Source organism: Urocampus carinirostris, chromosome 2 (genome assembly GCF_059441175.1).
Source record: "Urocampus carinirostris isolate Australia breed hairy pipefish chromosome 2, RoL_Ucar_1.0, whole genome shotgun sequence".
Taxonomy (NCBI): domain Eukaryota; kingdom Metazoa; phylum Chordata; class Actinopteri; order Syngnathiformes; family Syngnathidae; genus Urocampus; species Urocampus carinirostris.
In genome coordinates this window covers 49,033,823-49,178,001 of record NC_142350.1, presented here as the reverse complement: position 1 = coordinate 49,178,001, position 144,179 = coordinate 49,033,823, and the positions used below count along the sequence as shown (strand labels likewise).

Below are 144,179 nucleotides of genomic sequence, written 5' to 3'. Positions count from 1 at the left end.
CAAGTTGTGCTACTACTTCTATAGAAAATCAAAATATATTCTAATGAGGAAAATACATGTTTAGAATATTTCTGATAAATAGTTCAAAGGATTGAATATTACAGTGAGGAATCAAGTAACTAGTTATCAGTTTTGTTTCTGTTCTTTCAGGCCGATACCTGTTATCACATATTTGTGTGTTATGGGTCTGATAAGTATCGACAGACAGTTTTTGTGCATCCCTACTTTTTCTCATGCAAAGCTACACACCTCTTCTTGTGATGACCATCGTCAGTTTATGTCTTTTCGACATTGGTCAGAATGTTGGCCCATGTGGAGCGCTAAAAAAATCCATGAGTCATGCTGTTAGATGCAGCAATAATTTCATCATGCAATCAAGGTGTATGACTCCTCTGTGATTTTTGTTATGAGAAAAAATAATTGTGCGATTACGCATTTTGAAATATGTGTTTAATCAAACTATACTGCTGTTGCAAACATTTTAATATGCATTATGATTTTACTAATTGATCTATCTATCTATCTCTCTATCTATATCTCTCTATCTCTATTTCTATCTCACTGTCATTCGCTCTCATTTATCTCTCTTACCCTCTCTTTATTTTTATCCCTCTCTTCCATTCTATCTGCCTCTTTCTGTTCCTCCCTCACTCTTGTTTCAGTTTTTTGTCTTTCTTTGTTTCTTTTTTTCTTTGTCAAATCATTCCTTTCTTTCTTTCTTTCTTTCTTTCTGTCTTTCTTTCTTTCTTTCTTTCTTTGTCCAATCATTTTTTTCTTTCTTTCTTTCTTTCTTTCTTTCTTTGTCAAATCATTCCTTTCTTTCTTTCTTTCTTTCTTTCTTTCTCTCTGTCTTTGTCTAATCCTTCCTTTCTTTCTTTGTTTATTTCTCTCTTTCTTTGTCTAATCCTTCCTTTCTTTCTTTGTTTATTTCTCTCTTTCTTTGTCTAATCCTTCCTTTCTTTCTTTCTTTCTTTCTTTGTCTGATCCTTTCTTTCTTTCTTTCTTTCTTTCTTTCTTTCTTTCTTTCTTTCTTTCTTTCTTTCTTTCTTTCTTTCTTTATGGGTTTATTTAGGTGTTTCTTTTATCAGTTAACCAACCACAGAGATCAGTTTATTATACAAATGATTGGCCAATCACCGATCCCCCCATAAATCAGGAAAATGAAGGTCGATAAATTGTCTTGATGATACAAGGCTACTAATAGTAATAACAAATTGAATTACAGGAAGACCTTTTGACTGTTTTACAACGCTTTGTCCAATGGTATTTGGTTAATATGAGAGCTGGGACGATTTGACACAACATTTTGTTTTCCATCTTTTTTTAGATTTATATAAACTTGTGTGTATTTTTAGAGTGCATAAAAACTGCCTCAAAATAAGTATTTTTTTTCACATGTGGGATGTTTGCAATGTAAAAATATCAACTAAATGCAGTTCATTCTGTTATTTTGTCACTGTCAGGTAAAAAAAAGGTTTATCTCTGAAATATGTTTTTGCTTGTTGATTAGTTAAGTCTTCCCTTGATGGTTTATGAAAGAGTAATTATTATTTAAATCTTCAGCCCTGTTGTCGGTTTCAGATCAGGGGATGGTGTTATTGCGGGCTGTGTAGTCTTTTGTGACATTTTTGAGTAAGGGCTATACAGATAAAGGTGATTTGATTTGAAATGAAAAGCTCTCCAAAAAAAAACTTGAATTATGTTTTGTTTTGATTTGAAAAGTCCCTCAAAGACAGCTCTATTTTTACGGTGGTGTCTCAATGTCGGATTAAGCGCGGCGGAATCAAATATCCGCAAAAATTCAAAGACAGTCACGTCGGCAGAAGCGTGTTTATACGAACGAGTCCGAGTTTTGTAAGATAACGTTACCGATAATGAGGCTGCTTGTGGGCGACAAGGAAGAAAATATCTCTTGGGAAATTCTTTTAGGGAGGTCGACCAAACCTGGGTGCATCTTTTGTGTCTTTTAAATCTTTTAAAATGATTGGTTTGCGAGTATTTCGTTCACGTTGTAAACGTGTTGTCTCTGAATATTATATTTTAAATCAATGCAATTCAAGAATTGTGAATAAAACAAATGCATTCAATATTTTGTAGCAATTATTTGCTTTATACACTTTTGTTATATTATTGGTATTATTGTTTCAACATCTAAAACTTTGAAAAGCTTTGTGAATTATTGATCATTTTTGCAACGCATTTTTATATAGAGTATTCTTCCTTGCTATATTTACTTAGTCTGTATATGATAAATATTCTTATGATTTATTTGTAAAAGGCATTCATTTTTGAGTGTGGAAATTTGCAAGCACGTGTTTATTTTGTTGCAATACGTTGGGAGTAATATTCAATTTGAAGTGAATGAGAGTTATTGTCACGGTTGCCATGGCGCCCAATTGGCCCCGCCCGTGTGGCGCCAGTTGCGGCTCGTTGACGGATTGGCTTTCCTTATATTTAAGCTCAGGGCTCTCAATTACCCTTTGTCAGTCCGTCAACGAACCTCTGCCCCGCAAGACATGGGTTTTGACTCTGTCCGGTTTCCTGCCTGCGTTTCCTGTCCGGTATTGTTCCCATCTATTTTTGTCCTGTTTATTATTATCTCCAGTTTTCGTCCCTGTCTAGTTTGTCCTGTTTAATTTTGATATCCTGTCATTCCACTCCAGACTTCTGCCTAACATGCATGACTCCCCATTTCCCATAAAATAAAAGGCTTGTGTGAGAAACATCACACATTTGGGTCCTGATCCTGTTCCGGTTCATGACAGTTATCTGTTGTTTATATACAAAACACAAATGTATATAAATTTATATCATATATACTGCATTTTCACGACCATAATGCGCAGTTCAAATGACAATGAGAGAGAGAGAGAGAGAGAGATAATATGAAGCAGAAGGAGAAAGAGAATAAGAGCAAAAGAGAGAGAGAGTAAAAATGAGAGTGCTATACAGAATACAGAACAAATAAGAGGGAATGCGAAAGATAACAAATGAGAAGAGATCAAAAATGAATGAGATAGAAAAATGAGAGAGACAGAGTGAGAGAATGGGAGTGAGAGAGAAAATGAGAAAGTGAGAGGAATAGTGAGACAGAGAGAACAAGAAGGAGTGAGACAGAGAATGATAAAGTGAGAGAAAGAGTGAGACCGAGTGAAAGAGAAAGAGAGTGAAATAGTGAGACAGAAAGAATGAGAAGGGGGGAAAGCGTGAGACAGAATGAGAGAGAGAGTGATTTAGGTAAAGAGTGAGTCTGAGAGAATGAGAAATAAAGAGAAAGAGTGAGACTGAGAGGATGAGAAAGAGGGTGAGAGAGAAAGAATTGAGACAAATAATTAAAAAGAGAAAGAGAGAGTAAGAGAGTAAGAGAGAAGGAGAGAGAAAGAATGAGAGACGGATGGTTGAATGGCTTTACAGACAGACAGACAGACAGACAGACAGACTCATCCCTCTTCTGTTCCCTAGCAGGCAGCAACTGCAAAGGAGCTGGACGAGCGTTGCTTCCTGTCAGCGCAGGCCATCCCCAGCCTAAAGGTGTCCGACCACTTCCAGGTGCTAAAGTTCCTCGGAGAAGGTTCCTACGGCAAGGTCATGCTGGCCGTGCATAAAAAGAAAGGTCAGTCGGCCCGTCGCGATGACAGCTACCAGCTCATTACGTCTCAATCGTCGGCGTGTGAAAAATTCCCTGCCTCGCCGCTCCATAATTTAGTTAGGTAACATGCGAAATCAAGCCGCTAATGTAAGTAATCCAGGATCGGGTTTCATACTTGTGATGAAACTTTCTGTCGTGTCATGCGACCGTCGAGGACGGACGGGTGTTTGGATGAAGGCCATTTTGCCTTTTTACACACCCAATCAAGCGCAATTCTTCAGGATTGGGTTTCTTTAATGCGTTTGTAACACAATCGGCCCCGGAGGGCAAAGTTACATTTGTTGGCGGCATTCAGAAGATGTTTGATGTGCCATGCAACTAGTCAGTTAAAGTGATTTCAAGCCAGGAATAATATCGGTTAAATTCTCAATGTATCTATCTATTTAATGCACTTTAATTTTTACCCGCTTACTCTCATAGATGTTAACATAAAGAATAAGATAAAACCAACAACAAAGGAGCTCCAGGTTTGAATCAATCAGAGTTTAAAAACACACAAAAAGGGGAAAATAGGAATAACAAAAAGGAAGAAAATTTGATAAAAAAATTACATATCCTCTAAAATAAACAACAATCCTCCTTGTGCTTTGTAGCACTCATTTTGGTTGCATGACACAATACAACAACTTTCAGTGGTCAATTATTACATGGCGTCCCTGCCAGAATGTTCGATTTGTGGGAAAAAAAAGGAAAAAAAGGAAAAGAGAAAAAAAGGGAAAACTAAAATAAAAATAATAAAAAAGAAATATTTAAAAAAGAGAAAACACACTACACTACACACTAAAACCCCCTGCAACATGCGAAAACTCATCAAGTACACCCAAACGCAAATTATTAACATGTTGGACCTCATACCTCGTTGCAATAGTTGACTAGAAATAATGGATCACAACCACACAGTTGTTGATTTTGGGTGGATGTCATGCATGACACATTTTTGCTCCCTTGATTCTGTTACCAGAAATACTTAAACGGGGTTAATTGATCGCGAACAAAACAGTGCAGTTTATTTTCAGTTCAAGAGGACCACATTGGCCTGCTTCCACAGGCCAAACCCAAGACAAATAAAAGTGCGGCCCTTGCTCTCACCAATAGTCAACCAGGGATAATGTATCACAGCAGCTCGGGTTCTATTAATCTTAGGTGAAAAGAACAAAAAACGAACCTCCATGCACGACACAGATTTTCTCTCTTGGCTCTCAGCAATACTTGACTGAGGATAATGGATCACAACCAAAACAATGCAATTCATTTTCATTTTGGGCAGCCCCAGACAGCAAACTTTGGTGGCCCGAACTCCGCCCATAATCCACTCCGCTGGCCTAGGCCAGGTTTTAATAATTTTAGGTGGGAAGAATGAAAAAGAGCCCCTATGCATCACACAAATTTGCTCTCTTGGCCCCCACTTTTAGCAATAGTGGACCAGGGATAACAGATCTTAGCTGGATATTTCCCAACACAATATTAATGTGATACAAAACTAATTATTAATGAATAAACAAAACATAAAAAATGCTTCCCAACAGACTATTCCGTATGTGCAGCGTACACTCATATTGTTGCTTAATGTAACACAAAAGAAAGAAAAGAAAGAAAGTGTGACCAGGCACTGAAACGAACGGAAATTTATAGAGAGCGGAATGGCCCCCCCTGGCCACCCCTAGGTGGCGCCACTGCCAATATGCAATTGGGGGATAATGAATCAAGGAATATATTTCAATCCAAAATGACTGAGGCCGCGAAGTACGAAGCACAAGGTAGGGAGGGATTACTTTACTCATAAAAGTAAACGATAACGTCGTTTACCCTTTTCCAGGAACTCCGATGGCGCTGAAGTTCTTCCCCCGTGAGTCTACGAGCCTCACGTCCTTCCTGAGAGAATACAACTTGTCCCTTTCCTACTGCACGCATCCGTCACTAACGCGGGCGCTCGGCATTTTTTTTTCCACCTCTTCGCACTACGTCTTTGCCCAACAAGCCGGCCTCTACGGTGATCTCTACAACGTCATCGTATCAGAGGTCAGTTAACACATACGGTATATATATTAAAAAAGTGGGGCCTTGAGCCCCTTAAAATCAACAAGGGTCCCCGCAAACCGGATGTCCTCCAATATAGTCCATATTTTAGGACTAAAGTGGCTGAATGATGCTTAACCATAGTCCCAGTTCCTCACCATTTGAACAGCTAAATGTATTCCCAAATTCTTAAGAATGTAAGATGTGAGGAAATAGTACACATTTTTTTTGTATAAAATCTATTCATATTTTGTCAGTATTTTCAAATTGTTTTCCGAGATAATGCATTTTGAAGACAGCATGTCTTGTCTTTGTCATCCTGAGCTGTGAAATTATCGGAGGAACACCGGCGCCTTACCAGGCCAGTCACCATATTGTGTTACTTGTTAATAGTCGCAGAGGTTACACTTGTTTTAAGTTTTGGTAATTTTTTGGGAGAATGCCTAGGTGTTGTGTCACAGGTGGATGCAGTAAAGGTGCAACAAAGGGCGTGCAGGAAAAAGGGGAAGAATGATAAAAATGAAAAAAATAAATAAAAAAACAGAGATCCGCCACCAGGGGGCTTACAGGGACTGATCAACGAAAGTCGGCCACAGCATGGGTGGAAAAACGGACAAAAAAAAGACACGCAGTGAGCAGCCATGCTAACCGGCACAAAAAATGGACAGCAGTAAAGAAACTCAAAGCTGGCTAGGGATAAACAGTGCAAAGAATGAGGCAAAAAGGGCACTAACGCCAGATTGCTGATCAAAAATCACGTAGTGAGCAGTCAGGCCAACCGGGGACCAACAATGAAAAGTTACAGCAATAAACACAAAGCTGGCAGGTAATACAGCACACGCCAGACCAGGCCAAACAACCCACTCTGGGCAGACAACAAGAGCCAATCGGGAGCAAACAAAACAGAAAAGCCCTTCGGCAGCCCTGATGCTCACGGGGAGCTAGCGGGACAAAAGTAAATCAACTGCAACACTGTTGGTAAAAAACATGGACGAAAAGCAACTTTCAGCAGAAATAAGCGGCATGCAATCGTTGTTCACTCCAATCGCTGTCTGTTTCGGAGCTGGCCTCACATGTTGCGTTAATGGGATGTGCCATTTTTAAAGAGCTGTGTTCCTTCAATGACGTCCCACCTCTACAGGAAACAAGCTGAAGGTTCAACTTTGAGACTATATTTCTTGGGGTCCCCAATTGCATCAAATATTTGGCAACATATTTGCATAATTGTGGGGAGGAACACTACATGTTCTGTGCCTAGCTATCTTTGTACATTTTTAGCCATTTCGCAGGCTATCTACCTAGCGTTTAACATTTTTTGCATGCTATCGAGCTAACATTTGATCTTTTTTTTACTATTTTAGCTAGTTATCTGGCTCCAATTTAGTTCTTTACCTGAGTATGAACTTTACAATATTATTATCCTTTATATAATCATATTTGGCATTTGGATTCTATGTAAAAAAAGCTACATAGTTTCCATATTTCGCTTAAGATATTTCCGTTCCTATAAAATATTTTATATAGCTGATGTCATTTTACTATTTATTTTGTTGTTGTGCTCTGTACAGCCCTTTGAGACTTTTTGTATACAAGTAAATATGACTTGACTATGACTTAGTAGAAACAAAAAATCTGTTTAGTAATACCTAACCACAAACCACTGCCAGTGCCAAATGATCATTTGCATTGGTACTTGCAGGTAGGACTGGACGAAGAGCACGTCCAGCGGGTGATGTCTCAGCTGAGCGGTGCCGTGACGCACCTCCACACCCTGGGCTTCGTCCACCGCGACATCAAACCCGAAAACATCTTCCTATGCGACAGCTCCTGCCGTTGGGTCAAACTGGGCGATTTCGGCCTGACCCGACCAGTGGGTCACACCGTGGGCGCCGTTTGGTACCAGTCGCCCTTCTGCACCCCCGAGGTGGAGCCCGCAAAGGAGACGGAAAAAAGCAAAGAAGAAGAGGAGGAGGCCGAGACTATGTGGATAAGTGTGGAGCCCAGCATCGATAGCTGGGCCTTGGGCATCCTCACGTACTGCCTTTTAACCGGCTGCTTCCCCTGGGAGGAGAGCACCGGCGACGACCCAGGCTACACCAAATATAAAGCGTGGTTCGAGTTCGGGAACAGGAACGCCGGCGACGAAGTCGATTGCTATGCCGTTATGAAGCAGAACCACCGTGATAACCCGCCTCCGTCGCAGTTTCACGGCCTCAGCTCGCTGGTTATGGCGCTCCTGCGGCAGCTCCTACATCCGGAACCGGAGAAACGGGGGAGCCCCGAGGAGATCCTGAGCTACCTCGGGGGACCCTGGCTTAGCAAAACGGAGCAGGAGGAGAACAAGAGGGCAGAGGAGGCCGAGAGGGAGGCCAGGAAAATCAGGGAGGTGGGAGGAGGGGTGGAGGGGGAGATTGTGAGGGAAGGGAGAGGGGAGAGGTAAAACGTTTTTTTACCCTAAAATACCTGCAGCAGGGGTCTCCAACCCTTTTCAAGCTGAGAGCTACTTTTTGATAGCGCAAAGGCCACTCAGTTTGGTAACATTTCTAAAATAACAACTTATCATGTTATTACTATGTTATTACAATGTTACAACCAGGTTAATTATTGGAAATAGGGTTAACGAGACTCAGGCAACCACCCAAAAAAATCATTTTAATAAAAAATCACAATGACCCAGCATTGGTAAGCTATTTTCAGAAAAGGTCCACGGGCACCTCAGCCTGCTACCCGAAGGCCCCATTGGGGACCCCTGACCTACACTCTAAGAACAGTTGGGTCAAACATTACCCAATTTGGGTAAGGTGCAGACCAGAAGATCTTAAGCCCAAGCCCGAGTCAGATCTTGATCCAACCCAGATTTCGGCCTAAGATGTAAATGTTTAAGCGAGGCTTCCCTCTCGCTGACTTTTGAAAAATAGATAAATAGATGTTTATAGAAATGTACACTAAAACATTGTGTGGATAGTGAACTAGAAAATGAACTGTACCTCTTGTAATGTTGTTTAGTACACACTCAAAATAAGGTGAGAAGACATCAATGGATTTTGACCTTGAAAGGGGAACCGGGAGAAGAGCTTTCAGATAATAGAATTCCATCACTTCCTAGCTCCATCCTAGTTCAAATCAGGTTCATTGATTGATCTTGGGCTGGGTCAGATTTTTTAGGCCCAATCTTATCTCTGGTGTGGACCGATTCACTTCTTGGGTAAAATTGACCTAACCTCCATGGTTATTTGTACAGTTCTTCCTTGAGATTCAAATCCATTGTACGGTATATTTTAACTGCAGTCAATTAAGCTGTTCTACGCATAGGATAAAGAATATATGACATGAGTATTTTTTATATGAGGTTTTTTTGTATATATTTAAATACAGAAGATGTTATTCTGTTGTGATTTCAAGCCAATTAGCAACGGGTATATAGTATTTTTCATAGTTTAATATATACATACTCGTACTATATATATTTGAATAAACAGAATATAAATGTAGATATTATTGTCAAAAATGCTTTTTTATATATTCCAGTGTGTAAATAGGTTTGTGTTTTAATAAAGCGAAAAATAAACATCCATGAGAGTGTCTGTATCATTTGACTTCCTACCTGCAAATCTTGATCAATCATAAAACAAGAAGAAAATGAAGAATACATATCATTTTTTTTAAATATATGAACCAAATTAAAATCAATCATTCATTGATTTATTTGTTTTCCAAAACATAAACATTTCAAATTTATTTTACAAGAATTTTCTTTTCTATAAATACATTTTTATCATCACACAATAAAAAGTACATATTAAGAATAAGAAAACTATAATAAACTGAATTAAAAATCTAACTACAATTGTATTATTACTGTTTGGTTCATGCACAGGGCAGCACGGCGGCGCAGTGGTTAGCGCTTGTGCGGCACAGTTCATGTCATGGGAACCTGTCGTGGGTTCAAATCCAGCTCCAGACTTTCTGTGCGGAGTTTGTATGTTCTCCCTGTGCTTGCGTGGGTTTCCTCATGCATTTCAGATGAATTGGCCGGTCCAAATTGTCCCTAGGTGTGAATGAGCGAATGCGTTGTCTGTCCCTGTGTGCCCTGCGATTGGCTGGCAACCAGTTCAGGGTGTCCCCTGCCCACTGCCCGATGATTGCTGGGATGGGCTCCAGCCCCCCGCGACCCTACTGAGGATAAGCGGTACGGCTAATGAGATGAGATGAGATGAGGTTCATGCACAAACGTTAAATCGATAAACTCCTCAGATGGTCGCCGAGTGAGTAAAATGTCTTGGTTACTCTGCAGCTATTGCGACCACAACTTTTGTAATAAACACTGAGTTTAATTTGTCTATTTTCTACTAGCTGTTGAGTAAAGAGTTATTGAACACAGACGTAATAATTAGCCATGTGCCTACAATATTTGTTAACAGAAGGAAACATTTTAAGAAAAATTTCTGAGAAAAAACTATTCTGTTCAAGTCCAATAGGGGTCAGTCACAACCATACAACATGTTAGCCAAGGGTTGTGTATTTTCATGTCTTTGTACTTCGTTACTTCCGATCACATTATGAAGTCAGTATGTAATTACTTGATGAGCAACTACAATATCTGTTAAAAAACAACAGCAAAAAACAAAAAGCATTCCAGTCATGTCGGTGTAAGCCACGACCATAAAAATATCAGCTTTGTGTATTTTCATGTTTTTGTTCTTGGTTACTTCTGAACCACAATAGTGAATCAATAAGTGATTCCTGGCCATGCAACTACAATATCTGTTAAAGAAAAATCCATTCCGTTCCAGTCCTATAGGTGGCAGTGATAACCATACAGGACATTTTTTAACGTTTTTTTTTTTTTTTTTATGTATTCATTTTTGGCTACTTCCAAACACTTTATTTAATCGAGAAGTAAACACTAGCCATGAAACTACAATATCTGTAAAAAAAAATATACATAGCTAAAAAAAATAACAAAAAAAACGTTTCCATTCTAGTCCCATTGATGGCAGTGACAACCATGCAAAAAGCTAAAGGTTTTTTTCTTTATGTGTATTTGTACTTTGTTACTTTAGACCACATTTTAAATCGAGAAGTAATTACCAGCAAAGAAACAATAAAATATATCAAAATAATATAAATACAAAATAATTCCACTCCAGTTCTATAGGTGGGAGTCAGTCAAGTCAAGTCAAGTCAAGTCAAATTTATTTATATAGCCCTTAATCACAAAAATGTCTCAAAGGACTGCACAGGATTACAGTTACAAAATGACACAATTACCTGATCTTAAACCAGCATGCGGGCAAGGAAAAACTCAAAAACCTCAGTGTGAGGAGAAAAGAGAAACCTTGAGAAAGGACCTCACATGTGGTAATCCCCCTTCCAGGATTGACCAGGGTGAATTACAATTAGCATTACTGTACACATAATAGTAAACATAAGGTAAGATGTTGAAAATGTCCGGAAAGTGCATGACATCAACGACGCCCCCAGCCTGCAAACCAGTCCAGAAAGTCTATGACGGCCACGACGCTGCCTCCCGTCTCTGCCAGCTGGTAAATGCAGGGGTTGACATGCTGCAGGTCAGACGCCGGTCCGCTGACCCATCCCAAATCATCCTTCTCCTTCGTATCAGCCAGGCAGGCGTCGGAAAAAGACAGGACAAAACAGAATATGAGGTGGGCATCAATCATATGCTTTGGAATAGAAGTGTGTCTTAAGCCTCGATTTAAAAACTTCCGTTGAGGTTGCAGATCTTATCTCCAGAGGCAGGGCGTTCCATAACACCGGGGCCCGGATGGAGAACGCTCTCGAGCCCGCAGACTTCTTGGCTCTCGGAGTCACAAGTAGACCGGCATTTTCCGAGCGCAGACTCCGTGCAGGAACATAGGGGGAAATCAAATCGGAGAGATAAGAGGGTGCAAGCCCATGCAAACATTTATATGTTAATAAGAGAACCTTAAAGTCACATCTTAAGTGGACTGGGAGCCAGTGCAAGTTGGCCAATACAGGAGTAATATGCTCAAACTTTTTGGTCTTAGTCAAAAGTCTAGCTGCCGCATTCTGAACCAGCTGCAAACTTTTAATGCTAGACATCGGGAGACCAGAAAGCAATACATTACAGTAATCAAGCCGAGAAGTAATAAACGCATGAATTAAAATCTCTGCATCTGATTGGGACAGCATTGAACGAATCTTCGCAATATTACGGAGGTGGTAGAAAGCTATTCTAGTAATATTTTTCACGTGTAACTGAAACGACAGATTAGGATCAAATATAACACCTAGATTTTTGACCGAGTCACTATGGGTGATATTACATTTGTCTAGGTTCAGGGTAGTGTACGAAAACAACTGACGACAGTGAGCTGGACCAATAATCAACATTTCAGTTTTTTCTGGGTTAAGGCGTAAAAAAATTATTTGACATCCATCTTTGAATCTCAGTAAGGCAAGCCTCCAGATTTCTAAAACTTAAATGTCCAGTTTTTTCCAGTGGCACATACAGTTGAGTGTCATCTGCATAGCAATGGAAACTAATATTATACTTGCGGATAATGTCACCAAGCGGGATCATATAAATACTAAAAAGAAGGGGGCCAAGTACAGAGCCTTGAGGAACACCACAAGGGACATTAGATTGTTTAGAGGTCAGATTGCCATAGTTAACACATTGCATCCTGTCTGACAGGTAGGACCTAAACCACGAGAGTCAGGATCATAAAAGATATTAGTTAGATATTGTGTATTTGTATGTACTTTGTCACTATCTACCATATTTTTAATTCAAGAAGTAATTACTAACCATGCAACTACAATATTTTTTAAAAAAGAGAAAAAAATCAATTTCATTCCACTCCTGCAGGAGGCAGTGACGACATGCAAGATTTTAGCTAAAGTTTTTTTTTTTTTTTTAATGTATTTTCACTTTGTACTTCCGACAACGTTATAAAACAAGAAGTATTTACTGGCCCTTCAACTACCATATCTGTCAACACACAAAAAAAATCCATTCCAGTCCTATAGGTGGCAGTGATTACCATAATTAATGTTAGCTAAAGGTTCCGTCGCGTTATGTAGGGTTTCATTTTTTAAAATCCATTCCAGTCTTACAGGCGGGAGTCACGGCCATACAAAATATGAGCAAAATGTCATGTATTTGTACTTTGCTTCTTTCGACCACATTATTGAATCAAGATGTAACAATAGCTAAGCAACTACATTATCTGTTAAAAAAACACCTATCCATTCCAGTCCTATAGGTGGCAGTGACAACCATTCAAAATATTAGTTAAAGGTTGTCTTTATATGTATATATGTATATATATATATATATATATATATATATATATATATATATATATATATATATATATTTGTACTTTGATACTTTCAGCCACATTATTAAATCAAGAAGTAAACGCTAGCCATGAAACTATGTATAAATTAAAGGTTCTGTGATTTATGTTTTTGTACTTAGTCACTTCCGACCACCCTATTAAATTAAGAAGTAATTATAGGCCATGCAACTACAATATCTGTTAAAGAAAAACATATTGAAAAAAATCCATTCCATTCATGAAATCAAGGGACGGATGTTAGGAGTGATGATTATTAAAAGCTTTTGAACAATTGGCCAGATGGATGAATTCCTAACCACTTAATTGTAGTTACGCACAACCTACAAATATTTTAAAAAATGGCACCAACTATGAATCTAATTAGTTATTTTTTTCTGAACTGCATTCTTTTTTACCTTGCAAACTTACTTGAAGCAAAGCTTTGTTGGTTTTATTTTCAAATAAATATAAAAATTTAGTAAACAAATGAAAATACTGTGTGTGTATATATATATATATATATATATATATATATATATATATATATATATATATATATATATATATATATATATATATATATATATATATATATATATATATATATATATATATATATATTCCATTCCAATCTTACAGGTGACAACGACTACCATAATAAATAAATAAAAGGCAAACACTTTTGACTCTAGCTCCCGTTTTGATCGCGACCTGTTTCCTACATCAATCCCCGATCCAAGCTCCCTTCTCCTGTCCTGGCTACTCAAATCCTGATTCTGTTTCTTATTTCAATCCCCGATCCAAGCTCCGTTCTTCTGTCCTGGCTACCCGTATCCTGATTCTGTTTCCTGTATCGATCCCCGATCCAAGCTCTGTTCTCCTGTCCCGACTACCCATATCCTGATTCTGTTTCCTGATCCCCTATCCCTGACTTCCCACTTGTCCTGGCTACCCGACTTGTTCCAATCTCCGATCACGCTCCTTCTCCCGTCCCTTCTCCCGACCATGCATCGTTTGCTCCTCCTGCCCAGGGAGCACCAGATTTTTGGCAACTCAAGAACTTTTTGTCGTATTGACACATTTCAGGCTTCAAACTTAAAGACAAAGAATGAGAATATTTTCTAAGAATCAACAACATGTGTGACAGTGTCGCGAAGTGGAACTAAATTATTTCCATAGATTTTTCCTCTCGCCATGACTTCCCCGATCCCTTAATAAAGCATTGTGTGAAACGTCACGCATTTGGGTCCCCTGCTTGTACTGGTCATCAGATTATTTATGTATATATATTTTGAAACGTTGCATCATTTTATGTATTTGTACTCTGTTACTTCCATCCACATCGAAAGGTCACGTCAAATATAACATATACTTGATGACCCGCAGGTTTTAAATCTTGTCCTACATCAGTCAAACCGGGACAATCACCGCATGAAGAATCGCTGGCACTCCAGTTACGGTGCCCTGGGAAGAATGTTATCCTGTGTTTTATTGCCATTCTGCACATTCACTCATGTGCTGGAGATCCCCCGTTCCAAATCGATAAGAATTCGCTTTGAATGAGCTCCTGTTGGCCGCTCGAAAAGAAAACAGAAAAACGGCCGATTTGAGAAGCGATTTGAGATTTCCCAGTCATGTTTTCAACGCACAGGCGGGTAAGAGTTTGACTTTGGAGCGCCAAAGCTAGCAAAAAGGGGCCACTCATCGCCGTTTTATAAATAGAGCCAGGGCCCGTCTATTTACGCACTCGGCACATCATCACCTCGCTTTACACAGTCTGCAAAACACAGCGAGTGCGTACTCGCACGGTTAACTTGGCTCGCCGCACTCGAGTTTGATTCTGGGAAGACGATTGCGAACGTGTTGTTTTGTGGAGTTGACGCGTTGGCCAGAGGGTCACGAGACGTTCACTGGCAATTCTGGTTTCCTTCTCGTAAGGACTTATATTTGGACTTCATATATATAGGGTGTTCCCAACACTGACACTGACTGTCAGAAACTATTAAGAACATAAACGCAAATATATACAAACAATCTCAATTTTTACATGGAATGTTCAAAGATGGCAGCACGGCGGCGCAGTGGTTAGCGCCTTGTGCGGCACAGTTCTAAGGTCTTGGGAACCTCCTGTGTGGGTTCAAATCCAGCTACCGGACTTACTGTGCGGAATTTGTATGTTCTCCCCGTGCTTGCGTGGGTTTCCTGCGGGCACTCCGGTTTCCTCCCACATTCCAAAGACATGCATTTCAGGTGGATTGGCCGGTCCAAATTGTCCCTAGGTGTGAATGAGCGAGCGAGTTGTCTGACCTTGTGTGCCCTGCGATTGGCTGGCAACCAGTTCAGGGTGTCCCCTGCCCACTGCCCGATGATTGCTGGGATGGGCTCCCGCACCCCCGCGACCCTACTGAGGATAAGCGGTGCAGCTAATGAGATGAGATGAGATGTTCAAAGATGTTCAATTTAAGCATCATTGGTCACACACCACACATCAAGCCGATGGTTGAACTCTTGCAAAACATGTCCCAGCATTGTAACGGTTTCTGTAATCCATGCTTTACGGTTTTGTGCTATGTCGAAGATGCTTGTGAACGGACAAATGTTTGAAAGAGGGGACAGTCAATGGTGACACGCACATACATATATATACAGTGAAGAAAAGAAGTATTTGAACACCCTGCCATTTTGCTATTTCTCAGAAATCACTTAGAAATCATGGAGGGTCTGAAATTTTCATCGTAGATGCATGTCGACTGTGAGAGAGATAAACTAAAAAGAAAAATCCAGAGATCACAACACATGATTATATATATATATATATATATATATATATATATATATATATATATATATATATATATATATATATATATATATAGGCAGCACGGCGGCGTGGTGGTTAGCGCATGTGCGGCACAGGGTCATGGGTGCAAATCCAGCTGCCAAACTTCCTGCGCGGAGTTTGCATGTTCTCCCCCGTGCTTGCGTGGGTTTCCTCCGGGCACTCTGGTTTCCTCCCACATTCCAAGAACATGCATGTCAGGTTAATTTGCCGGTCGAAATTGTCCCTAGGTGTGAATGAGCGAGCGAATCGTCTGTCCCTGTGTGTCCTGCAACTGGCTGGCAAGCAGTTCAGGGTGTCCCCTGCCCACTGCCCGGCTGGGATGGGATCCAGCACCCCCCGCGACCCTACCGAGGATAAGTGGTACAGATAATCGATGAATGGATATTCATCTTAAAATAGCTTCTCCTCAAAAGGCTCGTGGTGTAAAAATCTCACATTTTTATATTTTGTTATGTCACCATATTACAATTATATATTTATATTCTTTCATTTATTTTATCATTTCTATTATATGTTATTATTTTGAAAAGCTTTCTACACAACTGTTGGAAATATAAGATTGCTGGCATTTCAATAATAATAATAATAATACTAATACTAATGATAATAATAATAAAAATCAGCACATATAAATAAACAAATAAATGTAAATGTGTAGATATTCTGCAGAAGGGTTATCCATGCAACCCTTTTAAAAGATCAATTCAGTCAAAATGGACGAAAAATAAAAACTTGATTTATTCACTTGGTCTAGATGATTACAAATTTTAGCAATAAACTCTTCCCATCTTTAAAAATGTTGTATTGATGAATAAAATGCATCCGTGTAAAATACTCAGTCAAAAATCAAACATTTTAAAGAAATTTTAACGCGAAACAATTTAAAGATAAAAGTAATCTCTAGCACCACCTAGTGCCCGCCATGCTGACAAAAAAAATCAAATAATTTCACACCTGTAATTTGATGGCCAAATTTAGACCCGCATAAAGGTTTTCTAACTCGCAGCACGTGTTACTTACTTTTGTTTAAGGCTCATGTAGAAGAAAATAGTGCATCGGTACGTTTCACTTCAGTGGTGTAATTATTGGGATTGCATACGGCCGTGGGGGAGGAACGCATTCTGCTAGATGGACGTGTTTTCCTTCCCGATATGTGTTCTATATTTACAGCAGAGCTTGGATGTAAATAGAAAATTCCTCCATTTGTTTTCTATAGCGCTTGTGGCAACGTTTTTGATGATCTAATTTATTTGTTTATTGTAGATTCTGGGATACGGCATTCTGGGCCTCATGACTTTTTCATTTTGCAATGGGGAATGGAATGTTTCCTTCACACCCACTTTGTTGATTTTTCCCCACTATACAACATCAACAACACATTATTTCTGTGCCCAAAAATGTATAAATTTCAAACTTTCGATGTTCTTGCAGAGGGGGAGTTATGCTTCCCCTCTATTATTGGTCGATGTCCTATAAAATGCTGGCCCGCTCATGTTTTGCGTCACGGCATCATGAAAATATAGATATCTTATTGGCTGAACTTCTTCCCACAATGCCGTTCTTTTGTTTCATCCGATCAGTTGCGAATCATGTGTGTTTTAGTAAGACTTTGTAATGTATATTTTTTAGTATTTTTTTTTATTCACTTGTATGGCCAGAACCATCGGCGATCGAGACTATTATTAAAATTAGGGAGGCAGTTATGCCTTGCGACTCGTTGGCAACCAGTTCAGGGTGTCCCCTGCCCACTGCCCGAAGATAGCTGGGATGGGCTCCAGCACTCCCACGACCTTACTGAGGATATGCGGTGCAGATAATGGATGGATGGATGGATGGATGGATGCAAACAATCCTTGCAAACTGAAGGTTTTCATTTAGGTTACTTTTTGATCCGCACCCTAACACCAACGCACCTCCTGCATCCATCCCTCACCTGACTGAAGCAACTAAAGTCACATCACATGAAAGGTAAACACATTTTATTTTTTTTTGTTTTGCATTTATCTTTTTAATTGTTATATTTGTTTTGTCCATGGGGTGGAACAGGTTAATTCCTAGGTTTATAAGGTTAGAACCGTGTTGGTTGTCAGACACGTCTTCTGTGAACGTATGACTGCCAAGCTAAGCTAAGCAGTAAGCTAATTGCGGAAGCTGGTTTACTTCTTTTGTTCCTTAGATAGATAGATAGATAGATAGATACTTTATTCATCCCCGGAGGGAAATTCACATTTCCAGCAGCATCCCTGAGCTGAGAACAATACAATAATAAAGCAAAAAGAATACAATATACAAATACCCAGTGTGACGTGCAAATGCCCACTGTAGCGTGTTATATAGAATAACTAAATAGTGCTACACAGAATACATATTGCAATAAAATTCGGTAATATGCAATGTAGGTGGTGTGGTTTACTGTGGGCTTTTACTCTGCCGGGTAGAGTTAAAGAGCCTCATGGCATGAGGAAGAAAAGATCTCTTCAGTCTGTCCGCAGTCCAAGACAGTGACAGCAGTCTGTCGCTGAAACTGCTCTTCTGTCTGGAGATAATGCGATGGATTGTCCATGATTGACCGCAGCTTTTCCAGTGCCCGTCTCTCAGCTACTGTTGTTAGGCTGTCCAGCTCTTTGCCCACAACAAAGCTTGCTTTCCTAGCCAGTTTATTGAGACAAGAGGCATCCTTCTTCTTGACGCTGCCTCCCCAACACGCTGTCGCATAGAAGAGGGCGCTTGCCACAACTGTCTCATAGAATATTTTCACGAGATTTTTGCAGATTTTGAAGGAGGCCAGCCTTCTGAGGAAGTAAAGTCGGCTTTGCCCTTTCCTAGATAGAGCTTCTGTGTTGGCAGTCCAGTCCATGTGTACTTATTGTTCTCTGCATATTTTAACAAAATTTAAGTGAAATAAATAGGATTGTCTTTTTTCAACTTGAAGACTGTTTTAAGTGTGTCATACACAATCTCAGTTAGTTTAATAGAGTAAATCGCTTAAGCAACTTTAGGTAACACCTAACTAAACCCGGTGAAAGGAGACTTCAGTAGTTCCTTCTCTTACAGCTGTCCTTTAACATTAGTTATTCGGTCTCAGCTTAAATGCACCTACTCTGTGTTGGGCTCAGAGCTACGTGAAAGGAGACTGGGGAGAAGAGACAGCATTACGAAGACCAAAGAACACACCTGGCAGGTACGGGATAAAGTTGTGGATAAGTTCAAAGCAAGAATGCGATACAAGAAGATTTGACAACATTTACACATCTCTCGGAGCCCTGTGCAAGGAATAAAATCAAAATTAAAAGAGCAAAAAATCCCTACAATCCTACCAAGACCTGGCCGTCCCTCTAAACTCTGGGCCAAAAAAAGGAGAAAACTTATTGGAGAAGCAACCAAAATGCCCATGATAAAATTATACGTCCTGCAGGCATTCACTGCTAAAGTGAGAAGATTTATGCAAAAGACAACTATTGATTGTTCTTTGCATAAATCTGCCCTTTTTGGAAGAGTTGCAAGAAGAAAGCCCTATCTGAAGGCCACATAGAAGTCACAAATAGCGTGTAGAACAAGGTGCTCTGGTCAAATGAGACCTAAATTGAACATTTTAGGCTGAATGCAAAGCGTTCCATTTGTCACAAGAGTAACACTGCACATCACTGTGAAAACACCATCCCCACTGTCAAACATGGAGGTGTCATCATCATGCTCTGAGGTAGCTTTTCTTCAGCAGGGACTAGAATTGATGGAAAGATGGATGGAGCCAAATACAGGACGATTGTTGCAGGAAATCTGTTGAAGTCTGAAAGAGACCTGAGAACGGGTTGCAGGTTCCCCCTCCAACAAGGCAATGATTCTAAATAGAAAGCGAAATCTCCAAAGGAATAGTTTATAACCAATAATATAAATGTATTAGAATGGCCATGCCAAAGTCCAGACCTCAATTCTATCGAAACATTTGTGATCACAGTCGACATGCATCTGAAAAAAGGCTGTGCGCAAACGATCCCCATGTAAATGTAAATGGACTGCATTTATATAGAGCTTTTCAAGTCAAAGAAGACCTTCCAAAGCACTTTACAATGTGCTTCACACTTACCCATTCACACACCTTTACACACCGATTGCAGTGTCAGCCTTATCGGTAGTCTTGCTCAAGGACACTTCGACATATTATACGGAGCCAGGAATCAAACCTGCGACCTATTGATCCCGAACCGAGCGCATTACCTCCTGAGCTACTGCCGCCCCAAACCATCAAACCTTGAGGAAATTGAGCTTTCTTGTAAGGAAGAATGGGCAAATATTTCCATTTCCTATAGATACATACCCAAAAAGACTTGTGGCTGTGATCACAGAAAAGGGAAATAGTACAAGGTACTAACTCAAAGGGGGGCAATATTTTTAAACGCCTACTTTTCAATTTTATTTTTGTTAGCACAATATAAAATTTGGAATCAATTTGATTTCTTTTCACGATTTTCGCTTACTCGGTGTTAATTCCTAGAAAATATTTTGACTTTTTTATTTGTAAGTTTGAATGCTGAAAGATGGTAATATGTCAAAAAGGTCTTGGACAGTAAATACTTTTGAAAGGCGCTGTATATACTTCTTGTTAGTTTGATATTTTTAGGGTACTAGGGGTCCGGAGCTAATTGCTTTAGGTTTTTATCCCCCACTTTACAGCAATTTCACTTTATGAACCCCACCTCGGAACGGATGAATGTCGTAACAGGGTGCTCGCATCTAGAGCACATGTGTCAAACAGGCAGCCCGCGGGCCAAATCAGGCCCGCTAAGGGATTGAATCCGGCCTGCGGGACAACACTCAGAGAAGCGCAAGAGAAAAAAAAGCTGCAGGTTGAAATATGTCTTTCTCTCTCTCTCCCTCTTTTCCACCCCTTTTCTCCCATTCTCTGTCTCTGTCTCTTTCACTCTCTGTGTCTCTTTTTCTCTTCCTTTGTTGCACTTTGTCTCTTTCTCTCTCTGTGTCTTTTTAACATCTTTTGCTCTAAATTCCTTTTTTCCTTTTCTCTTTCTCTCTTTGTACCCTTCGCGCTTTATTTTCTCCTTTCTCTCCTTCTGTCTTTCTATTTCTCTTTGTATTTTTTACTTCCGCTCCCTTTCTTTCCCCCACTCTCACGACTTTTCTTTTTATCTCTTTTGTTTCTCACGCTCTCTCCCTCTCTCTCTTTCTTTGTCCTGCCCTCTCTCCTTTTCCCTCCCTCTTTCTCTTATTTCTTTATCTCTCTTTTTCTTTCTCTAATCTACTAGTCCGGCCCCCGACAGAATGTTTGTTCTTTCGTGTGGCCCCTGAGTTAAAATGAGTTTGACACCCCTGATCTAGAGCTACATAAGGTAAAAAAATGAACAGTTGGTTGGGCGTGCTTAATATAGCAACGAAAACGATAGCCTGATTGATGGCGGCGGTATGGAACTAAAGAGAAAGTTCCAAATGTTTTGAAACACATCCCCGTGGTGACAAATGTCATCACGTATTAAAATCTCCTTTGGCGCTCCAACGTTTCCTTGTCATTGGGCTTTGTTTACATTCTCAGCCTATTTTTTTGATCGGACCCAAAATAGTTTTTACTCGGGGCCTGAATGTGGCCCAGAGAGGTGAAATGGAAAGCGGTTATTAACTCATAGCGACGAGTAATAAACGAGGCGAGGGTTTATCATGTGTTTACTGCTTGGTATTTTTCACGCACTCTTTTACGTCACACGACCGACTTCCCGGACGTATCGTAATAGTAAGTTGTGAGTGGAACATACTTTGCAATCATTTTTTTTAATCAATTCAGATAAAATAAGTACTTTTATTTCCGGGTACATAACACGTTTTGACGTAGGGTGATTGAAACGTTTCATCACAATTAATCACCTATTCCAGTTAAGTCATACTAAACTTTGTGTCTAAGAATGTAAATAAAAATACTTCGCTAAAGATACGGATATAAATAATTGGTAGTGTTTAATGTTTTAAAATGTGTGTCTATGTCTGAGTTTAAAATGAGCTACTGCACTTAAATGCATCGTGAGGTTTACTGAACACCGTCAGTTTTTTAAAGCTTCGGTTGAGTAGGCCTAGTTCGTCAAAGGCGTTATGCTAGTTTGCTAATATGCCTTAATCCGTTGATAAAGCTAGTGGCTGGTCTCTGGGAAGAAAGTCGTATTAGCATTAGCAGTGCTGGCGCCCATTTAAGGCACTCACACCTACTAATCATCACAAAAGCTAACGATAGCATATCATATGGCGTGTACTGCTAGTCCTTAAAAAAGGCTAAGACTAGAGTGGTTATATGCTAATGCAAGGAACCACATCTGGAAGATAGCCCCATTAGAATTAGGTGCTCTTAGGTTGCAACAAGTCATGGCCCTTGCACCGAATAAGCAACGTTAGATACTAAAAGTAGCATATCATATAGCATTGTAGAGCAAATAAGCCTAGCACAAAAATGAATTCCACCTTCTTTGTTTCGAATAACTCACTTTGTGTCATGGACAGCATGGTCGCCGTGGCGACCGGCTGGTCACGCCCCCTGGGCACCAGCTGAAGCGGATCAGCTAATTGCGTGTGTGCTACTTAAGGCTGGGTTGTGGGTTTTTCGGGTGCTGGCTCATTACACATTTTCCGTTCTGTTATGCCCTGTCCTGTTTAGTTTGAGTCGGAGGAAACCTGTACTTGCCCATTCTGAGTGTAAGAATGTTTTTGTTCTGTTTTGTCCCGGAGTTTTGGACGACTTTTATTTTGTTAAATAAAAGTTTTGATCGTCACTGCAATTGAGTTCTCCCTTCCTGCCTCCGTTCTGGTCCGGTCCACCCTCGTGACACTTTGGAATGGATGTAATGACAGCGTCCCCTTTTGGTCAGCTCCTGGACATACCAATTCACCATGTCCCATACTGAAATCTGATAACATGAAGTTTTGAATGTAATAAAACATCCAAGGAAATGTATTGATGAAATAATGTTCTCACCATACATAATTATGTCGATTGGAGGGACTATCACAAGTACAGAACATTATGCAAATGTCTCACTTCTTCGGCTTTCTAACAAGTTTAGCAACTTCAAACACCGTCATCTGATCCTGGTTGTCTCAGATATCTGAGACCACGCCCAAAGAAGCATGATCTGGTCAAGTGTCCCCGGTTCATTTAAAAAAGAGTAGATGATCAATAGCTCTCTCTCTGTTCTCTTATCTTCTCCCTGCCTGCTTGGCTGGCTTGTTTGTCTTGCACGATGGCCGCATGGCATAGCCGTGCGGGCCTGCACTGCGGCTTTGAGTTCAGCACGTGGGCCATACGTTGTAACCAATCAGAACACAAAACCAAATCTCTCAACAACAACATGTAAAGTGACGGCTATAGATTTAACTACATGTTTGCTGGTCCTTGGGAATAAGCCTTTTTTCTATACAAGGGAATCTCCCCAAATCGACTAGCATTACAGAGGAAACTTTCTTTTTGTGCTAGTAATTTCCAGACTTTCAGCGCTCAAAAACATAATCTCTGCCGCTTCCCCTCCCCTTTTTTTTCGTCTCATTAATTCTCTGTGTTAATAAATTGTGTGTCCTATTTCAAACAGCCTGGTTCATTAAATCAATTTTCTTGTGATTAGTAATTTATATCAGAACTCAAAGAAATCAAAGTAATAACGTAATTTTATTTTTTTATCAATGTAGGAAATTCTAGCATCTTTCAGAGAAAAAAGATTTATGGTGGTGCACAAGGAACACCTAGAGGCAAATTTGTTTACTGCAGTAAAGAATAATTCTTTTCAATCCCCAAAAGTATTAGCTGCCGTTGAAATGCAAGAATTTATGGCCATTGTGCCTACGAGGTGATGCTAGATACTAACACACATATATCATTGGCGAGAGGTTGTAGGTTCAATCCCCGGCTTCTCCGGGTTAAATGTCAAAGTGTCCTTGGGCAAGACACTGACCCCCGATTAGGAGATAGGAGCCTTGTTACTGGTATGGGAGTGTGCATGTGAATGGGTAGGTGAGAAGCACATTGTAAAGTGCTTTGGGAATTCTTCAGTGACTTGTAAAGCGCTATATGATTGCAGACTATTTACCATTTAGTTGTTACAAAATGGTATCTCAAGTGCCAAGTCTAGCATTGCTTTATGCTGATTTTAGCAACAACCTCATAAAACATTGCCCCATTAGCTCTAGCTGCAATGCTATGGAGTGACAACATATGCTAAAACTAATATATCATATAGGATATGTCAGCTGTTGAAAACGAGGCGGAACAGTTGTTTAGCTTAATGCTAGCAACCAAGATAGCACTTTAGCATTAGATATCTTTAGCCCTTGCGCCTGGTAAGCGACGTACTGTGCTAACACTAATATATCGATGTAGTTAAAAAAAAAAGGGTAAGCACGAGTTCCGAGGATAAAGTTGCTTGATGCTAATGCTATCAGCCAACTAGCATTAGTGAACTGCACCTGCTGGACGTCACACTAACTGGATGTTTTTTTTTTTATATACCCAAAAAAAATTAAAAAGGGAAATAAAAACTGCACCTTTTCCACCCTTGCCAGTGTCGCATTTTCATTTTTTCGAATGTTTTGCTGTCTGGCACGTCAGCCTGACTCAGGAACAGGATGGACGGTCCCAGTTGGATCCGTCTTTTGCTTACTCTGCCCCCCATCTGTCAAGCTGTCGACAAAAACTCTTTGGCGACCTTGTTAGGCCCCCTCCTGGCCCACTATGGACCCCCCCACTCATTTGGCACTCTGTGTAACCTAGATGTGTTAAAGGAATGACAAATGTCTTTTTCCCCACACTGTTTGCATGTTAAAATAAATATAAATATATATATATATATATATATATATATATATATATATATATATATATATATATATATATAATGACAGTTTAGGCCATCCTTTTAGCAAGAAAGCAGACAATGACCTTTTAATTTCAACAGCATCTAAATACATACATAATTTGATGAAAATTTAAATCATATTTTTATCCTCACGTCGCTTTTACAAAAATTCAAAATGATTTAAACGTTTATTTAAAATCAAACATAATGTTAGGCAGGAGATTTTAGAACAATTTTAGCATTTATTTAATTCCCAGCTGTTTGTTATTTTAGCTCACATGGTTACTGTGTATACATGGAAAATATTGCTTTATAACAATTGATAGTACGCAAGGACAGAGTGGACATTTTAAAGAGTTAACAAAATAAGCATCACATAGTGTCTAGATTATGTCATGAACCAGAACAGGATCAGGACCCAACACGTGACGTTTCTCAGACAAGCCTTTTATTTTACGGGAAATGGGGAGTCATACACGTTAGGCAGTAGTCTGGCATGAAATGATAGGAAGCCAGAGGCCGACGTGAACGATACCAATTGCCCGAGTAGATATCGGACAGATGGGGTCGATACCGGACAGGACGGGACAGACAGGATTGATAATGAAACAGGATATCGAAAATATACAGGACAAACAAGACAGGAACGAAAACTGGAGAGAATAATAAACAGGTCAAAAATAGACGGGAACGAAACTGGAAACCGATATTAAACAGGACAACAATAAATGGGAACAATACCGGACAGGGAATACCAACAGGAAACAGGAGCGGGTCAAAACCCAGGTCTTGCGGAGCAGAGGTTCGTTGACGGACTGACAAAGGAGGAATGAGAGCACTGAGCTTAAATAGACGGAAAGCCAATCTGTCAATGAGCGGCGGCTGGCGCCACACGGGCGGGGCCACTTGGGCGCCATGGCAACCGTGACGGATTAATATTTTTTTGTTTTTTTAAAGTCAAGCATTATGACTGTGTGAATACTTTAGACCAATTTTAGTAAAAAACTTTATAACAATTGATAGTTTGCAATCAGCACGGCAGAGCAGTGGTTAGCGCTTGTGCGGCACAGTTCTAAGGTCTTGGGAACCTCCTGTGTGGGTTCAAATCCAGTTACCGGACTTCCTGTGCGGAGTTTGTATGTTCTCCCCGTGCTTGCGTGGGTTTCCTCCGGGCACTCCGGTTTCCTCCCACATTCCAAAGACATGCATTTCAGGTGGGTTGGCCGGTCCAAATTGTCCCTAGGTGTGAATGAGCGAGCGAGTTGTCTGTCCCTGTGTGCCCTGCGATTGACTGGCAACCAGTTCAGGGTGTCCCCTGCCCACTGCTTGATGATTGCTGGGATGGGCTCCAGCGCCAACGCGACCCTGCTGAGGATAAGCGGTGTAGCTAATGAGATGAGATAATGAGATGAGATCATTTGTCATGACAGAGTGGACCTTTTAAAGTCAGGAGCCACCAAATGCACGAGTCTCATGATGAATATTAAGAAGGAATAAAATAGCGCCTTTATTAGTCTTTAAAACGGATTTTTTAAAATGTATTTTTAAGTTGGAATTGAAACATATTGACAGGGTGTCATGATTACCAATTTGGATCACCTGTGCCTGCTCATTCGGCGCCAGCTGCTGCGGGCTATCTGATTGGTTCCCTGTCTCTTTTTAAAGCCCAGTCCTGTCACTCTCCGGTTGTCAGTCCGTCTGTGAACCTCTGTTGTTACAAGGCTAGCCTTTTTGCACACGTTTTTCCACCTGTCCGTTCCTGATCTCCCCGTTTATCTCTGGCTACAACCCGTTTTCGATCCCGACCACGTTTTTGCTCTCCTGTCCCGGCTATCAACCTGTTTTTTCATCCCTGACACCACCATCTCCCGCCACGGAAGATCCACTTCCGTATTCGGCTCCCGATCCGAATGCGAGAGCGACTTGCTTCCTGCGTCCAGCGATCACCGGATTGTGGGCGCTGCCCTTCCTCTTTCTATTCAATAAACTTGTGGTTAACGCTACGCATTTGGCTCCTGATTCCGTTCTGGTCGTGACACAGGGTGTACATTGCATGTCTTATTTTGCATGTATTTAACCATTTTCTAACAAATTATATTTCATGATGACAAAGTGGACATTGTAATTTGATCAGCATCTGAATACCATACAGTACATACATAATTTCAACGGCCTCGGGGTGCTGTGTTGTAGTTTAGCAACAGCGGAGTGGATGACGTCACACGCAAGTCCAAAAGTTCGACGTCCCTGCAGCAGATGGAAATCTTTGTGCCCAGGGTTACATCACCTCGTGTTCACGTAGATAGCGAGTCCACCTCCTCTCCGCTTCCCGCAGGCCTTTGTGTCTGTCTAACAGCGCTGAAGCCCGGGTAGCTCCGGATAGCTCCACGTTAGCGTCCGGGATGCTAGACGTGAGGCATGTTACTAGAACAGCTTTTTTCCATCTTCACAACATTGCTAAAATTCACCCTATGCTGTCTCAGTCGGATACGGAGATTATAATTCATGGGTTTGTTACCCCTGTCTCGATTACTGTTATGCACTACTCTCCGGTCTCCCGATGACCAAAATCAAGAGCCTGCAGCTGGTACAATTTGCTGCAGCGAGGCTTTTAACTAAGAAAAGAAAGTTTGATCACATTACCCCAGTTTTAGCTAACCTGCATTGGCTCCCTGTTAGCTTAAGATGTGATTTTAAGGTTCTGTTGGTAGTATATAAAATCATGCATGGACCTGCTCCCTCATATCTTTCAGATTTAATTTCCCCCTATGTTCCGGTCCAGAGCCTTTGCTCCGAAAATGCTGGTCTACCAGTGATCCCAAGAGCCAAGAAGAGATTCACAGGTTCGAGAGCATTCTCCCTTCAGGCCCCGGTGCTGAGGAATGCTCTTCCCCCTGAGATTCGATCTGCAACCTCAGTGGAAATGTTTAAATCTAGGCTTAAACACACTTCTATTCTATAGCATATGAATAACCCATATTTTATGTTGACAATATCTGTATATTATTTGTTATTGCAACATCCATTGCAGCCTGGTCATCCTGGAAGGGCGATTATCTTCTCAAGGTTTCTTCATTTACCTCATGCTGAGGTTTTTGAGTTTTTCCTTGCCCTCATGTAGGTTTTAGATCAGGTGATGGTGTCATAATAATCTGTGGTTTGCAATAATCTGTGGTGTGTGCAGCCTTTTGAGACTCTGAGATTAAGGGCGTCACAAATATACATGACTTGACTTGATTCATAAAATTGTTATTAACAGATGAAAATCAGGGACATCTGATAATAAAAATTAATAAAATATAGTTTCGAACACAACCACCGTGTGTTATCCATTAAACGAGTTGGAACGGGGCAGGGACAAATGATGAAAACAACGGAGGGATGGAGGATAAGGGAGGAGGGAGAGGAGAGGAGGAGAAAACAACAAGAGGACAAAGGAGTCGTTACCAAAAACAGCTTCGGATAACGGCAAAACTTGTGAGTATTGTCTTTGTTTTTTTACCTCTGAGGGCACCAAATTTTTGAAGAGAATCGTTTATATTTATGCAGTCTTCTGTCTGTTTATCATACTCATATAGCTGAAGTGAATCTTGAGAAGATAATTCTATTTTACCTATATACAGCTCCAAACCAAACTCCCCAAAAGTGATCGTTTGGTAGATGTCCCTTCGTCCAAATGAAGTAAAAGAATGTACGCGAATGACAAAGGGAAAAGAGCGGTGCTCATGTAGGGCGCACACAAAAAATAAAAACACACATTCTTTGGAGAGAATTCAGGACTTGGACTAAGCTGCTCTGACACATCGAAAGAGGAATGATGCGGAGCGGTATGTGAGAAAACAACTCTTGTCACAAAAGGGAGAAGCCTGTTAAAAGATTTGTTTTGGGTAAGCTCTGCATTCACAAATCAGTATTTATTAAATGACACCAGAGTGCAAATATTTCATAAATCTCAGAGTCATGGAGGGGAGGCTAAGGCCTTGAATTGGGCCTATAGCTAAATATGCCAGGAGATGTTACTTGAGGAGTTACTTGAAAATGTTAAAAGTAGATATATAGGTCCTTAAGAATGGAGCTGTGTTTGCGTCTCTAGCTTATGTAATTTCAGAAAAAGATCATTTTGACGACAAGTCTAAAGAGTTGCAAAAGGTTCAAGCTTTAACTCCCAAAAGTTTTAGAATAATAGATTGCAAGGGAAAAAAACATAGAAACAATCAAATCAAGAAGGATAAAATGAACTAGAGAAAGGAAGGGGAGAGGTGGAGGGTCAGGAGGGTAGAGCAAAGGAGGAGCGAAATCAAAAAAAGAAGGAATGCGAAGTACGAATGAATGAAAACAAGGACGAAGAGAAAGATGGAAGGAAGAAGAAAGGAAGGAAGGAAGAAGGAAAGGGAAGAAAGAAGGAAGAAACGAAGGAAGGAAGAAGGGAAGGGTGGAAAGAAGGAAAGAAGGAATAAAAGAAGGAATGAAGGATGGGGAGAAGGTGAGGAAGGAAGGAAGGAACAAAAGGAGGAACAAAGGGGAGGAAGGAAGAAGGGATGAAGGGAGGAAGGAAAAAAGAAACAAAGAAGGGAGGAAGAAAGGAGGAAAGGAACAAAGGAAATGGAAAAGAAGCAAGAAGAGGAGGAAGAAGGAAAGGAAAAATACAAATGAAAAAGAAAGGAGAGTAGAAAGGAAGGAAGAAGGGAAGAAGGAAGGGAAAGAAGCAAAAAGGGAAGGAAGTAAGAAATGAAATAAAGAAAAATGGAAGGAAGAAGAGGAGGAGAGAAGAAAGGAAAGAAAAAAGAGATAGAGAAATAAAGTAAGGACGTTGAGAAGCATGAAGGGGTGCAAGGAAGAAAAGAAAAATGGACCAAAGAAAAGGAAAGAAGGGGGAAAATAAAAAAGTTAAGAGAGGAAGAATGAGAAAAATAAAGAGAAAATGAAAAAGAAAGAAAAAGAAAAATGGGAAAGACGGTAAAAGAAGAAAGAAGGAAATAAACAAAAGAGAGAGAAAGAGAAAGATGGGAAGGGAGAAATAAACAAAGGAACAAAGAAAGAAAGAAAGAAAGACAGAGAAGACTAAAAAGGAGAGAGAGAGAGAGAGTGAGAGAGAGAGAGAGAGAGAGAGAGAGAGAGAGAGAGAGAGAGAGAGAGAGAGAGAGAGAGAGAGAGAGAGAGAGAGAGAGAGAGAGAGAGAGAAGAGGGATAGAAAGAGCAAGAAAGCGAGTGGGAGACAAAAGAGAGGAGGTTAAAGGGAAAGGAAATTTTAAGTGATGTAATTATGTGAGCAAAATGTTTGTTATTTTAATTGTTAAATTGAGAAATGGCGTCCAATGTATTACCGTATCCCACGAGCTTGACGGTGATTGGTTGCGCCAGCCGCACCCACTATGACAAGGGGATGAGTTCATTTACGCGACCGTGTCATCTCAGTTGTTTGATAAATTTACCATCTCGAAAAGTTTCTTGAAAAAGAAACTGTAAATAATTTTGACTTTGCTTTGAATAAGAAAAAATGCAATAAAACCGAATACTTTTAAAATGAATGAAAATACCTTTTTTGGGCTTCCCCAGTTTGTCAGGTCTCACAATGGGAAAACTTTCCATGTTCCTGCTTCTCTGCGGTCTCCATGGTAACGCAGCACAACAAATATTCCCAACATTCCCGTCGCCCTCGTGCGTACTAAGAAAAAACATAAATGCTCATCTCCATTGTTGTTGATCTTTTGTGTATTCGCAGGGCTGGCGGCTGTAGTCCGAGCACAGGAGAGCGGTAATGTATTTTAATAATGGAGATATTTTTATTATTCAGATAAAAAAAAAAAAAAAAAAACACTTTTTATTTTTTATTAAAATATTTCAGTTTTGGAAAAATTGTTGCAAATTAACAAAATATTCAATAATATGAAACAAAAATCCAAGTGTTTGACAAATAGCTTAACAATAAACAAAAATGTTTACAAATGTATGCAATGCAAATGCAAATATGTGTTTTTTTTTTAATTTATAAAAAATGGTCTTGAAGCGCCCTCTGCTGTGCCAAACGGATACTAAAAGTACGTCTTTTCAACTTTACTCTCATTTAGATTGAACGGAAAGTCCTCAGTGGCGCATAAATCACGCGACACGGCGAATCTATAATCAAATTGTGTGTTTAAGATTTATACAAGGCTAAAAGAGATGTAAGTTCATTAAGAAGTGTTCTACAGAGATATCTTGCGTTTCTTTCAAATTGAGAAATATAGCAAAATGATACTTCTTTTGGGTTTCCTGCGGCACTTTTAGTTGTGGGATCTGGTTGTCATCAGTAGTCCCTCACAATGGCATGTCCAATCCATGTACATCAATGTTGCAGGATTAACAAGGCGATGTCGGTTTCTAAAAGGATTTACATCATGTATAAACAACTATATCGTGTAACATTTATGCACTTCATTTCCGCAAACTTATTGGCACATGGTATCAATGGATTGTAATGTACTTTTTTAGTTTTCACTATCTGAAGTAGGGAATTAAAACACTCGGTCATGGTCCATCTTTGGTGGTTTATCTCGGTGTCATATCAAAGACACTTTAGCTTTTAATGTTCTATTTTGATGGAGTTTACCGATTCGTTGTTGTAGCCCTACACAAGACTCTTCTTTAGTTTCTGACTTTCTTACTGTCTGCACAAATTATGACTCACTTATGTTTTTTTCTGGACTCCAGAGGACACTAAATCACCTCCAGGGAGCACCCTACCTGCCAGTAAGTGCCACAAGAACCAGTACATCAGTGGGAATTAGAAACATTACAAATACAAGCCAGGGTGTACATTGTATAGTTACCCCTTGTGGTGTAAATAATTAAATTAAACTATAAATATTCAAATTATAAGCAAAAAATCACATGTACTATCTCATAGACATTATTTTGATTTAAGAAAAGTCATTGGGGTTTAGAAATTTGGAATTATATTACACAACCTGAGATATTTTTGGAAGAAGCTGACATGATTAGCCACCATCTTGCTGCTACGGAAGCCCAAATGACCGTTTTGCCAAACTTGTCCCAAGGATGCTTTTAGCATGTAAGGGTTACTTACCTTCCGCAGCCGAGCCCTGCATTTGATGGTCACCAAATCCCATTATTAAGGCATCAATCACTTTTGTCCACTGTTTCCTCCTCTAGCCACATGTGCGAGCAATTTTGCTGCTGGCTATGGTTCACATCTAGCCACTATTGGTGGCTGCTACATATTGCCAAGTGGTATCCTTTGGGCTTCCGTAGCGTGTTTTCTTCAAATACACATCTTTCAGCTTCAATCTAAGCTGCAATGAATTCCAGTGGTGAATTATTACCCACCGTTGGTTAGGTAGATTTTTCAGATATTTAATTAAATGTACAACTTGTAGGATATAACAATGCGCACGGAGATAAGTTATGCAAAGAATGAGTACTTTGGCACATGTTTACTCAGAATCTGGGCATAGGATTATATTTGACTTATACTGGCTGCCACGGTGGATGAGTGGTTAGCATGTCCAAGGCACAGTTCTGAGGTAATGGATTCAAAACCTTCCTGTGCAGATTTGGCATGTTCTCCCTGTGCTTGCGTGGGTTTCCTCCGGGCTCTCTAGTTTCTCCCCACATTCCAAAAACATGTATGGCCGCTTAGGGTCCCTTGGTTTGAGTGAGCATAGGAATAGTTGTCAATCAGTTGAGGGGGTCCCCTGCCACCAGCCTGCAGATACCTGAGATGGGCTCCAGCACCTCCTCGACCCCAGTGAGGATAAGCGCTGCAGACAATGGATAACTTATACTGCTCCCTGCTGGTCAGACCTTGCACAGCATGAGTTGATAATTCCAGAGAAACATTGTTACAAGTTATAATGTACAATGTTCTAAAATTAAAACTTCTGGGGCTGCGTGGAACATTATTTACTTATAATTATTTTGTCACCTAATTAAGAATTTCAATAAACTAAAATATTTCCTCTTGTATATTTATAGCTAAAAAAGAACATGATTTCAAATTAACATTCAAAATCTGTTGTAATATAATTTGAGCCAGAAAATTGAAATAAATATTTCAAATAACATTTCACAGCAGATTACAAGTTTTCAAAGTTACCCCAAGTCATCGCTTTTATTGAAACCGGAAAAGGTTAATAAAGAATAATTCATATAAGTACCGTAATACATTTATTCAACAATTGATAAATATATTAAGTAAAACTGAATAATAAATACGACTACTAAGTACTTCTAAAGTGGTCACTTTTGTTAAAACTCTAAAAATGTATTAATAATTCTTCAAAACAATGCAGTTATGCAAATAATACATTATTTTCAGTCCTGAATAAAAGAAACAATAAGAAATTAAATTCCTACTTCTAAAATATTTCACATTATTAGGACCATAAAAACGTTGAAGAAAAATCATAAAAGGAAGAAGGGCGGCAGTAGCTCAGGAGGTAGAGTGATCGTCTTAGGGTAAGACACTGAACCCCTAATACCCCCAATAAGCAGGTTAGCGCCTTACATGGCTGCACAGATCACGGTCGCTATTGGGAAATGTTAAGCACAATGTAAAGCGCTTTGGGAAGTCATTGACTTGAAAAGCGCTATATAAATGCAGATCATTTCATAAAATGAAAAATTAATACAAATAATATGTTTTTGTAATAAAAAAATAAAATTTGAGGGCTAAAATTGTCACTTTAATTAAGAAAATAATCTTGAAATATTATATTTGTACGAGGAGATTTTATTAAAATATTTCAAAACATTAGTAAAAAGTAATTTATGATGGTAGGAAACTACAGTAAATTCCAAACTACAGAGCACACGCGATTAAAAGAAACTCAACTTTTCATTGTAAAAGTTGCTCCGGATTTTAACTTATTCAAGTCAATTTCTTACATTTAAAGAATAATCGGTGAGGAAATGAGCAGTAAAGACAAGTAACACATGGGGCCTTGATTAGGACACTTGTTTGCAGTCCATATTTGTAATCAACGGAGTAGTAAATATTAAATAAAATTGCATTAACATGTACAGTGCTGTTCAAAATAATAGCGGCGCAATGTGACCAACAAGAATATTGCGGGTTTTTTTTGTACATTATTTATTGTTACATGCCAAGCAAGTTACCAGTAGGTGCAGTAGATTCTCAGAAAACAAACAAGACCGAGCATTCCTAATAGGCACGCTCTGAAGGTTGTACAATTGGGAGAGTAGTTCAAAGGAGGGTGTTCAAAAAAATAGCAGTGTAGCAACCAATCTCTGAGCTCATCAATTTTGGGGAAGAAAAACATAAACAAAAACAGGCCTGAATCCGGTTGGGAATCAGTGTCATTATGACTGGTTAATTTCACCTGTGCCCGCTCGTTTGGCGCCGGCTGCTGCTGGCTTCCTGATTGGTTCCCCGTCCTACTTAAGCTCCATCCTTTCACTCGCCTGTTGTCAGTCTGTCAGCGAAACTGTTTTCACAAGGCAAGCATTTTTGACTCTGACTCCTGTCGGCCCTGCTTTTTCACCCGTTTTCCCCCCTTTGTCTCCGGCTATGACGCGTTTTTTAACCCCGACCACATTCTGCTCTCCCGTCCCGGCTAACAACCTGTTTTTCCATCTATTACACTAAAATCTCCTGCTCCGGAAGATCCATTTCCGCACTCGGAACACATTCCGATTCTGTGAGCGGCTTGCTTCCCGCGTCCAGCGACCACCAGATCACGGGCTCTGCCCTTCCTATTTATCTCAATAAACACGTGATTAACGTTACGCATTTGGGTCCTACTTCCATTCTGGCCGTGACAATCAGGTGGCGAATATTAAAGGATATTCAAGCCAGCACACGTTGAACGTGCAGTTGAGGAAGATGGGTTGTTCAAGACACTGCTCCAAAATGGCTTTCTTTGATTAAAAAGTTGTTTGGAGAGGGAAGAATCAAAAGAGGTACAAATTATCTCCAATGCCTTAAAATTGGTAGAAAAAACAGAGACACGTGGAAGAAAACAGAAGACCACTATTAAAGGGGACCGGAGAATACCCAGAATGGCAAAGGTTCAGTTACCTGTAAGTGCTCTGACAGCTAGAAGACGTCAAATTTATTTTCTATCATCCCACGCAAAGTCCCTCTGTTAAAAAAAGGCATGTGCTGAAGAGGTTACTATTCGCCAAAGAACAATGGAGGAACGTTTTGTGGACGGATGAAGTTGAAATTGTCCTTTTTGGGTCATGGGGCCACAGACCGTGTGTGAGACGAACCCCAAACTCTGAATTTGAACCTCAGTACACAATAAAGACAGTGTAGCATGGTCTGGGCATGTTTCTCCTACTCTGCTCTTGGGCCCCATTTGTCGCATACTAGAGATCATTGAACAATTTGAGTAAGGCAAGATAATTTTGAGGTAATTTTGCCTTATGCCCTTGAAATGGGTGTTTCAACAAGACAATCACCCCAAAAACACCAGTAGACGCGCAAAGTCTTGGGTTCCAAACCCCAAAAAATAATGTTGTGGAGTGGCCAGCCCAATCTCCAGATCTCAATCCAATCGAGAACTTATGGGGTGATATGAAAAATGCAGTTTGTCAAGCAAAACCAAGAAATGTGAATGAATTGTGGAATGTTAAGACATTATGGCGTGAAGTAATAACTTAAAGGTGCCACAAGCTGGTTGACTCTATGCCTCACAGATGTAAAGTGTTTATAAAAAACTGAGGTCATGCAACTAAATATTAGGATTGCTAAATCCTACCTTTTGGTATAACAAAATAGTTTTGAGTTTTTACAGTCAACAGTTGACGTTGTTATTTTTTTTTTTTTAAACACCCCTTTGAACTATTTGTCCAATTGCACGGCCTTTAGAGCATGCCTATTATGAATGCTAGGGATTGTTTGTTTCCTGAGAATCTGCTGCACCTACTGGTAACTTGTTTTGCACGTAACAATAAATAAATACAATAAAACCTGAGATATTCTGGTTAGTCACATTGTACTGCTATTATTTCTAACAGCACTGTATGCCAAAACATTCTCAAAACAAAACTCATTGTACAGACTAAAATTCAGAAAACTGTACAAACACATCAGTTTTGTTTTGGTAATGTTTTGTAACACAGGAATTTACGCTATATATATATATATATATATATATATATATACAGTATATATATATATATATATTTATATATTTATATATATAAAGCTTTGTGAATGACATTTAGCAATGTAATAGATGTTATTTTCTATAAAATTCCTTAATGTGCACGCGTGTGTGTGCATTGTAGACTGCAGGCAGGAAATGTACCCGTGCACCAGGATGTATTCGGTCCATCGTCCCATCAAAAGATGCGTGGGCGAGCGCTGCATTTACAGGTACGTATTTATAGACAACACCGACGGCTACAACCTGTAGGGAACGCACACTTTAATTTATTTGATTGAATGAGGTCATAAATCATTTTGAATATTATACAGTTAGCCTGGAAAATGTTTGGACAGACACAGTTTTCACAAGTTGGGCTCAACATGCAACCACATTGGACTTTAAATTAAATACCTGTGGACAACATTATCCGACTGAAAAAGAAGGAATCAAAGACATTTTTTTTTCAAACACAGCACATTTTAAGTGCTCAAAAGTAATTGGAAAATTAAGCAGAATCTAAACAAAAAGTTATCAATATTTTGTTAAAAATCCTGTGTAGGCAACCACTGCCTGAAGTCTGGAAGCCATGGACAAGACCGGAGGCTGGCTTTCCTCCTCCTTGATGGTTTGCCAGGCCTTTACAGCAGCAACCGCAAGTTGTTGCTTGTTTGTGGGTCTTTCTGCCTGTAGCCTCGTCTTGAGCAAGTGAAATGCATACTGGATTGGGTTGAGATCTAGAGACTGACTTGGCCATTGCAGAGCATTCAACCCATTTGCCTTAAAACTCCTGGGTGACTATTGTGTGTATGTTTTGGGTCATTGTCCATCTCCACTGTGAAGAACCATCCAATTACCTCTGCAGCATTTGGCTGAATCTGAGCAGAAAGTATACTTCAGAATTCATTCTTCTACTTTTATCTGTTGTAATGTCATCAATGAACACAAGTGACCTAGTGCCCTTGGAAACCATGCATGCCCACGCCTTCACACTGCTGCTACTACGCTTCACAGATGATGTGGTATGCTTTGGATCATGTGCTGATCCCTTTTTTTCTCCTAACTTTTTGCTTACCATTATTCTGGTACAGGTGTCCCATCTGTCCATAGAACCGGACTGGCTTGTTAAGGAGTTCTTTTTCTTAGAATGTACCAAACTTTTGATCTGGCTTCCCCCCAAAAATTGGCTATCTCTATTATGGATTTCTTTTTTAAGTCCCAGAATCTCCGGCTTCACCTCCATTGGGAGCTCCTTTGAACACATGTGCGGTCACAACAACAGCATCCAAATGCAAAACCACACACCTACAATCAACTCTGAACCTTTTCACTACTTAATTGATGATAGGTTAACAAAGGAGGAGCCTTTTGAATCAATTAAAGCCCTCTAAGTTTATTCTCCAATTACTTTTGGTCCCTTGAAAAAGGAGTGTAATTCTTATTTTGATATGGACGTGAAAGGTCTCAAATTGCAGCTGAGAGTATTGCATTTATTATACGGTTATGCTCTTTGATTTAATTGTATCCATAAATTAACATGTTTCAGATAACAGTTGCGTTAGTGAAAATATATGCCTGATCCAGGCCAGGGACTGCCGTAACCGGAGACAATCTAACATTTTAAGGGCTATACAAGTACACATGACTTGACTTAATTTCTTAAGATCATGATTCAATATCATATCCCCAACCTCAAGATGAAAGGCGTTTTCTGCGTGTTGCATATATACATAGCCTTTGAAAAGTACTACAAGAACTTTTTGACATATTGCCATACTTGAGGCTTCAAACTTGTACATAAAAATACTTTATTTTCTAAAAATCAACCTGTGAGACACAATTGTGAAAATAAATCAGATGAATTAGACATTTTATATTGTGCTAACAATTAAAAGAAAAGTAGGGCTTGAAAAAAATTGGCCCCTTTTGAGTTAATACCTTGTACAACCTCCTTCTACTGCGGTCACAGCCACAAGGTATGTCTCAATAAAATTTTGCACAACTTGAAACAGAACTATTTCCCCATTCTTCCTGACACAACAGCTCAAGTTCCTTGAAGTTTGATGGTGATTGTTTGTGCACTGCATTTTTCATCTCCACAAATGCTATATAGGATTGAGGTCTGGACTTTGGCTTGGTCATTCTAACAGATTTTTATTATTGGTTTTAAAACATTGCTATGTAGATTTTGCTTTATGTTTAGGATCATTGTCCTGTTGGAAGGTGAACCTACGGCCCATTCTCAGGTCCCTTGCAGACCAATAGATTTTTTTTTCTAAGCACTGTAATCCTTTTCTGTTTGTCTCCCAGCCTCCCTCGCGTCTACGTGATCAACAACGAGATCTGCACGAGGACAGTGTGCCAAGACGAGGAGTATCGAAAAGGTGAGCCAGCTGGCATTCAATCGCCCCAGCCCGTCCATCCCCCCCATACTTAACCCGCATCTTCCCCTAGCTGAGTTGTGCCGGGAGTTGTCCGGGTGGCCCAGACGCACTGCAAGGTCATCTAATGGGAAGCGTTGCCGCCGTGGCAACCCCAAAACTTGGGCAAACCAAGTCTGACGGGGTCATGGCAGGGGTCTCGGGCACGCCCTGAGAAAAAAGAAGCCACCCCGTTGCCGTAGATACAGTCCATAATATTATAAATCCTACTCTCAACATCTTCGGGGGTCTTCTCATTTCTTCACGCGTACGTGCAGGTTGAGTCATATCTATGTTTATGCGTCTTGAGTTTTAATTGCCTGTGAATCCCGTGCATTTCACGGATCGTGTCCAGGAAAGTTTATGGCCCTTTAAAAAAGGTGCTATGGAAAGCTGTTCAATGTATTTATGCCATATCCTGGATACCAAGCTTTAGATCAGATTCCATGCGTTAGTGGTATGGCTACTTTTCTGTAGGTGTTCATCCATATAATTATTATTCAATTTAGGGTCCATGTATTAATAGTTTTTCACAATATTTTTTGCAGTTAAAAAAAATGCTTTTGACCAAGTAACTAATAACGAAGGCTGCAACAAAAATATTTTCATTTAATTATTTTTTCTGATTAATTAATGAACCAAATTAAAGGAAATCACTGTATTCTAAAAGAGTCAATTATTTCTAATTAAATAAATTAAACAAAAATATGGAAACAAAAAAAATCAGTGCATTTAAAAAAAAGAAAAATATATCAAAATTAATTTTAAAAACATTGGTAAAAGAAAACACGGGCATTAAAAAAAAGGAAACTAATTCAAGTTTAATTAAAAAAAACATGAAAAAAGGAAAACCCTGTCTTTAAAAGTAGAAAATGATATCAAATGTATTAACTGATTTTAAAAAAGTGAAAAACTGGATTCTAATAAAAGTAAATTACACCGAATTAATTTATTAAAAAACATTGAAACAAATAAATCGTTGTATTCTAAAAATATTGGAAATTATATTTAGCTTGATTTGAAAATGAAAAAAAAAGACACCCTGAATTCTAATTTTTTTATTAATTTAATTAAAAAAAAAAAAACATGACCAAAATTCTATTCTAAAATCCTGCATCTTCATTGTACCTTTGTTACTTATTAACTTGTAAGAAAGTATGAAAAACATACTAAATTAAAATGTTGCCATCCTCAGGCCCCAAAAGAGTTTATGAGAATCTCAAAATGTATTCCTTGATTAAAATGTAATCCTTTCATAGATTTTGGGGAGACATTTCCAAAAGTACTAAGTTTTCATAATGAGTTGCTCTTCTAACATGAAAGACAAGTAACTGCCAATTACTGTCAAGTGAGAATTTTGAAGATTTTTAGAATTTTTAATTAAAACTGTACACAGTTGTATTCAACAAGACATATCCAAACTATCATAGGGGGCATTTGCAGCTGTATCTCCGTTTTTGGGCGGCCCCCAACCTTCATTAAAAAACACTTTCTTCAAATGATACGTAATCCGTACCCTGTGTAAGTTTTTAATTAAATATTCAAAGAAGGTATTCTAAAATGTATTATGTACATACAATAATGAATGATTTTAAAAAAGATTGATATGTCAGTTAAATTACAGTAAAAAGGGTTCCTTGTTTTTACATGTAAATCAATAGAGGTCTAACATACGTAAAGGATGCCCCTTGTTTAAATTATTTTAAAACTAAGATTCACTTGTGACCCGCTCTGCCGAAATGAGTCGCAAGTTGTAATGTTCCATTTTAGCTTCATCCGAAAACGGAGAAAAAAAAAACAAGAAAATCATGATATCTTTTGTTTTCAACTTTTGCTATTTTGAAAGAAATGACATTTGATAACACTTTTCCCGAATTTCATCATCCACATAAATAGGGAAAAGTAACAAAAACATGGATTAAAGTTCAATATTTCGGATTTTAAAAACAGAATTTAGAATATCTAATATGTTAATTCTTTGTTGTATATATTTGTACAAGTGCCTTTAATTAAATTGAACTTTAGAATCATACTATCCCTTTTACTGTAAAAACTTTTGAATGACATCACACCCCAAAAAAGCAAAGACAATTTAAAATGTGATTTTCTCAGGTTTTTGATCAGAAAAAGGCAGATGGAAAGCTGTAATTTAAACAGCCATATCTTCAAAATAGCTATGACTGTGGTATCATTTTTAAAGCCCCATCTTATACTTTACATTGACATCAAATACTTAATTTGATATTTTCCTCGCTGTGACTCGTTTCAGGTAATCAGGTCACATTTGATTATCAAGTAATCGATTAAATGCACCTCTACTGAAGACCCTCGTTGTGTGTCCCGTTTATTCGACCCACTTTCTCTTTCCTGAATAAAATACAAAAACGAACCTCTTGTTTCCTTCTTATATTTATCTTTGCATATTCATTTCCACACACCAACAATTTACATCAGACGCTAAAACATTTTTGTTAGGGCTTAATTTCCGCAAATGCCGGTCAACATCCATCGGCGTCGCCTATCAACATAATCCTGGTGCGCGACGATTTCACAAAAAAAAAAAACATGTTTCACAAACAAATGCTTGGTCCCAAATTATACACTTTACAACAAATCCCTCGAACTAGGTCGGACTCAGCAGTCGGATGAAGACCCTGCCCTCAGATGAGGATGACCTTCTAATCGGGACAGAGTTTAGCCGACACTGACAGCCACTAAATCAAAAACCTTCTAGGTAGAATAACTTGGCCGCCCTCTTAACAAGTTAACTGTGGCTGCTCGTTTTTAAAAAAAGCAGCTGTTCTATTCCATCATGTTGGATGTTAACATTATTGCTGTTGTGTCCTAAAAGTCCACTGGGAGGCGGTACAAAGCAAGTTCTTTCAAGTTAGAGGAATGTGGTAGTAAACCTCACATACAATCCCAGTAATGAAGTAGACACACTAAACGAGTGCATATATAATACTCAACCCAACGAAGGGGCCAAAATAATAAAAAATAAGCTATGACACATAGGCAATAAATATTCTCTGTACAGTAACTGCATCCATTGTTAGATTTCCTTAATAACATCTCGTTAGAACAGTGTTTCTCAACTGGCAGGCTGCGGACCTTTTTCAATGGGTTAGGGTTAGAAAAATTACTTAGAAGAAAAAAAAAGCTTAGATTATACTCCTTAACATTAGATGGCAATAATACCTGCTTGATCTCTTCTTCCTATTCAAACAATCATTGCCGTCCCGATTGTTTTTGAGAGGGGCCAAATTTCATTTTATTGTGATTTTGTTTGTTTCATTTCCTTTATTTGCCTATAATAATGGGTTCCAAGAACGTGAATGATATGGGTGAAGAGAAGTGGAAAACAGTGACAACAACCGTCGAGTCGAAGGAAACGACTAAAAAATACTGAAGTGGTTTACAAGTGTCTGCCATTGAAGTGCTGTTTTAAGGTACAGTAAATGCTTCAAAAACTTTTTACTGGTATATTAATCGATTCTATCCATTTTATCTATTACAGTTGCTTAGGTAGATATTTTATCAATATTTTGGTTACATATTTATTTTCATATGTGGCTATTCTAAAGGTTTAGCGGGTCGGCTAAATTACGATGTAGGCTTGTATGCCAGTATATATCATACTTAAAGTTGTTTTGGTTTTGCCGGTCATTTCCATAGGGTCAATATCTTCTAAAAACTCTGCTTTAAACCGACCAATCCTTTCACTCAATACATTTAGGAAATGGAATTTGTTTCTTGATTTGGGTTATGGCTTGGAACAATTGCGATGTTGGGTCCTCGAGTCAGACCAGTTGAAAACCACTGTAATAGAATATTCACAGTTAAAAGGGGGGACTGGACCAACATATAATAACAACATTAGAACTTAAATGAATTAGTAAAGGAGACAAGTGTTGAAGGAAGAGAGGGGTTGGGGGGTTCCCTGCTCAGCAGGGGTCAGTAGGGACCCCCCCAAAAAGGGGAAAGCAACGACACCAAAAGTGCTGCATAATGTTATCGAGAGAAAGCAAGGGAAGGAGGAGGAAGAGCCGAAGGGAATCTGCTCACTTGGGGGAGTCGAAGTCTCCCCACAGATCCGAGCCGCCCGTCATCGGCGGATTGGATTGGGGAACCGAGTTGGAGTTGCTGGAGTCCAAATCCAGCAAGCAACCTGTTGGGGAACACAAAGCAAAAGAAATGTGGTAAAAAGAAAAAAATTGAGCACAATTAAAATATTTGTTTGTGGCCATTCATCCGGGGTAAGCACAAGTAAAGCGACAGCAAATAGTTAACAAAACGAAACAACAAAATATTTGGACACAAACACTTTACAATACATATATATTACAGTATACAGCATTCTTAAAATTATTGATGTGCATGATAATTATAACAACAAAATATTTCCACGGAAACAAATCCTGTACAATTCAGTAATAGTATTTTGTTTAATGTATGTATTCCGATTCAAATGAGAATCACCTTTATAATTATTATTGTGTTGCTACAACGACATTAGGGTTGCACTCCAGTTGGTAGAGTATACAGTCTCAAAAAGATTAAAAAATGAAAAAAATACAAAGTATTTACATCTTAAACAAAAACTATACACAGCGGGGATTTTGTACTTTGAACAAGTTATTGTATGCAAATATTTTGTTTCTTTTTGTTAATTATACGTTGATGCTGTTCTTGTACTTTGCCCAAAAAAATTAAAAAGTCAAAAACAAAAAAATTATTAAACCCATTACAGTTTTCTAAACACACAAAAAAAATCCATTACTTTTTTTCCCATAGCAATATTTTTAAATTGGTTATTGATGATTTTTTTTCAGCTGAGACAAAAAAAAAGCATCGGAGTTGCATTAGCGCCATGAAATTTCTCTGCTTTTGGTTCATAGAAATAAAAAACTTAGCGAGCGCTAAAATGTAGTTGACGTCGTAATTCTCATTAAAAATCAATAGGGAAAAGACTAACACCAATATCGAGTATCTCAGGCAATTGCTTAATTCATTGCAGGGATTGCTTATGATAAATTACTATATGTTGTATATAATACAGATTTATGTAGCAAGAGTATTAGTGGTCTCGGTGCTTGGTATTGGTGACTGGTCCTTGTACTACCATCAGTCAGTGAAACTATAAATATTCCCATTTTCTTTCTTATGTAAATAAGCTTCACCAGAAAATGAATTAAACTTGTTGGAGTAACTGTAGTTAGATTTAAACATAAAGTTAAAGTCGTACACCGACTTCGATAAACTTGAATCCTTTGAAAACGGAGTCTTATTTGTAGAATGTGTCGCTCCAGAAATAAAAAAGCATTCCAGTTTCCTTTGAAACTATATTGCTAAAAATTCCCTTTTTCTCATTTTTACCCCATCTTTACAGATGCAAATCCATTTTTTTCTCGATATAATTGACAAACAGCCAATTAATCCAAAAATGAAGTTTGTTTACACCACTAGGAGTCGCTATATAACACACTGGGGTTTTCATCTTTAAATGTTCTGCATTTATACAGCGCTTTTCAAGTCAATAAAGACCTTCCAAAATGCTTTCCAATGAGCTTTACAATTTCCCTTTTACACACACTAACTAACGGGGAATCCCATTAGGGATTCAGTGTCTTTCCCAAGGACACTTCGACATATAAATCGGAGGAGCCGCCCCACTTTGTCTTTCTTGACTTTTCCTTTAATTAGCCTTCAATTTATACTGTATTTTCCGGACCATAAATTGCTCCAAATAACAAATTACACCAGCAAGTATAAGTTGCACCCCAGGCCAAACTATGAAAGAAACTGCAACTTATAGTCCGGAATATACGGTACATATGTAGTGGTTGACAGCCTATTTCAACCCTTCTAATCATTGCAACCTAGTAATAACAATATAATATAGTAACAAAAAAATAATAACATAATTAGTTCTTATAGAAATGTATATCAAAATGCTAGCCCTTTGTGCTAATCTTTAAGAACCTTTCTTTAACCCTCTTGTGTAAGTAAGGCATCAGGTCGGGCCATCATCCAGGTTTATTGATTCAAATTTTAACATAAATAATACTTATCCAGTGGAACACATTACAACCTTTCAACCTCTTGTGTTTTAAACATATATGACAAAGATGCTTCTTCATAATTTTTCCCCAAGTCAGACCAATAAAGCCATTTTAAATTAAATGGAAATTGTTTAGACTGGCTGTTCTTTCAGGTGGCCTTAATGTAAAAGCGGCAGGGAACCGAACCGTCTCCATATGGAAACTCCCTCAAGGTCATTTTAGTTGTGATTTGGCTCTATAAAAACACAAATGAAACCAGGTGGTCAAGGGAATCTATTTGAACGTCAGGTAAGTCACAAATTCCAGTGCATATGTTAAACCTTGCGGTGTGCTCGCCACGGTTATGGGCGCTGCGGTCGTAAAGCTCCGTTGGCAACCAAAGTAACGTGCCCCATTGCATGAATTCTTTAGACAAATAAATCACTTTCCTCTGACCTTCACATGGGAGTCAGGTAGAATAGATGAAACCGCTGACAGCAGGCCAAAATTTTATTTCCACCTAAAATAAATTGAAATGAGCCGGGCTTTTCGCCTGAATTAAAGTCTCCAAAAACGGCAGGTCAAATAAAAAGTAGGGTGACGTGTGAAGTTGAAAGCGAGACACCTGGTGACCTTAACAGTACCTTCGTGTTTCTCCCGAGATCACAAAACGCTCCCGACATGAAAGGAAAATAAAAACACAAGAGACGGGCAAATTGGCCGCGCGACCTCTGCCGAGGCTTACAATTACCTACCTGTGTCATTTCCTCCCACAGATGGCTGCGTGTTATGATTATTAGATCGGGAGGACGGAGGTGGGGCTAGCCTTCCCCCAGGGGGAGGCGGGAGGAGGCCGAGGCCGCCGGAACTCTGCGGGCGGGTCCTCTCCTTTTTTTTGGATTGCTGAAAGTGAGGAAAACATTTGTGTTTGAGTGAACACTTAATTGTTAATTTTATCTGTTTTTCTTGCTAAAAGGAAATCCCAAATTTATAAACATGCAACATGTGAAGAAATGGTACACGGTTTTAGCATAAAGTCTTTATACATTTTTTCGATATATTCAATTTATCTTCTGATGTAATGCAATTTGACGACAGCCTGTATTGTCTTTGATATCCTGAGCTGTGACGTAATTAGAGTAACACCAGAAAGCTTGCAAGCCAGTCGCCATATTGTTTTACGTGTTAATTAGTTGAAAAGGTTACAAGCACTCATTCAATTCTTGTCTGTTTCCTATCATGACTGATACAAAAAATAAAACTGCTCGCGGCACCACAGTTGTCGATGCCTGAGCAATCACTAAAAAACATGTTTTGTGCTAAAGTGAGTCGCAAATACACTACAAATCTGAGAATGCAGTTAATACAGAATAAACAATACATCTAGACATGGTTTATGTGGTATTTGCAGTGCAACATCTACATTTTACAACAGTAAATATATTTCCTCCGTCAGCCTGTACTATGGTCTGTTCCCAACAGTGTGCTCCCAACTGACAAGCGAACTGCACTTGAGAACGAAAAATTTCAAAATGACCTCAACGAAAAAGGGATAGAAACTGGTAATCAAATCAAATAATATCTCAGAAGAAGGGTATTGAACACAATTGGTGTTCAAGAAACGATTACTCCTCCTCTCCTCTTTGTAGCGATCGTTTAGTTTGCTCTCGTCCTCGTCTCTGGCACTATTACTGTTTTTTTCTTTCAAGGACAATCTTTCATCATCTCATCTCATCTCATCAGCTGCACCGCTTATCCTCAGTAGGGTCCCGGGGGTGCTGGAGCCCATCCCGGCAATCATCGGGCAGTGGGCAGGGGACACCCTGAACTGGTTGCCATCATAATCATCAATAAAATCTGTGTCAGAGAAACTTTATTCATTACAATTGCTGTCTGTTTCAGGGCTCGCCTCACATGTTGTTAACGGGATACAACATATAGAAAGTCTTACGTTCCTTCATTGATGTCACAGTTTTAGAGGAAACAAGCCGCATGGGTTAACTAAGACTGAATTTCTCGAGTATCCCAGATTGTGGAATACTTTCAAACATATTTGCATAATTTTGAGGAGGAACACTTTACGTCCTGTGCCTAATTTAAAAAAAAAATTGAAGGGGAAAAACTTTACCGCTTTAATACAAACTCAAGTCCTGAGGGCAAATCCAACTTGTCATATACTTTAAAATGACAACATGAGAACTGTGGCTGTAAAGAGAACCTTGTGGGTTGATTTGTGTGGCTCGTTAGAAACCAAATCAAGTTTATAAACATAAAACAATAAAAAAAACAGCGGGTTGGGGGGTGTGGGGGTGATTGTGGTTTTACTCTGCATTGCACAAACTGATAGTAAGGTAGCAAATAATGTCCTTTATAAATTTGACCAATTCAGTGTGCTTCTTTTATTTGACACATTTGGACTTTTTTAACGTAATGTAAAACACGTTGACTTCCCCGGTGGATATTTTAAATGTGCTATATAGAAAGAGAGAGAGACCAGAAGAGAGAGAAATAAAGAGAGAACATTGGAGACATAGAGACAAAGAGAGAGGGTGGCGATAGAGAAAAATGAAACAGTGATGAAACAATGATACAGAAAAAGATGCATATGATGAAAAGAGTGAAGTAGAGAGAGATAAAGACAAGGAGAGAGATAAAGACACAGCGATAAAGATTGAGAAAGATACAGGGGAAGAAAGGAGAGGATAAGCGACAGTGAGAGAGAAAAGAAACAAGCGTGTGAAAGATAGAAAGAGTAATAAAAATTGAGATGGAGAAAAAAAAAAGAGAAAGAGAAAGAGAGAAAGAGAGAGAGAGAGAGAGAGAGAGAGAGAGGTAACAATAAAGATGAGAAAGGTTGGAGATAGTGAGGAGAGACAAGAGGGCAAAAAATAGAGGGCTAGAAATAAAGAAAAATAAATGGAGATTTAAAGAAAGGCAAAGATAAAGAGAGAGATAGAGAGAGAAAGAGTGATATAGGGAACTTAACATAAAGGGTGATAAAAGACAGAGATGGGGATAAAAAAAGGGTGAGAGAAAGAGACCTAAAGAGAGTAAGAGAGACAGTGAGATAGTGCATAGAACAATAAATAAGCAGAAAGAAATCAAGAAAGATAGAGATCTGAGCCCAATAGAGATGCAACCATGCAAGCAGAGATTGAGATAGAGACACAAAGATCAATACATAAATAAGAGTGAGTGATCATCTAGTAAAATACGTTCCAAATATCAACACAGTATCAAACATTGAAATATTGTTACCCCAATATTGAGTGTGATGGTTTGTCCCTCTTTGAAACCCAGATCAAGCTTAGGAGTAGAGTCAGGAGCCTGTGCTTGCTTGCTCAGTTCATGCTCTTGTTTAACCCACCTGCAGAAAAAAGGGGATTTAATTTCATAAAATAAACAATTTCTTTAAATTCATAAGGGTCCAAACTATGGCCCTTGAGTTTTGCAGTACGCTGACCATATTTCAGAAAACCCCTACATATAAAAATATTTGCTCCAAAGAATACAGTTTTTAAAATATCCAAACAAATTAACTTTAATGAATTCATTATTTTTCCTAAAGTAACAAAAATAGTGGCATAACTATAATTAACCCTAGTAGAAAGCTTTTTTTTAATTCAAAAGGAAACAAAACGCAGGTTTGGTGAATTATACATTAAAACAAATAAGTGGCGGGGAGCACAGCGGCTGAGTGGTTAACACGTCTGCGGCAGTTTTGAGGTCATGAGATCGAACATCCTGTATGGAGTTTGCATTTTCTCCCCGTGCTTGCGTGGGTTTCCTCCGGGCACTCCGGTTTCCTCCCACATTCCAAAAATATGCATAGCAGGTTAATTGGCCGGTCTGAATTGTCCCTGGGTGTGAATGAGCGAGCGAATTGTCTGTCCTTGTGTGCTCTGTGACTGGCTGGCAACCAGTTCAGGGTGTCCCCTGCCCTCTGCCTGAAGATAGCTGGGATGGGCTCCAGCACCCCTGCGACCCTACTGAGGATAAGCGGTGCAGATAATGGAATGGGAAAAATAAGTGGCCTGCGTATTTTTAAATGATTTGGTAAGTAGCCCTCAGAGGAAAACGTTTGTACAGCTCTACTAGGAATAAACTTTAAAAATAATGTTTCAAGAATACATACTTGAAGTGGTCTTGCAGCGCAACGTTGAAGTCAAAGGCATCACCTCTGTCTCCAAAGCCGATACCGATGAAGGCACTGCGGCCTGTGAGGCAAATAATAAGGGTGAGGAAAATCTTTCATGACGTCTACGAAAGTGATACTTATTTAAAATGACAAATATAGTTCCAATTGGAAACTCCCTAAGTACACACCGTTGTCATCCTGGATGCGGAGCACAAAGTACCGGCTAGAGTCGCTGACTGTTTCCACAGTGATGCCAGGGTATTCATCTACTGGCGCCTGAGCGAACAGCTCTCCTGCATGGAGGACAGAGCAGAAACTGTCGGGGAACCACTACGTACTGTATAAGTGCTTTTGAGAATGAGAGGATGACGAAGTAATAGGTATGCACAATCACAGTTATTGAAAAAAAAAAAGAAAAAAGACCGGATAATTCGTCACTTACGCCATGCTACAATAGTCAATCAGACGACAATATTTGGTAGAATCATTTTGAGCATTTGTGTTTCTCACTGCTCTTTTTCAATTTTTTTTCTATAGAGATAGTAATACAGCTTAGATATGTCTCCTATGTACCTCCCTGGTTTGTGTGCGAGACACTGTAGAGAATTAACACTAGCATGACTCAGGATGTGTTCAGGCTGTTGTGATCTGAACTTTGGTGAGTTCATTGAGTTTTGTTTTTAATTTTAGTTTTTAGCTCTACTCATGCGTATGTGCATTAACACAAATATAATTACCGTAAATTCTGGACTATAAGCCGCTACTTTTCCCCCAAATTTTCAACCCTGCGGCTTATTCAGAGATGCGGCCAATTTATGTAATTTTTTTAACGGCCGCCAGTGGCGCTCGAGTATGTAAGGTAATATTTAGACCAGTGGACAATGTGCGCCGAGGAAGATCACAACTTCTGAGCGTAAACATACCCTCATCGTGCATATTGCACAAAATAAGGCTCATGACGCAGCTCCCAGATTAAAAGCAAACGGGCATATTGCTGGAGTGTAACAAAGTAAGGGAGCGTGGGATGACGTCGTCATGATAAAGTTTCTTTCCGACATAGAGATAGACAACTTAGATGTCATTATCAAGGAGGACGAAGTGGATGGACAGCCGTGCTTCTAATTAATTCGTCATTTATTTCCTTAACAGACTAATTTGCAGGTATGCAAGCGTGTTGTTAGTAGCGTGAGGCTACCTCCCAAAGGCATGGTTTAGGATGAAAGTTATATTATCATTATTAAAGCTTTGAAAACTCTCTCGATGTACCGTCTTTCTTTGTAAATATGTGTAATATGTATTTGCAACTGTATATTTTTGGAATGTATTTATTTGTATTTATTTGAGACACTTATTCTGCACGGGCAAATTAAAAGAGAGGGGCAGAGCAAACGCGGGCTGATGGAAAAGTGGGGACCGGTAAAGGTGAGTTTTTGTGGACACGGTCGGACAATAATGGATATATATTTTTCCCACCCTTACTTTTGGAAATATACACATTTTTTCCTTGGCTTACTATCAACGGGCACCCAGAATCTGCAGGTCTGCAACAAATTTTAGGTACCTATATCATTCTACGTTCATTTTGGAGGCTGTAATTCTTGAGCTATGTGCTTCAATGAAGGACATTTAGTTTCAATCGCGGGACTTGAAATTTGGCTTGGATTAATTTCGTGGTTTTTTTATGTGGGTGCATGCAGCTAATATACAGGTGCGGCTTGTGTATGGACAAAATCGGTTTTCCCCTTAAAATGTGATGGGTGCGACTTATAATCGGGTGCGCTCTATAGTCCGGAATTTACGGTAGAATTGACAACTGCCCTTGCAACTCCACAAATTAATGCCATATTCGCAACACAATGTTTTATTTTCTGTAATAGACATCTGTATACAGACGCACCCCGACTTATGAACAATCGAGTTACAGAAAACATACGAACCTTTTTTTCTGGATGTCGAAAAATATCCGGAAGCACTGCAAGTTTAATTTTGTATTGTGTGCACCTTTTTCCGAATACAGGACATGACTGTAGTGCTTCTTTCAGCCGCTATGGGCGTGTGGCGCTGTGAGAGGTCACCCAGCATCCACCCCGAAAAGAAATCAGTCTTCCTAGTTCGTGTGTGAACATTCTAAACTTTATTTCCAGGGCGGCATTTTTATTGTTTAATATCACGTGCATCCATTCAATATGGTTGGTGTAAAGGGAAAAGAGGCGAGCTGTTTCTTTTGAAATGAAAGTGTAATAAGAAAGTTTGATGCGTTTGAGAAAATGGTTAGATCGCTTTTTTCCGGCCACTCTCTACCACTCTAATGTTTATTTTGAAGTACAAAACAATACAGGTTGCATAAACAGCCTTAAACATACTTATATAAACTGTAAAAATACATTCCATAAAAAATATAGAACTGATGCAACTTACTAACAAATTCAACTTACAAACGATCGTAAAGTGTAGTGTACATATTTTAATATATTGTACTCTTTAGTCTTCAACACTACTTTTTGAAATACTGTTGACATTTTACTGCAATTGTAGCAAAAATATTATGATTGGATTTTGCACATCATTTTACAAAATACTGTATAGAATCCAGAAAAAAAAATAATTAAAACATTTTTTAAATCAGTTTTGGGTTAAAAATAACTAAATCTGGATTTTATCGGTTATCAGTATCCGTAGGAATATTCAATTATAGTGCATATCTACAAGTAGGCAAAATAACGGTTGCTTTTTGTCTTACCAGATATTTTGTCCTCCAGTTTGACATAAGCAACTTTCCCCCGGGCGACCACTCGCATGCGTCCTGACCAGTCGGGAGAATCCAGCTTCCAATCAGCGGCTCTAAGACGGGACACAAAAAAGAGAATGACTACAAGCAATAGTTATAATTATGCTTGCCCGTGATGGAATGTGTTTGGACGTTAAGCATGGATTTAGCGATTTTTTTTTGGGCTTCTTAACACTGGCACCGTTTTGTTATTATGTAATTATCAACATCTATGAGCAAACCAATATGAAAAAAGATGACAAATTAAAGGTAATATATAATAAATTTAAAATTATCAATGCGACACAATTTAATCATTCATTCAAACAATAATTCCGCATCAACAGAAACCACTGACTAACATTTCTTATTATTAACGGGTTTTGCAGCTTTGAAATAATTTAAATTCGGGTTTCTATTCCAAAATGTATATCTAAGATTACAAATCTTTCAAAAACAAAAACAAAAAACGTATACATTGACCAGCTTACAATATTTTTATCGTTGGACTCAGCGTAATCAACACAAATCAGAAAGTCATGGGCTTCTCTCTATCCACTTCTGGAGGACATCGCCCGCTAGCGATAGCGCAACAAAGCCAACAACACTAAAAAGGACTCCTCTTAATCTGGCCACAACCTCTCTTGCGTATGTATATTAAAAATATATTTAGATTTTACTTACTTTTGGGAAAATATTTTGCTGATGGCATGGCATTATTCTTATTAACGCTATTGTTCTGATGCACTTACAACAGGGCTCAGGAACATATGGCTCGTGAGCCATATAGGGCTCTTTTCATGAGTACATATGGCGCGGAGATTACAATTTGTAGCGTGCAAATCTTCTCTTTTTTAACATGCAAAGCCAAAGCAACGCTGATATTGTAAAGGGTTCCGTCCGGTATATGTACGGCGCAGTCTCAACTACAGTCAACCGTTGGGGTGTCACATCAACAAACCCTGATTTGGCTGTACGTCGCTAAGGTTGGGTAGGGTTACTTTAACTTGATTACTTTCAATTACTTTTGTATTACTCCAATACCAAATATGCTAATAAAAGACAAAATAAACTAAATATGCAAAAATTATGACTCACAACACGTGGTAAGCTTTCTCTCCTGGCTTTGATCTCTTTGATCACCAGCAAAACTAACATAAAATGCGACAGAAACAAAATGAAGATAAATCCAAACAGTTTGCCAACATTATTTTTGCCGTTCCATGTATTCCGTTACTCCCCGAGCCTGCACAAAATTAAGTAATTTTATTAATATTTAGTTTCTTTTGTCTCTTATTAGCAAATTTGGTATTGACGTTAAACCAAAAGTAATTGAAAGTAATCAAGTTAAAGGAACCCTACCCAACACTGCTAAGGAGAATGTTACATGACAGCTCATTAAACAATATATGTTCACCACTGAGACACTCAATGATGAAAACCCAGAGAACAAACTGAAAACGCAGGAAAACTGCAAAGCATCAACAGCAATTTGATTGATTGAGCTGCAGGGATGGGTAGAGCTACGCACGCACTTCCTTCTCCCTCTCGCGCAATGCCGCCTGTGCCAAAGGTAAATACGTTGGTATCCATCTTGTTTGCAGTATTTTGTGATGTTTTTACTCAAGAACTTTGCTTGTACCTTGTTTTGTAACCGTTTTGCCTTCATGGCTCTTTGGGTCAAAAGGGGGCCTTACAATTTAGGCCTGTCTTCAAGCATCCCTTTGTAAAAATGTTGCCTATTTATACTAATACACGTTTTTATTATTGTATGTTGTTGTGTTTTGTACAAGTTTCAAGATCTTTCCAAAAAAAGCAGCACAAAAGGGGGAAAAAAGTGTGTGACTCAGATTGCGAGGAAGCCATAATCTCATTACCTCATCCCCCTCGCATCACCTATCGACCAATCAAGAGTCTCGCAGGACGCCGTTTTAGTCCAAAAGTATTTCATCAAAATTGTTAAAGTGTTTAAATAGCTCCGCTGTAGGTGAAGATGTGCTGCACAGTGAATTAATTAAACCCATCAGTGTCCTTGAACGAGGAATGTTTACCATCACAGAAACAAAATGAGGGCCTTATTTCAAAACAATCAAATCTAATCAGGCGTTTCCAAAATAATTAATCGAACCATTTTTCGTCAGGCACGTCACTGGACGGCTGATGTCATACCGCCCCCCAAAACAACGTCCCTTGTCAAGGTAAATACAGTACGCTTTTAATTTTACATTTATTATATCTAATATATTTTATTTGATTTTACAAGAACAAAAAAACAATCCCCTTTGGAAAAGAACACAAATTAACACTCGCTTTCCCATGAGTCAAGTCCCAAACGTCCAGTTATTTGTATTTCTAACAAAGCGGCACCTGTACGTGTGGAAATAAAATGCCAATGCTAACTTCTAGCATGCTGCTACATGGGGTCGCTAGCAGGTAACAAACAAGGCGTCCATTGACTGCTCGACCACCCGGTCAGGCCTCACCTGATGGCCCGGTTGGATGCTCGCGGGGGGATTCGGTAGACGTTAACTTCTGGTTTGACGCAGAGGATAGACTCGTACTCGACCTGACCCTCCGTCGCCATCTTGCTGTGTTATTCCGTCGGTGTGCGCCGTCGCCGGTGTTAGTGATGTTGTGAGTGTCCGTGCGGTCACAGCGCGACCGTACTTTAACAAGTAAGAGCGCAACTGCTTCTCTTTTTCCATTTCCAGAGCGCTATTTCTTGATATAATTGACATTGAAGAACGTGGAGGATTGTGTTATATGCTTATATGTACGTGTTATCACCAACACGGGCGCATTATTACTCCGCTTTGAAACCAAATGATTTTTTGGGTCACCTTAGTCAAACATTACGGTATTATCTTTTCATAGAGCGTGGTTGGTACCCACGGTTCTAGAGAGGTATCTAGTGGCAAAATGATGTAAAATCACTCAATGTGATGCCTCAGCACTGTATAAATTAAATAAGATACACGCCCCAATGCTACAGTATTTAAACATAATCTGTTCAATGTCTGAATTAGTCAAAGTCTAGATATTTTCCCTATTAGAAATAATTAATACCTGTCAATTTATATGTTTCCCACGTTTTCAATCATTTCAAATTGCTTACACGGTATAACAGGTTTTCTGTAAAAAATCCCAAACCAAAAAAACCTAGTTCTTATGTTAGATTCATTAATTCATTCTGGCTAATATGAAATCTCTATTTACATGTTACATGTATAAAGTACGGGCAGCACGGCGGCGCAGTGGTTAGCGCGTGTGCGGCACAGTTCTGAGGTCGTGGGAACCTCCTGCGTGGGTTCAAATCCAGCTACCGGCATTACTGTGCGGAGTTTGCATGTTCTCCCCATGCTTGCGTGGGTTTCCTCCGGGCACTCCGGTTTCCTCCCACATTCCAAAGACATGCATTTCAGGTGAATTGGCTGGTCCAAATTGTGCCTAGGCGTGACTTGAGCGAGTGAGCTGTCTGTCCCCATGTGCCCTGCGATTGGCTGGCAACCAGTTCAGGGTGTACCCTGCCCACTGCCCGAAGATGGCTGGGATGGGCTCCAGCCCCCCCTCGACCCTAATAAGGATAAGCGGTACAGCTAATGAGAGGAGATGAGAGATGTATAAATTACATGTATTACATTATGATTCCATCCATCCATTATCTGCATCTCTTAACCTCAGTAGGGTCACAAAAGTGCTGGAGCCCATCCCGGCTGTCTTCGGGCAGTGGGCAGGGGACACCCTGAACTGGTTGCCAGCCAGTCGCAGGGCACACAGAGACAGACAATTCGCTCATTCATTCACACCTAGGGACAATTTGGACTGGCCAATCAACCTGAAACACATGTTTTTGGAATGCGTGAGGAAACCGGAGTGCCCGGAGGAAACCCACGCAAGCACGGGGAGAACATGCAAACTCCACACAGAAGGTTCGTGTATTACATTATTGAAAATATATATTGGGTGCGGGATATGAAATCTTAAGGCTGCAATCATGACTTAAACCCAGGAGATGGCCACAGAGTAACATATTATTTGCGTACATTTCGAGGTGCGCTTAAATAAACTTTACTTATTTCATTTTTGGGGGGTGTTGTTCCGCCCTGAACAGGCCTAATAAAAGTAAGATAAAAGCAGATTAGCGCAATAGAAAATAAAGCATTAGGGCTCTTTGGACTCTGTTGGGCATTGTTAACACATACTTAATAGAGAAAATATTTAACTTTTCATCTTTTTAATGATACCTCATGCTATACACCCCACTATTCAAAGAGCTGTACGGAATTTTGATTTTTTTTACTCTGGGTCGCCACCCTTGGCTCGTGTCATCATTCCAGCATCAGTCAAGCTCCATATGATGTGCGTGCAAGTATGTGCATTTCTTAGGATCGCTTGAAACAACTCTTCCTTTTTCATCTTTTTGGGGGTTTTGGTTGGCGTTTGGTCTGTATTTGAAGCAGGCCTTTAATAACTTTCACCATTTTCATGCTTCACTAACAAATGGAAACCCGCTTAAAAGTATGCGGGACAAGCATGAAGTTAATCTCTGCACCCTCCCCCAATTCCGCTGATCGAACGTGTTTTTCACCGAGCAGCTTTTCTAAAAGTAAGGTAAAAGCAGAAAGGCACTGAAAAAAATAGCATAAGGCTCTTTAAACTCGGTTGGGCATTGTCAACACATACTTAATAGAGAAAATAAACTACTTTCAACACCTCAAACGACGGACCTTTAAACCAATCTCCAAGCACTACCCTGTAAATTTTATCTATCCTAATATCGCTTTTCATGTTATGTGTTCTCTAATTTCATAGTGTTCACTAACTTGAAATTATAATTCTAATAATAAAAATACCCTAAGATTGTGAAATAAAATAGCAAGGCACAGATCAACCATGCAAGCAAAGGGACGTAAGGGAGGCTCATATGACATTGATGGGGAAGAGTTAGAAGCCCTTATCCTATTAACCAGCCAACCAACCCTGCCACCTGAGGAAACACTTGAATTTTAAACACACAAAAATGTTGAATTTAAATTAAATTACAATTAAAGCGCTTTGGGAAGTCATTGACTTGAAAAGCGCTATATAAATGCAGATCATTTCATAAATTACATATTGTTTTTGTGGTAAATACAATTGATTACCCAATGAGGAGTGTACAAAGAAATACAGAATCACTACGGGATTATCAAACTAGACAATTTATAAGATTTGTGGTTATGTATTTATTTAGTTTATTTCTCTTTATGCAAGGTGTGGGTCACACAAAACAAATAGGTCAAAACAAATAACCCATTTGAATGCAATAAAAAAACTATTAAATTCAATTCAATTTCCCATTTTGAAATAAATAAATAACCTTTTGTAAAGTCGACATAAATAATTGTCCCTCATCGATAACCCTTAGTTGAGGACCAGAAATAGCAGCATAGATATCTTTGTTTTTTTCTATTTATGTAACTGAGTGTTATGTTAAATATATACAAAAACACACAGACACAACATGACAACAAGCAAGAATGCCAATTTCCCAATAGGCTTTTCTTCAACAACCTTTTTTCATTCACTTACAAATTAATTTATTGTCTGTATCGGATGGAAAAATCTCAAAATGTTCTCATCAGCCCTCTTCTGTCTCCACTCCATAGTTTTTTGACTCCCCTCTTGTGCACACTGCGGTTGGGGGAATTCACCCGTTCCCGTGCTGTTTTTTTGTACAGCTCGTTTGTGTGTGCCATTCACGGCGACGACGTGCCTCGGATCATCTGGAACAAATTAATGTAATAGATCCTATTATTGAGCGGCGGCCTCATTTTGGTCTGTTTCATGTGTGCAGCCTCGTTTCACAGCGCATTACTAGACTGTGCTCTAAGCCCGACTTCTCTGATCGTTTGGTGTACTTTGATGACATGCCCAACTCAACTGTAGGTAAACCGCTTCCCACGTTGACCTCACTCCACCGAGGTCATTTCATCATGGCTTGCATTGTAGTTTGCGTGCTTTTGTGGGAAGGGATGAAGTGCTAAAAGGTAGTTATCGTAATACATTTTGCAAGACTCTGAATCATTTTTTGTTTACATATAAATACTTTTAATGGTTGCAATGACCTTCCATTTGTATTTGAATCCTAAACAAATTCTACATTTGAAAGAGAATGATGTCTAATTCAAGATTCTTCCTTTCTCTGTTGTTACAATCGAAATAGTCTCTCAATGGTTTATTAAATAATTATTTAAAGAGTATTTTCTTCTACATTTGTCAATTGGTCATGTATTGCTGCTTTTGTGTACAAAATACGTCTCCTTAAATCTTAGAAATACTTGTGAAAAGACATGCTAGCGAGCTCGATCTTAAACAACATACGTCATCCAAAGTAATTTTCTATAAGTTTTGTAATTTAAAAATGCAAAGTCATTTTCTATAAGTTTTGTCATTTAAAAAGGGCCCAATGAAAAGATTTAAAGTGTGTTTTTTTTTTTATTTGATTTTTTTATCCTTTCTACAAGAAAACTAATCTTTAAGCACAGAACTTAAAAATGAAATCCGTAAATATTATTTGAAAAGGACTGTAAAATTTAACATCTCAAATAATGTGACTGCACAAGGAAACACCAAAACAAGGATTCAAAGTAATTTTAATTGAAGATAGACAATTAAGAACATCTTTCATGTTTTTTAAAGTCAAGTTAAGTCAAGTTGATTTGTATAGCCCTTTATCACAAGGAGTCTCAAAGGGCTGTAAAGACTATTATTACACCATCCCTTGATCTAAAACCCACATGAGGGAAAGGAAAAAATCAAAACCCCAACATGTGGTAAATGAAACTTTCCAGGAGGGACCGCACATAAGGTAGTCCCCCTTCCAGGATGACCAGGCTACAACGTATGTTGCAATAACAAATAATACGCAGATATTGTCAATGTGAAATATAAGTCATTCATAACCTATAAATTGCAATCAAGAACTTCTTAAAAAAATATATTTTGGGGAACAAATTTCTTTGCCACATTTCTGACCAATTTCTCTTGTTTTACAAAAAGAAAGACAACTGACATTTTTACTGAACAGGGTTTTATTTAAAAAAGTGTTTTGTTTTTTCTCAAAATTGGGCATTCATGAAAATTAACGCATTAACTGCTAGCGGCCATGTCCACAATGCTAGCATAAGAACCGGTAGTTACAGTTTGTGACACAAGCATTGACCGCTAAATTAATTCGCAATATTGGCACAAGTGATGCTGCAACAAAGTTAGTCACCATTTGTTAACGCTGCAAACAGTTACGTTAACGAAAATATAAGCTAAATCCATATCTTTTAACCTTTTGACTACACTATTCAATGCCATCAAATCGCCCACCTGGAGATGAAATCTAATTTCTGCGAATTGCATATAATTATTTCGTTTGTGTCTCAGGCTCCCTCGCGTCAACGAGATCTGTGTGAGGACGGCGTGTCAACACAAAAAGTATCTTAAAGGTGAGCCAGCTGGCATTCAGTCCACTTTTTTTTCCCTGTCTCGTCTTCCCACGCCTGCCAAGCTGTCCTGGCAGTTTTCTGAGTGGCGAGTGGTTGCATTAGTCAAAATACACGCTAAATCCAGGCCAGGGACTTCCAGAATAGAAGACGATACAGATTTTTTTGGAGTTTTAGAGTGACGCCAGGCACCAAAGCATTGTTATTTGTTACTGCGGCTAGCAGTTGTGTTAGCAAAAATTTGCTCAAAATCCAGGTAATGGACTGACAGAACAAAAGATGATCTAGCAATCAATTTTTTGAGATCACAATTTTGTTTGTCTTTACAATTTTAAAAACTTCAAATGACAACCTCTACCCTCGCCAGAGCATAGGAAATGCCAAGTCACTCTTTCCAAAGCAGACATACGGCCATACCGTGCAGACGTGCATGACCACAGTGGCAAAAACACTTTCTTTCCAGTGCCTGAACTCACATCTGTTTCCTGACAACAATAATAGCTCCAGATCGGGTGGCCCCCGCTAGCAGGTGTCTGCTCCCTGAATAAAAGAATACAAAGAACTCAAAACACGACTTTGATGCGCCCCAAAAACTCTGACTGAGCATTTACTAACAACAGTGCGGCGTTACTGGGTGTTGAAGCTTTTTCATCAAAGATAATTAAAGGATGGCTTGCATGATGGAGGTTGCGGGGAGTGTGTTTTAGTGCGTGTGCGTGCTTACATCATGTGCAATCATTGTTACCAGGAATGTTTTATTATTTCAGACAGATAGCGCCCTCTTAGATAAAATACTGCCTGCTCATATTGCCCCTGTTGTGTTGCAATTCTGACAAGCTCAATGCCAAAGCAGCGCTGATATATGGATTGGTTCCTTCGAGTATATAAAGGACATAGTCTCAACTAAAGTTAACAGTCAAGGTGTCACAGCAATAGACCCCGCTTTAACAATACGTCGCTAAGGAATCCTTTATATGGGAACTTAGTAAATATTGTACAGGTATGTTCACTGTTGAAACACTTTGTGATAAAAACCCACACAACAAACTGTAAATACTCAAAAACACAGTAGGTGTGGCCGGAGTTTTGCACACATAGCACGCTACCCTATCTCACTGTGCTGAATAGAAATACCTTTTCGTTTACAGTTTTTAGTGAAAAAAAAGAACTCTTCTTGTAACTTGTTTTGAAACCATTATTTATGAAAAATTGAAGGTCAAAATGAACCTCAAAGATCTTAAGTTACTTTGGGAGGGAGACAAGTTTAAAGTGGAATGTATGTTAATATGAGACACAGGCTCTGATATTATTATTATTTCATATATTTTATCAAATCATCTAACGTCACACATTGAAGTAACATGTGCTGAAAATCTAGGTTTTGTCTGGTTTCTTGGCTTTGCTGAATCTTGTTTTAAAATATATGATATAGCTCTGCTCTACATGAATCCAATTTTCTGGGTTGGTTTTACAAAACGATCCAATTTTGATGGGTTTTCCTGAACCAACTGTGTGTGTGTGTGTTTTTATAACACAACCCTTTTGTTTAGGTTGTTATAAAGCACTGGTGGGTAGAATACAGCCCTCGCTGTTTAATAATCCAGACAGCCAAACACAGACAGTGAAAATATCATGTTAATATATATACAGTATAATGGTAAATAAAGTACTACTATAACACGACAACAGTCGCAGGGCACACAGAGACAGACAATTCGCTCGCTCATTCAGACCTAGGGACAATTTGGACTGGCCGATTTACCTCACATGCATGTTTTTGGAATGTGGGAGGAAACCGAGGAAACACACAGGAGTATTTGACGCATTTATTTATCAATATATTTACTCATTTTCATGCAAGATTTTTTTTTTCTGAGATCGCCGTGTTGCATTTTTCAAATTATATCATCAAATATGAAAGTAAAATAAAAGTAAAATATTTCTTTGCTTTATTCTGAGTGTTTTAGAACAAATTTGACTAAATGGTCAATTTATAAACAAATATTAAATGAAATATAACATTCATGAAGATGGCTTCATGTATGTTATATTTGTCTGCATGTAAATTTATTCATGAATACATATTAGAAAAATAGGATATAATTTATCTTCATGCATTCTTGAGGTATATGTTCATAACTGAATATCGGCATTTTTTTCCTGTCCTCTGGCCCTCTGTCGATTTTTTTTTTAACCCAACATGGCTCACGACACCAACGGTTTGACCTCTGTTATAAACAAACAGGATAAATATTATTTTTTCTTGCCTACCTGTGGTGTTTTTATTACAATTTTGCAAGACTTTGTTGGGAAGCCTAAATAAGTAGTATTCCTAGCCTATGTAATGCGAAGTGTTAGGGTTTAATTACTGTCTGTAAGAGAGAAAAAATGTGCACACTTAAGTGTTCCAGTAGTACGTGCAAGAGTTTAACACGTCCCCCCTCACATTAGCATCGTACAAACATCCCGTCTATGCTGCGGTCTGGGAGATTGATGTAACACTCTCTAGTTGACACCATCTGAGGTTAGTCTAGTCGCGAGGTATTTTGGCAACGAGAGCTACTGGACGCGGGTGTTCAAACGTAGGGAGGTTTGTTTAGCCATAGGTCTCTGTGTGACATTAATATTGGGTTGATGATCTGAAACCTTTAAGAGTTGTAATATGCAAAAATTCAGAAATCAGGTAGGGGGAAATACTTTCTCACAGCACTGTACGTCAGGAGAACGGCTCAATTTAGGAACTCAGAAAATTGCAGGGCATGGGTTTGGTTTGTAAGTAAATAACCATGCCAACGAGAACAATTTAAAAACAGAGAGAGAAATTAGCTTTTTGGTGATTATGAAAATGTGTAAATATACATGTACCATTTTTAAGAAACAAAAACTCTTGAGAAACTTTCTTTCACAAGTTGCATTTTTATCTGTCAAGAGAAATTAAGAGAAGGATAAATTCTCAGTGGTACAGGTTCAATTACATTTTTGAATGTTTCGAGTATGTCTTGAAAATAAATGGAATTGATGAATTTGTAAATTTTAAGGTTTGCTTAATCATGAAATCAAGGGACGGATGTTAAGAGTGATGATTATTAAAAGCTTTTGAACAATTGGCTAGATGGATGAATTCTTAACCACTTAATTGTAGTTACGCACAACCTACAAATATTTTGAAAAATGGCACCAACTATGAATGTAATTAGTTAATTTTTTCCGAACTGCGTTCTTTTTTACCTTGCAAACTTACTTGAAGCAAAGCTTTGTTGGTTTTATTTTCAAATGAATATAAAAATTGCGTAAATAAATGAAAATACTATATATATATATATATATATATATATATATATATATATATATATATATATAAAATTCTATTTTAATTTATATTTTTAATTTTAAAAAAGCCTATTCATTTTTTTCATATTTTAATTTAATGTTTCATAGTTTAAAATATTTTATTTTAGTTTATGTACACATTTAAAAAAATGATTCAAATCAATGTCATTGAAAATTAATTTTAGATGCTTTGCCTGAAAGAACTATGACTAAACCCAATACTGTAAAACTCAAGTTCAATATTGTTTGGTTTAATAGTGTTTGAATTAAATGATTTGATAGATTTTTGCAATTATTATTTTTAATTTTACTTTTTCCCCCTAAAATTAAATTGGATATTTGTATTTATGATTGGATAAATTATTAGTATATTCATTGAGTTAGTTCAAATTGTAATTGTTCAAAAAAAATTGCAATTTTGATTTTGGGCCTCTAGGTTTAGGCCATTTGGAAAAATGAATGTTCGTGTTTTTATCTAATTGAAAAAAAAAACTTTCAATAGAAGATAGACAACAGGAAAAACAAATCTTGAAATCATAACATTTCAGGGGATGCAATAAATATGTGCAGAAATACTTAAATGCTGTTACATGAAGCAGTAATGACACGAACGTTTCGTAAGATGAAACATTCAGTCTGTGTCTCCTAAAGTCACTCTGGTGTGGACGCTCCACGATTCACTGGTCCCTTAACTCCCAGAGTCGTACGGGCACCACTTTCTGTGGTGTGTCTTGGGAAAGTAGAGCCTGGAGGCGCCCATTCCTCTCCACAACTTACAAGTCTTTATAAAACACCTTAGTGAGCGGATATCCCAAGAAGCCCTTCTCTGGATTCTCCCTCTCTCCGTCCTCATCTTCGTCCTCGGCCCCCTCCCCGGGCTGCAGGTAACCCAGTTTCCTGAAGAAGACCTCGCCCACTTTGGATGGGTACGGCACATGGGCGTAAACCCGGAAGGCGCCCGTTTCTCTTTCCCTGTGCTCCAGGCTGTGCACCAAAAGGCGGCCCAGGCCTTCCCTGCGGTACCAGCTGCCTGTCACCAGCCGGCACAACCTCCTGATGCCGACCCGTTTTTCGCTCTCTCGGAAAAGGCAGCCCAGGATATCGCCCTCGCTTTCTGCCACCCAAACAAGCCCCGCGGCTTGCTCTCTCTCCGGCGTGATGGTCTCCTTTGATGAGACCTTGTCTTTCTGATTGGAGCCGATGCTGCGTCTAGGCTACAAAAAAAAAGAACAATAGTTTGTTTGACTAATGCTAATGTCAAGTCATGTTTATTTGTGACACCCTTAATCACAAGAGTCTCAAAGGGCGGCACAGACCACAGATTATTGCAAACTTTCAAAGTATTATGACACCATCCCCTGATCTAAAACCTACATGAGGGAAAGGAAAAACTCAAAACCTCAACATGAAGTAAGTGAAGAAGATGACCAGGCTGCAACGGATGTTGCAATAACAAATACTACAGATATTGTCAACGTGAAATATAGGTCATTCATAAACTATAGAATAGAAGTGTGTTTTAAGCCTAGATTTAAACATTTCCACAGAGTTTGCAGATAGAATTTCAGGGGGCAGAGCATTCCACAACGCCGGAGCCCGGATGGAGAACACTTTCGAACCTGCGGTTCTCTTCTTGGCTCTTGGGATCACTGATACCTAATGCTGAATTTGATATTTTATCTCTAAGAAAGTCTCGTATTTTTCGGATTACAAGTAGCTGGGTTTTTTTCAGTTTATCCAGGGGTGCGACTTATACTTTGGTGAGACACATTGGATGAGGTATATTATTTCACATGTTATTTTCACACTAAAGCACAAGAGGGCACTCTAGGCCTACGCTGATAATTTCAACATTGCCGATGTGCTGAAAACATCTAGTATCTTATTTTTGGGGGACATGTAACAGAACAGTAAAGCACAAAGCAGTTGCACCTTGTATATAAATCACTTTTGAGCAGGTTGAAAATATTTACTTTGGTGAAATGACACTGCCTTTTTTTTACCAATTGACGAACACGTAAACGAGTTGCTTTTATTGCGATTAACCAGTGATTCAAAGCGGTGATCTTCCAAATATCACATGTATTGAAAACTGTTATGTGCTCTACCAGGAAAAGGGTTCCTGTACATCCTTGAAAAGCCTTAAAAGGCATTGAATTCAATATTCTAAGGATAAGGACTTAATGGGCATTAAAATGTCTTAAATTCCATTTTCGAAAGTCTTAAAAATGTGAACAAAGATTTGTATTTGTTTATTGTTTTTACTTGCAAAACATTTAAAATATTGTAATATGAGTAAAATACTACCTGAAGTGATCAACATTAATTGTAGTGTAAATAACACTGCAAAAACTAAATTAACTCATTTTAAGTATTATTTTCCTCAATTAAAAGCAAAAAAGTAAATATAAACTAAAAAAAAGGAAAAATAGTATATAAAATAAGCTAAACAATTAACGTCTGAAATATCAATGTAAAAAAATAATTCTTGTTTTACTGCCAGATGTTTTTGCTTGTTTAAGTAGTATTTTTTTTCAATTTTAGTTGGAAAAAAAGGGTAAATATTAAGTAAAATAAGAAAAATATTAAAATCGTGCAAAATTATTAGTAGTTGAAATATGAATGTAAAAAAAAAAATCTTGATCCACTGGCAGATATTTTTGGTGATTTTAAATATTATTTTCGTATGTTAATAGAAGAGCAAGAATAATATAGCGTATAAAAAATGAGCAAACTATCATCTGCCAGTACAACAAGAAATTGTTTTTGGAGTTTTATATTTAAATAATGAGTGTAGGTAACCAACCTTCCTGGTCACAGCTTTCCTGCCACTTATCCTAGAGTAAGGATTCTGGAGGATCTCATCATGCATCCCCCTGAAGCTGCTGCCCACGTAGTCCCAAGAGGGGCGGCTGCAGCCCAGAACCCCCGTGGAGCGCGGCATCGTTATTTTCAGGTAGACGATAAGCAGGAAGACTGGAATTGCCAGAGCCAGGATAAACGAGTGAATAAGGCAGCGCAAGGCAGATGAAAAGACCGCCAGGATAAAGAGGCAGAGAGGGCGAGTTAGGATGTGCAGGATGAGGCGGTTTTCCATTCCCTTGCAGCCTTCCTGAAAAATATCACAGCAGTTAAGACAATAATAAACCTAAAAAAACAGGTTTATTCTCTGATTTCAGGAGTAGTCGAAACCTTAATGAGAGCTTTGACCGTCTCCACATCATCTTCTCTCATCCTCCTCAGCACCACTTGGTCCAGGTCCACTCTCACCATGATGACTTGGATTTCGTGTTTCACTTACTTTAACAAAACATCCGAAACTATAATCTTCACTCTAGTGAAAAAGGGGAGAAGAAGAAATTCAGGTAAAAATGTCTCACTCATTAAATTGCATATACTGAACGGTAGATCCCAGAGATATGGCGTCCCTGCCTTATAAACGTTTTTGCTTTACAATGTGGAGTGAGATGTTTTTACAGCCCTTTTCTGCTATATACACCACAAAACAAATATTTAAATGCTGGTCTGCTTTTGGTTCGAATCAAAGCATTAATACAGATATGCTATTGGCTGAGTAACCTCCCACAATAAGCTTTTCTTTCTTCATTCATATACAAATCTCATGTGCTTCAAAAAGATTTTGCGAGCCCGTGTGCCAAAGTTTGTATTGATGATAAAGTAAAGGAATAAGCAAAAAAATTGACGACCATGGAAACAAAGTTCACGGTTATCAATAAATATGAAGACATTGGAATTTCAGGCGCTTAAGGCAACATCTTCTAAGGCATGACAATATTTCCAAGGTGAAGTTTTAAAATCAGATTTGATTTTAATCCACTCTTTCTTCCCCCTCTGCATCCATCCATTACTCTGCTCGACCAGCTCATGTCACGTCACTAAGGTAAATACAATTTCAGTATTCTTTTGGAATAACGGATTCGTGTTGGTACACGTGGGTCTGCTGTAATGCACTTGACTGTGGATATCAATAAATTGCAAACGAAATTCGTTGTGCATAATTTATTACTGCAACTTCTGTACCTAGAAGCTTCTCTGAAATAAAAATAACGAGCTATTTGGTTGCACTATCCTCATTGCCTATTTATAGTGACGTCTGCACACTACGTGGTTATTTCTATGGTGGAATCTCGCTCGTCCTAAACCCAACTTACCCTTTTCACGCGCGACTCAAAATACGTTTTCAAACAATAAAGATTTCATTTTCGAAAATCCGCTCAGTGTTGCATTGTTTGCTTGAAAGACCGCAGCAGACAGCTCGTAGACGTGCTATTCTCGACGCGAGCTCCGTACGTCTACATTTAATGGAGCGTCCACTACAGGGGGGAGTTCGCCTTTCGCGTACGTACTTTACGTACTGCGTGGGCTTCGCGTGAAGGTAACGCAAAACGGCGTTAAAATACACGGGAAAGCTTAAAAAAAAACAACAACTTTGTATTCATCCCGCTCCTAAAATCTAATTAATATATTTTTATGTATTCTATTAAACTAAGTGTATCAATTAAAATATACTCTTAAAATGTCTTAATCCGATGCTTGGTTTGAATTTCCATCCACGCTCCAAAATTCAATATTACGCCCTTTTTGGCCTAGAGAGGGATGGGCGCCACCAGGCTGTACTTGCCCAAGACACACCACAGGAATTCGGTGCCCCTACGACCCTAGTGGTCAAGGGAACCCAACTCATCACCCAATTTCTCGAGATACTAAAAGATCTACTAGTTGTCCTAATTTTTTTGGGCCACTGCTTCTGGCTTGTTTCATCTGTAAATTTCTACCACACTGCCCAAAATCAGCCCACGTGTAATCACAGAAATGAACCAACGCACATGCAAAATCTCGCAAGATTTAGGTACAATATTGATCTAAGCTCTTTTCTAAACGAGTAAAGAAAAATAAGTTTTTAACGCATAATTGTGTAGACCCTGAGTGACTAAAATGTAGAAAAGTCATACTAAAGAAAATAGTATTTTTACTCTAAAATGGTACTATTTATCTGGACTCAATGGATTATTTAAATGAGTGCAAATGTCCACAAAGTCCAAAAAATTTAAATAACGCAATTCTTTTTTCTTTTTTAATTTAAAAATATTTTTTTCTCTCTAAAGAAAATAACTAACACAAAATATGAGATAAGGAACTACCATACTCAGTCAATTACTCACTATAAAAACGTTTAAGTGGAGTCTCAGACATTCTTTTGCACTCTGTTACCACTTCTGCAAGTCTTAACTGTCAAGGGATAATGCTCATGTCCAAACAGCAGTGACATCATCAAATTGTCTCCTAAATAAACAGCATCTTTAAGAGCAGGGCAAAAATGGTATCTTAAATCAAAATTCTATTTACTGAATACCACCGTATTCAAATTATAACAAAAAGCACCATAAAAAGCAAAGGTATGTTTATGAAAATCCTTTTTACTTAAGATGGGCATAAAATATTAAGTCAAATGAACGTATTTGGAGAAAAAATAGCATAAAATCTAAAAATATTATATGGGTAGACAAGTAAACAAATGCAAAAGAAGCACAAGCATAACAATTTAAGTTAATGAAGACATTTTTATTAACCTACTATTAACATTGTGAACAAATCGACAATTTCCATATATTAAAACAAAAGATTAACAGTCCATTGCGAGAATGACTGCCTTAGACAATTTTATTGCAACTAATACTAACAATAGTTCTCATGCCCAGCCTATGTCAATGTATAACATTTCTAACATGGGGCACCTTGGCATAACACATTTCATCTCACTGCTTGAGATTGAAAATAAAGTGCTAGTAAAGTGAGGCGATGGGTCTATTTGAGTCATGTTCAGCCCAATTTATACAGAACATACACACCTCAATAGTTTGGGATATTTGATAACATTTTAAGATGTCTCTCATAACACACATGGTTCATATTAGGTCCATTGTGCCCGTTTGCCCCAAGTTTGCGTGAGCTATGTATTTTAGTCACCACTTTCAATTGCACGCCTTCCTGACGTCTACATCTCTGTGTCTTCACCACAGTTTTCTTTGGAATCCTTTTCTTTCTCCTTTTCATTCCCACCCTCCAATTTCCCCTCGCTGCTTTCTGAAAGGTCCGCTTGGACGACCCTCTCCATCCGGTCCTCCATGAGGTTACTCGTGCTCACCTCAATGATGACGATTTCATCTCCCCCTTCCAGTTGGAATATCCCCCCGGGGCCGGGCGCGCTACCGCAGTCTTGGCCGTCCTCTCCCATCACGGCGCCCTCCCGTTCTATCAAAGCTATCATCTGCACGCCCTCTTCGCTTTCTCGCTCCATCTTGCCATCCTCGCCAACTTCGAACACGACGCCCTGACTTTGGAGAGCGGATGCGCAGGAAAGCGGTAATCCCTCGTTGTGTTCTTGAGTGAAACCCGCTTGGGATTGATCCTGTTCTTCAGCGTGGAAATGAAACACGAAAGAGCTTCCTTCCTCTCCTGGTTGACTCTCACCTGCCTTCTCGCTACCCCACTCCTGTAGAAGCGACATCATTTTATCCCCTGCTTTGTCCTTGACTCCTTGTGCACTCGCTTCAAATTGCAACACAAGTGGCTTTCCCTCCCTCTCTTCTTGGGATGAGGCTTCCCGGTCTTCAAACTGTAACACGTATGACTCGCTTCCGTCATTCAGCCCCTCCTTCATCTGTCCGTCATTCTCAAAACACAAAACAAACTGTTTCTCTGTTAGCGTCGAATTTACTTGGGTTAATTCCGTGCTACTGGTTGCAGTTGAAACGCTGGTTTGTGTGGATTCTTGGGTAAGCACGGCAGATGAAACAATAGGAGTTGACGGCGAAAGTGGGACGTTAGATGCGACTGACAGGCTGTGTGGAGATGAACCCGAATTGGTGGTTGTGGTGGTGCTTTCTGTGTTAAAGCTAGTTACAGTTGCACATAAGGTGGTTTCAGTGGCTTTTTGAAGAGCAGTTTTTGGTTTTCGTCCACGTCTCCCCCTTGCAGTCCGGTTGCTCTTCCCTAAAATAGGCCTCCGTAATAAAGAGTTCTCAGGGATGGAGCTGCCATCCTTATTATTGTTGGTTAGGAAAATCTGCTGGTGTTGTGGTGATACTGTGGGAAACTGGGTTCGGTTATTTAATGTCTGCAGGGTCTGAAACATGGGCATGCTCACCGGCTCAGGAGTGGCCGGACCCTGGTTGGATGTGGGCACCAGGATTAAACTTGGCTGAGAGCCGTTAGTTGAGCAACACTGTAGAACGTAAAAATTCTGCGGTTGTGATGGAGGAGGCGGTGGTGGTGGTGGTGGTGGTGGTGGTGGCGGCGGAGGTGGCGTTGGAGGTTTGGGGCCTGATAAAGGGATGAGCTGCAAGCCGCTGGTTGTCTGAATCATGAAATAGTTCTGAGAAGTGTTAACGGGGATGTTGAGGGCCGGCTCGGACACGATCAAGCTCCCGTTGTCCCCTGACGACTCGAGCGTAATGGGGTTGAAGAGCGTGGTGGTGGTGGTGACTCCTCCCAGGCTGGCTTTGACTGACACGCCATCAGACGAGGGTGGCGGGAGGCCCCCATTAGCCCCACCATGAGTCCGGATGTGCCTCTGCAAGTACGAATGCATGATGAACTCTTTGGAGCAATGCGGGCACTTGAAGTCTTTCTGTGGGGAATGCGTGCGCCGGTGCAGCTGCAGGTTGGAGGAGTGCGTGAAGCATTTGTTGCAGTGGGAGCAACGGAAGGGTCTCTCGCCGGAGTGGGTGCGTTCGTGCTGCGGGGACGGAATGGAAAATGAGAGTCATGTAGCCAAATTATATATTAAAAAAAAAGACTATAACAATGTGGTACAATGCATTTTACATATTAATAATGTTTCAATTTGGGTCATTCTGACTGTTTATTTTTTCTGTAAAAATACTTTATCCCCTCCAATAATCTCAAAATTTTGACAAAAAAAATTAAATATCCACTTATTTTCCTGATTCGTCTTTCTGCGGTTTTCAGGTAAAGATGACACAGAAAATTCTAAACTATTCACTTATTGTGTTAGAATATTGTCACTGTAATAGAAAACAACTTATTTTGTTTTCAGTAGAGTTTAAAAAAAAACTATTCCTGCTAAAAAAAATGATTCAAAATGGATTAATTTCGATTAATATTAACAGATTTAGAAAAAAAATATTGAATGGTTTATCAAAGACTTAGATAAAGGGGAGGTTTTGACAATTAAAAAACAAAAAAACCTTTTTGTTTATTTTCACTTGAATCTGACAAAATATTTAACATGAATAAATATTTTTGTCAGACAAAAATAAATCGCACTAAATAATGTAACACTTTTTCCTAGATATCTTTCAAAAGCTGTTGCAATACAATAAAAATAGATGTTTCCTAATTTGGGCAGGGCAGCCGCTAACCAATTGTTTGCTTTTTATGTTTATTACTAACAAACAAATAAGCTCAGAAGGGTGCTGAAGAATTTATTAAGCACCTAATGCTAGCATCGCTAACCGCTAATGTTGTCATTAAATCGTTGTAAAAATATTCATTTGAATCATTAACAAAACTCAATATATATTGAATGATGTGTTCAAAATTAAAGAACATTCATGAAATATTGTTTACCTCGCTTAGTGCCTTAGGCATATTTTCCTGTCATTTACTTTATTTTCCCAATACAGTAAGTAATAATAAAAAAAAAACATATTTTTGGAAGTAAATAAATTATGAGTAGCTGGAAAATCAGTTTTATAAATCAATCTACATTTGGGGTTGGATAAAATAAAACACATGCATATCCAGACATTTATAAATACCAAAGCAACTTCAATTATTTGGGGCGGCATTAGCTCAGGAGGTAGAGCGCTCGTCTTGGGATCAAGAGATCGCATTCCCGGCTCCTCCGTGTTATATGTCGAAGTGCCCTTGGGCAAGACACTGAATGCCTAATGCTCCCAATATGCAGGTCGGCGCCTTGCATGGCTGAATGGCCGCTATTGGTGTGTGAGTGTGTGTGTGAATGGGTAAGTGTGAAGCACATTGTAAAGCGCTTTGGGAGGTCTTCATTGACTTGAAAAGCGCTATATAAATGCAAACCATTTACCATTTCACTACAGAACGAGATGATAGTCGCACCAACCTGTTTGAGGTTGGACGTCTGCGAGAAGGACTTGGAGCAGACTGTGCAGACGTGGGGCCGCAGCCCCGAGTGCATCTGGCTGTGCCTGCGCAAGCAGCTGGTGTTCTTGAAGGACTTGCCGCACTCCTTGCACACATAGGGCCTCTCGCCCGTGTGCTGCCGCAAGTGGTACTGGTAATGCGAGCTCCACTTGAACGTCAGAGCGCAGTGGGGACACTGGAAGGCCCGCACACCTGTGTGAACCTGAGAAACGCAGGAGATTGTAGGTATTAAAGTGACAGTGTGTAATAATTCACCACTAGCGGTTGTTGTATCTTAGAATGGAGTTGAAGCTTGTGCATTTGAAGAGGACACTACGAAAGCCCAAAGAATACATTTTTGCAACATGCGGAAGCCTATTCCCATTTTTTCACCCGAAGGGCTAACATGACTGGCTAGAGAAGGAAACGGTAGAGAAAAAAAGCACCGGATGCCTAAATTACTGGAATTGACGAGCAACATGGGCAGAGGGCTCAGCTGTGGATAGCACGTATTTTGCGACTGGGTTTGCTTACCCGTTGGTGGATGGAGAGGAGCGATGACCTCTTGAAACTCTTCCCACACTCGGTGCAGCGGTAGGGTCTCTCCCCAGTGTGATCCCTCATGTGGTACTTGAGCCCTGATGAACCTTTGAAGGCTTTCCCGCACTCTGAACAGCGATATGGCCGCTCTGAATGAAAGAAGAGAAATATTGGGCCGATATTTGGAACACCTGAGTCGAAATTGGATGCACGTTTTAACTGGTTTAAGCACGTTTATTCCAGATTCAGATAGTCCTAGTACATAAATTCCCTGCACCATCACAAAACGACTGCAAAATAATTTTTTTTCCCTCAATATTGAAATGAAATGCACAAAAATATTCCTCAATTATTTTTACTTCAAGTTTCTGACTTTAAAACACAGTACCAATTACACACTCTAAAAACTAATTTTGTTAAGAAAAAGGACCGACAGATTACTTGGACTAATTTAATCCAACGTTTTGGGTTGTTGTGTACAAATTAACCCAATTTAGTTAGTTTTTTTTTAAACAAAATGGCCCTTTTTTTACAACACAACCACATTTTTAGGTTGTTTAATCGAAATTGATGTAACAACCTATCCTTTGGCTGGTATATTTTTTCTTTTTAAAAGGAAAATCAAACAATTTTGAGTTGGGTTTATGTTATAACAACTCAAGAGATTGGATCAAATCAACCCAAATAATGGATTGAACCCAGCTTGACCTAAATTTTAATTATATGACACAATTGTTGTAGTGAAATTGATATTCGTTTCAGCCACTTTTGCTAATACCAATGAAATTCCCATCCCCAGTTCTTGTTTAATGTATTCCTCGTGCTGGTGTTTTTGAGTTTTTTCTTGCCCTCGTGTAGGTTTCAGATCAATGGGATGATATAACAGTGTTTTTTTAAGGAGCTTATAAATGTATATGACGACTTTTATTACCTCCTGCGCTGGTGTTTTTGCATGCGGCGCCCTTTTTGGGGTTTTTAACCATCTTGGCAGGCAGTTCCTCATGTTCTTGGCTCATGGCGATGACAGCGGCATGGATCTCCCGCTTTCCTTCCTGCTGCTTATCAGGAGAGGAGGGCAGCGGAAGAGACAAGGAGAGGGAAGGAGGGCACACGATCTCAGCTTCGGCCTCGGCCAGCAGACGTTGCTCGGGTGTGTGCGAGTGCTGGTGGGTAAGGAGCGACGACAACAGGGGGAAAGATCGGTCGCAGGCAGAGCAGCTGAACTGGGAACGTGACTGGGACGAGACCGTGTGCATCTGCGTGCGAGACCGAGTACATATTATTTCAGGAATCAATTACAGTTGATCCCCAGGTTACAGCGTCCCTAGCTTATGATATTTTCACATTACGATGTGAATTATTAGGCTTCTTTAGCCCAATGTTGCAGCACCCCACCATAGGAAATCTAATTATTTTGCGTGCCGAAACTTACAACATTCAAACTTTGCCGATTTTGTGCGCATGACTGTGTGAGTTATCTACCTTATAAATTTCTAAGACAGGGGTCTCCAGGTAGCCCCCTAAGACCACCTGAGTTGTCCGCAGACTGGTTCTGAAATATCATCTGTCATTGTGAATTGCCAGAAAATGTGATTCTATTTGGCATTATTTTAGTAGTTTATTGGTCCTATTTTAATCTCTAATAATGAGATACATTGTTGCCCTCTCTAACAAATATGGCTCCAACCCGTTGATGATCGGGAACATTATCAATAGGGGAGCAATTAAAGCAACTCTCTAAGTCTTCTAAGGACCGAGTATAAGTTTCAAAATCCGTTTTCATATCAATCCGCTGTCACCTCCCTCTTCCGCATCCCACACTAACTACACTGTACCACCTCGGGTCACGTCACACCAAACAAATATCAAATGGCATCTTTTATTTACATGCACATTTATTTATAATGTTATATACACATGTAGTACTTACTATATACTATTTTGTCATTTGGACAGAATTCTAAATATTTTTCACCAGCAGCCACCATCTCCTGGAATGTGTCATCATTGCAGACTCTGTCAACTCATTTATGTGCGTACAAGATTGGGTTGGTGTTTAGACTATACTTTAAGTCGGTCGCTTCTTACTTTCACCATTTTTACGCGAGTAACAAATACGAAAGAAAAACTGTAGGGACGATTATGATGTCACTCTTCACTCTCTCCCCATTCTTCCTACCATATGTGTTTCACCCCAAACAGCTTTTCTAAAAATAATACAAAAACATATAGACGGGGTGAAAAGTAACGCATAAGGGCTTTTTGAGCTCAGTTGGGCATTGTAAAACCTTCATAGACAAAATATTTGACTTTCAAACTTTTTTTAAGGAAACCCCAAACAATGCTTTAATGTATTTATCCGGGGTACCGAGGGTTCGGAAGGCATGGGCTAATTTCATAGGTTTCTATCCGCCGCCATACAACAATTTCACCTACGGTCCCCACCTCAGAACGGATGAATGTCGTATCCCGGGGATCTACTGTATTGGAGAGCCACACATAGTTTATACTCACCAGTGACACGTGTCTATTGAGGCCTCCGCTGGTCTTGAAAGACTTATTGCAGTAGCCGCATGACAGCCCGGCCCACGTGGTGGGAGCTTCTGGCTCAACAGTTTTGGAACTCTGAATCACTTTGCTGAAGCTCTGTAGAAGGTCAAACTGAGCTTGGGTGGTGTCCACACTCTTGGGAAGCAAACAAAGGCATACATTTCATTAGGCTATATTAGTTTACTTTCTGTGTGAACTATGTTTTATGCTTGACAGGGAATACACATATCTGGCACCCTATAAGTTGGAAGGACTTTTACTATGAGGATGCAGTTTATTGTTTGGTTTCTGTTCCATGAAGACCTTTAATTCTACAAATTTGTCACAAGTATGGCCACTGTTCTTTTATATGTTCTTATTTGATGTGGTCTTGTTAATAATTACATGACAGACCCGAATTTAGAGTTGCATGGCAGTATGACATCCTATAGATGAGTCAAAAACTCACTGATACTAAATACCAAAATATTATTGTTGCTACATTAATTCCCCCACTCAGAAAAAAAATCAAATGAAAAGAAAAAGGCATTTCTCAAAAGTATTTTTTTATTCTCATATTTTTACATTTTCTACTTCCTCAATTTAACATGACAACAAGAAGGCCAAGCAACTACAGTACTGTACCTTGAAAGAGGACTAGGTATTGAGTACCTGGTACCAGTACCCATTTATATTTGTAAAAAAAAATAATAATTCCCCAAAAGAATAACAACTAAAAATATATTTCCCTATTGGCAGATACCCATCTATGTCTTTCTCTATTTAGAACATTTTATCGTAATATATCTTTGATTTGTCTTTCTTGTATAGAAGAAAACAAAAATATTTGAAATGAGCAAATTGTCTAATACAGTGGGACCTCGCTACTTCGTGGTTCCACGTTCGCGGGTTCAGAGCTTCGCGGGTCTAAAGAATAATGATAAAAATAAAATAATTCAAAAAAAAAACCAAAACATTTTTAAAGCATTTTTGAAGGGGCGTCGATACTTCGTGGTTCCACGTTCTTGGGTTCAGGGCTTCGCAGGTCTAAAGAATAATAATAATATAATAAAATAATTTAATAAAAGAAAATTAAGCATTTTTGAAGGGGCGTCGCTACTTCGTGGTTTCACGTTCGCGGGTTCAGAGCTTTGCAAGTCTAAAAAAAAAATAATAATAAAAAAAAATAATTAAAAAAATAAAATAAAATAAGCATTTTTGAAGGGGCGTCGCTACTTCGCGGATTTTCACTTTTCGCGGGTGATTTTGGTCCCCATTAACCGCGATAACGAGGGATTACTGTATTTCTTGTTATCCAGATACTGAATTACAGTTGCATGATTTTCCCACTCAGAAAAAGTATTTTTACTCACCCATACAGATTTCTTATATTTATCCATAAAAATCTTACACCATTGGCAAATATTCATTTCAAGGTTTCCCTTAATTTAGTCAATTTACACATGTTTTTCTAGTGCTATATTTCTAGTTACTGTAATTTCCATACTACACGGCGCATCTGACTATAAGGCGCATTAAATTAAGTCTACAGTAAGAGTAGGGTTTGAATGAAAATAAACGTATTTCAGAGAACATGAATATTAGGAAATCAGTTCTCACAACTACAACAAATATATGTTTTCGTATGTTGTCAGAGTGTGTAGAAGAATTTAGTTGTAAGTATACATTTTCGATTTTATTTACTATTTTGGGGTATATAAGGCACACTGGATTATACGACGCACTTTCGAATTTCTGTCAAAGTTTTGTTTTTTGGGTGCGACTTATAGTTCTAAAAGTACGGAATAGGAAAAATAGCATTTGAAATCAATTCAAATCATATTAGACAGATTTTTAGCCAAAATAATGAACATCATTTCTCAAAATCAAAAAATGGTAAAATGAGAAAAAAAGCATTACTTAGGGAGCAGTAAACTTTACCTATCTAATCAAAGTTTTTATCACTTACCGAATGGTTTCCATTAGCTGGGTCAGTAAGTCCAAGTAGCACCTCTGCCGTGTGTCCCTCAGCTGCTGCTGTGGTCTCAACCACCTCCTCAAAGTCCGTGAGCAAATGGCCCGTCCCTACCAATCCGTCCCCTACCTCCACCACTGCTGCTCCCTGCCCAGGCACCGCTTCTCCCAAAGAACCGTGTTCCTTAATATGAATAGATTGGTGTTCCTCCAGCTCGGTCCTCGTGGCGAAAGTTTGGCTGCAGCTTCCACAACTGTATAGCAACAAACTGGCTCCAGTGTCCATACTCAGATGAACCTCCGTCCCGATGGCCCGGGACGCATTGGCGCTCTCCTCAGAAGGAGTAAGACTTAGCATGTTTGCATCCTGCGAGGACGACGAAGCCGACAAGAAGACTTCCTCCATCCCGTCGCTCCCTTCCTGGCTCACATACCCAACCATGGCCGTCAGCATGGACGTAGCTACTTCCTCCGAGCCCACCACCACAACCTCCACCAGGCTGCGTCCTCGCCCTCCTTCGTCTTTGGTTTTGCTCCCTTTGCCTACTTTGCCCGGGCTGGTGTGCGAGTTCTTGTGGAGCGCCAGGTTAGACGAGTGCGTGAAGCTGCGTCCGCATTCCCCGCACACGTAGGGCCTTTCGCCCGTGTGTATCCGCATGTGCTGCCTCAGGTTGGTGGACTGAGTGAAGGACTTGTTGCACACGTTGCAGGTGTACGGTTTCAGACCTAAGTGCACGTTCTTGTGTCGCCGTAGACTGCTAGAGTTCTTGAAGGCTTTAGGGCAAGTGTCACACGGGTACGGGCACTCGCCTGTGTGCTGGCGGAGGTGATACTGATAATGGGAGCTCCATTTAAAAGTCAAGGGGCAATAAGGGCACAGGAATGTTCTCACTCCTGTGTGGACACTCTGATGCACCTATTGATCAAGAAAATGTGTTAGACACTCTTTGTTACAAAAACCAAGCCAAGGGCCGGATTTATTTTTTGAAAAGAGAAGAAGCTGATAATGATAGTTGCTGATGCTAGTTGATAATGGTGTATTTGTTGAGCGAAGAACCCATAAAGCAATGCTAGTCAATACTAAAGCCAACAGTTAACTGCTAAACCTAAATATGCTGACGAAATAAAAAAAAAAAAGACTTAGCATGAGAAAAACGATTTATTTCTCATTATTTTTCAATGTTTTAATTGCGATTGCAATGCTAGATGCCAATGCCAGTTGCTAATGCTAATACAGCAACTGGCAGCTTGTGTGATGTCAGTTGCTCAAGCAGAGCTAGTTGCTAATGTCTTGCTAGTCACTGTTAGCAACCCTGAAAGCATTACAGATAACCACTAACGCTAGGTAATTTCTCACTACCTAAAGTAGATATTTTTGTGGTAGATTGCATGTATTCATTTTAAGATTTCTATAAACCTTTTTTTTTAATTGGGTAGATTGATGCTAGAAGCTGCCTCAGTGATGTGAGAAGCTATTTCAGGCACCATCAGTAGCCTATAGTTTCTATATAAAAAAAAAAGAATAATGATATATATATATATATATATATATATGTATATATATATATATATATATGTATATGACTGGCTGGCAACCAGTTCAGGGTGTCCCCTGCCCACTGCCTGAAGATAGCTGGGATGGGCTCCAGCTCCCCCGCGACCCTACTGAGGATAAGTGGTGTGGATAATGGATGTATATATATATATATACACATGATACATAAAATATTAATTCAACAAAAATATTTCAAATTGAATTGGATTGAGATACAATAAAGTTGTAAAAAAAGCTATTGACTATAAGCAACACTTAGTTCAAATAGAAGTAACGTACAATCGCAAAAATCGCAACGATTCCTGCTGTATGATTCAATTAATGTATCAAGATCATCTCAGGGGATTGGGGTTTTACTTGTGTGTTTTAGACCTACAAAAAAACAACAAAATTGTAACAAACTAAAATACAGTAGGTATTACTCATCACCTGGAGAAGGGATGAGCGCTTGAAGGCTTTGCCACAATCTTGACACTTGTAAGGCTTCTCTCCAGAGTGAGACCTGCAAAAACAAAACACATTTTAAACAAACACCAAGGCAGCTACATGTATCGATAAATACACTTTCTACAGCAGTTAATCTGCTGCATAACCACCCATATTAATTCCTGCAACGTAGGAACCACATATGTACTATAGCATAACACAAGGAATTGGCTTACGTACTTGTGCACATCATTTTTATGCCGCAAAGCACTGTGGGACACACAGAACTGAGATGAACAATATAGCTAAAACTCAGCTAACTTGCTCAAAAAGAGTCATGCTTATTGATTGATTTCTCCGAGACGTTTCGTTTTATTTTCTGCCACCACAGCGAAATTTGTTACGATGTTTAGTGGTGATAACAGTTGTATCCGACAATACATAGTGTAAGTCTACGCTTTTGGCTAGCCACATGAGCACAGGAGGAATGGGGCCCACTTGTGAACAGGAGCAAAACCAACACAATACTAGATTTTGGTGAGTGACATGAACAAAATTTTCATTTAATCAATGCCAAAAGTAAATTACGGAAACAATGTCCATTTTCGGGATGTCGTCACTCGTGCTTGCCCCAGGTCAAATCGCTCACTAACCGCTTGTATACAGGTTTGTTTGGGGTTTTTTTTTCACGAGAAATATAAACGATTAATTTTGATTGTTCCCATCCCAGGAAACACAAAGCAGTTATCTGATTGGTTGGAATGTAGAGGTATTTTAAAGAGATCCAGAAATTCAATGATGTACACAAAAACCCACAGAACTAATCCATAGAAAAAAATCTGCCATGCACTGAGGAAGCAAAAGTCGAACTGCGCTTTGGCGAGTGAACAAAAATATTTTAAGGCTCAGGACAACATTAAAACCCTTATTCTCCTCCATTTTTGTACTGAGACCTCACAAGACTGTGCAGCTGTATAAATCGTAATAATTTGTGTACCTTTGATGATAGAGTAATGCCGAAGAACCCTTAAAGGCCTTGGGACACAGGTTGCAGCGGTAAGGCCTCTCGTTGTTGTGGCTCCTCTTATGGTGCGTGAGACGGGACGACCACCTGAAGCTCTTGCCACAGTCCAGACACTGGAAGGGATGCTCGGATTGCTGGGCCAACTCCAATGAGGGCTCCATATCCAGAACCACCTCCACCTTGGCGCCCTCCACCAGGTCATCTCTCTCCTGGCCACCCTCACCTGACCCGAGGAGGGACGGAAAAGGAGAAAGGGATGACGAGGACTCTGGCGCCAGGAGCTCCGATTGGACAGTCAAGGTGGCCACGGAATTTGCCATGACAGGTTAGTGTGCTCCTTGGGTGCAGATCAATTCAGAAGCATGTTCAACTCCATCCAACCCATTCTCTGCTGTTGTTGTTTATTTTTGTTGCTATAGTGTTGGAATTCAGTCCCAACACCGGAATCAGCAGCTGGGGATAAGTGAAGACAATAGTGATAATAAAAATCTGATGTCACTGTTCCCTTATGGTAAGAACATCCACTTCAGTTTTTTTTCTCCGCCGTCAGTTCCCATCATGTTATTGCTTTTTAGCAAACAACAACGGACATCAGCCGAACGTCCTGTTTTAACTCCACGCACGAGTTTTTCTTGTAAGAAACAAACATCCAAAAACACATTTTCATCCCTGTTTACAGTGTCAACAGAACAGTCAACGTTTCTCGCTGGCCTGTATTTGGCCTTCGTCTAAGCAGAACAATGTCTGCTTATTGTTCGATATTCACGCACAAAGCGATTGCTACGGAGCATAAGCTGTTCCGTATTTTGAAGTTTGCATTAAATTATATTATTGAGGAAATAAGAATGAGATGCATACCGCAGTGCTAATCCACACAACCTTAACAATAACAGCGCAGACTAACATTCCCCACCCGAGGCCTCCCCTCAAGAACAACGATGCTGATTGGCTCTTTCAGACATATGCTAAGCTTCTTCGATTGGCTAGGTACTTCCTGGGAGAACGTTCTATTGCGGTAATTTTCTCTTGAGATATTTTATTTTTGTTCGAATACAGGAATAAAATGTGGCTTCATATCTTATGAATTAAAAAATTCAAACCACGTTATTTTTCCACGAAAAGGGATTCCGTGTTATTTGGGTTCAGCGCAAACCCTTCTGGGTTATGTAGTTTTTATTACTGTGTTTTGCGGAAATTGATTCGGTCAAAGTGAACTATCTAAAATAAATCACACATTAAATTCTCTCTTCACTCTTCTTCTTCAATTTTTATTTTGATGTAAATATATTACAAGCACCATGTAGTTAGACCAAAAAAGTAACAACAGTCGTTTTCCAATAGTTTTTGGGCGTGCCAATAATTACGTCACCTGATTAGTTTATTTCCACTTGTCATAGCAATCAGTGATATAACCCGGCTGATTACAAACTTAAAGCATTAAAATAATACTTATTATATTGATAAACTTGATGAATTTAAATATTTTTAATGTTTCCAATAGGTTTTACAATAGTCCTCAGATCAATGGTGTCCATCCCAGTCCTCGAGAGTCCCATGTCCTCAATGTTTCTGGAGTTTCTCTGCTTGAAAACAAGTGATTTCAACCACTACGATCGACATGAAGCTCCAGCGAGGCTTGCAAACAAGCTCATGATTTTTATCACCCAGGTTTGTGAAGAAAAACCTCTCAAACATATAGGGCAAGCGGCCCTTGAGGACCAAAATGGCCACCCTTGCCTTACCTCTCCTAGAACATCTTAGGGACAATTTATGTGCCTATAAACGTTCCCCCATATTTTACATGTTTTTTGATAATTTTAAATTGTGTACGCCATATACAGTAACAATTCTGTTCATGGTTTACGGATCCCTTAACCGCATGGGTTGTCGGGGCACCATTGAGGCTCTATTCTGGATTGGTTTAGTATCAATGGGGAATTTATATTTTGTGTTATTTGGTAAGTTGGTTTTTATGCTACATAGTCTGTCTTGTTAGTAAATAGGTGTAACGTTGTGTTATTACGGTTTATTATAGCTTGATGAGGGGAATTGCAATAATTACTAAGGACAGCAAGTGGATTAGGTTGACAGGTATGAATTTCTGGTGGATAAATACACTTTAAAGGTTTACATGGGAAATCTTGGAAATTGCCAGACATTTGGGTCACAAAGAAGCCAAACAAGTATTCATCCCTTTTGCACATTCCGTAGTTTTTATTTCACCAAGGCACGTTTTTCACATTGAGGCCAATCAGTGTCTGTAAGAGGCTTCTCGATGTTACAATAATTTAACATATACTAATTGAAGTGTATTAGAATACAAACTGTATAAAATTATATAAAAAGAAAGGAGACTTGCTCCTTTGCAGCACACGAATAAATAGTTCCACCAAGGTAGTTAAATAAATACTGTAACAAATACTAGAAGAGAAATGAACACAAAAAATAAAGAGAAAATTGAGAGCCTAAATTAAATGATAGAAAACAACATCATACACAAAGCACTGTACAACAATTTACATTCATGTACGATTATGTACACTTTTATGAAATAAGAGTGTCGCAATACATAGTATTTTAAGACTTTTCTGCGTTTCGTTTAACTTTAAAAAATCCCAAATGCATTGTTTATAAATCAGCCCCCTCATTCATTCGAGAAGTTTGTGCAAAGAATCGAATCAGTGCTCAACAAAAAAAAGGGCCCACTCAAACAACTTTACCACATTAGAGACTTATCCTCATGCCTAGCGTGAGAAGCAGCCGGTACAAAAATAGATACTCTTGATACTAAACAGCATTCACTCCTCTTCCTCCTCTTTTCGGACAATTGCGGATTACATGACATAACTGGCACCTTGGATTTTTTTTTTTTAATTTAAGGGCACTGGTTTGTGAAAAAATCAGGAAAATAAAAGTACAAATACAATAGACCCCCGAGTTACGGTGTCCCCGCCTTACAACACTTTCACTTTACGGTGGAGAATAAGATGTTTTTTTTCAGACCCTCTTTGTGAATTTTTCCTACTATACAACAACTATACATTATTTCGCGTAGCCAATAACATTGTACGCTATTGGTCGATGTTGTATAAAATGCTGGTCTGCTATTGGTTCAGGGCATCATGAAAATGATGATATACTATTGGCTGAAGTATCTCCCCCAATGCCTTTGTCTCTTGATTCAGTTCAAAATTTTGTGTTTTTTTTTTGTAAAGACTTAGTCGGCTATAAAAAAATCGTACTTTTTGTCTTGTATTTATCAGAAATGAGCCCAAAAGCCTGGAGAGAACAAGAAGCACGAGAACCATAGAAACAAAGTTTATGAAAGAATATGAAGAAGGCACACAAGTTGCGACAACTTTGCCAGAAAGCATTGCTGGAACCAATCGACAACTGGGACTATTATTAAAGATTAGGAGGTGATTTAAGTAAGGAAATCTTCAAATAGCATGACAATCCATCCATCCATCCATTATCTGCACTGCTTATCCTCAGTAGGGTCGCGGGGGTGGTGGAGCCCATCCCAACTGTTTTCAGGCAGTGGGCACGGGACACCCTGAACCGGTTGCCAGCCAGTTTCAGGGGTTATAAAGACAGACAACTCACTCGCTCATTCCAGGCGAAAAATTAAACCAGCCAATTAACCTGACATGCATGATTTTGGAATGTGGGAGGAAACCGGAGTGCCCGGAGGAAACCCATGCAAGCAGGGGGAGAACATGCAAACTCCACACAGAATTGTGCCGCGGACACGCTATCCTCTTATCCACAGTTCCGGCAGCATGACACTCCTTGAAGTTAAAATCAGTTGAAATTTTAATCCACCGTATTCTCCTCCCTCTATGCCACTTGACCAGCTTAGGTCACCACACTAAAGGAAATAAAATCATTTATATGTATTTATAATGTTATTTTAAAATATGCACATATATTACCCATAAGTCGTACTTACTATATCCTATTTTTAACGGTGTTATCTGGGGTAACAGGGGTTAGGATCTAATCACCATAAGATTTTATCCCCATAACATGATCATTTCACTTCGCGATCCCCACCTCCAAATGAATTAAGGTCGTATCCCGGGGTCCACTGTACAAAGTAACTAATTTGAAAGACATGCATAACTAACAAGAAGTTCTGGAAGTGCTACCTTTGAAATCAGTGAGACACAAGAAAAAGATGGTCAAATAAATTCACGTCAATAGAAAAAAAAAAGATGCGGAGTGACGCACGAAGACTTCAAATAAATAACATTAAATAAATTACTAAGAGTCAATAAATAAATAAATACATAAATAACATAGTCGGGAACTAGTAAGAGTTCAGGAAATAATGATCACTTGAGTTACACTGGCGGATGGTTATCCTAGTTGCAATAAAGCGCATCCTCTGGCTCTGATGGAAAGAAACTGGATTTTCCGTCCGTTGACTACAGTGCACGTCCATAAAAGAGCCCTCCCCCGACATCCCTGAGTCAATTCTCATTGAGGGGTGGAGATCTTTGGTTTGAGACTGATGAATGCTCGGTAGGCCCAGTCGCAGAAAAGCTTAAAATGGTGGAGAAGCTCCTGGCTGGACTGCAGTACATCAAACTGGTAGGGAAGGTGTGGGGGGAGAGATGGGGCGGCGGGAGTCAGCTTCGGAGCGTCCACCCTTTGCATCTGATGGGAAAAATCTTGGTTTAGTCAAAGGTCCCAAACGTTTTTACACTTTCACTACATCAGCCACTGTGAATATGCACATACTTGTTACATCTCACAAGCAAAACAGCGCAGCATTGCCGGGTAGATAGAAGATCGGAAAAGGCTGCAGTACCCAATTTGGCTGACAGAGGGTGGTAGAGAGCCCACAAAGCAGATAATAATAATAATAATAATAATTTCCTTGTATTGTCATTCTGTGTAACAATGTACACAGAACGAAATGTCGATTGCACCTGACCCGTTGTAGCGAGCCGATGCAGCCGCAGCCAACAGAGGGCGCCGCCGACCACTTTTTAAGTCTTAGGAATGACTCGGCCGGGGCGCGAACCACCGACCTCCCAGTCTCAAAGCGGGCGCCTTACCATCTAGGCCAGACGAAAGCAGATGTTTATCAATTTTGTTGGAATTTATTGGGGATGCTTTGACATGAAACCTAGGTAAAGACACTCATGGAGGCCTAAAGTCCATCCGTGTAAATTTTCATGACAGTCTGGTCAGCCGTTTCGGAGCCTATAAGTCACATACAAACCCACACACAAATTGGGATTAATAGAGTAGTTTCAATATATGTATATTTAACATGTTTATCCTTTTGCACATTCATACTTTTTTGTATTGTTTCTTACTCGTAATGAAAAGAGAAGGCCTCAAATTCCATTGCACTTTTTTAAAGACAACAAAGGCCGTTCATTCATTCATTCATTCATTCATTCATTCATTCATTCATTCATTCATCCATTCATCTTACACTCTAAAATTAAATCATAGCTTTGGCGCTATCTTGTGGCGTTTTGGTGCAATGTATTATTTACATGCGGTTTATTTAATTGCTCATTTAATTTTGTGGTACAGTAGTTTGCTTAGGTGTGGTATCCAGGCTAAAAAACAGGCTAAAATATCCCCAGAGATGCATCTGGCACTTCCACTGTCAATTGAGTCAAAAATGAATGGTACTTATAGTATGTCAATGGACTTTCATGATATGTTGCATTATTTTGATGATCCTGCATTGAACGTTTCCTTATAGGGTATATTATTTTCTCAACGATTTCTTCAATCAATTCAGATTTTGAACAACAAATGTTAATTTTGACCCCCCCCCCTCAATTCAATTAAATCAGTTCACTGCAATTATTATTAATGTATAAAATATTCCTGAACAAAAACATCGACCAAACCTCGTGATGAAAATTAATTGAACTTCAGATAAAATAGGTGAAGGTCTTACTTATTTATTTTTTACATTTTAATCAATAATTGTGGAAATTAATTACAAATATTCTCAACTGTCCTGATCAGTGCAACAAGTCAAGTTTTTTTATCAAAATTATAAAAAAAAGAAATTAATGTAAAAAAAAAAAAAAAATTAAAAAAAAAATAAAATTAAAAAAAAAAAAAAATATATATATATATATATATATATATATATAATATATAATATATAATGTGTGTGTGAGTGTAAATATAAAAAATAATAATCGACAAGATAAAAGCTTGTGAATCTTCATTTTCTACAAAATGTATCAGGACAGAAATTCTGACAGAATCAATTCATATAATTAGGAATCGAATAGGAAGAATGATAATATATCAAATGTTCTTAACACGGCTCCTTTTTGCTCCTATTGAAAGTTCTATTTCTTTTCCACACAATTTTCTTCCTATGTTCTCTGTTGTTTTGAAAGCAAAACCTCGTTCGTGCTCTTTTTGTAAAATACTTGGTCACCACAGGAAGACACTAAAGTGCTTCTTTATTTTAAAAAGACACGATCTTAAAGGGATAGTGTGTATCATTTGACCACCAGCTGTCGCTGTATATTATAGTGCAACTGAAAACAAGGGACACCAAAGACAGGGAAGGAAGCAAAGTACGGGAATTCAAAGAAACCAAATTGCACTATTTTTCTTCTTAGTCTTTAGCCCCAGACTTTTTTTTATGTTATTGGTTACTGATAGTAGCAAGATGGCGGACAATTATATCAACTCCCTTTAGGTGAGGCTCATGTCATGTAAAATAAACACTGATTTCTCAACCAATGAGTATTTTTTTTAAAATGCATGTTTATATGATTATTTGCGTATTTTAGCTTATTATTTCACGTCATTTGAGACGCCCTTAATCACAAGAGTCTCAAACCACAGACTATTATGACACCATCCCCTGATCTAAAACTTGGATGAGGGCAAGGAAACACTCAAAAACCTCAACATCAGGAAAATGGAGAAACCTTGAGGAGGGACCGCACATGAGGTAATCTCCCTTCCAAGATGATGAGGCTCCATATGTTCATATTATTTTCTTTTGTAAGTTTTCATTTTTTTTTACAACCAGGAGTCTTTAAATAATCTACTTTTAAGCGATCACATTAGTATAAAATTGGACTAAGTTTTGTCAGACAAATTCTTTAGAAGAAACTTTGTTGAAGTGAAGGAAGTTCTTCAGAAGTGTCCTAGAAGTTGCTATGGCTCTCACAAAAGTAATGTTTTGCTGTCGTTTTTGAGGGGTTGGCCTTCTTTAAGCAAATGCAAACAAAATAAAATGTCAACATTTTAGATGGTGCAAAGGGCGGCGTCAACTACTCTCTGCCAGCTTCAGTCGCCGGGGACGACTTTGGCTTTTGCCAATGGAACATTTTCAAAAGCAGAGCAAGCGGAAAAAGGCCATAAGTCAGCCGGGATAGGCTCATTACGCCCACCCACGTTATTTAAAAAAAAAAAAAAAAAAAAAAAGGTTGTATGCACCCCCTCCCCATTCTTGAGTGAAAAGGTAGCTGAGATCTCTTTACCTGACGGTGCACAAGGTTGATGAGCGACTTCATCTCCTTAATGACTTCCACCAACTTGGGCAATGCCGGGTGGTGGTGCTTCTTGGATACTCTGTTGAGCCACTCAAAGTGGTGCTCATACAGTTTCAGGTCGGCGTGCAGCTGGGAGAGCGTGGGTTTCAACTGGAGGAAGGGGGGCAGGAATAAAAACGTGACACTTTAGACTCGAAACATGGGTGTAGCTCACCAACCCCAGAAGAAACAGATTATCGTGGGCATTACCTCAAGGTTGTTGAGATCATTGGCTGATCTGTTGCTCATTTCTGGAAGGGAGCGGAAGCGGTGGGGCTCCACGTCAGAGTCGAAGGCATGCTCCCTCTAAGCGGACAAAAGGAGAAAGAAAATACTCAGTGGCTTGCTCGCAACTGTGCTAGTTTCTCTGATGGGGAAAAGCCTGAGCGCCTTTGACAGGAGAAGGTTTATTTCCTCCATTTTCAGACAATAGCACTCTCCATCGGGGTCAGAACGAGTTCAATGGGCTCCTCAATTGTCAGCGGTGGGAAATATGCAGATCCCCAAGATAGGGCATCCCAGCCTAATAACGTTTTCACTTTAAGGTGTGGAATAAGATGTTTTTTTCGATCCCTCTTTAGGGCATTTTCCCCATTAAATGATATCAACAGCGATTTCTTTTGCACAAACGCTTCTAAAATTCAAACATTTGAGTTATGGCTCTAAAAGGCCTGTCTGATATTGGTTTGCCTTAAGGCATCATGAAAATGCTGATATGTTAAAGGCTGGATTACCTCCCACAATTCCTTTCTCTTTCTAGATTCAGTTCAGAATCCTGTGGGCTTCGTAAAGACTTCGTAAAGTCGGTTATAAATACTGTGTTTTTTGTCCTGTATTTATACGCTATGGGGTCAAGCATTGATACTACAGGGAGAAAAAAAGTAAACACAAGATAACCATTGAAGTGAAGGTTGTATTTATCAAGACATACAAAGAAGGCACATGCATGGCAACCCTTGCTAAGTTCGGTCCCATAACAGTAGGGTTAAAAGTAAGCCATGTTTTGGTGACAACTGGAACAAATCAAGATTTGGGTCGATTTAACCATTTTTTCCAAGTCGTTTTACACAAATTGACCTAATGTTTGGGTTGTTCCCTCATTAGCATCCACCAGCTACTCTACTCGACCAGATTAAGTTACGTTACACCAGAGGTAAAAAGTAAATTGCCTTTTTTTTACATATATGTTCATTTGTGATATCCATCCATTAGTTTTCTGTGCTTATCCTTAGTAGGGTCGCAGGGGTGCTGTTTTAGGGCCGTGGGCAGGGGACACCCTAAACTGGTTGCCAGCCTGTCGCAAGGAACATTTATCATATATTATATTATAATTATTTTTAAGTCTTATACACACAATTAGTACTTACTCTGTACCATTTTTTTATTTTAATGTTTTTATCTCAGACTACATGCATTTATTCATTACCATAGTTTTTTTTCATCGGAATGGATTAATGTAATATCCTTGGGGTCTAATGCACTTAGTTAGTGTAATCAAATAATACTGAAACCTTTTGCATTTGAAAACAACTGCTGTTATCTATAGATTGCTGTTGATGCTCGAGATAAGAAATAAAGATCTTCATTGAGAGAAACAGCAGTGACATCAAACAATTTTCTTGTCTTACATTTTTTAAAGTGGTATTTTTATCTATTTTGTGCCCAGTTACAAAAAAGTACCACACATACTACGACAGCTAACATCTAAATAATGAACCCTCATATAAAGGAGTCAAATACCTTTTTAACCCTAAAACTCCATTTTCCTCCCCACCTCTACACAGTGCGAGTACTTTTTCCAGCTCTGCCAAAAGTCAACAATGTGAGCAAGTGACCCGGAACCCACAGGATGTTTTTGTGCACACAACAAGGCACTCTATGACCGAGAAAGCAGTGAAGAAAGCTGAAGGGAAACTCCAGACTCGCTATAAAAAGATTTGATGACGCAGTACCCGCTGCACAACTACACAGCTCGTGTTGTCATCCAGGTCTAGGTTTACTCTGGTGTAGTCCCTGCTCGGGCCGCCAGAGGGCGATCAACAATATATATGAACAAGCAGTATTTTGTTCACCCCCGAAGGAGTTAATTAAATGTGTGATATCGAAATACTCACCAATTATAGTTTTGATTTTTTTGTTTTTGAAAGGATAGTACGAGCAACAATTTTTCCTTAATATTAAATACTAAAATGGCTTACCAAGTTACAGTATACTGTACCATATTTTCCGGTCTGTAAGATGCACCTAAAAACCTCAAATTGGCCAGAAATTTGAAAGTGGGCTTTATAATCTAGTTCTACGAAATACATTGGATAACATTGGAAATGCAATATTACAATTAACTGATACTGCATACGATTACTGTTCTGCCTTTAAGAAACACATAGAGGGACCTTGGAGTGCCCTCTTGTGCTCAACATGTTAATTGTTTGTTGCTAAAAGGAAACCAAAGAGAACAAAACTTAGACGGCAGCTCCAACACCAACTTTTAAACCCTCTTTGGATATTCTCTTGTTGTTGCTTTGGGCAATAACTCCGTTAGTATGAAACATATTGTTATTACTTGAATGACGATTTTTGTTTATGGTCACGTTTTGTACAAAATAACTGTTCTGCCTTTGAGAAACATTTAGAATGGACTTGGAGTGTCCTCTTGTTGTTAACATGTAAATTGTTTGTTGTTAAATGTAATTTTAGTGGTTAAACCAGAAGTCACAATGCTAATTTATGTTTTACGAAATAAATAATTCATTTCCGGGATTTTTATACAACCGTAGCTTTTACTGAGTTTCAATTCCATGCTTCACTAGGCCATATATATGAAATATATACCACAAAAGACTGTTTTTGAGGGTGCGCCTTGTAATCCAGTGCACTTTATAGTGTGAACAGTATGCTACGTCAATAAAAAGGCCCCAAAATCTATGTAATATATTTTAAAATTAACTTAAGTAATTAGGTGTAGATTTCTCTTTCAGAAAAAAAGCAGAAGGACAAGTACTTCCTGTTTTGTTCTTAGTACAAATTTGTGTAATCTCAAACTAAATAAAAGCTCTGCTACCTAGTGGCCGACTGCTATATCACACTTAAGTATAAATTGAACCGAAATCCAGCTCCAACAAAAACAAATCTATTTGTTTGAAAAAAAATCTGTTCTTTTTCACGAAAAACATTAGTACTGTACATCACAGTTAGAACCTAAATGCAATGAAATTAAACAAACGCAGCCCTGACAGGTAACTGTGGTTATTGCAACCGCCCCACATTTCAGAGGTCCGGGTTCAAATCTGATTACTGGTTTGCATGTGCAAAGTTCCAGCACACCCGTGACCTTAATGAGGTTAAGCAGTGCAGAAAATTGATGGAGATAGCACTAACAGGGGACTAAAATCTGCATTGTTGAGAGACAATTTTTAATAATTTTCCAATAGTAGTTATTGGAGCCTGAAAGCCTGAGGGAAACCATTTGGCAAAATTTGGAGGCCTACTTACATGTGATGGATACACCTGGAGCGACTGAAATGAGCAAATAGCTGGAGTCTGTCTAAAAAACGCAGAATTTGTAAGGTGTGGACTATGAATTAAGTAACTCAGCTGTGGAAGGCGACTGACACTGAAGGACTCAGCAGGAGGAGCCAACTAACGATAGCGGCTAGCGGTGAGCTTAGATGCTAATATGAGTTACCAGAGAAGGAAACAGTAGGTAAAAAAATAAAGCCTCAAAGGTTTTAATCCTAGGGCTCTGCGATGTTTGCTTGCACGACCAGCTATAAAAGGCAGATGACAAAAAAGGACAGAATAGCTGACTAGAAATAGCTGCTAGCTGTTGCCTACAGTTAGCTGGCTAACACGAATTACTACAAATGGAAACATCGAGAAAAAAAGAGGCGTATGCCCTAATTACGTGACTCTAGGATGTTTGCTTGCATGACCAGCTTTGGAAGGCATATGACAATGCAGGAACAGCCAACAATAGACGCTAGCAGCGAGCCATAGCCTGCAGCCAAGTAGCTAGCATAAGCGGCCTAAGCCAATGAGTCTTTAACACATATAATTATTATATAGTATATGTGTTTTTTGATTATTTCAATCATTACAGTATTATTAAAAAAGGAGTATCTTTAAAATACACACTGACGCTTTAAAGCTTGTTGCATGTGTGACTTTAGGGACATGGCTTGACGAGACTTGCTGAGTGTGACCCGGGGCCCCGTTTGAGTGTGAACTGTGGCTTACATCAGCTCCAGTCGCATTTTTTTTGTATTTGTCTGAATTTGAAAGTGACGTTAGCGCCACAGTACAAAACCATGCAAGAGACGACGTGCTCACTTCACTAATGAATTCAAATGAGTGACGAGGTATGCGTCATTCCCCGGGGGAGGAACATAACGACATTTAGTTGATTAGTGTTGGAAGATGATTCTGTGCAAACATGTTGTGGGCCTGATGTTTCTTTCACCTGTTTTGCAGTTGCCGGATTGTGACGTCGCTGCCTTATGTTTTGTCTCTGCGGCCGTATCAGGTACACACGTATGCACACATCATTTCTTGCGGTTTTTAATTCGCCTCTTTATCCCTCATGACCTCACCCAGCTGAACTCGCCGTCTAAGCCTCTGTCTTGCGAATACAAAACAGTGATGAATCTTCCATGATTTTTATCGCGTCACTTTGCCGACAAAAAATGTTTGTAAACACCACACTTACACCGCCGTAACTACAGTGCCTAGCAAAAGTATTGCCCCTCCTCCCCAAAAAAACAACTTTTTGTCACATAGCCAAATTTCCCACTTCGAGCTTAAAGCTAAAATACGAAAATATGTTCTAAGAATAAACAAAATGTGAGACACAATCATTAAGTGGAACCAAAATATTTCAACATTTTATACTATATTAACAACAACAAAACTGAAAAGTAGGTGTTGCAAAAATATTGCCCCCCTGTTTTCTCAGCTCAGCCAACTGACTCCGGAAGTTCCCTTATGACTTCTGAATGATCCAATGTCGACCTAAGTGACTAACACCAACAGAGTGCACGTTTGTGTCATTCAGACACAGAGAACAGACAACACCAGGCTGGTCCAGGATAAGGTTGTAGCAAAGATCAAAGCAGGATTGGGATACAAGAGGATTTTGCAACATTCACAAATCTCTCAGAGCACTGTGCGAGCAATAATATGAGTAAGGAAAGAGCCTAAAACCTGTGTGAACATACCAAGACCTGGCTGTCCTTCTAAACTTTCGGCCCAAACATGAAGAGAACTAATCAAATAAGAAACCAAGGGACCAATGGTCACATTGGATGGCCTGCCGGCATACACAGCTGAGGTGGGACAATCTGTGCATTAGACAACTATTAGTCGCACTCTGCATTTATCTGCCCTTTATGGAAGAGTGCCACGAAGAAAGCACTTCCTGAAAGAATAGTGATTGGCATTTGCAGGAAGCTACATGGGAGACACACAAAACGTCTGGAATAAGGTGCTCTGTTCAGATGAGACCAAAGTTGACCATTTTGGGCTGAACACAAAATGTAACACTGCACCTCACCCTGAAAACACCATCCCCACTTTCAAATATGGATGTGGCAGCATCATGCTTTCGGGTTGCTTTTCTTCATTAGGGACTAGTTGATTGGACGATGGAAGGAGACAAAAACAGGGTGATTTGGGCATAAAATCTGTTGGAGTCTGCAAGAGACCTGAGAATGGGGCGCTGGTTCACCTTCCAACAGGACAATGATCCTAAGCACAAAGCAATGGTTTAAAACTAATAATATAAAGGTGTTAGAATGGCTTAACTTGTTTGGGTGTTTGGGCATTTTGGATTGGCCATGGTCCCCAAAAATTTTGTGTGTGTTTTTGCTACTTTTTCCCTTTTTTAATTTTCTTTATTTTTGTATGTGTTTGTCTTGCTGTCGGTCACCCCTCTTGAGGGATATGACCAGGGAATATAGATAGATGGATAGAATTGCCAAGCCAAAGTCCAGACCTTATTCATATAGTGCCTTTGTGGAAAGATCTGAAAAATGCTGTGCACAAAAGAGTGACACCATCAAACCTTAAGAAATTTGAGCTGTTTTTAGGGAAGAATGGGCAAATGTTTCTGTTTCGAGTGCAAAACATATAGAGACATACCCAAAACACTTGTGGGTGTGATCACAGCCAAAGGAGATTGTGCAAAGTATTAACTTAACATTTCTGATTTTTTTTTATCTGTTAGCACAATAAAACATGTTGATGAAATTTGGTTTCTTATAACGATTGTCTCACTTGGAAAATATGTGATACAAAGAAAATATGTATTTATTTTTATCTATAAGTTTAAAGCCTGAAATATGGCAATATGTCAAAAAGTTATCGGGGGTCCAGTACTTTTGCAAGGCTAGCGTACACACGCAGAGGAGCCGCAAAAATGCAGACACGCACGGCTACACTTGTGTTTTTGTCGCGAAAACTTATATAAACTCATACGTATACGCTCCAGCTCCCCTTTTAAAAGCATCACTTTCATTGCTGCCCTCGACCGGGACTTTCCACGGATTCCTATTCTATTTATCTTTCCGAACGGCGTCCCCCTATTTAGCGAAAATTCCGCACAATGAGAAAAAAAAGAGGTCTTGTATGTTACTGAACACTGTCAAATACTGTCCCCGATGCGCCTTGATGTGTGCGTGTTTTTTTTTCAGAGCTCGGCCGCAAGTTAGACGACGGCGACAGCGATAGCCTCAAAGGCGCGCACGCTTTTAGAACACTTGCGCTACACACAAACTACTGTGAAAACTGGAGGGTAAGGCGCAACTGATTATAAGCCGATTACTTTTGCAAAGTAAGAATAACATTTCGTAAATACATAAAATGCGCCATGATATAATCTACCCTAGTAACATGAGATATTCACGGAAATAGATAAGTTTTCAAGCACAGTATGCTTAAAATGCAATTGCTAAAAACCTTATGTGTGCTTTCATTTGATATTTTGTGTAATGATATGTAGTTACATATCTTGATTTGCCATTCAATTGTGTTGATTAGGATAAATACCACATGTTTTTACTTCCTTAAACTTTATATCTTTCAAAGACTAAAATAAACAAATTAAATAAACTGAACTCATCACTGCTAGGGCACTAAAAAGCTGCATTGTTAAAGTGACAGCGTGTAATAATTCCACACTAGAGGTCATTGTAGTTTATGGCATTGAAGCATTTGCATTCAAAGAAGACACACTACTGAAGCCCAAAGGATACCACCCATTCATCTATTAACTGCACCGCTTATCCTCAGGAGGGTCACTGGGGTGCTGGAGCCAATCCCAGCTATTTTTGGCCAGTGGGCATGGGACACCCTGAACTGGTTGCCAGCCAGGCGCAGGGCACACAGACAGACAACTCACTCGCTCAGTCAGACCTAGGGACGATTTGGACCAGCCATTTAACCAGCCATGCATGTTTTTGGAATGTGGAAGGAAACCGGAGTGCCTGGAGTAAACCCATAGAAACACAGGGAGACCATGCAAACTCCGCACAGGAAGGTTGGTAGCTGGATTGGATCCCATGACCTTAAAACTATGCCGCAGATGCTTAACCACTCCTCCGCCGTGCTGCCAAATGATACCGCTTGGTCAATTTCGAAAGCCTATTTCCATATTTTTTTGCTTGAGCAATTTCCATCAGTAATAGGACCTGATAGCGGTTGATAATCCCTGCCAGCAACAACAAGAGACTGAATGAGCTGGATAAACACGGAGCGGCTGAAAAGAGCCAATAGTTGGAGTTGGTCAGAGCTGGTGTAAGTGGCTAGCTTCATAAAGGATAACATAACTAAGTGATGTTCAAGTAGATGACCAGCTATGGAAGGCAAGTGACATTGAAGGCCAAAACGTGTTCGAGTTATACAGAGCAGCTATAACAATGGAGGCTAACTGCGAGCTGTTGCCTGAAGCCAAATAGATAACATGAGTGGCTAGAGAAGGAAACAGTGGGAAAACCGCTAAATGCCGGAATCACGGGACTCACCGACTGTTGTAGGCTGAGTTGTTGAAGGTAAGTCGCTTAAAAGCACCACTCAGGCTTCCTTAAGCAATAACATTGTGACCAAATATTTTCAAATTTCTAAACCTACCAGTCTTTTAAGAAAATGTAAGTTAACACTTGTGTTTTTGCATGTTATTTAAATATACTGTATAATGTTTTTCAAAAACAATTAAACATTTTTACGTACATCATGGGTCACAATATATTACACAATTAGCTGTTAGGGCACCCTTTGGAGGTTGATTTGTTAATGGTGTTCCATTTGTAACAGGCATCTTCTTGGCCACCTATACATATTTTGAAGTTCAATTTCCAGACATGTTGTGACACACTTCAATTTCCAGACCAGCAATTCTTTGTTTGTTCAGCAGGTATGCCCATCCTTCAAAGTATTATTGGTCAATTTAAATGATATATATATTCCGTTCAGTTATTGTCACTGGGGCAATTTGCACTTAATACAAACTTAATCCATAAACTAGCTTCACCATTGCATAACCAGTACGGCTCAAATACTACAAAAAAAGTATCATCTGGTTATTATGCTAATCAAGACTAGAGGTAGTATGAGGCTATAAATACTCCAAAGTTTTGCGTAATGCAAAAATAGAATTTGGATCCGTCATGTGAAACAGCAAAAGATGGGCTTATTATTTCCGACTGTTATAAAACGCCAGCTGGGCTTCGGGCTCAGTCCTCGCGTCTGATTTTTCCGAGCCGCTCCTATGCCAGCAAAATAGACGCGCTTAACCAGACGTGTCGGTGCAATGCCGTTTAGTGGCGGGAAAAATGGCAGCTTCCTCACCGCCAATTGCACTTTTGCCACAAACATAATTTCATCGTGTACAGAATTGTCTGTTGTCGTTTCACCATCGGTATGTTGAGTAGCGCTGCGGGCGAGAAATGCCTTGGCATAATTTCCTTTTATTTATTCTTTTATTGTTATCTACTCTTCTAGCCTTATTCCCTTTTTCGATGATATAAGGTTGCTGAGTCAGCTTTCGATCCAGGTTAAAAAATAAGTGAGGTCAGTCAGTCAAATCTAAGCTCGCACGTGGGCTCTGGCCAGTTAGTCGTCGGTAAAAGAGGATTAAAGTCTGACTAGAGTCTGACGTAATAGCTGAGCTCACCAACATGTTAAAAAGGACCAGAACAGATAACATTAGTGTTTTAATTAATGCTATTAGGTCGTTAAGCGCTGGTGCAACTGTCAGCAAGCATTATCCGTGAAAAAAAACGGGCAAGAACAGGAATAGTTTAATATGCTGTAGTATGCATGCCAGACCAGTAGTAGGCACTGTCCATATAGTAGACACTTGATGACAACATTAGCGCTTTAGTTGATTCTATTAAGTCATAAAGCGCTGGTGCAACAGTTAGGGAATATCTCCGTCGTTGATGACTATACAGAAAAAAATGAGCGAGAAAAGGAATGCTTACATATGCTGTAGTGTGCATGCCAGGCCAGTTTGTGGCGCTGACATTATAGTCCACATTTTAAGATAACATTAGCTCTTTAAATAATGCTATAAGGTCGTTAGCGAGTGTTATTTCATCGGTAACCATTAAGGAAAGAAACGGGCAACAACTGGAATGCTTTGGTATGCTGTAGTATGCTTGCCATGCCAGTAGGTGGCACTGTCTTCTTCTGTTAAAAGACAATGTCAATGCGATATAATATTTTACTCATGTTTACATTCATATGTTTTCTGATGCTGTTATCAAGTAAAATAATGATCTCAATTACAATATCTATCCACAGCAAAAACTAGCGATGTTACATTTGACACTTTTTGTGTCTTTTTTTTTTTAAAGACGGTTCTACAAATAAATTGTTTTTTGTCGTTTCATGTTGTTGGGGTTGTCCATCGATTCGATGATGACCATCTTCTTTTATTTGTGAGTCTGCTGATGTTTGAACAGTCCGATCCTGGATTGTGGTCGGAGACTCAGGTAAAAGAGGATACCTGCGCAATGATGGTTTTTAAAGTGGCGTAAGGGGTGCGCTTTCCCCAACGCCACTATCTTGATTGTAAAGAAGATGGTTCCAGTGGCAAGGGAGACCCTAGACGACCAGCATCTTTCTACAACTGCAGGCGGCTAACGGGATCCAGGTCTGTGGGAAACCGCCTCAAAGCGTGCCGCCACCAGCTTTTAGGATCACTCTTAGTCTGAACTCTACCCTTCGACCTGTTCGGCTTGGGTAACCCTACCAGGAGTACGAGACTCCCGCCGACATAGCTCTAGGGGTCATGGAGACGCGCAAAGTGCCCCACCACGATAAGGTGGTGATCCGTCGGTCGTTTCATAATTAGTACAACGGCCTACATATTTGCTTGGGCTATATAAATAACACACAAGCAATTCGTCAAACATTGCTAATTTTACAGTGGTTACTTGGCAATCATTCATTCAGGTGATAGATTTTAAGTTTGGGCCCTCACACAGACGAGAAAATTGAGTTTTTATTTTGTTTGGTTTGGGTTGAGTTATTTGTTTAATGGTCAAAGTTCTATTTGTTTGATAATCACTGATTAGTTTGCATCATTGCATATATGGTTGTAAATTTTATTAAGGTTTATGCTTTGGGCCGCTTTTAGGCGGACGGAAGTCCACAAATAGCCCCTGGACAACAGCGTGAATACCAACTGACATCATTCTGTGGCTGTTCCCCTTCTTATCCTCTACATTATTAGTTTTTGTATTTCCACAGTAAAAAAAAAATGAAAAAAAAGTACAGGAAATTCCCTAGCTAAACTTATAAGTCCTTTTCAAACTACCATAGGGACCAGATCTTCCCTGCCAGCCCTATGTTTGATTAGCACACCTCACTCCTACCAGCAGTTCCTCCGTGAGCTTTATGAAGTTATTGGCCTCGTTGAACAGCTTGTATGATTGCATATATGTTCTATATGTTATGTATAAGTAAATGGAAAGAAAATCACAAAAAGGGAAACTACTTTTCGGTCTATCTGATAATGAATTTGTGTTTATTTATATCTTGCAGGACAACTTTCTGTTTTCTCTATTCTTGAACGTACGTTTCTGGCTCTGTAAGTAAAACAGTGTGATTGTGAGATAAAATCGAATGCCTTTTTATCTGTAATTTGTATCAATGGACAGCCTATTGGTTAAGTATTGGGGCTCCATCTGGCATGAACTGGGTTCAATTCCCGTTGCATACCCTGCTATTCGTTTGACCAATCATTGCACAAATACGGTAGTATACAGTAATACTTTGAGTAGTAACACTAATGTACAAATGCTTTATGTATTTGTAATCGTATCCACTCTATAATGCGGCCTATAAGGTGCAGCAGATAAGGTGCACTTTTAAATTTATGGCCAATTTGGGTTTCGCAAAATGCGTTTTTTATCTTCGACAGCTAAAATGTAAACAGGTCCAGAACATTTTCTAGCAAAGCTCTCTCTGAGACAACTCCAGGGTACGTATCCTGGCACCCCGGGCCTACGTTTAATCGGTTCTCACCAGCAGTTCCTGAGTGAGTTTCATGAGGTTTTTAGTCTGGTTGGAGAGCTTGTCCATGTCGGTGGTCCTCCGCTGGGGCAGCGGCGATGCCGAGGTAAAAACGGGCAACTGAGCCAGCAGAAGCGAGAGCAGGAGAGACGACGAGGAGTCCAGCAACACTGAGAGAAAAAATAGAAAACGGAAGCCATTAGCGCCAAAATGAACATGACCTCGGGCCGCCCTCGCGCAAGATATTGCACCACAACATAAACAATAGCTGCAGAACTTGGCAACCCGATGACAGATCCGTGTTTTCACTGGCACCTCATGAAACGGATCGGCATCACTAAAGCCGCTCGGGGATGAATGCGACCGATTGTCGCACCTGCGACTCAAAACGATGCGCGTCTTGAAATTGCCAACAGTGAGCGCATTCATTTCATTTTTTTCGCCTTTCATGTTCAAATAAGACTGGCGGGGGGATTGGAACTTGATAATTACGGGTGAGCCGCAACCATTTACAGACAAAATAACACAACTCACAAACTGGAACCAGTACAGTAGCCACGCGTCGTTCACGAACGCAATGGCTCTACAAGCCGGCTCTTTGAGTGAACAAGGGAAGCCAGCTCCCTACCGATGATGAGCCGGCTCCCTGCGAGGCACTTTTTCTATTGTAGGCGTAAGTTATAGTGATGTGTCGTTCGCAAACCTAACTGCTCTATGAGCTGGCTCTTTGACGTGAATTTTGGGAGCCGGCTCCTTGCTGATAAAAAGCCGGCTCCCTGTGAGATGCTTTTTCTATTAAAGTCGTACGTGAAAGTGATCTGTCGATAGAGAACGTAACTGCTCAATGAGCCGGCTCTTTGAAGTGAACACCGGGCGTCAGCTCCCCACCAATAATGAGCCAGCTCCCTATAATACAGTTTTTCTACTGAGGCACACGTGATAGTGACGTGTCGTTCTTGAACATAACAGCTCTATGAACTAGTTATTTGAAGTGAACAGCGGAACCCAGCTCCCAACCGATAATGATCCCACTCCCTGCGAGGCACTTTTTCTATTAAAGGCGTAAGTTATAGGGATATGTCGTTTTCGAACATTACTACTCTATGAGCTGGCTCTCTGATGTGAATTTTGGGAGCCGGCTCCTTACCGATAAAGAGCCGACTCCCTGCGAGATGCTTTTTCTATTGAACTCATACGTGATAGTGATGTGTTGATCGCGAACTTAACTACTCAGTGAGCCGGCTCTTTGAAGTGAACACCGGGCGCCAGCTCCCTACAAATAATGAGCCAGTTCCCTACCATTCACTTTTTCCCTTGAGGCACACGTGATAGTGATGTGTTTGCGAACGTAACCGCTCTATGAACCAGTTCTTTGAAGTGAACAGCGGAATCTAGCTCCCTACCAATAATGAGCAGGCTCCCTGCGAGACACTTTTTCGAATAAAAGTGTAAGTTATCGTGATGTATCATTCGCGGACGTAACAGCTCGAGGAGCTGACTCTCTGACGTGAATTTTGGCAGCCGGCTCCTTACCGATAAAGAGCCGGCTCCCTGCGAGACGCTTTTTCTATTGAAGTTCTACGGGAAAGTGATCTATCGATCGAGAACGTAACTGTTCAATGAGATGGCTCTTTGAAGTGAACAACTGGAGCCCCACCAATCATCACCAGTTTTCCTTTTGAAGGCGTACGTCAATGTTCAATATGCGTGGTGTCTTCTCTGTGTCCAGAGCTGGGGTTGGCACCCCAAAATGTTAAAAGGAATCAATTCAATAAAGAAATCAATTAATATATACTGTGTATATGTTAAGAATATTTGTGTCATGTTTGTCCTCCTAAAGAAACCATATATTTTTCTATTATCAAACTGAAAAAGGGTCAGAGAGCCACTAAGGAGCGCCAAAAGGCCACACACAGCTCCAGAGCCGCTAATTTCTGAGCCCGCTCTAGAAAAGATAGAGAACAAAACATAGGACAAAAAAGTAACAGGTCAAAGCAGAAAAGGAACCAGATTTGATCTCATTTGAATGATAACTACACATTTTATTTATTCATTTTGTATGTTTTTCAGAGGTTCTTTGTATTTTCGGTCTAAATTGGTGAAATAGTTCAAACTTTCTTCGTTTGATGGTTTATTTATAGCATTGATTAATTGATCATTTGCATTTTGTCAGAGATAATTTGACTTTATTGTTGCTCCGTATAAAATGTATTAACGGTTTGCATGAACTAAATATTGTAGAATAATACATTTTTCTAATGAATTATGAATTCAGTTTGTGCTCAATGTTACATGATTTTTAGCGATATATGGATTTGCCGCATCCAAATCTGAAATTCCTTTTCACCATTTAAATATGTCGACTTCTTAAACTGCAACTTAAAGGACATTATTAAAAAATAATTTGAAAAAAATCACAATTTTACTTACGTTTCATATCGAATCCAATCAGCAGGTGGATGAACCAATAAATAAATAAATATCAAAAAAAACAATCAGAAATCAACAGGCACTCCGTGTCACGTGCTCCGGTTTTCTCCTTGTTTTGGCGCCTTTTCAGTCAAGATGAGGAGCAAAATGATGCCAAGCGAAATTGTGAGGGGTGGTTTAAAAATATAGTTAAAATTAAATATATCTCTCGTTCTTGTTTTTTTTTTTAATAAGTTTAGATCAAAGTTTGTGATGATCTTTCTGGAAGGTAAAAACATAAAAAGGGAGCACTTGGACAGAAACGAAAGAAAGGAAGAGGAGAGAGGGAGGAGAGGAGGATGCGGTATGTCCAATTTTTTGCGCTCAAGTGAAGTGTTTAGGCTTGTTTAAAACTTCCTTTATAAAGACGTCGGGCCTATGACACATCGCCAGTGACTCACTTCATTCATAAAAACACACACACACTCACGGGCGCGCGAGCTCTCTCTCTTTCTCTCCCACCCTCCCTTCTCTCTTGACTCTCCTCCCTCTCTCTCTCTTTGCTAAAGTTGAAAAAAATAGATTCCGTCGTGTGTGTGTTTTTCTCTTGTTTTCTTTCCTCTATCACAGGGTATCAACAGGGGTATCAAGCATGCGGCCCGTGGGCCAGATCGGGCCAGCCAAGGGTTTTAATCAAGGGCCACCGAGAACATGAAGTAAACATTTAAATATTTCTACTTGATGTTAATAAAGACGGGTGTCACTCGCAAACAACTTTAGATGTGTTACTTTCTCTCTCTCTTTCTCTCTCTTTTCTTTCGTTCCCTTCTCTATCGTTTAGTCGATCTTTCTGTCTCTATATCTTTATGTCTATCGTACTATTTTGTTCTCCCTCTCTTTATTTTTCTCTTTTTCTTGTTGTTTTTCTCTTTTTTCTCACTTTCTTATCTCTCTCTCTTTCCCTCTCTCTTGTTCTCTTGCTTCCTTTCCTTCTTTGTTTTTCTCTTTCGCTCTTTCCTTCACTCTGTCTCTTTCTCCTTTCACTCCTTCACTCTGTCTCCCGCTCTTTCTCCATTTCTTTCTCCATTTCTTTCTCCATTTCACTACCTCTTTCTTTCCTTCTTTTAATCTTTGTCTCTGTCTTTCTGTTTTTCTTTCTGTCTTTCTTTCTTTCTTTCTCTTTCTTTCTATTTCTTTCTTTCTTTTTTCTTTCTTTTGTTCTTTCTTTCTTTCTTTCTTTCTTTCATTCTTACATTCTTTCATTCTTACATTTTTTTCTGGCTTTCTTTCTTTCTGTCTTTTGTTCTCGCTTTCTTTCATTCTTTCTTTTGTTCTTTCTTTCTGTCCTTCTTTCTTTCATTCTTTCATTCTTACATTTTTTCTGTCTGTCTGTCTTTCTTTCTTTCTTTCTTTCTTTCTTTCTTTCTTTCTTTCTGTTATTATATTGCACTACTTCTAGCTCATCAGTAAAGTGCTTGTAATAGATATAGAGGGATTTTTCTTTGCACTTAAATTGTTTAAAATGTCATTTTCTTTCTGGCTTTTTGAGACAGCAGTCTGTTATTTCCACTGCCCTCCCACCCAACACACACACACAGAATATCCACCTCCTATTTTTTCTTTCTCCCATCCTGAAGGAAAGAGTGAGAAACAAGCAAAAGAGGTGACCAAAAGGGGCCTCCAAAAGTGATGCATAGTAACAATAAGAACCTTGCATTTAATGTTTTTTTTCACCTATAATGTAATAATATTTTTTTTGCCCATTCGACAAAACAGCCTGTTATATTTACTGCCCCGCTATCATTTTGTACTTTCTCCCTCCCTCTTTCTCAAGGACGAAGGAAAGAGTGAGAAACGATGCACATCCATGCATTTCTTTGCACCAGAAATTATACATGTTTGCTTCCAGTCACCGGGGTGAAGCAAAAAGTGAGGAACAAGCAAGAGAGGTGACCAGAAGGGACATCTGAAAAGAGATGCATAGTAACTGTAAGATCACATCCACATCTATGAATTTTCATTCTCCCTCCTCCTTTCTCCAGAGTGAAAAATGAGCAAGAAGGATTTTCAGCCTTGGTCTCCCAAAAGTGAGGCATAATAACAGTAAAAATGATCCACATCCATACATTTTTTGCCCTCCCTCTTTCTCCAGGGTGAAAGAAAGAGTGAGGAACAAACAAGAGAGGTAACCAGGCGGGACCTCTGAAAAGAGATGCATTGTAACACATCCACATCCATGTATTTTCTTTCTCGTTCCTTCTTTCTCCAGGAGAGAATGAAGAATGATCGAGAATGATTTTCTGCAAAAGTCTCTCACAAGTGATGCATAGTAACAGTAAAAAAGATCCACATCCATGCCTTTGATGCCCTCCCTCTTTATCCAGAGTGATGAAAAGAGTGAAGAACAAGCAAGAGGTAACTGAAAGAGGTTCCTGAAAGGTTTTGCATGGTGACAGCAAGAACACAACCCCATCCATGAAGTTTCTCTCTCTTTCCATTTTTCTCTAGAGTAAAGGAGAGAGTGAGGAACAAACAAGAGAAATGACAAGTAGGAGCTTCTGAAAAGTGATGCATAGAGACTGTAAAAAACATCCAAATCCCATTCTTTTCTTTTCTCCCTCCTGCTTTCTCCAAGGTGAAAGAGAGAGTGAGGGACAAGCAAGAGAGGTGACCACTAGGGGCTGCATTATAACAGTAAAAGAAAAACCTCCACATCCATGCTTTTTTCGCCCTTCCTCTCACCCTTTCTCTCGTGAGAAGGAAAGAGTGAGAAACAAGCAAGAGAAGGTGACCAACGTTTTAGATAAAACAATATAGTTGTGGTTTATTTTTGCGTCTTTGAGACAGTAGTCTGCTATTTCCACTGCCCCATCACCATATTTTTCTTTCTCCTCCCTCTTCCTACAGAGTAAAGGAAAGGGTGATGAACAAACAAGAGCGGGGACTAGAAAGGGTCTCCGAAAAGTTGTATGGTTACAGTAAGCACACCCATGTATTTTCATTTTTATGTTGACCTACAATGTTATAAAAAATGTTTTTTTTTTGCCTCTTTGAGACAACAGATTGTTGTTTTCTCTGCTCTAAAGCCATATTTCATTTTCTACTTCCCTTTATTAAATGGTAAATGAAAGGGTGAGGAGAAGGCAAGAGACATGACCAGAAGGAGCCTCCAAAAATTAGCATGGTAACATGAGGAAACAGAACTAATGTTTTTGTTATAAATTACATTTTATTTGCCTTTTTGTCTCCACTGCCCCGCCATAATTTTATATCTTTGTCCCCCCTGTTTCTCCAGGGTTAAGTAAAGAGTGAGGAACAAGCAAGAGAAGGTAAGCAGGGGCCTCAGAACATGGTTACATAATAACAGTGAGAGCACATGTACATCAATGCATGTTTGCAGCTAAAATGTAATGAATTACATTTTTTTTGCCTCTTTGAGACAGTAGTCTTTTATTTCCATTGATAAAACACACACACAGAATATCCACCTATCATTATTTGCTTTCCCCCTTCCCTAAAGGAAAGACTGAGGAATAAATAGGAGGAAGTGGAGCCTACGAAATGTGCATAGTAACAGTAAGGAAACATCTGCATCATGCATTTTTTAATGATTTGTTACCTCTTTCTCCTCGGGGAAGGAAAGAGTGAGGGAAAGAGCAAGCAAGGTGACTAGAAGGAGCTTCAGAAAAGTTGTTGCACATGTTGCATAGTAACAGTAAGAAGTCATGCACATCCATGCATACCAGCTCAGTAGCCTAGATGGTAAGGCGCCCGCTTTGAGACTGGGAGGTCGGTGGTTCGCGCCCCGGCCGAGTCATTCCTAAGACTTAAAAAGTGGTCGGCGGCGCCCTCTGTTGGCTGCGGCTGCATCGGCTCGCTACAACGGGTCAGGTGCAATCGACATTTCGTTCTGTGTACATTGTTACACAGAATGACAATACAAGGAAATTATTATATTATTATTATTATTATTATTTATTTTTGCAGCTAAAACCTATAAATGTAATTGTGTTTCCTCTTTGAGACAGCAATCCGTTATTTCCACCGCCCCACCTCCATGTTTATTTTCTTCTCCAGGGTGAAAAAAGAGTGAGGAACGGGCAAGAACGGTGACCGTAAGGCGGCTCTGAAAAATCTTGCATAGTAACATTAAGAACACATGCTCATAGATGTATTTTTTAATTATTCGTTCCCTCTTTCTCCAGGGTGAAGGAAAAAGTGAGGGAAAGAGCAAGAAAGGTGACTAGAAAGGGGTTCCGAAAAGATGCATAATAACAGTAAAACGGCATGCCCATCCAGGCATTTATTTTTGCATCTAAAATGTTATAAATATAATTTTTGTTTTCTCTTTGAGACAGCGGCCCCTTATTTCTACTGCCCCACCGGCATGTTTTTTCTTCCTCCTCAGGGTGAAGGAAAGAGCGAGGAACGAGCAAGAACGGTGACCAGAAGGGGCCTGTGAAAAATGTTGCATAGTAACAGTAAGAACACATGCACATCCATACATTGTTTATTTATTCATTCCCTCTTTCTCCACGGGGAAGAAAAGAGCGAGGGAAAGAACACAAGAGGTGACTAATAGGAGCTTCAGAAAAGTTGCATAATAACAGTAAGCAGGCATGCACATCCATGCATTTATATTTGCTCATAAAATGTTATAAATGTAATTTTTGTTTTCTCTTTGAGACAGCAGTCCCTTTTTTCCACTGTCCCACCGCCTTGTTTTTACTTTCTCCAGGATGAAAGAAAGAGTGAGGAATGGGCAAGAACGGTGACCAGAATGGGCCACTGAAAAACGTTGCATAATAACCGTAAGATCACTTGCTCATCAATGTATTTTATAATTATCCGTTCACTCTTTCTCCTGGGTGAAGGAAAGAGTGAGGGAAAGAGCAAGCAAGGTGACTAGAAGGAGCTTCAGAAAAGTTGCATAATAACAGCAAGAAGGCATGCACATCCATGCATTTATTTTTGCATCTAAAATGTGATTTTGTTTCCTCTTTGAGACAGCAGTCCCCTTATTTCCACTGCCCCACCGCCATGTTTTTTCTTTCTCCAGGGTGACGGAAAGAGTGAGAAACGAGCAAGATCGGTGACCAGAAGGGGCTTCTGAAAAGTGTTGCATAGTAACAGTAAGAACACATGCACATCCATGCATTTTATTATTTATTTTCTTGCGCAGGGAGGGCGGGGCGCCCACTCGTCGAGGTCACGAAGGACAACATGACAGCATAGTCGAAATGTACGCACATTAAAACGATTCCTCGCGCTATCTTGCCGAGCTTTCCCCGCTGGAAATCTCTCATGTTTGGATTTGCCAAATCAAACAAATGATCGAGCTGTTTCTGTTGTCAAGAGGGAAATTAATTGGGAAAACCCGTCAAACAAATTAAACTAAGAGCAAACAGCTAATCAACTTGGATAGTCTTTCAGTTCATTGTTCGTACGGGTGCTTGAAATCTTCGAATATGCTTGAACACATGCACATCCATGCCGTCTGTCCCGTCTGTGTTTTTAAGGTCAGGAAAGTGGTTGAGTTTTTAGTGAAGTGCTTGAAAATGTTTGAATTTAATGTAATAAGTTCGTAAAAATGACACTGATGGTGGCTCCGGTCCTCATCGAGTTGTCATGTGAAGCGATACTGCCCCCGGCTGTCGCCTCCAAGAGGACAGGGTTATCAGATTAGTCATAGGAATAGCGGCTCTTTTCGAGAAGCCTCACTTTTATCTCCAAAATGGCTCCTCAGATTAAAATGTTTTTGGTTTTTGTGATATATTATCAATAATAATAAAATATTATGCACCAGATTATTTAATAATTAGTAATTTCATATGAAATACAGATTAAAATATTCACAGATTAACCATTTTTTAAAAATACAAACATTTTTTGATTTTGACACACTGAACCGATTTAAAGTCAAACAAAAGCACAAAATCCATGAAAATACAAAACGATAAAATGTAAATTAAAAATATAAACTCTTGAGTGCTATAAATAAATTATAAAATGCAAAAAGCACAGAGGTTTTTGTTCTGTTCACACGTGAGTATGTTCCCTGTTTCCTCCTACTTTCATGTTTCGTTCATTTAAAACAGTCAGTATTCTTATTTTGCGTTGCCTTAGTTTCATGTTTTGTTTATTTTGAGGTAGTTATCATTCCAGCAATGTTATTGATGGTATTGTTTTAATGGCACTGAAGTTTTTGTTCTGTTCACACGTGAATATGTTCCTTGCATCTTCTTCCTCTCATGTTTTGTTTATTTAGAAAAAAAAAGTATTCCAACTTGTCTTATTTTCATGTTTTGTTCATTTTGAGGTAGTCAGCAAGTCTGCATTATATTTCATGATACCCTTTTAATGGTACCGACGTTTTTGTTCTGTTCACACGTGAGTATGTTCCTTGTGTCCTCTTCCTTTCATGTTTTTTTTTTTAATTTAGAAAAAACTAGCATTCCAACTTATCTTATTTTCATGTTTTGTTCTGTTAAGGATAGTTAGCATTCCAGCATTATATTTCATGACACTAAAGTTTTTGTTCTGCTCACATCTGAGTATGTTTCCGGTTTCCTATTCTTTCATGTTTTGTTTATTTAGAAAAAACAGTATTCCGACTTATCTTATTTTCATGTCGTGTTCATTTAGAGATAGTTAGCGTTCCAGAATTATATTTCATCAGATTAATTCAATGACACTGAAGTTTTTGTCCTGTTCACATGTGATTCTGTTCCCTGTTTCCTATTCCTTTCATGTTTTGTTTACTTAGCGCTAGTTAGCATTCCAGCATTACATCTCACTGTCTACCAATCATGGCGAATGTGGGAATGTTTTTTGGGCGTTTTCTTCCTTTCAGGAATTGTTCATTTAGTTCCATACATTATGTATTATCAAGTCTGAGTGAGAGTAGCCTTTCAATTCTGAAGATCCCAGTAAACTTTGTTGTTCTGTTTCTTTACACTATCCAAAACCGATTCTTAAAGCGGCGTATAACTTCTATGAACTGAATTTCATTTTGACGTTTCCACGGATGAACAGGAAATTAAAGAAAGTTTCTTGCGTTCTAACGTTAGCGCTATGTTTAATGAATTCCCGACTAAGTCGGTCTGACTGGAAAGATCCAGTCAGGTGCAGTAAAGCGTGACCAACTGTTGCAAAAGGGCAAAAATGACTTTCCAGCGCTGCCTACAAGGAAATGCCCTCTAACGCTTTCAAGGAAAAACAAACAGCATTTGAAGGAACCGCACACTCACTGTGGTCAGGTAATCACCGATGGAAAAGGTCAAGAAAACGCGGGTTGATATGGACACTCTAGCTCTTTCTTTCCATTTTGCCACATCAAAAGGTTGTTTGAAGAAACAGCTGGGGAGGAGAAGAAAAGAAAGAGTGAAGTTAGTCACTCTATAGGGTTCTCCTGGGTGGCTCACACACACATGCGTTTAAACGTGCGCACAGATGCCCGTAACCCTTTAGAAAGGCGATCGTTACATTAATTAAAGGCTTCGAGACAATATCAGATGTTTTATTATTATGGTCTCGTTGTATGGTATCGCCTCCAGCCACAGCACAAGTAGTAAAGAAATACAGTGTAGCCACATGTTATTCTGGGTTAATTTTAGAACTAATCGGCTATCCAATTAATCGGATTGTTTTTATATATATAATTTTTTTATATAGGCAGCATGGCAGCGCAGTGGTTAGAGCGTGTGCGACACAGCTCTGAGGTCATGAGATCGAACCTTCCTGTGTGGAGTTTGCATGTTCTCCCCATGCTTGCGTGGGTTTCCCCCGGGCACTCCAGTTTCCTACCACATTCCAAAAACATGCTTGTCAGGTTAATTGGCCGGTCCGAATTGTCCCTAGGTGTGAATGAGCGAATTGTCTGTCCCTGTGTGCCCTGCGACTGGCTGGAAGCCAGTTCAGGGTGTCCCCTACCCACTGCCCGGAGATGGCTGGGATGGGCTCCAGCACCCCCGCGACCCTACTGGGGATAAGCGGTGCAGATAATGAATGAATGCATGTTTTTATATAATCGTCTTGTCATGGTTGCCCATTGCCCTCACTTGGGCCCGCCCGTTTGGCGCCAGCTGCTGCTCGTTGCCTGATTGACTTCGCTCCTATTTAAACTCAGTGCTCTCATTCACTCCTTGTCAGTCTGTCAACGAACACCTGCATTTGAAAGAATTGTAATTTGACCAGTATCCTGCTCGTGTATCCAGTAACCGGTATCAATCCCGCCTGTTGCGTCCTGCCCGGTATGTCTCTCTAGTCTCCAGTTGCCGGTATCAACCCCGTCCAACTCGTCTTGTCCGGTATCCTGCTCCAGTCTCCAATATCCGGTATCGATCCCGTCTGTCTCGTCCTGTCTGGTATCTTGCTCCGGTTTCCAGTATCCGGTATCGATCCCGCCTGTCTCGTCCTGTCCGGTATCTTGCTCCAGTATCTGGTTTCGATCCCGTCTGTCTCGTCCTGTCCGGTATTCTGCTCCAGTCTCCAGTATCCGGTATCAATGACGTCTGTCCCGTCCTGTCCGGTATCTTGCTCATGTATCCAGTATCCGGTATCGATCCTGTCTGTCGTGCCTTGGCCGGTATTTTACTCCAGTCTCCAGTATGGATCCCGTCTGTCCCGTCCTGTCCAGTATCTTGGTCGTGTATCCAGTATCAGGTATCGATCTTGTCTGTTCCGTCCAGTATCAGGTATCGATCTTGTCTGTTCCGTCCTGTCCGGTATCTGCTCGTGTATCCTGTATCTGTTATCGATCCTGTCTGCCCAGTCTGCGTAATGTTTCCACACAAGCTTTATTTTACGGAAATACGCGTGAACACAAACACTAGTGATTCGGCGATCGCTGGGTGGAAGAAGTGAGACAGAGAAGTCAGGCGCGGGAAAACAGGAAGCCAGATGCAGAGGAGATCGAAACCGGACAGTACAGACGGGATTGATATATGAGCAGATACCGGACAGGACGGAACAGACGGGATAGATACCTGATACTGGATACATGAGAAAGATACAGGACAGGAAGGGAAAGACGGGATCGATACGAGATTCCGGAGCAAGATACCAAACAGGACGGGACGGACGGGATCGATACCGGATACTGGATACACAATCAGGATACTGGACAGTCAAAATACACGTCTCCTAGTCCTCAAAAATTTTCTCTATGATTTTGTTAGGAATTCATATTAAAAATCATGGTAAATGTCCTACTCTTGAAATGCAATATATATATTTTTAAATTTCATAATAGTAATTATTAATGACCAATAACACTTTTCCTTTTGGGGGAAAATGAAAACATTTTTTTCATATTTTTGCAAGTTATTCATATTACAATTAATTTCTACACTGTCACTTTAACAGTATTTAGAATATTTTTGTAATTTAATCAATAAATTAATCAACACATCTATCTGATAATGTTTTAGTTCGATTCCCGTCACATTCAGTATTTCACGATTTGGGTCAGAGATGTTTTTCCACTGATCCATCACTGCACAAATACGGGAGTAAAATTGTAAAACCTTGTGTGGTATAAATCATAGATGAATTTTCAATTTTGATCTATAAGGCACACCGGTTAATTTCCGTCCAAATTGAGGATTTTAGGTGCACATTATAGTCCGGGAAATATGGTAATATATAGTTATGTAGAGTATATGAGATTGTAGAACTCTAGCAAAGCACAAAACCAAAGAGGGGTAGAAGTTGGGGTGCGCCTGCTGGAGGAGAAATCGTGTAATTATGGGCATGTGGCGGTATAAATGCGATGCCTGTGTGAGCGCGCTAAGCATCGCTGTTTGTGCATGTGTTTTGTGCGCATCTACATGCGTGTGGCCTTCATATGCTTCCCATTACATCACTGATGGGTGTTACTTAAAGGTACTCCCAAACAGATTTTTTTTTCCCAACCAAGCACAGAACGTGTTATGTTCCTCCCCAGATTATGCAAAAATGTTGAAAAATATTTCACCCGCCAGGGGAGTCGAGAAATTTGGTCTTAAAAGTCGATCCATCTGGTTTGTTATCCACATCATTGAGGAACACAACACAATCAAAATGTAAACAACATACCTGTCAACCTGTACATTTTTGCCGTACAAAGTATGTTTATTATGCATTTTGAGACGTGTACTCTGTCGCTGGGGCCCTGTTGTTAGGATCTGGTACGCCTCCTTCCACCAGAGGGCGCTAACAGGATTTGGAACTGGGCTAAGGTGTGTCAAATCACCACACACCTGTCCCTGACTGTCTTGACCCCTCATAATGACATCTTGAACAGCACATGTCGTCGGGTCATTGCTACATCTGATTTGGTTTTTATTTCCTGATTCTGGTTTGGACATTTAAATTGTTGTATTGCACCCACTTGTTTTTAAGCTTGTTACTTTTGCCCTTGCATCAGCAATACCATTGGACATTTCGTTAGTAATTTCTTAGTTTGTTACTTTGTTCTTTGTATTTTCGATTTCCGGTTTGGTTTTGTTTGGACATTTTGTTGTTTTTGATAGATAGATAGATAGATAGATATATAGATAGATAGATAGATACTTTATTCATCCCTGTAGGGAAATTCACACTTCCAGCAGTCTATCCCGTTGTTTATTAACAGATTAACATGATGCCCTAGGGGTAGCGGAGTGGATGACGTCACGCCAGTCCAAAAGTTCGACATCCCTGCGGCAGATGGAAATCTTTTCTTTGTGAAAATCCAGGGATACACCACCTCGTGTTAGCAAGTCCGCCTCCTCTCCGATTCCCCCCGGCTTTCTTGTCTCTGTATAGCGGCGTTGAAGCCAGATAGCTCCGGGTAGCTCCGGGTGGCTACACGTTAGCGTCCGGAATGCTTAACGTGAGCCACGTTTCCGCAAAATACAGTAACAGCGCTCCCTGTGCGCTTCGATGTTTTCCACCAGCACTCGATGATCTTATTTGGTCGTGAGTTCGCATTTACCATGATTACCGAGGGTTACTTTGTTTTTTGCGTCTTCATTTTGGTCTATGTCTCTGGGTATTTTCAAGTTTAAAATAATGCTTTTAATTTCCTTTTATTTCTTTTTAATGTTACGGGTTTTTATGACTCCTAGTTTTTTACTTGGTCCGTGGTTTGTTATTATATACCATCCTTATTTTGCACACACCTGCCTCAGTTCTTGGTTCCCTTCACATGGGTCCATCCACAAAAGTTTAACACTTGTAACAGTTGTGTCCTAGCTTCAACCTCCAAAAGCTGTGTGAGGTAAGGTTACCTGCTGCCGTTATAGAGGGCCTTTTCCTTCTTTGCCTTCTTTTAGGCAGGGAATTATGGCTTTTTGTTTGTTTTTTTCGCCGTGTGTTGGTATAACTTTGTCCGGCTAGTTCCCATGCTAAGGGCTTTCCTGTTTTGTTTGCTCCCGGTTTGCGCTCGTTGGCTGCCCACCGTGTGATGTTTGGTCAGCGAGTCAAGCGTTAGTTTTTTTCCATGTTTCTTGATTGTTTTTTTCAGGAAATAACTGTTCCTGGTTAGCCTGGCTGCTCACTGTGTGTGTTATTTTATCATCTTCCCTGGCGCTAGTGCTGGTTTTGCTGTGTTCCTTGGTTTGTTTATTCCCGGCCACCTTTGCATTTGTCGCCGTAACTGTTACTGCTTTTTGTTGTTGGTTCCCTGCCAGCATGGCTGATCACCGCATGTTTTTTGGTCGGCCGGCCTCAAGTTATTCTGCCAAGGCCATGACCGCCTTTCATGATCGGTCATGGTTAGCCTCTGTTAGCTCTCCGTGTGTTATTTTTGCCAGTGAGCACCTTTATGGCTGCCTGCCCTTTGTTGTATCATTAGTGCATCCACTTGCGACTCAACGAAGCAATTGTAGCGCCAATTCCTACTGTGACCTTGATGCAGAGATCTAAGATCAATCAGATCCTTGCTGGTTTCTTGGTCTAGGGTAAGTCACTACTCTTCCAAGGGATAGGGGAATCTTCTTGGGAGGGAAAAGAAACCTGGCCTTTGAAAATGGCCAACAAAAAAATATATTTTTAGTCTTTTTTTTTTTAATACAAATAATTGACAATGTTGAGCGGTCTGCGGCTACTTGTTAAAAAAGATGAAAGGGGCTACTACTCGCAGTCCGAGCTGGTTGAAATAACTTAATAGATAAAGACCTCAAATTTGAATTAAATGTAAAATATGTTACAATGAGGGGCAGCACGGCGGCGCAGTGATTAGCGCGTGTGCGGCACAGTTCTTAGGTCATGAGATCGAACCTCCTGTGTGGAGTTTGCATGTTCTCCCTGTGCTTGTGTGGGTTTCCGCCGGGCACTCCGGTTTCCTCCCACATTCCAAAAACATGCATGTTAGGTTAATTGGCTGGTCAAAATTGTCTAGGCGTGAATGAGCGAGCAAATTGTCTGTGTGCCCTGCGACTGGCTGGTAACCAGTTCAGGGTGTCCCCTGCCCACTGCCCGGAGATAGCTGGGATGGGCTCCAGCACCCCCGCGACCCTACTGAGGATAAGCGGTCCAGATAATGGATGGATGTTACAATGAGCAATGTTTATTTTAAGCGCCTCAAAACAACCTTTTAAAACTACAAAGAGAAATGGAACCAAAACTCACCAAAACTCGTCTAGATCGGGTTTTTCATCTTCGTGGCGTCAACAAAGAAAAGGAGAGATTTTCCAAATCGAAGCAATGTTGTGCTATCACAATCACAGGTCCTGTCTGCTGTCTACGCTGGCCTGCCTGTTCTGCCTGCAGTGAGCATTAACTAAAGACTGACTATTGGCACTCGCTCTGATGTCTATGATGTATTTGTTTCTAACTGTCTTTTTAAAGGGGGTTACACATTCTCCACAAAAACTACTTAAACTTTGCTTCAAAACACTCGTAACCTCTTTGACTAATGAACATTTCAAACAATATAGCGACTGGCTTTCTGCGAAGTGCTGGTGTTCCTTTGAGGACATCACAGCTCAGGATGACAAAGACGAGACATGCTGTCTTCAAAATGCATCACCTCAGAAAATAATTGGAATATGTTGGTGAAATATATACAGATTTTATGCAAAAGCCATGTACTATTTCTTCAGATTTTGCATGTTTTAGCAGTTGGGAATACAGTAATCCTTTGGTTATCGTGCTTAATGGAGACTAGAACCTTGTGATGACGTCAGTACAGAGTATATTCACAACTATAGATCTACAAATAAAAACTCAGAACACAAAATTAAGTTGAATGATTGGTCTTATACCAAAAAAGTACATAATTCAAAGGTTTCTCCTTTCAGAGCAAGAAAGATTGGCTAACTGCGGCTGGCTGACTGCACGTTAGCATCCGGTTTCCTCAACTTCAGCCAGGTCTGACTAAACTTCAGCCAAGATGATTAAAATACAACCGTCCTGAATGTAAAGGTTTCCCATGAGTTGTAACTCCATGTCATCTGTTTCATGGGTAATGGATCTGGCTATTGTAAGATACAGGCTCAGCAAAGGTGGCTTAAGAGGGTTGTTAGCCTAGCCGTAGCAGTAGGCCGAACCTGCAGCCTTGCTATTGCCTCGCTAGACGCCGCCTCAGTCGCTTCCTGGACCAGATAACAATCCACGGAGCACCACCTAGTGATCATAATTTCTTTGCGCTCTTCTGACTTTACTCTGGTTTACTTAAGTCTGAATTAATTGATGAATTTATTTTCAATGTCACAGGCCGCAAAAGCTACTAGCTGTCCCATTCTTCCCAATTTGATTTAGGAGAACACATTGACTTGTAGGGCAGCACGACGGCGCAGTGGTTAGCGCATGTGCGGCACAGTTCATGTCTTGGGAACCTCCTGTGTGGGTTCAAATCCAGCTCCAGACTTCCTGTGCGGAGTTTGTATTTTCTCCCCGTGCTTGCGCTCCAGTTTCCTCCCACATTCCAAAAACATGCATTTCAGGTGAATTGGCCGGTCCAAATTGTCCCTAGGTGTGAATGAGCGAGTGAGTTGTCTGTCCCAGTGTGCCCTGCGATTGGCTGGCAACCAGTTCAGGGTGTCCCATGCCCACTGCCCGATGATTGCTGGGATGGGCTCCAGCAACCCCGCGACCCTACTGAGGATAAGCGGTGTAGCTAATGAGATGAGATGAGACATTGACTTGTGTGCTTGGCCACTGTTTTACTGACAGCATGCACTTGACTAGCCTATCACAGTTACGCCCACCCAATGCACAAAGCCCTCACTAACCTCCCCCGTGATAGTATTTGCTGTGCGCTGTGTGCTCAGAACACAATTTATAATAGGTTGATGTCAATGGCAAATAAAGACAATTCAATTCAAAATCCACGAAGGGGTGAACCAGCGATAACCGATGCGTGAAGTAGTGGGGGATCTCTGTACCTTTTAAAGCGCCACGGGAGGAGAAAACAGAGTGAGACACTTAGGTTGCGACCTCAAAGGAATGGGTGAGGAAGGGGAATCGGTGACACGGACCTCGCCGCCAGACAAACTTTACTCACACAAGCGTCTCTCAGCCGGCGCTATACAGGGTTTCCTGTGAGCTCGCACATTATTACGCAGGCCTCACATCATTTCAATGCCCGCCACTCTTCGCTCACCTTTGGGCGGTTTGGGCACGCACAGGCGCCCGATTCATGCCGCTGTTTGCCCAAGCCTCTTTAACACGCCGATTTCAACATATTCCCAGTGATTATGGCCGCATTCTCCTACTGGATAAACACGCCCGGGTTGTTTTGTTGTTCTTGGTTTATTTTGTGAAACAAATGGCGTCAACGTGGAGTTATTGATTAGGGAACTGAATTCGTTTTAGAAACAATTGTATCTATCTATCTATCTATCTATCTATCTATCTATCTATCTCTTGATAACATAAATATACTGCCATATAAGAACATGTCACCCATTTTAAGAATTTATTTGCATATACTGGACTGTCTCAGAAAATTAGAATATTGTGATAAAGTTCTTTATTTTCTGTAATGCAATTAAAAAAACAAAAATGTCATACATTCTGGATTCATTACACATCAACTGAACTATTTCAAGCCTTTTATTATTTTAATATTGCTGAATTTGGCTTACAGCTTAAGAAAACTCAAAAATCCTATCTCAAAATATTAGAATATCATGAAAAAGTATACAAGTAGTCTATTCAACTAATCACCTGATTCATCTAATTAACTCGAAACACCTTGCGAGGGTTTCCTGAGCCTTAAAAACACTCAGCTTGGTTCAGTAAACTAAATCACAAGTATGGGGAAGACTGCTGTCCATAGGACCATCATTGATACCCTCCATCAGGAGGGTAAGACACAAAAGGAAAATTCTCAAAGAGCAGGCTGTTCACAGAGTGCAGTTTCAAAGCATATCCACAAAAAGTCTGTTGGAAGGGAAAAATGTGGCCGGAAACGCTGCACAACCAAGAGAGATGACCGCAGCCCTAACAAAATTGTGACGAAGAGCCGCTTCCAGAATTTGGGGGAGCTTTAAAGACAGTGGGCTGAAGCTGGAGTCCAGGTATCAAAAGCCACAGTTCACAGACGTGTCCGGGAAATGGGCTACAATAGCCGTATTCCCATGGTCAAGCCACTTCTGAACTCAAGACAACGGAAGAAGCGTCTGACTTGGGCTATGGAGAAGAAGCACTGGACAGTTGCAGAGTGGTCCAAAGTCCTCTTTTCAGACGAAAGCAAGTTTTGAATTTCATTTGGGAGTCAAGGCGCCAGAGTCTGGAGAAAGGCTGGAGAGGAGCAAAATCCAAGTTGCTTGAAATCCAGTGTGAAGTTCCCACAGTCAGCAATGGTTTGGGGAGCCATGTCAGCTGCTGGTGTTGGTCCACTGTGTTTCATCAAGTCCAGAGTAAATGCAACTGTGTACCAAGAGATTTTAGAGCACTACATGCTTCCATCTGCTGAAAAGCTCTATGGAGATGAGGATTTCATTTTCCAGCATGATCTGGCACCTGCCCACAGTGCCAAAACCACCAGTAACTGGTGCACTGACCATGGCATCACTGTCCTTGATTAGCCTGCTAATTCCCCTGACCTGAACCCCATCGAGAATTTGTGGGGTATAGTTAAGAAGAAGATGAAAGACACCAGACCCACAAATGCAAATGAGCTGAAGGCCGCTATCGAAGCATCCTGGGCATCAATAACACCTCAGCAATGCCACAGGCTGATTGCCTCCATGCCACGCCGGATTGATGCAGTAATCCGTGCAAAAGGATTCCCAACCAAGTACTGAGTGCATCAATGGACATTTTCAAATGTTTGATTTAGTTTTGCTGTTATAACATTATTTTTTTACTTGGTCTGAGGAAGTATTCTAATATTTTGAGATAGGATTTTTGAGTTTTTTTCAGCTGTAAGCCAAAATCAGCAATATTCAAATAATAAAAGGCTTGAAATAGTTCAGTTGATGTGTAATGAATCCAGAATGTATGACATTTTTGTTTTTTTAATTGCATTACAGAAAATAAAGAACTTTATCACAATATTCTAATTTTCTGAGACAGTCCAGTATAATCAGAAGATGTTTTTACAGAAATGTAGTTTTTAATCATTAAATAAAATTCATGTTTTTGTTAAAATTTCAAACGTTTTCATTTTTTTCATACTTTTTATACATTTGTGTGTTTTAGAATTGTTTTTTCTTTTGCATTTTTTAAATAGTATTTTTTAATTATGATAATGTTTGTTTTAAATGGTTATAATCTTTTTTCCAAAAATATTTTTCTAAAAATATCCAATCAGAATGAATATTTAATTTTTTATTTTTTTTTAGTTTAAAATGTAATTTTTTACATTTCTTTAGTTTACTGTTGTATTTTATTTTTAATCTTTTCTAAAAAAATATATATTTTTAAAATTGTTTTTATTTATTATTTTTAAAGTTGTGCCTTTTAAAACATTCTTTTGTTAATACCTTTTTACATTTTAATTTTTATGTTTAATTGTTTTTAAATCCAAATTATTGATCATTGTTTTTCTACTTTAACAGAAACCCTACTTAATATAAAAAGGGTAAAACTATACTTTTAAAATAATGACAGTTTCCTACCCACAGAGTAAGAATTTTGGGGAGAAGTGTTTATCTCACGTCACATTTATTTGTATAGCCATTAATCACAAAAACTCTCAAAGGACTAATGCCACGGATTGCAAAAACCATAAACATACAAACGCAGCACATGTATTGTTATCAGTATTAATATGAGCTTAGGAAAAACAGTTATCATGCAACCATGCCAATTACTATCATTAATGCCATCGGCCCAATTGAAATATTTACATGTGTTAGTTTTTAAACACTACGCTCCAATGACAGCTATATTTAGAAATCCCCCCTCCTCGCAATGTGTTCCAAGACCAAAGTGTCCTTCAAAAGCGTGAATGAATGTGAGTGCTGCCCTTGTGAGTCACTCATCTCAGCAACTGTTTCTCCAGTGGCGTCGTTACACATTATGTCCGTCTAGGAGGGGGTCCGACTGGCGTTTTTTTACAAAAGCGACAGTGCCTTCAACAGTTGTTTCATGACTCAATGAGGGGGCCCTTTGCATATTGACCCTCATCATTGAAATATACAATAAAGAACAAAGTTTGGACGTCACTTAGACCCCCTACTAACCCTCTGCTCGTCAATCCCACCAATGCCTCCTTGACCACAAATCCAGTACTGTGTGATACTATTTCCCCAAAACCAACATATGAACCCCCCCAATTCGTAACAGACTCACATTCTCTCTGACGTAAATAAAAATACCGTATTTTCCGCACTGGGTTATAAGGTACACCCCGCAAAAAATGGTCTTTTGTCATATTGTTTATACATTATATATATATATATATATATATATATATATATATATATATATATATATATATATATATATATATATATATATAAAGTGCACTTGATTATAAGGCGCGTGGAATGAAAACGGTCAGAACAGATGGTAGACCCAAACGCGTGACGTTTCACACAAAAGTTCATCGGGATATCAAAGAAGTCAGATGCAAGGAAACAAACGCCAGCGATCTAGTGATCGCTGGACAGGAGGAGCAAGCAGCTCACGGGATCAGAGCGTGATCGGAATGCGGAAGTGAGTGTATTCGCCGGAGCGGGAGATCCGAGCGAGGTTGGTGGTCAAAAACGAGTCAATGGCCAGAGACAAACGGGAAATCAAGAACAGACGAGTAGGATACAGATGAAGACGGGACCGACCAGAATCAAAATGCTTGCCTTGCTTTTGCAGAGGTTCGCTGACGGACTGACAAGGAGTGACTGGAGAACTGAGTTTAAATCAATCAGGCAACAAGCAGCAGCTGGCGCCAAACGAGCAGGCACAGGTGAGGGCAATGAGGAATCATGACAGAAAACTACAGTAAGAGCTAGGCTTGCGTAAAAAATGAATAAATACAATAATAAATAGTGTAGTTGTGTTTTTTAAAATTATTTTTGCAGTTTTTCTGCACTCAAAACTTTTAATAAAATATTCTAATATTTTCCAATGTTACCGTAGGTTTATTTTAATACTATTTTGACAGTATTTCTGCAGTGGTACATTTGTAGAATTTTGTGGTATTTATTATTTCTGTAGTATTTTAGTAATATTTCCATATCATATTTTAGTAGTATGTTTGTAGAAGTATTTTTGAAGTAGTTCCATAGTAGTATTCTGTAGTATTTTTGTGATATTACTGGAGTTTTATTCATGTAGTGTTTCTTGGGTATTTTTGTAATATTTCCATAGTAGATTTTTGTTGTATATCGGTAGTTACTGTACTTGTATTTTTGAAACATTTCTACAGTGTTTTTTTTTTCTCTTTTGAATTAAAGCAAATTGTATACTGTATAAAGTCACTGATTTTAACGTCTGTATTTGATACTCAGTTTTGTAAGAATTTGGTAGTATTTCTATTGTATTTCTGTCGTAGTAATTTTTTTTCAGACACACAAAGGGAGAATGGGAAAAGTTGGCACCGAAAAAAATCAGTAGTACTTAAGTTACTGTTACCGGTAAATATATTGTCATTATATTTTGATAATTTTTGTTTGTTAAGCCAGATAAAAAACTCTGTTTACCCACCACGGTCCAAGAGGTAGCCAGTTGGGTTGCCATGGCGATCCCTCCCCGAAAAAGATGCCCCGTCAGAACCAATTGCGTGGGGGCGAGTTGGAGAGAATGAAGGAGAGAGGGAAAAAAAGAACAAGGTCACAGGGGAAACTTAAAAGTGTCTCGCTATTGGAGAGTAAATATTAACATGAAAAGGTTTTGCCTTTGAACGCAACGGATCGGTTTGTTTACCCGATCCCCTGCCGGAATTCCCTGCGGAAATGAACATAAAACAAATAACCACGGTGAATTTATGACTGCTCCTTCCGATGACCGTTGCGTCAGGGCCCACGTTTCCCCTGGATTACGCTCGGTGGGAATCGGACCTGAGCGCAAAAACCACACCACTTGTTTTATCATCCACCTGGACATGGAAATACTCATAGCAATAAAAAAAAGAGGGGTGGGGGGGGACGATCTGGGAAAACCAGTGATGATGTTATTCACAATGTTATCATCTTCATCCAGTAGGGAAGGAAAACCCTTCATGCAAATGAGGAAGTAATAAAGTCCGCTAACGTCATGCTAACATCGGAAATTCCCTAAAAATGTATTACTGCAGCCTATATTCTTCATCTTCAATAAGGAATGATTCAGAGTGATGCGATTAAGAGAGTTACCGGAGGAAAACCCGTCATGCAAATCAGGAATTGCTAAATTCTGTTGACGTCATGCTAACTCATATCAGAAATTTTGTAAAAATTCATTTTCTCAATAGACAAACGACTATATTCTTTATCCTCGATAAGAACGACTAAAACCTATACAATGAAGGAAATAGTGGAAGGAAAACCCATCTTGCAAATGAGGAAGTGCTAAAGTCCGCTAACGTCATGCTAACAAAATTATTGCAATAAAGGCATGCTTAACTTCTTTATCCTCCACAAGGAACGACTAAAATGCAATGAAGGGAGTTAGGGGAGGAAGACCTGTTATGCAAATGAGGGAAGGGGAAAATGTTCGCCTAACAACTAAAAAAATGCTAAAGTCAGCTTACATCATGCTAACTAATATCGAAATTCCATTTAAAAAGGTATTATCGTGACAGACACGTGCCTTTATTCTTTATCCTCGACAAGGAATGACTAAAACTCGTATGATGAAGAAAGTTATGGAAGGAACTCGTTGTGCGAAAGAGGAAGTGTTTGTGTGCTAACGTCAAGCTAACTAATATCCTAATTCCATAAATAAGCATTTTTGCAATAGAAAAATGTGTATGTTCTTTATCTTCAATAAGGAATGGCTAAAACTGATTTGATTGAGGGAAAAGAAAACCCTGTCATGCAAATGAGGAAGTACCAAAGTCCGGTAACACCATGATAACTAATTTCAGAAATTCTGCAAAAAAAGGCATTATTGCAATAGAAACATTGTTGTATTATTTCTCCTCAATAATAAATAAATAAAATTCATGAATTAAGAAGGTTACAGAAGGAAATCCTGTCATGCAAATGAGGAAGTGCTCAAGTCTGCTAAAGTCATGCTGACTAAGATCAGAAATTCAGTAAAAAATGCATTATCGCAATAAACACATGCACATATTCTTTATCCTCGACAAGGAATGACTCAAAGGGAATAACCACTTATGCAAAAGAGGAAGTGCTAAAATCAGTTGATGTCATGCTAGCTGATATCGTAAATTCCGTAATTAATATATTATCGCGATATACAAAAGCCTACATTCTTTATCTTCAACGAGGGATGAATAAAATGGGAATTGTGGAAGGAAAAATCTGCTATGCAAATGAGGAAGAGGAAATTGATTGCCTGAAAACAACGAAAAAGCTAACGTCAGCTAACGTCATGCTAACAAGTATAGGAAGTTCTGTAAAATGAATGTTTTAAAACAAACACAATGTTATATTCTTTATCCTCGATAAACTAAGACTGATGTGATTAAGGGAGTTATTTACAGTGACAGCATTAATTAATAATAAAAAAAAAAAACATCAGTAAATTAGAAAATTTCTGTTAGCACGTGCTGATGTCCACCGATGTCATGCTAACTAATATCCGAAATTTTCTTTGAAAAAAAAAACATGAACATATCGGAGCGGCACAGCAGCGCAGTGGTTAGCGCGCGTGCGGCACAGTTCTGAGTTCGCGGGAACCTCCTGCGTGGGTTCAAATCCAGCTACCGGCCTTACTGTGCGGAGTTTGTATGTTCTCCCCGTGCTTGCGTGGGTTTCCTCCGGGCACTCCGGTTTCCTCCCACATTCCAAAGACATGCATTTCAGGTGAATTGGCCGGTCCAAATTGTCCCCGTGTGCCCTGCGATTGGCTGGCAACCAGTTCCGGGTGTCCCCTGCCCACTGCCCCCCCGCGACCCTAATAAGGATAAGCGGTACAGCTGATGAGATGAGATGAGATGAACATATCTAGTATATATCCTTTATCCCTGTTTAGGAACAACTAAAAATGGTGCATTTAGGGAAGTTATTTACTGTAAGGGCAGTAACTAGTAAACCAAAATAAAGACTGAATAGCTATTATCTCTGTGACCTTTTATGACCTTGGATATTTCACTGTTTCTTGAACCATCCCCCCCTCCCTCCTTTCTCTAATCTTTTTTTGTGTCTTTCTTTTAATTTATTGATCCTTTTCCTTAAAAATACGATCCGTAATAAAAAGTTACATAATGAATGATAAAAAGATATTACACTGGATGGTAATAAAGATGTCATAGTATCATTAGTCTTGATTCATAATTCACCACTTGAATCACTGGTGTGGTTTGCGCAGCCTGCTTATTTTATTACTCATTATATTACAAGTTACAATACCTTTTGTTTGTTAGCTTGAACCGTTAACTCATTTACACCCATTGATGGGTAGGTGGGAATTCTATCAACTGTTTAAATAATCTCCCTTTTTAGTGGAAGATGCTTTTGTGGTTTACTGAGCCTACTTCAAACTCACTCCTAGTGACGTCGACCTAGTAATAACATTGTAATAACATAGTAACCACGTAGTAATAACACAATAATGGCTGTTATTTCAAAAATCCACGCTAATCAGTAACAGAAAACTATACCAGTCAAAAGTTTTATTTATCAAATGAGGTGTCCAATGTCTGTGAATCTTTTCCTTCATTTGTCCAGTCTCGGATATGGCTTTTTCTTTACTATAGATGTTGACATTGGATTCTTGCTGGTACTATTTGATTAAATCTATTCCACCCTGGTCATCCTATAAGGGGAATTACACACTTGTGAGGCGGCTTCTCAAGGTTTTTTATCTTCCACATACTGAGTTTTTGAGTTTTTCCTTGCCCGCATGTTGGTTTGAGATCAGGGGGTTGTGTCATTGTAACCTGTGCAGTCCTGTGAGACATTTTGTGTGCTATACAAATAAATGTGACTTGACATGACATGTGACAATTACGCTGCTAATTGAGGACCTCTACGGCATGTATTTCTCAAACTAGGGACCCAAATGTACTTGTCCTCATGTTCAGTTGTGTAGCGAGGCCTTTCACTATTCTTTCTACACTGGTTAGATTGTTGGTGTGCTGTTGTCACGACTGGAACAAGCAGTGGACCCAAATGCGTAACGTTTCACACAATGCTTTATAAAGGGATCGGGAAAGTCAGGGGGAGAGGAAAAAGACAGCCATCTGGTGCTCGCTGGGCAGGAGGAGCAGGAAGCCCTCGCGACCGGTGACAGGTGGCAAGTCGGGTAGCGGGGACAGGAGAACGAAGTGTGGTCGTGGATCAGAAGAAGGTCGAGTAGCCGGGACAGGAGAAGGAAGCGTGGTTCGGGGATTGGAAGCAAGTCAGGTAACCGGATATGATCGGAAAGCCAGGGACAGCGGATCGATACAGGAAACAGGGGACGGAATCAGGCAAGATACAGGAACAAGTCGGATTCAAAACGGGAGCCAGAGTCAAAAAGTGCATAGGTTGGCTGACGGACTGACAAAGATGGAACGAGAATGAAGTGCTTAAATAGGGAGAGGGATAATTAGGGAACGAATGGGGCTGAAAGAGTTAGCGCAAGTGAGGGTTATTAGCGGGCAAGTGACAGAATGGTGACAGCTGTTCTCCAAAGGTGGTCTTCTCACATTAAATAACCTTCATGTTTTCGAACAAAAATAGAATGTCGAGTTTCACATGAAAGTTGTCTTTTTGGGCCATTCTGAAAGTTTAATCCCATCCGCAAATGTGATGCTCCATATGCTGGACAAGGTCAACAGAAGGTCAGATTTGTAGTTTGCCTAAACAATTTATCTTCGGTTGTGCTAGAAGAATTGCACAAGGGTTTTCTAATTATCCATTACACCTCTAACACAATTAGCAAAAACAATGTACTTTTGGAATACTGCCGGTTGCGAGAAATGGGCCTCTACATAGATATTGCATTCAAAGGACAGTATGTGTTATTTAGAGCTTCCTAGTGGTAAAAAAAACTTCATTTGACAAAACAAAAATTGATCGATTGGAATGAAAATCAATAATATACGAATTATCATGTAAGCATGCATTTCTAAAATATTTGGCAGTCGATAAATTAGCATTTATTTGATGTGAGATGGTCCTCACATAGAGGGAACTGACATGATTCACCGCCATATTGCTGGCAAGGTTAGCCTCGAAACTTGTCTTTTTTTTCTTCTTTTCTCTCTTTTTCACATTTTCAAATGTTTTTCCTCCAAAATGAAAATTAGAACATAGTAAAAAATGGTTCTACTGTTACGTTAATTTCAAGTGTCATTTCTGTTATTTTTCCAGTTAACTTCTTTTTTTCTTTTTATCCCTTTGTCCCCTTTATCTGGCTTTTTCTTGGCTTTTTCTTTCTCCTCTTTTTTATTGTTTATAGTTTTCTTTCTTTTTACACACTTTTCCTTTTTTCTTTGTTCTTTTCATTCCTTTTTTAATTTTCCTTTTAGTTTTTATTTTTTTCTCCCTTTCTACTCTTCTTTCTTATCTTTCGTTTTTTTCTCTTACTATTTTGTTATTTTTCGCAAAAGGCTTGGATAGGCGCTAAAAGGCTGTACTTGCTCGAGACACACCACAGGAAACAATGCCTCTACGACCCTAGTGATTAAGGTATGCATCCACCCACCGAAATTTTACACACTGTACCTTTAAATAAACAGATATTTGCAGCTAAAATATTGATCAATGTAGAGCAATTCGGGAGGTCTTCAGTGACTTGAAAAGTGCTGTAAAAATGCAAAACATTTACCAATTACAGCAAAAACAATTCACGGGATATATTTCTGATCGGTTAATTGTTAACGTTATTAAAACATTCGTGTTTTTTCTTAAAAATAAGGAGATTTCTAAGGGACCTCAAACTTTTGAACGATAGTGTATGCCAGCTTCAAAAATGTTGGTGACCCGCGGTATACGTTCACAACTCTCGATCCGGATGCCAGTCGTAATTTCCTGAAAAAACTGGTCACCCCGAGTGGGGTCGGAAAATGTGCGGGTAGGCGAGTAGTTCGAGTGGGAATTTTTTACAGCGTGCACTTTTTCCCTCTTTCGTCTCAGACTAGCGTTAATCCAATGGCGGAGATCCCGCTCTACGCCGACGTTTTCGTTCTCCCCAAACATTCCTTCCTCTCCTGTCACTACGCATCCCTAAACTCTTCCTCTGGCCAAAATGCTTCCCCCTCGTCTCACTCACCCGAGCTTCCACTCCTGCTCCCTCGCAACACACTGGGAATGAAGGGACTATAAACAGAACTTTTTCCTCTGAGGGCAGAAAATTGAAGGATACACTTTCTTTCGAATGACAGTATCTTACCAGGCACACTCATATACGTTTGTAGATAGATAGATAGATAGATAAGTAAAAGGAATATAATACATAAATACCCAATGTAACGTGTTGATATAGAGTATTTAAATAGTGCTACATAAAATACACACTGTAATAAAAATAGGGTAATATGCAATGTGGGGGTGTGGTTTAATGTGGGCTTTTTCTCCCCCGGGTGGAGTTAAAGAGCCTTATGGCGTAAGGAAGAAATGATCTCCTCAGTCTGTCGGTGGAACAAGACTGTGACAGCAGTCTGTCGCTGAAGCTGCTCTTCCGTTTGGAGATGTAGTATGGAATGGAAGAGAGTAGAGTAGAGTAGAGTAGAGTAGAGTAGAGTAGAGTAGAGTAGAGTAGAGTAGAGTAGAGTAGAGTAGAGTAGAGTAGAGTAGAGTATTTTTGTCATTGATATTAATATTGGGAAGCATTGTGGATTGAACATGGCACTTCAGGGTAAACATGTTAGAAAGACTTAAAAGAGAGAAAAAAAAGAGAATAAAACTATCAGGATAAAAGGCAGAAAGAAATACTAACGCCAGGTCAATACTACGAGGTTTAGTGGTTTGGTTCAGTATATAACGGGCACAGTCTCAATTACAGTTTACAGAAGATGTGTCAAGAGGTGTCACATAAACAGACTCTGTTTGTCTGTAAGTCACTAAAGAATACTTAATATGGGTGCGAATTAAACAATCTATGTTCATTGTTGAGACCCGTTATGATGAAAACTCACAGAACAAACTGTAAACCCCCCAAAACTCCTGCAAAGGTGTCACGCCGGGTACAAGCAGTGGACTCAAATGCGTGACGTGTAACACAATGCTTTATTGAGGGATTGGGGAAGTCAGGGTGAGTGGAAAAAGACCGCCATCTGGTGCTCGCTGGGCAGGAAGTGCGGTAGGCCCTCGCGAACGAAGGGTGGTCGGAGATCGGAACAAGTCGGGTAGCCGGGACGGGAGACGGAGCATGGTCGGAGATCGGAACAAGTCGGGTAGCCAGGACGGGAGACGAAGCGTGGTCGGAGATCAGAACGGGTCAGGCAGCCAGGATGGGAGACGGACCGAGGTCGGAAATCGAAACAAGTCAGGTAACTGGAGACGTTCGGGAAGCCTGGGACAGGGGATCAATACAGGAAACAGGGGATGAAATCGAGCAGGATACAGGAACAGGTCGAGAACACAACGGGGACCAGAGTCAAAAATACTTACCTTGCATGTGCAGAGGTTCGCTGATGGACTGACCAGGAGTGAACAAGAATGACGCGCTTAAATAGAAGGAGGACTAAATAGGGAATGAGTGGCAGCTAGGGCTGAAAGAGTGAGCGCATGTGAGGGCAATTGACAAATCATGCATAAACACCCAGAGCAATTTGATTAGGTCAGCAGTAGGGATAGACAGAGCTGTGCACGCACTCCCTTCTCTATCCAGTGCATTGTGTGCTAAACAAAATACGTTGGTATCCTCATTTGCAGTATTTTGTGACATTTTTACAAAATAACTTTGCTCACATCTTGTTTTGAAACCATTATTTAGGGCAAAAATGACAGTCAAATTGAGCCTCAACACTCTTAAGTAACTGTGAGAGGTAGACACATTTTAAGTGTTATATTTATTTTGATATGGGACACAGGCTCTAAGATTATTATTATTAGTATTTCATCAATGTTTTCAAATCATTAAACGTCCTGAGAAAGAAGCTGTCCCTGAGCCTGTTTGTCCTTTTTTGAGGGATTTGTAGCACTTACAAAAGGGCACCAGGTCAAAAAAATGGTGACTGGGGTGGAAAGTGTCTTTTATAATGTTGATGTCTCTGCTACGGTATCCCAAGCCGTCACGCACAGATGCGTTATCTGCCGGCTGATTTATGACCGCCCGCAATGTCCTCTAGACTGGGCAGAGAGCAGCTAATGATCTTTTTGGATGATGACTCTCTGTAGGTTATTCCTGTCTGCTACCGTGCTTCCAGCATACCACACAATGTTGCCGTATTCCAGAATGTTTTCCACTGTGGCTTTGTAGAAGGACACCAGCTTGTTCCTCGGGAGAACCCTCAGGAAGTAGATTCGCTGATGGGCCTTTCCCACCACAGCCCTTGTCTTGTTTATATCAAAGCATATCTCAAATAGCTTTTTAAATGGTTCAATGAAAAATAACTGCTTATCTTCTTTTAAAGTATTTCTTGCTTAGAGTCAACTCAAAATGAACCGGACATTGTACTAGTGGTTAACTTTACGCCCCTTTACCAAGGTAAAATCCTCCAGGCTCAGAGTCAACTAAAATTAATCACATTGTAATTAACTCAATGTGTATTTTCAAAGATTAAAACCTGCCAATTTGGAGCCTGGGGGCCACCTTTTGAGGACCACTCCTTTACAATTAATCAAAATTAATTGGACATTGTAGTTAAATTGACGTCCCTTTACCAAGGTAAAATCCTCCAGGCTCAGTCTACTAAAAATTAATCGCACATTGTTGTAAACTTGACGTCCCTTTACAAAGGTAAAATCCTCCAGGCTCAAAGTTAACTCAAAATTAATCGCAAATTGCAGTTAACTTGATCTCCTTTTTCAAAGGTAAAATCCTACAGGCTTAGAGACAACTAAAAATGAATCACTTCTTCCAGTTAAGTTACTGTCTACTTCCAAACGTAAAGCGTGCCAACATATGGTCCGGGTGCCACCTTTGGATGACCACCAAAATAAAAGAGTGACTTATCTTATGTCATGGTCAGAGTCAACCAAAAATTAATTGCACGTTGCAATTAATTTCCAAATTTTGAGGAGAACTCTATTAGAACAACTGCTTATCTTCTTTCAAAGTATTTTTTGCTCAGAGTCAACTCAAAGGTAATCAATTATGCAGTTAACTCAATGTCTTTTTCCAAACGTAAAGCCTGCCAACATGTGGTTCAGGTGCCATCTTTTGATGACCACCACAATAGAAGAGTGACTTATCTTATTTCAGGGTCAGAGTGAACCAAAAATTAATTGCACGTTGCAATTAATTTCCAAATTTTGAGGAGAACTCTATTAGAACAACTGCTTATCTTCTTTCAAAGTATATAAGTATTTTGCTCAGAGTCAACTCAAAAGTAATCAATTATGCAGTTAACTCAATGTCTTTTTCCAAACGTAAAGCCTGCCAACATGCGGTTCAGGTGCCACATTTGGATGACCACCACAATGGGATAATCTTATTTCATGGTCAGAGTCGACCAAAAATTAATCGCACATCGCAGTTAACTCAACGTCCATTGCGCAGGTAAAGCCTGCCGACGCTCGAATATGAAATTTCCCTTCCTTTGTTTGCTCTCAAAATGTACACACGGCAAACGGTGACGCACAGGAAGCGTCGCCGGCGGAATCAATAGAGCTGCGTGCCGCCGTCACGCACGTTTGCGTTATCTGCCGGCTGATTTATGACCGCCCGCCCGTAATGAGCTCCAATTTAATGAAGAGACCGTTGAAGAGCGGGCCTGAAGTGCGTCAGCGCCGACCCGAAAGAACAAGGAAGAAACGTCCGTGTCGCGTTTAAGAGGTCGGCGGGTCATAAATTTCTTGACACGGTGTCGTGAAGCGCCCCACGGACGTAAGCATATTTGTGTTTGCCCCGGCATGCTTCTGCGAAGCTCCGCCTCCTGACTCGGGGTCACGTCGATAAAGACGGCGAGGAAGGTAACGTCACTTCTTCCTTTTGCAGCTTCCGTAGAAAAACATGGAAGCGGGCGCTTTTGTGGGACTGACGTACTCGCTGCCGGTAAATGGCGCTCAGCTGCGATATGCACGCATGTAATTCACCCCGGCGACTGGCGAAATGGGCCGGGGGGGTCTGAGAATTCCGGGTGTCTCCGGGGGCAACCGCTTGGGGTGCCTGAAATAGTGCGTCAATCCTGGCCTGACACGTTAGATCCAGTTCATGAAATTATCCCGGATTTGATCTCATCTGTTACGCTCAGGGCCCTTTTGTTTAGAATAGAATAGAATAGAAAAACGACATTCAAACATGTGAAATGCACAACAAATTTAAAAAGAAATGTGCTGATGTTGCAAGAATATTTGAAATTTAAAATACCACAGTTTAAAACCGGGGTAGGCAAACTACAGGCCATATGCGTCCCGGCAGGCTTTTTAATCTGGGCCAGTAAACATAAATGGGAACAATATATTGACAATAACTATAATAGTAAATAAAGTACTACTACTAAAAAGAATTTGTTGCTGCCAACTTTGTCCCCATACTCCATTTGTGTCTTTACAACAAAAATACAACTACATAAATACTACAAAAGCCTACTACAATATGAAATATCAAATTTAGTGCTCAAAAACCTGAATGCACGGATCAGGACAATTAAGAATCTACTTCCTGGTTCGTGTGTAATCATAACAACGTGTATTGTATCGCTAGCGCGCTAAGAACTTTGACGTTATTGTTGAATATCTCGTGCATCCATTCAATATGGTTGGTGAAAACTTTAAAGAAAATTCTAGCAGTTTCTTTTGAGACGAAAGTGGAATAAGAAAGCTTGATGCGGTTGAGAAAATGGTCGGAACGCTTTGTTTCGGCCACTTTTTACCATGGAAGAGGACCTTTTGAAGCGCGTCTCCCAAAAGTAAGTTAAACCTTACTTTATTCATCTTTATAGAGCATACTATTTTATTAAACGTTTGTTTTTAGTACAAAACAATACAGGTTACTTATACAAGCCTTACAAATCCTGATATAAACCTTAAACATACGAAATATAGCACTGAAACAACTTGCGAACAAATTCAACCTACGAACGATCATCCGCAACTTAACTCGTTCGTAGGTCGGGCAGCATCTGTATAACTCTTTATACTACTTTGGCCATTCCAATGTATTTTTAACTCCTAGCTGACTCAAGTAGTCAGGAAATTCACAGCGGTGAATCGTAGATGTAGCAGTGTGATACCTGACTCCATCTTCATCATCTCAGCTTTCTGGTTTCAGATTCGGGGATGGTGTATTTATAACCTGTGCACTGCAGTCCTTGGAGACATTTTGTGATTATACAAAGAAATATTTCTGGAGAAACAAATCGCTGAGTAGGTGGGTCAGTACTATATTTTTCTTTTATATTTTTTTATTTTTGGGGCCATGTACTATGTCAAAACTCTCCCAAAGAATCTCTGTTAGCTTGAATAATCAAAAAGTAGAAAACCCATACTCGAAAGAAAAAGCTCTCCGTAATTGTTTACACAAGCTGTGAACTTTATCGCCAGCGTTCCTCTCCACAAACATTCTTATCTTTTGCACAGTAAGATCTCCGAGTGATGCCTTTGCATGCATTTTCCAAACCAAATTTCGCTTTTCTTTTGTCAAGAGTGGCAGTTCTCCATTGCTTTGTTTCGGCGTCCCACCTTTATCACACATGACTAAGAGGATGAACACGCTCGGTATTGCCAACCCTCTTGTTCCCACGTGCACTTTGACCTCCCTGCTGTTACCGATTGGCCCAAATAGTTTCGATATGAATGCCTGACATGTTTTCTTTTATCAATAATCGTCTGAGTCAAAGTCTTTCGTTCGGAACGCTCTATTTTCGGCAGCAAGTTCGCACGCGTCACACCGCAGTCGCCACGGTCTGATAATTTTTTTTTGTCTGGCCCCCCACCCGTCCCGTTCACTCCCCCGTTTACTTTCTCCTCATCAATCGCAGCATCCGAGCGAGATGTCAGAACGGTCGGGCCTGCGTTTTTTTACGGACGCCCTCGCATCGGGAAGCATGCGGAGAATCCAAGGAATGTCGGCCCCTCCCCTTCGCCACCGGTGAGCGATTTGAGGGAAATTCCCCCCTCGTCCGATTGGCCTGTAACTCAGACAGTCACCGGGGAGAAATGAAAAGCTGGGTGACGACAAAAGAATGGGGCTGGTTCTGACTGGGATGTTAAAGCAATAAACCATGAGATGGAGTGATGACGAAAACGGGGGCTGTGACACATGAAAGGGGGAGCGGTGGAAGGTCAAGAGAAAAGGCCTAAATCGTGAGGAAGGGTCTCGCTTTACATAATAAAAAAATATACTTACTCCTAAGAAAATGAGTAGAAATAGCTCTATAGCCATCAATAAGAGTGAGTGAGCTAAGTGCAAAAGATAAACTCTATGTTAATTTGAAACATTAGTTATCTAATATTTTAATACACAGTGTGTTTCAGGGAACAGATATCCTTTAAGACAGGGGTAGGGAACCTATGGCTCGGGAGCCATATATGGCTCTTTTCATGAGTACGTATGGCTCCGAAATAAAATGTAACTATTGCACATCTCTCTGTGGCCTTCCAAAGTCAAGTAATTTCATCCCGATTTTGGTCCATATAAAGCCGAAGCAACTTAATGCAGAAGTTTGATGAGGAACAATTTAAACTGATTGATAAAAACGCTGGCAAACGACTTTGTTTGGGATCAGTTGGGTGGGCGGATTCCTGCACACAGCGCAAGGCACTTTCTTCTCTCTCTCTCGCTCAGTGCATTCTACACCGAAAGTGAATATGACGAAATGCTTAGCGTTTGCAGTAATTTGCGACATTTTTACAAAAGAACTTTGCATGCACATTGTTTTGAAACCGTTAAGGTCAAATTTCATGTCTCAACACTCTTAACTTAAGGTGGAAGACAAATGGTAAATGGCATATTTACATTGATTTGGGACACAGGATTTGGCATTATTATCATTTCATACATTTGATTAAATCATCAAATGACACACAGTGAAATAAAATGTGCTGAAGAATTAGCTTTTGTCTAGAGAGTGTGTTTGGCAGATTTTCCAATTTTTTCTGGAAATATATGATGTGGCTCTCTCAATTTCTTTTTAAAACATTTATTGCTTTTATGGCTCTTTGGGTCAAAAAGGCTCCTGACCCCTGCTTTAAGATGTCAATTTCACACTAAGTACATGATTAAGGTCAATGACATTAAAAATGTTAATATTGGAGATCATAAGATTTATTCTTCCAAATCTGAATGAGAAATTCAAAAGCATGTCGGTTATACGAAGGATTTCACAATTTATATCTTAGGTAACGTTCTCGAGCAGAATACTATATTTTTCCTTCTTTTTGTATTCAAATGATCTGCTTGTGAGTAAGTACAGGGAAATACATATACAATATTTATTATAATAATTAATTATTAATATCTAAAGGATATCTTTTTTGAAACGCCCACTATACCGAAATTAATTATACACCATTATTTATTTTAAATATTTTTATTCTGTTTAAATAAGGAAAGCAATAATTGTATTAGTAAATTTGTTCCGTACGGAAAATATATTTTTCTCATTTCAGGAAATTAATTAATGATTTTATAAATTTTTTTTTACTAATTATATCTCCTTTTTGTTTACTCAAAAATTATTATTTTAATTAAATAACTTCAAAAAATGCTATTTGGGTTTTTATTTATAAACAGGGACAAAATTTTATCACAGGAATTTTTCCCCAAACTGATATTTTTTACCTGATTAATAAGTGTAATACTCTATAATACTTAGTTGTAGTAAAATAGTTGTAGTAATAAAAATTAAATGATAATGGAAAAATAAAATATTGATAAGTTAATAATTAATGTAAAAGGCTAATGATAAAAGATACATTAAAACATTAGTTTAAATATGACTGAATGTTTTAACTTTTGGGGGCAAAAAAAATTATTTTTAAAGAAAAGATGATACTTTTTATTATACATTAATGTTTTTGTACTTTATAACACATAAGTAGTCAAAAAAATAATCTAATGAAAAAAGCAAAACCAGTAATTAATTAAAAATACCACAATAAGATAAATATTAATTTGTTATAACTGTGTTTTGTTGTTTTTATTTATTCTGAATTATATCAAATAATCAAAATAATTATATGAAAACAAATAAATGAATATCAAAAAAATTGACCTAACGATGCTGGTGCTAATACATATTGGCATAGTATATATATTTTAATAATATTACAATAATTTATGCAAATACTTTTTAAAAAGACACTATTATTTAAATGTATTTTTATCATTCATTTTTAAAAATCAATTATTAATATATCAATATTTTGTTTTCATTATTATTTTTCTTAATACTAAGGATTGTAAGGTATTACACCTTACATTTACAATTGGAAATATCATATTTTCTTTAAAAATACATTACAGACGCCTCCCGACTTACGTACATTCGACTTACGGATTCCGGCAGATACGATAACTTTTTTCGTGATGTCGAAAAATATCCGGACATTGCTGTAAGTTAGATTTTGTATCGTGTGCACCTTTTTTCAGAGGAGAGGACAGTACTGTAATACCTCTTCCCGCCACGTGGCGCTGCAAGAGGTTACCCAGCATCTACCCCAAAGAAGAAATCCGGTTTCTACTTCCTGGTTCTTCTGTCATGTAAACACACTGTACTGTATCCCTAGCGCGCTAAGACGTTTTTATTGTTTAATATCTCGTTCACTCATTCATTGTGGTTGTTGTAAAGTGTAAAGAAGAGGCGAGCCGTGTCTTTTTGAAACGAAAATGGAATAAAAAAGCTTGATGCGGTTGAGCAAATGGTTGGATCTCTTTTTTTTATCCACTTTTTACCACGGAGGAGGAAGTCGCCTAACTCTTGAAGCTCATCTTTCAAAAGTAAGTTAAACTTCACTTTGTTTATCTTTATAGAACAAATTTTTACGAAATGTTTATTTTTTAGTACAAAACAATAAATGTTACTTATGCAAGCCTTAAAGATACTTATATACACCTTAAGCATACAAAATATAGCACTGATGCAATTTACGAAAAAATTCAACTTACAAACGATCGTCCGGAACCTATCTCGTTCGTAAGTCGGGCAGCGTTTGTACTCAAAAAAATGTTTTTTTTTTTATGTGCATGGGAAATTGCAGTAGTTTGGGAAAAAAGGGGAAAAGTGGCCTTTTACCCTTCAATATTTTATGTGTGGTCCGCAGAAGAACAAATGTTGACCTAATAGCGGGATGTAGTCGAATTAGACAAAACAAAAGGATGTAAGAGGACGATAGCGCTGGCGGAGACATAAAACAGACCTCAATGAGGCAAGACAGGAAGATGAACGATGCGTCTGATTGGTTGACAGCTTGCGAAAAGATGCGGGAACACGTCCACTTGTGGATTTTTGTCCTCTGAGTCCCCCCTTTTGATTGACAGCTCCCAGGCATGACTCAAACCGGACGGTGTTTTTCAAAGGGTCTTTCAATCTTTTACATGATCTGGATCAACTTGACCCGCTAAATCTCCGTGAAAATATCACTTTTGTCTGCGAGCAGATTTGGGCGAAAAACGCTTCTGAAGGATGAGACCACCGGGTCAGTTTCTCCCGGATTACATCAGTTATTAAGCTCCTTCCTCAGTCGGTGTGAGTCAGCGCATACCTCACAGTCGCATTTGCTTCCTTTTGGAAATACTTCCTTATCGTTTTTTTTTTACAGTATTTCGGGCCTAGCTATCAGAACATTCGCATATCAATGGTATTGGTATCAGTGCCTGATGCACCATCAAGGCATCAGTACTGGCAATGGTAAACATCCAGGAAGCCCAAATTAAATTAGATTTGAATTAATGTAATGATATTTAATTTATTTGGTCCCCAAAGAGAAAATCATTTTCACCGACTGTACTGAGGGGGGTACAGTTAGTGTTGTCGCAGCAGAGCGTGCACCAAATGACCAGCACCATAGTAATAACCAGGCCGACCCTGCTTAGCATCTTGAGCTCGGGCATGCCCTGTAATAAATGCAATTTCAGTATGTTGCATACTATACCGATTAGGAATCGGCGAGTACCAGTACTTGGTATTGGTTCTGTTTCCATCCATAAGGTATCAGTACTTGCAAAGTTAGACAATCGGGAGCTTGAAATTAAATTAGTTAAATTTAAGTCAATGCAATTCCAATATGGTGCATACTGTCCTCATTAGAAATCTGCAACTATTGATACTTGGTATTTGTATCGGTGCAGATTCCATCTTTAAGATATCTGTACTTGCAATGGTAGATAATCAGGAGTCGCAAATAAAATTTACTTCATTTAGAAAAATGCAGTTTCAGTAGGCTGCATATTGTACAAATAAGGAATCTGCAACTATCGATACTGGTGCTGATTCCAGCCTTAAGGTATTAGTGCTTGCAATAGTGAACACTCGATATCCTGAAAACACTGTAAATGAATTAATTTAAGAAAAATGCGTTTTCAATGTGGGGCATACTGTACCGATAAGATATCAGCAAGATATTGGTGTCAGTGCTGATAGGACCCTTAAGATATCATAATTTGCAATGATTGACAATCAGATGCCAGAAATTAAATGAATTGAATTTAAATACATGCAATTTTACCGATTTATGGTATTGGTACTTGCAATAATAGACTATTGTGGTATTGGCTGCTTTCTGGTGGCCATTTAGCATTAAGGAACCCGACATTTGATACATTCTCATGAATCCATTTTCATTACTGCATCAATTAGGAATCTGCAAGTATCAATACTTGGTATTGTATCAATGCTGATTCCACCCTCTCGGTATCAGTACTTCGAATGTTTAAAAATCCTATGGAGTGATTTCTAGTGACCGGTTTAGTATGCCGAAATTAAATTCACTAAATTTAGATGAACGTAATTTCAGTATGGTGTATCCAAAAATATAAGAACAAAAAATTATCCAGGAATCAACGACATTCCGTCAGAACTCATACGAAATGGTGGTGAACTAACTGTAGACATCTTGACAAAGTTTTGCAAAAAAATCTGGCAAACAGGACAGTGGCCCTCTGCATGGACAAAATCGCTAGTAAGTATGTTACCAAAGACAGAACCTCCAACTATGCTCCAACTACAGAACCATTAGTCTCATTAGCCATGCAAGTAGGGTTATGCTAATGGTCCTACTGTATAGACTGAAACTACAGGCTAAAAACATCCTAGCTAAAGAGCAGGCAGGTTTCAGAGAGGAAAGGAGCACCACAGAATATATTTTTAATTTGTGCATCCACTGCGTGAAATTTAAAGTCAAGTCAAGTCAAATTTATTTATATAGCCCTTAATCACAAAAATGTCTCAAAGGGCTGCACAGGATTACAATGACACAATTATCTGATCTTAAACCAACATGCGGGCAAGGAACAACTCAAAACCTCAGCGTGAGGAAAAAGAGAAACCTTGAGAAGGGACCTCACAAGTGGTATCCCCATTTCAGGATGACCAGGGTGAATTACATTTAGCATTACAGTACACAAACATAGTAAACACCAGGTAACATGTTGAAAATTTGTCCGGAAAGTCCATGACAGCAGCGACGTCCCCAGCCTGTAAACTAGTCCAGAAAGTCTATGACGGCCACGACGCAGCTTCCCATCTCTGCCAGCTGGTCCATGCAGGCGTTGACATGCTTCAGGTCAAACGCTGGTCCGCTGACTCATCTCAAATCGTCCTTCTCTTTCGTATCACCACCAGGCAGGCAGTCAGAAAAAGACAGGACAATACAGAATATGAGGTGGGCATCAATCATAAGCTTTGGAATGGAAGTGTGTCGTAAGCCTCGATTTAAAAACTTCCATTGAGGTTGGAGATCTTATCTCCGGGGGCAGGGCATTCTATAGCACCAGGGCCCGGATTGAGAACGCTCTCAAGCCTGCAGACTTCTTGGCTCTCGGAGTCACAAGTAGACCGGCATTTTCCGAGCGCATCAGACATCATCAGACAACAATAGAGAAACCTCTTTCATGTCTTTGTGAATTTCAAAAAGGCATTTAACAGTGTATGGTCACCCTGAGGGCCACCATGCGGAAGAAAAACACCCATGGGCCAGAAAATAGTTTAAACAATTCAACAGCTGTATGGCAATGCCAACAGTGCAGTACAGATCAAAGGTACCATGGGAGCTTGGTTTCAAACCAAAGTTGGTGCGAGACAAGGCTGCATTCTACCTCCAACTTTATTCAACATCTTCCTGGAGAAGATCATGACCAAAGCCCTGAACCAACAGGAAGATACAATCAGCTTTAGGGGACAGAACGTCACTAGCCTCTGTTTTTCTGATGATATTGCTGGACTGGCAGGAGAAGAACCGGAACTCAGAGAGCTGGTCTCTTGCCTGGAGAAAGCATCAACCCAGCAAATCAGGACAGAAAAAAAACAAAGTAATGACCAACAACCCCCAAAGTGCAGTGCTGTTCAAAATAATAGCAGTGCAGTGTGACTAATAATAACATCTCGGGTTTTAGTATATTTTTTATTGTTACATGTCAAAAAATTTAACCGTAGGTGCTGTAGATTCTCAGAAAACAAACAATAACCAGCATTTATAATAGGCGTGCTCCGAAGGCTGTGCAATTGGGCGAATAGTTCAAAGAGGTGTGTTTAAACAAATAGCAGTGTCTGCTGTTGACTGTACAAACTCAAAACTATTATGTATTTCCAAAACAATTGTAGCAATTCTAATATTTAGTTGCATGACCACAGTTTTTTACAACTGCTTCACATCTGTGTGGCATAGAGTCAACGTTGGCCCAATCCCATTTCTCTCACTCGGCCCTGAGATCCCTCCAGTGAGGTCCCTCGATAGAGGAGTGCCCTCCGCGAGTTGAGTGCAAAGTGGAGATGGTTTGGACAAGACTTGCAAGGTTCCACCCCTGTCCAGGAGATGGCGGTAATATTAATTGGCTGTAGACCTCAGTGACGTATTGGTCTACGTCACATGTAAACAACTCGAGTCTCAACCTGTAGTGTGTCAGTTGGAGAGTTCGTGCAACGTTAAAAATGCCCGCTACAGCTGTGTTATTACCGATTGCCTGAAAGCTCATCATCTTTTCCGTGTCTCCAATCAACGGAGGAGAAATGTGCTATACTGAAGACAGCTTCGGCGCTATGTAGTGCTGATTCATCTTTACAAGGTACGTACACTCATTAAAAAAAATGACCCGTTCGGTCAAATACAGTAAAAAGTTAACATACAATGCACGTTCACATAATACCTTATGTTTGTGTAGACATAAATGGCAATCTACTTATTAGTATCTTAATGCCATTTTATGACATATAGTAGGGTCTTTAGTGTGTGACATGATGAAAAGTAAACAAACACAAGAACAGTCCACCTGACCCTTAAGCTGACATAATATCGTCACCAAACTTCCCTGTACGACCCAAAAACCTTAGTTCATAAGGAATTTAATTCAAAAGAGTTGTCATTGGATATAAAAAAGGTCATTTCAACATTTTTTCATGATGCTTACATCATCTATGCCCACATTTATGTCTAAATTGTTTGTTATCTATTGTGTTCCAGAGTGGCTGTCCCATAAGCGTGGACAGGTTGGACAGGAATGTTCCCATCCTGTGCTTATGGTTCGATGTGAAGTCAAAACTCATTCAGGACTTAAGGTTGAGCAAAAAGGTCATGTGGGCCCTGCAGGAGCTGCTAAAGAGGGAACAGGGCCATGGCTGGAGGTCCTGATCTACGTGTACTGGCTGGCCCACGCTCTGTCCTACCGTGTGGTGTCACGGGTCTTCAGGGTTCCCAGGTCCACCATACACAGAATTGTCCACAGTTAATATGGAATAAATTGCCCAAAAGCCATGTTTTAGGCTTTGGAAGTCAGACCCACATTTGCATTCCGTGCTTTTCTGCATTACTATTCAATAAACATCTTTATTTTGAGTAACACCTTGGTGGTTTATTTCATAATGATGTGAGATACTGTGTGTGAACTATGTGACTGTTGGACAGAAAACAACTACAAATCACTCCAGTTTAAATAATAGTTTACTTTCAGAAAAACAAAATCACATTGGGCCGAAATACTTAATAGTAAATAAATAATATGTCACAAATTGTAACAAAAATATACCAATACTTCCATAAAGCTGGAAAACACAAACTGGAAGTTCATTGAGTTCTTAATAAAATAAAATATTTTCCTTTTATAAAACAAAGGGAAACATTGCAGGGATGTCACTGTTCTGGAAATTTGTCCACGAGCTTCCCAAAAAGGACGGGAACCGCTCAGTTTTGGCCACAGTTTCCTCGAGCCTTTTCCTCACTCCGGCAGACTCCGCTTTCAAAAAGTCAAGGAGTGTATCGTGCTTCCTTTTTCTTCTGGGTGATTTGGGGTTTGGCGCCGGATTAGAAGATGCCAACGACGTGCCCGTTGGTGTGGATGGCGTGGTAGCTGTGATGGTGGCCAGCTCTTCCACGGGACGTTCTACATTGGCCTTTAGGTTGGGTGGAAAAAACAAGAATTACTTAATGCTTGTGTATTGCACAAAAACAACTGTGTATAGGATGCTCAACAAGTTGATGTGAGAAATTATAGGATGTGTTCTGGATAATTATTTGATAGTGAATAGATACACAAAATTGACATGTTATTCTTATGGCTGTAAGAGCCTTCTATTGGCCAGCATCACATATGCTTTAGAATTGTCTCCACATTTGGACAACATTTTGAGAAGGTAATTAGTTTACTTAATATGTGTTTACAGAGAAGGCAGTGGACTGTGTGATAGTAATTTGTTTCAACTGTATTTCCACGTGAAATTCGGAGACATTACTCATAATGCATGATGAAAACTAATGCATTCTGATCTCACATGAAATAATCATATTGTAAATAAAACACGACACCCGAAATTGTGTGCAGTAAACAAGCGCGTATGTCCAGAACGTTATTCTGACTATGCTCCTTTAGCGACTGGCCATGTAGATGTAATAGCACGACTCGTTTAAGATACAAACAGGGATGGGCTGAACCGTGATTTTCTGCACAGTTATCCTACTTTAGAGTTTGTAGCGTGAAGATTATTTTTTGGCAGCTCCCTTGGTAGATTTGTGCACTTCGTAAAGTAGCGATTTTGCAATGTTCATGTTTTAACGCGAAAATACGATTTTCTATTGCATTTACGTCTAACTAAGATATCTCAATATATTTTGTTGCAAATACATGCGTGGTTGTGGAAAACTACTTACATTTGTGCGGTTCCTTTCCGGGCATGTTTGTTGATATTGAGAATTCGCAAAGCCTTCTGGGTAGTCACTTCGCCGCCAAGTGAGGTAGGGAGCCCCCTCGGTCTTGAAGTGGTTACGACATGGTTTGAGGTCACTTCTGCCTCGGACTTGAGAGTATCGGGACACACCCCATTTTCACGTGAACGCGCAAACCGAGTGACTAGGGCACATAGCGAGTGAAAGTGCGAAGAATGGGACTCAGCCAACCATCTTGTGGCACTTTTCAGTTGTTTTTCCGCCCCATGATTTCTTAACAACATTCCACAATTGATTTACATTTCTTGGTTTTGCTTCACAAACAGCATTTTTTTAATTTTACCCTACAAGTTCTCGATTGGATCGAAATCCAGGCATTGGGCTGGCCACTACTTACTTACTTACTTATTGCTCCAGCGAAGGTCGGGGGGTCCCGTCCCTGTGCGTTGAGCCGACCAGATGAACCAAGTTTTTCCAATGCTGGCGGTCTTGTGCCAGCTGTTCTGCATCCTCTACGGCAACTCCGTGTTGTTGGAGGTCGCCCGCAACGACGTCGAGCCATCGAGTGCGGGGTTTCCCTCGTGGTCGTCTCCAGCCTGCGGCCTTTGGGTCAAACTGGAGAATGGCTCGTGTCGGATGGTCTGGTGGTAGACGAAGGACATGGCCAAACCAGCGGGTGCGGCGTTGTGCGACCAAGGAAGATGCTTGGGGCTGGCACGTGCGGGCTCTGAGCTCTTTATTGGAGACTCGCTGGGGCCACCTGATGTTCTCGATGGTTCTGAGAGCCCTGCTATCAAAACCATCGATTCTTGTGGCCAGGGTGTCGTTCAGGGGCCATGTTTCTGAGCCATAAAGCAGGATAGGGAGTACGGCGAGGTTGTAGATGCGGAGCTTCGTCTTGCGTGCGATGGTCTGGTGCCGCCAGAGTGGTTTCCAGAGAGACTGCAGAGCAGATGCTGCCAGGGCTCTTCTGCGGAGAATCTCTGGTTTTAGGTCCCCATTGTCTGTCACCATGGACCCCAGATATACAAAGCTCTTGACAGGCTCTACGATGTCGCTACCAATTTGGATGGGAGGTGGATCTGGTCCATCACCGACATACATGAACTTGGTTTTCGTCCAACTCACTTGCAGGCCAAGCCGCGCTGCCTCTTCGCTGTAAATGCCCAGAGCGTCTCTCAGCTGGCTGAAGGAAGTGCTGAGAATGATGGTGTCGTCAGCATACTCCAGGTCAGTCAGGTGGTAGTTGCCGAAAGACACTCCGGGGATGCGCTCACTAACCCTGAACATCAGATGGTCGATGATGCAATTAAAAAGGTCGGGAGCAGCCACACAGCCTTGGCGAACGCCGCTGGAGATAGCAAACCAGTCGGAGTCAATGCCGTTGATACGGACACAGCTCTCTGCGTTGCTGTAGAGCAGCTTGAACAGGGCTATGATCTTGGGTGGTGCTCTGAGAGCTTGGAGGATGTTCCACAGTGAAGAGTGGCAGACGGTGTCAAAGGCGGCCTTCAGATCAATGAATCCGATATATAGATGGCGATCTTTACGGAATTCACGGGTCTTTTCTATCAGCAAACGGACGGCAGAGATGTGGTCTGTTGTGGAGCGGTTGGGCATAAAGCCAGCCTGCTGGGGACGGCGGCAGCTTCTGATTGCTGGAAGGGCACGGCTGAGCAAGATCCTGGTAAAGACCTTGCCCGGGATGGAGAGTAAGGTTATGCCTCTGTGGTTTCCACAGACAAGCCTGTCGCCCTTGCATTTCCAGAAGGGCAGGATGACTCCTCTGGTCCAGTCGGTGGGCAGCTGCTCCGATTCCCACACCTGGTTGAATAGGCGGGTTAGCCACTCCACCATGCCATCACCGCCGGCCTTGAGCATCTCGCCGGTAATGGCACAGATGCCGGGGGCTTTCTTGGTGTTCAGCTTCTTCAGAGCAGCTCTCACTTCCTCGGGTGTTACAGGGTCTGTGCAGCAGGTGTCGTTAGGAGGTGCTGTGCTCGCAGCCCCTAGGAGGGTGGGATCAGCCGGGATGGTGCTGTGCTGCAAGAGGAGGCTAAAGTGTTCCTTCCAGCGCTCGAGGCAGTTGGCTTCTGTCATGATGAGGTTGCCGTCTGAATCCTTTACCAGGGCTGTCTTTATGTGTGGGCCGCTACGGGCTTGGCGTAGTAGACTGAATACGCGGCTCATGTTGTTGTTGTTGGCCGCGGACTCAAGCTGTTGGGCTTCTGCCTGCCAAAACCTCTCCCTATCTTCAGCAATGGCCACATTGCGCAGGCGATTCAGTCTTCGATACTCTGTGAGGTCGCCTCGGAGTCGGGCCTCACGCCGCTGGTCTATGATGTTTAGTGTCCTCTCTGATATCCAGGGCTTTCTCGGGGAGGATCGCGGGCGTCCGAGGACATTGTGAGCAGACTGGAGGACACTTTCCTTGAAGGCCGCCCAGTCTGTCAGCTTGTCAGGAGCCAGGGTATCAAGAGAGCGGCGGATGGAGCAACTGAAGTCTCTGGCGATGTTGGGGTCGCTGAGTCGGGAGGAGTCGGGGCGAGGCAGAGTCTTGTGCTGGTTGGCTCGGAGCTTTAGCTTGAGCTGGGCCACCAGCAGACGATGGTCTGTGTTGCCAAGCTGTGCTCCTCTGAAAACCCGGCAGTTGGTTACAAACGACTTCCAGCGTCGTGATATCAGGATGTGGTCCAATGCCTTCCTGGTTCTGCCATCTGGGCTGTACCACGTCCAGTGATGGATGCATTTCCGGGGAAACCAGGTGTCAGCAACACAAAGGTTGTTTTGGTGGCAGAGGAGGAGGAGGCGGTTGCCATTGTCGTTTGTTGTGCTGTCAACGAAGGTGGTGCCAACAGGTGAGCCGGGGGACCGATCATTGCTGGATAGAGTGGCGTTGGCATCAGTGAGGATGATGGTGACGTCGTGTGGTGGGGCTTGGTTGACAGCCTGGTGGAGTTGGTCAAAGAACGCGTCCTTCGCATCCTCATCAGCGACATCGGTGGGGGCGTAGGCGACGATCACTGTCATCTTGCCGTGATGGTGGAGGAATCGAGCAGACAGTAGTCTGTCGCTTATTGGTGTCCAGCTGATGAGGGACCTCCGGAGGGATTTTGGAATGGCAAGAGCCACACCGTAAAGGCCGGTCCGACTCTCGGGGCCACTCCAGATATAGCAATGGTTGCCAGCTGTTGTTTCACCATTGCCTTGCCATCGTACTTCACAGAGCCCTGCCATGGTGATGTTATAGCGACAGAGCTCTCGGGACAGCAGGGTGGCAGCTCCGGGGCGAAGGAGTGTCTGGACATTCCAGGTGGCGACACGGGTCTTATGACGAAGATCGATCCGTACTCGTTGGTCGGGGGCAGGCTGGGGTCCGTTACCGTGTTGGTCAGTCCGGCTTCTTTCTCTGGTCAGTTTCGTAACAAAGTATGTTTCTCCTGGGTGAGTTGTTAGCCCTCCGCAGGATAGTCGGTTGGTGGGGCTGCCACCTCACAGCGTACCGACACGCTGGGGTCTTTGTTTGTCTGGAACCTACCCCGGAGACCGGCCCGCCATGGGTGACCCTACCAGGAGCAAGCTCCCGACGGTATCGCTCTCCAGGGTCACTGGAACACGCAAGCCCCCTCGCCGCATCAAGGCCAGACCCATCCGAGGGGGGGCTGGCCACTCCATAGCGTTAATTTTATTGGATTGGAAC

The 144,179-nt window shown here is 39.9% G+C and overlaps 6 protein-coding genes and 3 long non-coding RNA genes across 11 annotated transcripts in view; 4 read left to right on the top strand and 5 right to left on the bottom strand.

The window, feature by feature from the left end:
* The window catches only part of sbk3 (SH3 domain binding kinase family, member 3), a 13,119-nt gene extending 3,882 nt beyond the window's left edge, over positions 1-9,237 (top strand). Inside the window, exons 2-4 of one of the 2 annotated variants that reach the window (XM_088328004.1) lie at positions 3,466-3,613; positions 5,466-5,668; positions 7,365-9,237. In XM_088328004.1, coding sequence (XP_088184130.1) covers positions 3,466-3,613; positions 5,466-5,668; positions 7,365-8,105 — 1,092 coding nt within the window. In that variant the 3' untranslated portion in view covers positions 8,106-9,237. Of the gene's footprint in view, positions 1-3,462; positions 3,614-5,465; positions 5,669-7,364 lie in introns of both variants that reach the window. The other variant, XM_088328003.1, reaches the window with a different exon arrangement.
* Positions 9,238-28,052: 18,815 nt separating this feature from the next.
* mfap5 (microfibril associated protein 5) lies at positions 28,053-40,595 on the top strand. The gene is made up of 7 exons (XM_088326906.1): positions 28,053-28,149; positions 30,229-30,287; positions 30,395-30,427; positions 31,363-31,401; positions 35,929-36,016; positions 38,097-38,170; positions 38,241-40,595. Exons 2-7 carry the CDS (start codon positions 30,245-30,247, stop codon positions 38,345-38,347), a joined length of 384 nt encoding a protein of 127 aa, XP_088183032.1. The 5' UTR covers positions 28,053-28,149; positions 30,229-30,244; the 3' UTR covers positions 38,348-40,595.
* Positions 40,596-40,599: 4 nt separating this feature from the next.
* Positions 40,600-53,803, bottom strand: necap1 (NECAP endocytosis associated 1). The gene is made up of 7 exons (XM_088326904.1): positions 53,636-53,803; positions 51,126-51,226; positions 48,574-48,678; positions 48,383-48,464; positions 47,506-47,614; positions 45,003-45,150; positions 40,600-42,374 (listed from the first exon to the last, which is right to left on the bottom strand). The coding sequence occupies exons 1-7, from the start codon at positions 53,734-53,736 to the stop codon at positions 42,268-42,270; spliced, it is 753 nt and encodes a 250-aa protein (XP_088183030.1). The 5' UTR covers positions 53,737-53,803; the 3' UTR covers positions 40,600-42,267.
* On the top strand, positions 53,181-80,806 carry LOC148372256 (uncharacterized). Of its 2 annotated transcripts, XR_015849530.1 has the most exons (5): positions 58,589-58,630; positions 79,138-79,184; positions 79,258-79,477; positions 79,572-79,663; positions 80,654-80,806. It is a non-coding gene; the product is annotated as an uncharacterized LOC148372256 (long non-coding RNA). The 2 variants fall into 2 exon arrangements; XR_015849529.1 differs by lacking the exons at positions 79,138-79,184; positions 79,258-79,477; positions 79,572-79,663; positions 80,654-80,806 and adding exons at positions 53,181-53,350; positions 65,137-65,778 and having other exon boundaries at positions 58,569-58,630.
* nat14 (N-acetyltransferase 14 (GCN5-related, putative)) lies at positions 61,524-66,271 on the bottom strand. Its single transcript, XM_088326903.1, has 4 exons — positions 66,130-66,271; positions 65,150-65,291; positions 64,764-65,069; positions 61,524-63,171 (listed from the first exon to the last, which is right to left on the bottom strand). The coding sequence occupies exons 2-4, from the start codon at positions 65,228-65,230 to the stop codon at positions 62,731-62,733; spliced, it is 828 nt and encodes a 275-aa protein (XP_088183029.1). The 5' UTR covers positions 65,231-65,291; positions 66,130-66,271; the 3' UTR covers positions 61,524-62,730.
* Positions 67,520-80,063, bottom strand: znf628 (zinc finger protein 628). The gene is made up of 9 exons (XM_088326902.1): positions 80,011-80,063; positions 79,126-79,605; positions 78,132-78,204; positions 76,143-77,063; positions 74,159-74,329; positions 72,576-72,900; positions 71,639-71,793; positions 71,085-71,327; positions 67,520-69,716 (listed from the first exon to the last, which is right to left on the bottom strand). The coding sequence occupies exons 2-9, from the start codon at positions 79,470-79,472 to the stop codon at positions 67,974-67,976; spliced, it is 3,978 nt and encodes a 1,325-aa protein (XP_088183028.1). The 5' UTR covers positions 79,473-79,605; positions 80,011-80,063; the 3' UTR covers positions 67,520-67,973.
* A 2,308-nt stretch (positions 80,807-83,114) lies between the features above and the next one.
* Positions 83,115-107,965, bottom strand: il11a (interleukin 11a). Its single transcript, XM_088326905.1, has 5 exons — positions 107,864-107,965; positions 98,217-98,374; positions 86,904-86,999; positions 86,643-86,804; positions 83,115-83,814 (listed from the first exon to the last, which is right to left on the bottom strand). Coding segments are annotated over exons 1-5 (597 nt in total). The 5' UTR covers positions 107,865-107,965; the 3' UTR covers positions 83,115-83,634.
* LOC148372255 (uncharacterized) lies at positions 105,195-105,761 on the top strand. The gene is made up of 3 exons (XR_015849531.1): positions 105,195-105,222; positions 105,352-105,424; positions 105,673-105,761. It is a non-coding gene; the product is annotated as an uncharacterized LOC148372255 (long non-coding RNA).
* Positions 107,966-139,243: 31,278 nt separating the features above from the next.
* Positions 139,244-140,690, bottom strand: LOC148372253 (uncharacterized). The gene is made up of 2 exons (XR_015849652.1): positions 140,465-140,690; positions 139,244-139,710 (listed from the first exon to the last, which is right to left on the bottom strand). It is a non-coding gene; the product is annotated as an uncharacterized LOC148372253 (long non-coding RNA).
* Positions 140,691-144,179: the final 3,489 nt, after the last annotated feature.

Bases quoted from the DNA above. Each gene is read 5' to 3' on its own strand.
- znf628 (XM_088326902.1), bottom strand. From the start codon at position 79,472: ATGGCAAATTCCGTGGCCACCTTGACTGTCCAATCGGAGCTCCTGGCG. The intron at 77,064-78,131 runs GTGATGAGTAAT...CTTGATCAATAG, and splicing joins AGCGCTCATCCCTTCTCCAG to GTGCATCAGAGTGTCCACAC. The intron at 71,328-71,638 runs GTAAGCAAACCC...TGCGTTTCTCAG, and splicing joins TCCTCTCCATCCACCAACGG to GTTCACACAGGTGTGCGGGC.
- mfap5 (XM_088326906.1), top strand. From the start codon at position 30,245: ATGGGAAAACTTTCCATGTTCCTGCTTCTCTGCGGTCTCCATG. The intron at 30,428-31,362 runs GTAATGTATTTT...TCTGGACTCCAG, and splicing joins AGTCCGAGCACAGGAGAGCG to AGGACACTAAATCACCTCCA. The intron at 38,171-38,240 runs GTGAGCCAGCTG...ATCTTCCCCTAG, and splicing joins AGACGAGGAGTATCGAAAAG to CTGAGTTGTGCCGGGAGTTG.
- il11a (XM_088326905.1), bottom strand. The intron at 87,000-98,216 runs GTGAGAACCGAT...TTGTCCGCTTAG, and splicing joins AACTCACTCAGGAACTGCTG to AGGGAGCATGCCTTCGACTC. The intron at 86,805-86,903 runs GTAATGCCCACG...CCCTTCCTCCAG, and splicing joins ATGATCTCAACAACCTTGAG to TTGAAACCCACGCTCTCCCA.
- necap1 (XM_088326904.1), bottom strand. From the start codon at position 53,736: ATGGCGACGGAGGGTCAGGTCGAGTACGAGTCTATCCTCTGCGTCAAA. The intron at 45,151-47,505 runs GTAACAATATTT...CCTCACTTTCAG, and splicing joins CCATCACACTCAATATTGGG to CAATCCAAAAAAAAGGAGAG. The intron at 42,375-45,002 runs GTAGGTAATTGT...GTTCCCCAACAG, and splicing joins TGTGGGAGGAAATGACACAG to GTTGCTTGCTGGATTTGGAC.
- nat14 (XM_088326903.1), bottom strand. From the start codon at position 65,230: ATGGTGAGAGTGGACCTGGACCAAGTGGTGCTGAGGAGGATGAGAGAA. The intron at 65,070-65,149 runs GTTTCGACTACT...GATATTTTTCAG, and splicing joins CGGTCAAAGCTCTCATTAAG to GAAGGCTGCAAGGGAATGGA. The intron at 63,172-64,763 runs GTTGGTTACCTA...TTTTTTTTGTAG, and splicing joins GGAAAGCTGTGACCAGGAAG to CCTAGACGCAGCATCGGCTC.